This window comes from Engystomops pustulosus, chromosome 11 (genome assembly GCF_040894005.1).
Source record: "Engystomops pustulosus chromosome 11, aEngPut4.maternal, whole genome shotgun sequence".
In the NCBI taxonomy this organism is placed as follows: Eukaryota; Metazoa; Chordata; class Amphibia; order Anura; family Leptodactylidae; genus Engystomops; species Engystomops pustulosus.
The window spans coordinates 9,308,345-9,418,188 of record NC_092421.1 but is presented as its reverse complement, the minus strand read 5'-3'; the positions used below and the strand labels follow the sequence as shown (position 1 = coordinate 9,418,188).

At 47.6% G+C, this 109,844-nt stretch overlaps 4 protein-coding genes across 14 annotated transcripts; 2 read left to right on the top strand and 2 right to left on the bottom strand.

Annotated features, from left to right (window-relative positions):
* The first annotated feature begins 12,218 nt into the window (after positions 1-12,218).
* Positions 12,219-35,856, top strand: OSBP (oxysterol binding protein). Its single transcript, XM_072130205.1, has 14 exons — positions 12,219-12,703; positions 16,940-17,148; positions 17,227-17,477; positions 20,456-20,648; positions 21,714-21,822; positions 23,186-23,237; positions 23,828-23,959; positions 26,681-26,926; positions 28,166-28,286; positions 28,677-28,780; positions 33,274-33,369; positions 33,472-33,626; positions 33,706-33,926; positions 34,943-35,856. The coding sequence occupies exons 1-14, from the start codon at positions 12,234-12,236 to the stop codon at positions 35,083-35,085; spliced, it is 2,502 nt and encodes an 833-aa protein (XP_071986306.1). The 5' UTR covers positions 12,219-12,233; the 3' UTR covers positions 35,086-35,856.
* A 13,321-nt stretch (positions 35,857-49,177) lies between these two features.
* Positions 49,178-80,724, bottom strand: LOC140106449 (matrix metalloproteinase-9-like). Its single transcript, XM_072130896.1, has 8 exons — positions 80,314-80,724; positions 79,048-79,147; positions 74,704-74,727; positions 74,467-74,625; positions 66,680-66,844; positions 58,626-58,736; positions 50,462-50,512; positions 49,178-50,080 (listed from the first exon to the last, which is right to left on the bottom strand). Exons 1-8 carry the CDS (start codon positions 80,722-80,724, stop codon positions 49,995-49,997), a joined length of 1,107 nt encoding a protein of 368 aa, XP_071986997.1. The 3' UTR covers positions 49,178-49,994.
* A 2,866-nt stretch (positions 80,725-83,590) lies between these two features.
* Positions 83,591-102,160, bottom strand: CNTF (ciliary neurotrophic factor). Of its 10 annotated transcripts, none has more exons than XM_072130420.1 (4): positions 93,711-93,758; positions 89,477-89,603; positions 89,161-89,311; positions 83,591-85,799 (listed from the first exon to the last, which is right to left on the bottom strand). In XM_072130420.1, the coding sequence occupies exons 3-4, from the start codon at positions 89,254-89,256 to the stop codon at positions 85,314-85,316; spliced, it is 582 nt and encodes a 193-aa protein (XP_071986521.1). In that variant the 5' UTR covers positions 89,257-89,311; positions 89,477-89,603; positions 93,711-93,758; the 3' UTR covers positions 83,591-85,313. The 10 variants fall into 10 exon arrangements, with proteins under 10 accessions (XP_071986521.1, XP_071986524.1, XP_071986522.1 ...); XM_072130423.1 differs by having other exon boundaries at positions 89,161-89,308; XM_072130421.1 differs by lacking the exons at positions 89,477-89,603; positions 93,711-93,758 and adding an exon at positions 102,066-102,160 and having other exon boundaries at positions 89,161-89,308.
* Positions 93,725-108,950, top strand: LOC140106153 (uncharacterized). 2 transcript variants are annotated; one of them, XM_072130415.1, is made up of 3 exons: positions 93,725-93,905; positions 106,158-106,269; positions 108,244-108,950. In XM_072130415.1, exons 2-3 carry the CDS (start codon positions 106,178-106,180, stop codon positions 108,815-108,817), a joined length of 666 nt encoding a protein of 221 aa, XP_071986516.1. In that variant the 5' UTR covers positions 93,725-93,905; positions 106,158-106,177; the 3' UTR covers positions 108,818-108,950. The 2 variants fall into 2 exon arrangements, with proteins under 2 accessions (XP_071986516.1, XP_071986517.1); XM_072130416.1 differs by lacking the exon at positions 93,725-93,905 and adding an exon at positions 94,024-94,286.
* The last annotated feature ends 894 nt before the right edge of the window (positions 108,951-109,844 follow it).

Below are 109,844 nucleotides of genomic sequence, written 5' to 3'. Positions count from 1 at the left end.
ACCGCTGTGTGTATGAGCCCATAGCAGTACATGGAGCCGACCGTATATCACCGCTGTGTGTATGAGCCCATAGCAATACATGGAGCCGGCCGTATATCACCGCTGTGTGTATGAGCCCATAGCAGTACATGGAGCCGGCCGTATATCACCGCTGTGTGTATGAGCCCATAGTAATACATGGAGCCGGACGTATATCACCGCTGTGTGTATGAGCCCATAGTAATACATGGAGCCGGCCGTATATCACCGCTGTGTGTATGAGCCCATAGCAGTACATGGAGCCGGCCGTATATCACTGCTGTGTGTATGAGCCCATAGCAGTACATGGAGCCGGCCGTATATCACCGCTGTGTGTATGAGCCCATAGCAGTACATGGAGCCGGCCGTATATCACCGCTGTGTGTATGAGTCCATAGCAATACATGGAGCCGGCCGTATATCACCGCTGTGTGTATGAGCCCATAGTAATGCATGGAGCCGGCTGTATATCACCGCTGTGTGTATGAGGCCATAGCAGTACATGGAGCCGGCCGTATATCACCGCTGTGTGTATGAGGCCATAGTAATACATGGAGCCGCCGTATATCACCGCTGTGTGTATGAGCCCATAGCAATACATGGAGCCGGCTGTATATCACCGCTGTGTGTATGAGTCCATAGCAATACATGGAGCCGGCCGTATATCACCGCTGTGTGTATGAGGCCATAGCAGTACATGGAGCCGGCCGTATATCACCGCTGTGTGTATGAGTCCATAGCAATACATGGAGCCGGCCGTATATCACCGCTGTGTGTATGAGCCCATAGCAGTACATGGAGCCGGCCGTATATCACCGCTGTGTGTATGGGCCCATAGCAATACATGGAGCCGGCCGTATATCACCGCTGTGTGTATGAGCCCATAGCAGTACATGGAGCCGGCCGTATATCACTGCTGTGTGTATGAGCCCATAGCAGTACATGGAGCCGTCCGTATATCACCGCTGTGTGTATGAGCCCATAGCAGTACATGGAGCCGGCCGTATATCACCGCTGTGTGTATGAGCCCATAGCAATACATGGAGCCGGCCGTATAGCACCGCTGTGTGTATGAGCCCATAGCAATACATGGAGCCGCCCGTATATCACCGCTGTATGTATGACCCCATAGCAGTACATGGAGCCGGCTGTATATCACCGCTGTGTGTATGAGCCCATAGCAGTACATGGAGCCGCCGTATATCACCGCTGTGTGTATGAGCCCATAGTAATACATGGAGCCGGCCGTATATCACCGCTGTGTGTATGAGCCCATAGCAGTACATGGAGCCGGCCGTATATCACTGCTGTGTGTATGAGCCCATAGCAGTACATGGAGCCGGCCGTATATCACCGCTGTGTGTATGGGCCCATAGCAGTACATGGAGCCGGCCGTATATCACCGCTGTGTGTATGAGCCCATAGCAGTACATGGAGCCGGCCGTATATCACCGCTGTGTGTATGAGCCCATAGCAGTACATGGAGCCGGCCGTATATCACCGCTGTGTGTATGAGCCCATAGCAGTACATGGAGCCGGCCGTATATCACCGCTGTGTGTATGAGCCCATAGCAGTACATGGAGCCGGCCGTATATCACCGCTGTGTGTATGAGCCCATAGCAGTACATGGAGCCGGCCGTATATCACCGCTGTGTGTATGAGCCCATAGCAGTACATGGAGCCGGCTGTATATCACCGCTGTGTGTATGAGCCCATAGCAGTACATGGAGCCGGCCGTATATCACCGCTGTGTGTATGAGCCCATAGCAGTACATGGAGCCGGCCATATATCACCGCTGTGTGTATGAGCCCACAGCAGTACATGGAGCCGACCGTATATCACCGCTGTGTGTATGAGCCTATAGCAATACATGGAGCCGGCCGTATATCACCGCTGTGTGTATGAGCCCATAGCAGTACATGGAGCCGGCCGTATATCACCGCTGTGTGTATGGGCCCATAGCAATACATGGAGCCGGCCGTATATCACCGCTGTGTGTATGAGCCCATAGCAGTACATGGAGCCGGCCGTATATCACTGCTGTGTGTATGAGCCCATAGCAGTACATGGAGCCGTCCGTATATCACCGCTGTGTGTATGAGCCCATAGCAGTACATGGAGCCGGCCGTATATCACCGCTGTGTGTATGAGCCCATAGCAATACATGGAGCCGGCCGTATAGCACCGCTGTGTGTATGAGCCCATAGCAATACATGGAGCCGCCCGTATATCACCGCTGTATGTATGACCCCATAGCAGTACATGGAGCCGGCTGTATATCACCGCTGTGTGTATGAGCCCATAGCAGTACATGGAGCCGCCGTATATCACCGCTGTGTGTATGAGCCCATAGTAATACATGGAGCCGGCCGTATATCACCGCTGTGTGTATGAGCCCATAGCAGTACATGGAGCCGGCCGTATATCACTGCTGTGTGTATGAGCCCATAGCAGTACATGGAGCCGGCCGTATATCACCGCTGTGTGTATGGGCCCATAGCAGTACATGGAGCCGGCCGTATATCACCGCTGTGTGTATGAGCCCATAGCAGTACATGGAGCCGGCCGTATATCACCGCTGTGTGTATGAGCCCATAGCAGTACATGGAGCCGGCCGTATATCACCGCTGTGTGTATGAGCCCATAGCAGTACATGGAGCCGGCCGTATATCACCGCTGTGTGTATGAGCCCATAGCAGTACATGGAGCCGGCCGTATATCACCGCTGTGTGTATGAGCCCATAGCAGTACATGGAGCCGGCCGTATATCACCGCTGTGTGTATGAGCCCATAGCAGTACATGGAGCCGGCTGTATATCACCGCTGTGTGTATGAGCCCATAGCAGTACATGGAGCCGGCCGTATATCACCGCTGTGTGTATGAGCCCATAGCAGTACATGGAGCCGGCCATATATCACCGCTGTGTGTATGAGCCCACAGCAGTACATGGAGCCGACCGTATATCACCGCTGTGTGTATGAGCCCATAGCAATACATGGAGCCGGCCGTATATCACCGCTGTGTGTATGAGCCCATAGCAGTACATGGAGCCGGCCGTATATCACCGCTGTGTGTATGAGCCCATAGCAGTACACGGAGCCGGCCGTATATCACCGCTGTGTGTATGAGCCCATAGCAGTACATGGAGCCGGCCGTATATCACCGCTGTGTGTATGAGCCCATAGCAGTACACGGAGCCGGCTGTATATCACCGCTGTGTGTATGAGCCCATAGCAGTACATGGAGCCGACCGTATATCACCGCTGTGTGTATGAGCCCATAGCAGTACATGGAGCCGGCTGTATATATCACCGCTGTGTGTATGAGCCCATAGCAGTACATGGAGCCGGCCGTATATCACCGCTGTGTGTATGAGCCCATAGCAGTACATGGAGCTGGCCGTATATCACCGCTGTGTGTATGAGCCCATAGCAGTACACGGAGCTGGCCGTATATCACTGCTGTGTGTATGAGCCCATAGCAGTACACGGAGCCGGCCGTATATCACCGCTGTGTGTATGAGCCCATAGCAGTACATGGAGCCGGCCGTATATCACCGCTGTGTGTATGAGCCCATAGCAGTACATGGAGCCGGCCGTATATCACCGCTGTGTGTATGAGCCCATAGCAGTACATGGAGCCGGCCGTATATCACCGCTGTGTGTATGAGCCCATAGCAGTACATGGAGCCGGCCGTATATCACCGCTGTGTGTATGAGCCCATAGCAGTACATGGAGCCGGCCGTATATCACCGCTGTGTGTATGAGCCCATAGCAGTACATGGAGCCGGCCGTATATCACCGCTGTGTGTATGAGCCCATAGCAGTACATGGAGCCGGCTGTATATCACCGCTGTGTGTATGAGCCCATAGCAGTACATGGAGCCGGCCGTATATCACCGCTGTGTGTATGAGCCCATAGCAGTACATGGAGCCGGCCGTATATCACCGCTGTGTGTATGAGCCCACAGCAGTACATGGAGCCGACCGTATATCACCGCTGTGTGTATGAGCCTATAGCAATACATGGAGCCGGCCGTATATCACCGCTGTGTGTATGAGCCCATAGCAGTACATGGAGCCGGCCGTATATCACCGCTGTGTGTATGAGCCCATAGCAGTACACGGAGCCGGCCGTATATCACCGCTGTGTGTATGAGCCCATAGCAGTACATGGAGCCGGCCGTATATCACCGCTGTGTGTATGAGCCCATAGCAGTACACGGAGCCGGCTGTATATCACCGCTGTGTGTATGAGCCCATAGCAGTACATGGAGCCGACCGTATATCACCGCTGTGTGTATGAGCCCATAGCAGTACATGGAGCCGGCTGTATATATCACCGCTGTGTGTATGAGCCCATAGCAGTACATGGAGCCGGCCGTATATCACCGCTGTGTGTATGAGCCCATAGCAGTACATGGAGCTGGCCGTATATCACCGCTGTGTGTATGAGCCCATAGCAGTACACGGAGCTGGCCGTATATCACTGCTGTGTGTATGAGCCCATAGCAGTATACGGAGCCGGCCGTATATCACCGCTGTGTGTATGAGCCCATAGCAGTACATGGAGCCGGCCGTATATCACCGCTGTGTGTATGAGCCCATAGCAGTACATGGAGCCGGCCGTATATCACCGCTGTGTGTATGGGCCCATAGCAGTACATGGAGCCGGCCGTATATCACCGCTGTGTGTATGAGCCCATAGCAGTACGTGGAGCCGGCCGTATATCACCGCTGTGTGTGTGAGCCCATAGCAGTACATGGAGCCGGCCGTATATCACCGCTGTGTGTATGGGCCCATAGCAATACATGGAGCCGGCCGTATATCACCGCTGTGTGTATGAGCCAATAGCAGTACATGGAGCCGGCCGTATATCACTGCTGTGTGTATGAGCCCATAGCAATACATGGAGCCGGCCGTATATCACCGCTGTGTGTATGAGCCAATAGCAGTACATGGAGCCGGCCGTATATCACTGCTGTGTGTATGAGCCCATAGCAATACATGGAGCCGGCCGTATATCACCGCTGTGTGTATGAGCCCATAGCAATACATGGAGCCGCCCGTATATCACCGCTGTGTGTATGAGCCCATAGCAGTACATGGAGCCGGCTGTATATCACCGCTGTGTGTATGAGCCCATAGCAGTACATGGAGCCGGTCGTATATCACCGCTGTGTGTATGAGCCCATAGCAGTACATGGAGCCGGCCGTATATCACCGCTGTGTGTATGAGCCCATAGTAATACATGGAGCCGGCCGTATATCACCGCTGTGTGTATGAGCCCATAGCAGTACATGGAGCCGGCCGTATATCACTGCTGTGTGTATGAGCCCATAGCAGTACATGGAGCCGGCCGTATATCACCGCTGTGTGTATGGGCCCATAGCAGTACATGGAGCCGGCCGTATATCACCGCTGTGTGTATGAGCCCATAGCAGTACATGGAGCCGGCCGTATATCACTGCTGTGTGTATGAGCCCATAGCAGTACATGGAGCCGTCCGTATATCACCGCTGTGTGTATGAGCCCATAGCAGTACATGGAGCCGGCCGTATATCACCGCTGTGTGTATGAGCCCATAGCAGTACATGGAGCCGGCCGTATATCACCGCTGTGTGTATGAGCCCATAGTAATACATGGAGCCGGCCGTATATCACCGCTGTGTGTATGAGCCCATAGCAGTACATGGAGCCGGCCGTATATCACTGCTGTGTGTATGAGCCCATAGCAGTACATGGAGCCGGCCGTATATCACCGCTGTGTGTATGGGCCCATAGCAGTACATGGAGCCGGCCGTATATCACCGCTGTGTGTATGAGCCCATAGCAGTACATGGAGCCGGCCGTATATCACTGCTGTGTGTATGAGCCCATAGCAGTACATGGAGCCGTCCGTATATCACCGCTGTGTGTATGAGCCCATAGCAGTACATGGAGCCGGCCGTATATCACCGCTGTGTGTATGAGCCCATAGCAGTACATGGAGCCGGCCGTATATCACCGCTGTGTGTATGAGCCCATAGTAATACATGGAGCCGGCCGTATATCACCGCTGTGTGTATGAGCCCATAGCAGTACACGGAGCCGGCTGTATATCACCGCTGTGTGTATGAGCCCATAGCAGTACATGGAGCCGACCGTATATCACCGCTGTGTGTATGAGCCCATAGCAGTACATGGAGCCGGCTGTATATATCACCGCTGTGTGTATGAGCCCATAGCAGTACATGGAGCCGGCTGTATATATCACCGCTGTGTGTATGAGCCCATAGCAGTACATGGAGCCGGCTGTATATATCACCGCTGTGTGTATGAGCCCATAGTAATACATGGAGCCGGCCGTATATCACCGCTGTGTGTATGAGCCCATAGCAGTACATGGAGCCGGCCGTATATCACCGCTGTGTGTATGAGCCCATAGCAGTACATGGAGCCGGCCGTATATCACCGCTGTGTGTATGAGCCCATAGTAATACATGGAGCCGGCCGTATATCACCGCTGTGTGTATGAGCCCATAGCAATACATGGAGCTGGCCGTATATCACCGCTGTGTGTATGAGCCCATAGTGATACATGGAGCCGACCGTATATCACCGCTGTGTGTATGAGCCCTTAGCAGTACATGGAGCCGGCCGTATATCACTGCTGTGTGTATGAGCCCATAGCAGTACACGGAGCCGGCTGTATATCACCGCTGTGTGTATGAGCCCATAGCAGTACATGGAGCCGACCGTATATCACCGCTGTGTGTATGAGCCCAAAGCAGTACATGGAGCCGGCCGTATATCACCGCTGTGTGTATGAGCCCATAGCAGTACATGGAGCCGGCCGTATATCACCGCTGTGTGTATGAGCCCATAGCAAAACATGGAGCCGGCCGTATATCACCGCTGTGTGTATGAGCCCATAGCAGTACATGGAGCCGGCCGTATATCACCGCTGTGTGTATGAGCCCATAGCAGTACATGGAGCCGACCGTATATCACCGCTGTGTGTATGAGCCCATAGCAGTACATGGAGCCGGCCGTATATCACCGCGGTGTGTATGAGCCCATAGCAGTACATGGAGCCGGCCGTATATCACCGCTGTGTGTATGAGCCCATAGCAGTACATGGAGCCGGCCGTATATCACTGCTGTGTGTATGAGCCCATAGCAGTACATGGAGCCGGCCGTATATCACCGCAGTGTGTATGAGCCCATAGCAGTACATGGAGCCGGCCGTATATCACTGCTGTGTGTATGAGCCCATAGCAGTACATGGAGCCGGCCGTATATCACCGCTGTGTGTATGAGCCCATAGGGATACATGGAGCCAACCGTATATCACCGCTGTGTGTATGAGCCCATAGCAGTACATGGAGCCGGCCGTATATCACCGCTGTGTGTATGAGCCCATAGTGATACATGGAGCCGACCGTATATCACCGCTGTGTGTATGAGCCCATAGTGATACATGGAGCCGACCGTATATCACCGCTGTGTGTATGAGCCCATAGCAGTACATGGAGCCGGCTGTATATCACCGCTGTGTGTATGAGCCCATAGTGATACATGGAGCCGACCGTATATCACCGCTGTGTGTATGAGCCCATAGCAGTACATGGAGCCGGCCGTATATCACCGCTGTGTGTATGAGCCCATAGCAATACATGGAGCCGGCTGTATATCACCGCTGTGTGTATGAGCCCATAGCAGTACATGGAGCCGGCCGTATATCACCGCTGTGTGTATAAGCCCATAGCAATACATGGAGCCGGCCGTATATCACCGCTGTGTGTATGAGCCCATGGCAATACATGGAGCCGGCCGTATATCACCGCTGTGTGTATGAGCCCATAGCAATACATGGAGCCGGCCGTATATCACCGCTGTGTGTATGAGCCCATAGCAGTACATGGAGCCGGCCGTATATCACCGCTGTGTGTATGAGCCCATAGCAGTACATGGAGCCGGCCGTATATCACCGCTGTGTGTATGAGCCCATAGCAGTACATGGAGCCGGCCGTATATCACCGCTGTGTGTATGAGCCCATAGCAGTACATGGAGCCGGCCGTATATCACCGCTGTGTGTATGAGCCCATAGCAGTACATGGAGCCGGCCGTATATCACCGCTGTGTGTATGAGCCCATAGCAGTACATGGAGCCGGCCGTATATCACCGCTGTGTGTATGAGCCCATAGCAGTACATGGAGCCGGCCGTATATCACCGCTGTGTGTATGAGCCAATAGCAGTACATGGAGCCGGCCGTATATCACCGCTGTGTGTATGAGCCCATAGCAGTACATGGAGCCGGCCGTATATCACCGCTGTGTGTATGAGCCCATAGCAATACATGGAGCCGGCCGTATATCACCGCTGTGTGTATGAGCCCATAGCAGTACATGGAGCCGGCCGTATATCACCGCTGTGTGTATGAGCCCATAGCAGTACATGGAGCCGGCCGTATATCACCGCTGTGTGTATGAGCCCATAGCAGTACATGGAGCCGGCCGTATATCACCGCTGTGTGTATGAGCCCATAGCAGTACATGGAGCCGGCCGTATATCACCGCTGTGTGTATGAGCCCATAGCAGTACATGGAGCCGGCCGTATATCACCGCTGTGTGTATGAGCCCATAGCAATACATGGAGCCGGCCGTATATCACCACTGTGTGTATGAGCCCATAGCAGTACATGGAGCCGGCCGTATATCACCGCTGTGTGTATGAGCCCATAGCAGTACATGGAGCCGGCCGTATATCACCGCTGTGTGTATGAGCCCATAGCAGTACATGGAGCCGGCCGTATATCACCGCTGTGTGTATGAGCCCATAGCAGTACATGGAGCCGGCCGTATATCACCGCTGTGTGTATGAGCCCATAGCAGTACATGGAGCCGGCCGTATATCACCGCTGTGTGTATGAGCCAATAGCAGTACATGGAGCCGGCCGTATATCACCGCTGTGTGTATGAGCCCATAGCAATACATGGAGCCGGCTGTATATCACCGCTGTGTGTATGAGCCCATAGCAGTACATGGAGCCGGCCGTATATCACCGCTGTGTGTATGAGCCCATAGCAATACATGGAGCCGGCCGTATATCACCGCTGTGTGTATGAGCCCATAGCAATACATGGAGCCGGCCGTATATCACCGCTGTGTGTATGAGCCCATAGCAATACATGGAGCCGGCCGTATATCACCACTGTGTGTATGAGCCCATAGCAGTACATGGAGCCGGCCGTATATCACCGCTGTGTGTATGAGCCCATAGCAGTACATGGAGCCGGCCGTATATCACCACTGTGTGTATGAGCCCATAGCAGTACATGGAGCCGGCCGTATATCACCACTGTGTGTATGAGCCCATAGCAGTACATGGAGCCGGCCGTATATCACCGCTGTGTGTATGAGCCCATAGCAGTACATGGAGCCGGCCGTATATCACCGCTGTGTGTATGAGCCCATAGCAGTACGTGGAGCCGGCCGTATATCACCGCTGTGTGTATGAGCCCATAGCAGTACATGTAGCCGGCCGTATATCACCGCTGTGTGTATGAGCCCATAGCAGTACATGGAGCTGGCCGTATATCACCGCTGTGTGTATGAGCCCATAGCAGTAAATGGAGCCGGCCGTATATCACCGCTGTGTGTATGAGCCCATAGCAGTACATGGAGCCGGCCGTATATCACCGCTGTGTGTATGAGCCAATAGCAGTACATGGAGCCGGCCGTATATCACCGCTGTGTGTATGAGCCCATAGCAGTACATGGAGCCGGCCGTATATCACCGCTGTGTGTATGAGCCCATAGCAGTACATGGAGCCGGCTGTATATCACCGCTGTGTGTATGGGCCCATAGCAGTACACGGAGCTGGCCGTATATCACCGCTGTGTGTATGAGCCCATAGCAGTACATGGAGCCGGCTGTATATCACCGCTGTGTGTATGAGCCCATAGCAGTACATGGAGCCGGCTGTATATCACCGCTGTGTGTATGAGCCCATAGCAGTACATGGAGCCGGCCGTATATCACCGCTGTGTGTATGAGCCCATAGCAGTACACGGAGCCGGCCGTATATCACCGCTGTGTGTATGAGCCCATAGCAGTACATGGAGCCGGCCGCATATCACCGTTGTGTGTATGAGCCCACAGCAGTACATGGAGCCGGCTGTATAACACCGCTGTGTGTATGAGCCCATAGCAGTACATGGAGCCGGCTGTATATCACCGCTGTATGTATGAGCCCATAGCAGTACATGGAGCCGGCCGTATATCACCGCTGTGTGTATGAGCCCATAGCAGTACACGGAGCCGGCCGTATATCACCACTGTGTGTATGAGCCCATAGCAGTACATGGAGCCGGCCGTATATCACCGCTGTGTGTATGAGCCCATAGCAGTACACGGAGCCGGCCGTATATCACCGCTGTGTGTATGAGCCCATAGCAGTACATGGAGCCGGCTGTATATCACCGCTGTGTGTATGAGCCCATAGCAGTACATGGAGCCGTCCGTATATCACCGCTGTGTGTATGAGCCCATAGCAGTACATGGAGCCGTCCGTATATCACCGCTGTGTGTATGAGCCCATAGCAGTACATGGAGCCGGCTGTATATATCACCGCTGTGTGTATGAGCCCATAGCAGTACATGGAGCCGTCCGTATATCACCGCTGTGTGTATGAGCCCATTGCAGTACATGGAGCCGGCCGTATATCACCGCTGTGTGTATGAGCCCATAGCAGTACATGGAGCCGGCCGTATATCACCGCTGTGTGTATGAGCCCATAGCAATACATGGAGCCGGCCGTATATCACCGCTGTGTGTATGAGCCCATAGCAGTACATGGAGCCGGCCGTATATCACCGCTGTGTGTATGAGCCCATAGCAGTACATGGAGCCGGCTGTATATATCACCGCTGTGTGTATGAGCCCATAGCAGTACATGGAGCCGGCCGTATATCACCGCTGTGTGTATGAGCCCATAGTAATACATGGAGCCGGACGTATATCACCGCTGTGTGTATGAGCCCATAGCAGTACATGGAGCCGGCTGTATATATCACCGCTGTGTGTATGAGCCCATAGCAGTACATGGAGCCGGCCGTATATCACCGCTGTGTGTATGAGCCCATAGTAATACATGGAGCCGGCCGTATATCACCGCTGTGTGTATGAGCCCATAGCAGTACATGGAGCCGGCCGTATATCACCGCTGTGTGTATGAGCCCATAGTAATACATGGAGCCGGCCGTATATCACTGCTGTGTGTATGAGCCCATAGTAATACATGGAGCCGGCCGTATATCACCGCTGTGTGTATGAGCCCATAGCAGTACATGGAGCCGGCCGTATATCACCGCTGTGTGTATGAGCCCATAGCAGTACATGGAGCCGGCCGTATATCACCGCTGTGTGTATGAGCCCATAGCAGTACATGGAGCCGTCCGTATATCACCGCTGTGTGTATGAGCCCATAGCAGTACATGGAGCCGGCCGTATATCACCGCTGTGTGTATGAGCCCATAGCAGTACATGGAGCCGGCTGTATATATCACCGCTGTGTGTATGAGCCCATAGCAGTACATGGAGCCGGCTGTATATATCACCGCTGTGTGTATGAGCCCATAGCAGTACATGGAGCCGGCCGTATATCACCGCTGTGTGTATGAGCCCATAGCAGTACATGGAGCCGGCCGTATATCACCGCTGTGTGTATGAGCCCATAGCAGTACATGGAGCCGGCCGTATATCACTGCTGTGTGTATGAGCCCATAGCAGTACATGGAGCCGGCCGTATATCACCGCTGTGTGTATGAGCCCATAGCAGTACATGGAGCCGTCCGTATATCACCGCTGTGTGTATGAGCCCATAGCAGTACATGGAGCCGGCTGTATATATCACCGCTGTGTGTATGAGCCCATAGCAGTACATGGAGCCGGCCGTATATCACCGCTGTGTGTATGAGCCCATAGCAATACATGGAGCCGGCCGTATATCACCGCTGTGTGTATGAGCCCATAGCAGTACATGGAGCCGGCCGTATATCACTGCTGTGTGTATGAGCCCATAGCAGTACACGGAGCCGGCCGTATATATGGCAGCAGGCGGACATCACGTTTTATTATCCCCCTCGTTACATAAGACATTGAAGGAGAACTTGCTGCAATTAGACAATACAATGTGAATCGCCTCAGAACCGCAGTGACATGACCTTCCTGCGGCTCTGGTGCGGTTATGACTTGTGTTACTTTTCTATACAAAATGGCGGCGGCAGAGACACGCAGCTCCCTCAGGTCCCGCCTCTGCTCGCACACCCATCCGTCCATGACGTGTCTTCTGGTTCCGGTGCCCCGGTTCCGGCTCGTCCGCCTCGGTGTCTCCTGATGGCGGAGGTGCGCGCGGGCTCCGCCGCTTCCGGTCCCGGTTCGGTCTCCCCGTCCCTGTCACCCCCTCCTCCGCCCCCTGCCGGACCGGGCCCCGGATCTATCCCCCCGCTCCCGCCGGCACCTCCACCCCCTGGCTCCGGACCGGTACCGCCCCGGGAAAGCTCCAGCAGCTCCTCGGGCTCCGCGTCCGGTTCGGCACGGGAAGGCTGGCTCTTCAAGTGGACCAACTACATCAAAGGTTATCAGAGGAGATGGTTCGTCCTGAGCAATGGCCTCCTGTCATACTACCGGTAATCATGTGCTGATGTATGAGCTGTACTCATCCACAGGGTGCACCGACTACCCCACAGTGTACGCTGACTGCCCCGCAAAGTACACCAACTGCCTGCCCGCAGGGTGCACCGACTGTCCCACATTGTACGCCGACTGCCCCCCCCCTGTGCCAATAGTGTACACCGACTGCCCCCCCCCCCCTGTGCCAACAGTGTACACCGACTGCCTGCCCGCAGGGTGCACTGTCTACCCCACAGTGTACGCTGACTGCCCCCCTTGTGCCAACAGTGTACACAGACTGGCCCTGCAGGGTGCACCGACTGTCTCACAGTGTACACAGACTGCCTGCCCGCAGGGTGCACTGTCTACCCCACAGTGTACGCTGACTGCCCCCCTTGTGCCAACAGTGTACACAGACTGGCCCTGCAGGGTGCACCGACTGTCCCACAGTGTACACAGACTGCTCCCCCTGTGCTAACAGTGTACACAGACTACCCCACAGTGTACACAGACTGGCCCTGCAGGGTACACCAACTGCCTGCCCGCAGGGTGCACCGACTGTCCCACAGTGTACACCGACTGCCCCCCTTGTGCCAGCAGGGTATGCCGACTGTCCCGCAGGGTAGACCGACTGCCCCCCCTGTGCCAACAGTGTACACAGACTGGCCCGCATGGTACACCATTTTTACACCATGCCAACAGTGTACTGTGCCCACAGTGTTCACCGACTGCTCTGCTAGGTACACCGACTGCCCCCCCCATGTCGACAGTGTACTGTGCCCACACTGTACACCGACTGCCCTCCCCACCATCTGTGCCCGTGAAGTACGCCAACTGCCCCCCTTTGTGCCCGCGGGGTACACTGACTGCGCCCCCTCCCTGTGCCCGCAGTGTACGCCGACTGCCCCCAGCCCCCACTTGCCTGTGCCCATGGTGTACATTATGTTCTAGTCTTTGTGTAATGCATCCTCACACCTGGAGGGGAGCGCTGATCCTCTACCCCAGGAGCCTCCTCACTGTGCGGAGCCGCTCATTGTGCCTCACTTTTACTTCTCTTAATCATGGCCGCTTCCTTCCTCTTTCACTTCTTTCTGCCGCACTTCCCATCTGCTTTGCTGTGACTTCAGAAGTCGGTCTTGTGTCTGAAGATTCCTTTAGGCTTGTAGACATCAGCAGCCTTGTAATCGCACAGGTTAAAGGGGCGTTCCAGGAATATGTATAATTCATATACTAATGGGTTAATAAAATATAAGGCAATATATAATTAGAAAAATGCTGTGGACATATACTATACTGAAGAATTAAAATGTTCTCAGTGATGGCAGTTACATCATTACTGGGAGGAGGAGCAACTGAGAGCTGAGGGGTCATAGGATTTATAGTATCCTAGTTTCTTGGTGATAACTCCACCTACTTTAGGAAGCCCTTAAAATTATGTGAATCGCAAAACCAAACTTTCTGTCATTCGTGACACTGACTTCATTTCTTTAAAGAATTCAGATTTTTTTGTATCCGACGTTCACATTCCTGGAATATCCCTTTAAATGATATACATTTACCTGTGCACATTCTGCTTCTACTCAGGACCTCGGAGCTGGCTGAGAAGTGGCTACAACCCTGGGCCATGCTCTGTGTCATGCAGAAAAATGAGAGGATGGCCCCAGGTTATTTGGGGTCAAGTTGTATTATTATGGCCACTCGCAGCCAATGGATGATTGTGTCTTATGCATAAATTAGGATTTGAGATGAACACACCCAGTGGTCAGGATCGGTGTTCGGGGCACCTCCTGGCCGCTAGTAGCCTTGGCTAGGTGCTAGGGATGTCTATCTCCCGGATTGGCTGTTTGGCCGCCAATGTAGGAATTGGTGCGTGTCAGGCGGACGACCCCGGTTGTGGTGCTCTTTGGGCGTTGAAAAGGCTTCACCATCATTTTCGGGCCAGGGAAGATGGCAACACCCGAGTGTTTATTGTCCACTGACTGCTGGGATTGATTAGATATACAGGCAGCCCCCGGGTTACATACAAGATAGGGTCCATCAGTTTGTTCTTAAGTTGAATTTGTATGTAAGTCGAAACTGTATAGTTTATAATTGTAGACCCAGACAACAAAAAATAAATAAAAATTCCCAGTGACATTTTGGAGTTTCAAAATTTTTTTGCTGTAATGGGACCAAGGATTATCCATAAAGCTTCATTACAGACACCTTACAGCTGATCATTGCAGCCTGGGACTATAGTAACATCCAGAGAGGTCACCAGAGGTCAGAGGGGTCCGTCTGTAACTAGGGGTCGGGTGTCCTTAAGTAGGGGACCGCCTGTATTTTGGAGTTATGAGGCAGCACTATGCTATGGGTTACATCGCTGATCTTCAGCTCCCAGGTGACAGAAGAGAAGCCGCTGCTATTCCTTGTGACTGCACACACACACATGCACACTCGGCTCAATATTCAGACAATGAACTGGAATAACGAGAGGGGGGGGGGAGTCTCAGGACAACCCTAATACTCTAGATGAACGGACACTTTGTGACACTATTGTAGAAATATTTCTTCTAGATTTTTATTTGTAAAGTTTCCTGCTCCTAAGTTTTGTGGGTGCAGATACAAGGTGTCGGGTGGCGGCCGGTGCCCATGGTTGCCGTTCTCTCCTCTTGGCCCTCTGTGCAGGGTGATGCCGCAGACTGACCCAGTTTTATCTCGCTGGAGACATCACCGCTTGTCACTGAGAAGTGACAGGAGTCCCTGGAGACGCCTACAGGTGATACTCCGCGGCTTAACCCTTTCATTGATACTTCCTGTGATTGTTACATTTTATAAAGTTACATTTTCAGCATTGTTACATAACCGGTCCCTGTTGGAATCGAGGGGGATACAGTGTCAGGGCCTTACTACGTGATCTGGATCAAGGCACACAACACCACGAGGCTGCGTTCACACACGGAACATAACACAGGAGCCGAGGAGAGTTAACATTTGCCGTTAACATTTGCCTTTACAAACGCCAATGAGACGTTGACGCTTCAAACCTTTCCGAATTTTTTTTTTTTCAGTGCATGCGGATCACGGGAAGCAATAGAAGTTAATGTGTCCGCCAAAAAAAACCCCATTGTTTTCAAACTTTTTTTTTTTCGTTCACTTTTCGCTCCCGATCTTCAAAAATCTATACGTTTTTCATTTTTCCGTACACAGAGCTGTGTGAGGGCGTCGTTTCTGCCCCACAAATTTTACTTCCCCGTGGTGTTATTTATTATTCCATATCGTGTAATAACCATTTATTATTTTTTCATGCCTGACATGTTTGTGATTCTGTTTATTTTTTTTTTTTATGAGTTCTAGTGAAGGGGGGGGGGGGGTTTGTTTTTTTTTTACATTTTTTTTTTTTAAAGTTGTTCTATTATTTATTAAAACTTAGAGGGGTGCGCCAATCAAATAGAAGATGGTGGTGCCCACGCCTTCAGTCACACATCGTTTACAGCAAGCAAAATGGAGACAACATGCAACGGACAATAAGCGTACAGCGCGTTTTTAATGTGTTTACATTTTTAGAGCTGCTTATACTTCCAGAAATTAAAAAAAAAAAAAGATTCAAACCAGCCGAACACATGGTAAACATGGGAAAAAACGCACCATGTGTCCGCACCCTAAGGCTATATTCACACTGCCGTTGCCCGCCCGTACCGTAGCGGGCAACAGCAGTGTACGGGGAGAGGAGGAGGAGGAGGAGGAGGTGAGCGCAGCTCACCCCCGCCCCTCTCCATAGCAACCTATGGCGCACGGTGCCGTATTACGGGAAAATATAGGACATGTCCTATCTTTTTCCCGGGTACGGAACGGTACGGTGCTGCACGTGTGCTGCACCGTACCGCTCCCGTAGGGTGGCGTGCGCCCATAGGAGTGTATGGGGGACGTATATTGGCCATATATACGTCGGCCGTATATACGTCCTCCATACGTTCGTGTGAATGTAGCCTAAGTGTTAAACTGAGTGAGGCCGGCGGCACAAGTGGAGTTTTGAACCCCTTTTTGGGACGTTTTTTAAGCAGTCTGTTTAAAACCGCATGCGTTTTTTAACGGACTGCTTAAAAACGTCCCAGAACGGGTTCAAAATGCAACATGTGCTGCCAACCTGAGGAGGTTCGGGAGAAATGAGCAATTAATTAGTAAACCAACATCTATTGAAGGTGTAAAGTTTCAAAAAACACGATAACTAAGATATCCGTTCCCCCTAACAATTTATTTTTTTCACCCTACAGATCGAAGGCGGAGATGCGGCACACCTGTCGTGGTACTATCAACCTGGCCACTGCCAACATTTCTGTGGAGGATTCCTGTAACTTTGTGATTTCTAATGGGGGAGCCCAGACATATCACCTGAAAGCGAGCTCAGAAGTGGAGCGTCAGCGATGGATTACAGCCCTGGAGCTGGCCAAGGCCCGGGCCGTCAAGATGCAGGCAGAGTCAGGTAAGCTTCAGCCGATGCATGTGACACGGCAGGACCGTTGCTCCCGAATGTGATGGATGTCACGGTGGTCACTTGCAGATGACTCTGGAGATGAGGATCCCACCTCTCAGACTGATAAAGCAGAAGTTCACAACACCCTGCGGGCTCTCTCGGGGAAGGTAGAAGATTTGGGAACGTGCAACGACCTTATTGCAAAACATGGAACGGCCCTTCAACGTTCTCTGAGCGAGCTGGAGAGTCTGCGCCTCCCTCAGGACAGCTCTGATAAGATCAAGCAAGTGAACGAGAGGGCGACGCTCTTTAGGATCACCTCCAACGCGATGATAAATGTGAGTGTGGGAAAGGTGTTCAACAATAACTTTTAGTGGTGTCCAAAGTCCTAGCATACTAGGAGCTGCAAGGATCTGCCCTGACTTGCCATTTACAGAAATGTGAATTCATATCTAAGGCCCCATGCACACGACCGCCGGGCGATGTATTTAAGGCCGCAAGCTTGCGGGCGTACATAAGTCACCCATAGACAACTATGGCGCATGGGCTTGCACTATATTTGGCCGTATCTAAGGTCATGCAACTAGTATTTTCTATGGAGAGGGGCGGGGGCAAGCAGCGCTCACCCCCTCCTCCTCTCCAACATGCGCCTGTCGTGCTCAGATGTTCGTGTGCATGGGGCCTGCATTCACACGTGGCGTTTACATTGCCTTTTGAAACGTATACAACTGCTGAGTAGAGGGGTTTTGTGGTTAACCCCTTACCGACATGTGCCGGCAGCTTCAAAAGCCGACATGCGCCGCCATCTTTCCGTGGATCGTCGCTCCCCGTGACGTCATCGGGGAGCGGCGATCCGTCGCCATGGTAACTTCGGGTCTCACGAAGACCCGAAGCTACTTCGGGTTAACCCATTCATTACCATGTGCAGTCAGCACATGGTAATGTATGAGTAGTAAAATCCCCATATACTGCCATACTGTAGTATGGCAGTATATGATAGGATCGATCAGACAACCTAGGGTTAAAGTACACTAGCGAGTCTGAGAAATAGTAAAAATAAAAATTAAAAAAAAGTTAAAATAAAAAAATTATAATAAAAAAACCTAAAAATTCTAATCGCCCCCCTTTCCCTAGAATTGATATAAATAAACAGTAAAAATCATAAACACATTAGGTATCGCCGCGTCCAAAAATGCCCGATCTATCAAAATATGATAACGGTTTTTCCACTGCGTTTAACCCCGTAACGGAAAATCGCACCCAAAGTCGAAAATGGCACTTTTTTGCCATTTTAAAATTTTTTTAAAAATTCTATAAAAAGTGATCAAAAGGTCGTACTGTCCTAAAAATGATAACATTGTAAACATCATCAAAATCCGCAAAAAACGACACCACCCACAGCTCCGTTCACCAAAGTATGAAAAAGTTATTAGCCCCAGAAGATGGCAAAATCCCCCCAAAAAATTTTGTACAGGAGGTTTTAATTTTTGTAAATGTATGAAAACGTTATAAAACCTATACAAATTTGGTATCCCTGTAATCGTACCGACCCAAAGAATAAAGGTGACATGTCATTTGGGGTGCACAGTGAAATCCGTAAAATCCAAGCCCACAAGAATACGGCACAAATGCGTTTTTTTACCAATTTCACTGCATTTGGAATTTTTTTTCCCGGTACACGGCATGAAATATTAAATACCACCATTTTGAAGTGTAATTTGTTACGCAGAAAATAAGCCATTACACAGCTCTGTACATGGAAAAATAAAAAAAGTTACAGATTTTTGAATGTGGGGGGTGAAAAATGCAAACGCAAAATCGAAAAAGGGCTGCGGCGGGAAGGGGTTAATATTCACAGAACTCAATGCAATGCCAATGTGTTATCATGGCATTTACCAAATGCTAATGCGTGCATTAATCCTTTCTGACCAGGCTTTTGTAGCAAGTTTGACACTTATTGGTCTAAGGGCACATTCACATGGCCGTCTGCGGGGACGTACATGCGGCCGCAAATTTGCGGCCGCATGTACGTCCCCATAGACGGCAATAGCGGCGCGTCGCAGATGCGGTGCCACACATGTGTGGCACCGATCCGGCCCGCACACCGCAAAAAGATAGAGCATGCTCTATCTTTTGGCGTGTGTGCGGCCGTGCGCCGCTATTCTCTATGGAGGGAGGAGGGGCTGCCTCCTCCTCCTCTCCAGCACACGGCGGTATGCCCGCACGGCGGGCATACCGCTGTGTGAATGTACCCTAAGGGCCATGACTTCCTGTTTTTATGCAATAATTAAAAACAATTTGTAGCTTCAAAGACGTCGGTGACTTTTTGTGCTAGTGTTGCGTGTTCTAATGCAACCCTAGAGCATGGGGGGTCCGACTTGAGCCCATCGCATATGCATTTCAAGTGAACCACTTGTGATCTCTAACAAGCCTCGTGCATTACAGGGTGCTGGTTAGCTATCGGGGTTAAATATATAGGGGCTCATATCTGATCAGACCCAGCAGATCTGGCAGCAGTTACACCTCCTACATTCACTGCATAACGCTACATCAGCGCTATGCAGTGAAGAAGGAAAAAGCCAGAAGCGGTAATAAGCCGATTTCACCTTCTCCCTTTGGTCCCGAGCTGTGTCTGACAGCCGGAGACCCTGCCCTGCTCCTGCGGCTAGTGCAGGGACATAAGAAACTGCAGCGATGTTGTAAGACGTTGCTGCAGACTTGAAAACTGCGCGTCTTTTGTCGGTCGGCCTTTTAGATTGAGTGTTAACACTTTTGTAAACACAAATGTTAACAGCAATGTTAATAGACAAATCTCTCCCCAGCTGTTTCAAAACACAATGCACCATATTTACACAAACTAAACCTATTCGGTCAACACTACAACATAAAATATCATCTTTATTGATAAACACTTTAAAAGTATTTCTACGATTCACTAACTGCTTTTCCTAAATTAAATCCAACATCCAACACGAGAGCTCTCCTGCCTAATGGATATACATCTATTTGTTAGAACCACAAAGGGAAACCATGGTGGATTCCGTGTACTTGAAACGCTAAATGTACTATAAAGTGTATACTAGAGTTATACACTTCAGTGACTAGGTTGAGTGAATTTTTTAAAGACACACACAAGTAACCCCCTGTGTCATCAGGGAATCGGGCGCTACACAAAACACAATGTGAACGCATCCTGAGGCTGTTCATAGCTGTTGTTACGCTACAGTTTTAACAGGGTAACCATTGAACCTAAAAAGATCCCTTTATTTGCAATGATCTGTTTCGCCTCATTTACATTTGTCTCCTCTCCTTTTAGGCATGTCGAGATTTCATGTCTCTTGCAGAGAGTCACAGTAAGCGCTGGCAGAGAGCGTTGCAGCATGAGCGCGATCAGAGGTTACGTCTGGAGGAGACCCTGGAGCAGCTGGCTAAGCAGCACAACTCCTTGGAGCGGGCTTTCCGTGGGGCCACTGTGCTGCCTGCCCAGACTCGTGCCGGCGTCCCCAAGGGTGAGAGATTATAAGCTTATTTTGAGACTAGGAGGCTGCTCATTGGAGAGTTCCTTTTAAATGCCTGCTTTCTATTTGTGTTCATAAGGATCTTAATCCCCATTAGGGTTTGATGGTAAATGAGGATAGATATATATTATAAATAATATAGTACATAAATACTTCTAGAGGTACATTCTTATATATTGCTGGTTTCTTGGTTGGATACAAACATAGTATACAGGACATTGCGATACAGGACCATACAGGTTACATAACATTACATTACTCGGGGAAGCATTTATGCTACAAAAATATACCAGTTACAATAAAACAGACGAACATGTGTAGGGGATATTGCACAAGAGGAGCCGGTGCGGCGGAGCGGAGTGTTGTGGTGCGCTACTGCTGGTATTAGTTTGGCAGAAGACGTACTGTCCGTAGCTCCACTTTGGCCAAGTGCTGGCGCTTAAGCTGCCTGGTTGTGGCTGCCACTGGAGCCTTGGTGCAGTGTCCTCCTGACTTGTGGTAAGGCTCTGCTTGTGATCACTTACGTTCCAGATGCTTCAATAAAGCCGCTACTGGTTTTTGGCTGCCAGGATCCAATTCCGGCGCTGTGATGCAACCAGTTGTGCCCTATGGAACCCCTGCTGCTAGTGATCCGCTTAGTGGGGAGTGTTGGGCCAAGTGGGTGCTGCAGGGAGGGTAAGGGGGAGGGGCATTGGGTGTCAAAAGCCAGAGCCAATGCACAGGCAGCCACCTGCAGCGGTGCCATCTTGGCAGTGCATCTTTTCCTAAGTGCCACTACAAGTACACAAGATTCAGAGGGGAAAAAGGCGACGGAGGAAAGAGGTAATGGTGCTTTTCAGATAAACTTTTTGAAAGGCAAGAATTCGACAAGTTCTTACAAGTCCCTTGTTCCCTTCTGGTTCAATTCTGCTATAATTCTTTTGCACTTAAAAATTGTTGCACTCGGAAAAAAGATGCACTGGGCATGACCAAAGTTGGGGTTGATGGCCTATTGTTCTTGTGTGGGGAGAACATGGGTATAGTGTCAAGGCTTTACCTTTTCTTTTTTGTCGATAGACCCTTGCGGTGGAGGGAAAGGAGACCTAAGTGATGAAGATGATGAGAATGAATTCTTCGATGCTCCTGAAATCATTAGCAGCCCTTCCCAAGACTGTTTGGGACACAAGTAAGAAGGGGTTCTCTTTTCATTTATTTTGGCAAGGTGGAGCAGGATTAGGACACTGTGGGCTATGTGTATCTCTTTTTTTTTCGCTTGCCATTTTCCTTGTTTGTGACAATTTGTGTCACGGAGGGGGCACTTTTGCAACTTTTTTGACAAACCACCTTTCAAAGTTTGTCTAGTTTTCTGCAGTGTACCCTGGGTTATCAGCTGGAGCCAGATGTTAAAGTTGCAACTTTTTGTAATGGACTTTTGTTCTGAAAGTCGCAAAATCTACCACCAGAATTAAAGGGGTTTTACACGGGATAGGGCCTAACTTGCTGATCAGTGGGTGTCTCGGTGCTGAGACCCCCACAGATTATGAAAACGAGGGGTCCGAGAAGCGCGTCGGCGATATTCGTCGGCTCCATAGAGATTAATGGAGCAGAACGGTCATGCGTGGCCATCTGTTCCATTAGTTTGACGAGGGGACTGACGGAGGTACGTGGGACCCCATCGGACCCCTCATTTATGTGATCTGTGGGTATCTCCGCACTGAGACCCCCACTGATCAGCAAGTTAGGGATATGGCCTAACGTTTGGTCATGGGAAAACTCCTTTAAGGATTGTAAACCAAGCACACTTACATGCTGGTGTGTTCCCACTCTGGCATGATCTGATCTTATTCCAGCTGCTTATGGCATGTTTTTTTTTGTTTTTTTTTCTACAAAAAAATGGCATCCAAAATAATGCAAATGAACCTGACAGCTCTGGCCTCTATTGGTGTTATTTGAGCCCGGAGCCGCTTGGCCTCATTTGCATAAAATATATATATTTTTTCTTAATCCAGTGCATAAAAATATTAAAGAGCAGATCCTGTCAGAGGGTGCACATGCCAGTATGTCGCATTGGTATGCAACGTATGTGATCCTGCAATACGTACAGCTCTGATGCTCTGCAATCCCTTGCCAGACTGTCCTTCCACCTGCAGATCTTCCTGGAAATCATCTGCAAATGCAGCTCACAACTTCTGTGTGCCGTATGCAACTTTACGTTCCAATAGACTTCTATGGGGCTGAACAGGTGTAGATCTGGAAGAGAATAGGACATACTCTGTTTTGCAGACCATGTATACGGACACCATATGGAGGGTTAGACAGAACTGATTTAGGGAACTGTATTTTACATTATAGTCTATAGGGACTTGTTCTGTATTTGCAGCTAGCACATGGCCCATTTATTTAGATGTGTGCATGAAGCCTAGGAGGCCCAACACACACACACTCACAATATCACTCTTTAAGATCCTTCAAAATCTTTCCAGGGCCTCCAATCTCCTAAACAGAACTATCCTTGCCTTCTTCTAAGACCCTTCTTCTCTACTTTGCAGGCGTTCTGGTAGCAACATCAGTGCCGCAAGCTGTGATATTACGGAGGAGCAGGTGAGTGTCGTCCTGTACCGGTGCCTCTAATAGATTACCCACCACTCCAATGTCTGCCACAGTGGTCTTCTAAATGGACAACCACTTTGATTTGTGGGGGAAAACTTTCCTAATGTGTGTTTAATGATAAATTCTCCATTTTGCATTCTACAGCCTGTAGTTCTTATACAATTGAAAAGCTCTAAATCTACAGCTTTAATCTCCCGCCAGACTATACAATCTCATCGTGGCTGAATTGTGATTTGTTAACAATTGGTCCTTGAACCTGTCAGTAATGTTATTGTCTAATGACTTAATATCTCGGATGACTCCCAGGAAACTAGGTCTGGTGATCAGTCCAAAGAGCCAGAGGTCACAGTAAACTAATGCCGGACTAGTGTGAACAGAAAGTATATTGATCTTTGCTCTTTTTTTTCTTTTTAGGGATGTGATCATTCTTATAAGTAGTTATATAGATTTGTTTCTTCTTTTGAATAGTTTGCAGTTTGGACATGACTGCGGAAAGCTTTATTGCAGAAGATATTATATGACTGTTGTTTCCATGATGTTATAGACTAAGTCCCATCCTCCGTTGTGTGTCTTAACTATAGGTGCGCCCACCATCCGAGGACGCCAGGAAAGAAAGACGCACAAGAATTCCACATAAACCCAACTACAGCCTTAACTTATGGAGTGTAATGAAGAATTGCATTGGGAAAGAGCTGAGCAAGATCCCAATGCCTGTAAGTGTGGGGGGGAATGATGGTACTTTATCCCTTCTTCTCCTCTTATGAAGAGCTTAGCTCTGATCAATGTTTGGAGAAAGGGCCTGCCTGCAATTGGCGGTACACGTAGCATGAACACCCCACGTGACCATTACATCTAATGCCATCTGGAGATTTTGAACACTTGTATAGGAGAAATAATGATCGTATGAATATCTAATGTACCTGGAATGGACTTCTGGGAGATTTTAGGTGTGAAGTGTCAGTTTGTAGAAAATTTGAGGATTTTAAGTGATTTCTTCTCATTTTATCTGACACTGAAGACAACCAAGATCACCTATTTCTGTGCTGGAAGCTATACAGTTGCTAGAATAAGAAGCAAAGTGGCCCTTGCAGTGGGAAATTACAGGTTATTGCTGCAGCTTTTGGTTGTTGGTCCCCCACTGATGTCCTGTATGTATCAACATCCGATCAGGGACCAGAAACCCAATTTTTGTATGGTAGACTAAATTATACAGATTGCATGTTCCTTTGCTAAATTGTATATTTCTATAAATATGTGAGAGGTTTCGGGGCATTCCAAGGTTCTGACTGCAGCACTATATTGCTGATGTCACCGCTGCATTTGCTGCCTCATACATATCGCTGATATATAGTGAAATAAGAGGCAGCGCTTATCCAGTTCATGACTGCCATATGGCTAGGAAATTATTATTTTTACATATATGGCATGATGAGATCTGATTGGACGCGTCATTTCAGTTCAGATTCGGTCGTATGTACGACCCAGATGGGTTTGCAGCTCATCAGTCAATCTGGGAAATTGCCACCCTTGCTACTAGCCGTTACTATGATTGGATTAAGATGAAAAGACCTGTAGTTTCAGTTCGGGTCCGGCTGAACAACCTGGGCATATTGCTGGATTGGCTATACGGCTGTCAATCAGGCAATACGTCCGGGTCGCATGACCGGACCCAAACTGAAACTATGTCCTGACACTTAGGCTTCATGCAGATGAACATATGCGGCCCGCGAGCATTCAGCTCTTTATTGGCTCTCCAATGAAAGCCAAGCGACCACTGCTGTAATGCGGCATAATATAGAACATGTCCTGTATTACGCAGAGTGACCACCCAGTGTGTGATCACAATAAACCGCTATGGGAGCCATAATTTGCAGTCAGATCATGGCCCCACATAAGTTTGTCTGCATAAGATGATGTAGAGCGATCTGTGATACAAAATCCATTCCTGACTGTAAATTTAACAATGGATATTTCAGGTTATGTGGCTCCTAGAAACACAATCACGTTGGGATGTGAAAGAGGAGATTCTCCTCTTTAAAATTACACATATATACAGGCGGTCCCCTACTTAAGAACACTCGACTTCCATACGACCCCTAGTTACAAACGGACCTCTGGATGTTGGTAAGTTATTGTACTTTAGTCCTAGGCTACAATGATCAGCTGTAACAGTTATCACAGGCGTCTGTAATGAAGATTTATTGTTACTCCTGGTTCTGGTGACAACCCAACATTTTTAAATCCAATTGTCACAGAGACCAAAAAAGTTCTGGCTGGAGCTACAATGATAAAATATACAGTTCCGACTTGCATACAAATTCAACTTAAGAACAAACCTACAGACCCTTTCTTGTAAGTAACCCGGGGACTGCCTGTACTGTGTTTTCTGTGGGTCACAGTGTAAGAGAGATCACCATTTGAAGTTTGCACCATCCTCCAGGCCGTCAGCTGAAAGCAGAACAGAGAAGGAGCTGCAGCGAGACGGAACATATATATATATTAGGGTCCATAGGTTGAATTTGTATGTAAGTCGAAATTGTACATTTTATAATTGTAGATCCAGGCAAAAATTATTTTTGCCCCAGTGACAATTGGAGTTTCAAAATTTTTTGCTGTAATGGGACCAAGGATTATCAATAAAGCTTCATTACAGACACCTTACAGCTGATCATTGCAGCCTGGGACTATAGTAACATCCAGAGAGGTCACAGTGGGCAGAGGGGTCAATCTTCAACTAGGGGTCTTCTGTAAGTTGGGTGTCCTTAAGTAGGGGACCGTCTGTATATAATTTTTTTTTCCCCACATTTAATCTGTCTGTTAATTCTAAAAAATGTCATTGTTCAGCTATGTAAAGTGGTTCCAAAGATCTCATCATAAAGCAGAACAGAACTATAAAAATTTACCCGGACATTCAGGCCAATGACCCTCAGTCATAAAAGGGGTTAAAGAGCAGGGGCATCGTATTGGATTTGGACCTCTACAAAGTTTTTTTTTTTGTGTAAAAGGGAAGATCCCAGCACTCAATTGTTTTGTCCGTGGTTTAGTCTCCAGTCATTTTTGCAGTGAATAGTGTTGGGTTTAGACCAGAATATTCTTCGTCAAACTCCTGGTATTGTTGGCATAGAGTGTAGGGTATAGGGCAAAACCGAGCGCAAAAGGAAACTGCTGTTTGCCTCGTACTTTTATCAAAAACATCAAGCATCACTGGTATAGAGTATAAAGAACATTCCAATAAAGACTACACCGCCCTACCACCGCAAACAAGGATGGCGCGTAGTCAGAATATTCCTGTACAGTGTTTGTTCCTATTGAGGTATCGGCCATATCAAGGCTTCATTAGAGAGAAAACCTTGCAGGTTACTGTAAATATTACTGTAAATACTGGGTTGTAAGTATTTAACGTCCCCCCCCCCCCCCCATTTCTTATCCATTAGGTAAATTTCAATGAGCCTCTCTCCATGCTTCAGCGTTTGACGGAAGATTTGGAATACTACACGCTCCTGGACCGAGGGGCTCAGTGTGAGAGCGCTCTGGAGCAGCTCTGCTTAGTCGCTGCCTTCACTGTATCTTCATACTCCACCACAGTCTTCCGGACCAGCAAACCTTTCAATCCGCTCCTGGGCGAGACGTTCGAGCTGGATCGAATGGAGGATTGCGGCTATCGCTCGCTGTGTGAGCAGGTGTGTCCTACTTACTAACTCTTTATAGTGACCTTCAACAATTACGGCAACGTGTATCCACCGGTCCCATTCACCCAAGTGGTTGGAGCAGCAGGTTGTGCCATTGACCATGCATTCATTATTGGGAACAGGTCCCCTGTTCTTGTGGTTGTAGAGGGTCCTGGAGAGCAGGCCCCCACCAAGCAGCATGATAGCCATTAATAATTGGGGGGATCTGCACACATCCACCATTTGCCTATATGGCCCATCACTGACCAACACTAGTTCCAGTTAGTTGCTGGATGTTGGAAGTCCCACTTGGACAGCTTTTCCTGGTTGAAAGTGTTAAAAAAAAAAAAACTCATTTTTACTGGTATTAACCATTTAAGCTGCTGGTTTGCTCCCAGAAGTGTGAACACAGCAATATGGTGGCTATTAGGAGCGCTGTTCCTATGCTTAAAGGGGTTGTTCACTTAACACACATTCCAGCAGATATTTGATATTGTATGTGTAATGAAAAGCTATAAAAATTTTCCACTATACTATGAATTCTTTACAGTTTTCTAGATCTCTGCTTGCTGTCATGCAACAAACTTTATATATTTTTTTTAACTTCCTGTCGGTAAACACCGGTCCATGGTCATGTGATGTCACACAGGAGCACGAGCCATGCACCCGTGTGACATAACATGACCATGGACCGGTGTTTATCTACAGGAAGTAAAGAGTGACAGCAGGTAGAGATCTAGAAACCGTAAAGAGTTGATACAGAAAGTATAATGGAAATTTGTATAACTTTTACATGGGGGTGTTACCAGAGCCCCTCCTTGCTCTGGCTTAACATACTTTATTTTGTTTTAAATCTGCCTTATTGTTAGGAATGGAGTTTGGCTCTTAATATGTCCTTGCAGAAGTATATGTTGGCCTATGAGACACATATGGGGACATTTATCAGGCCTTGTACAGCAGATTTTTGGCAGTAATTCCCCCCCCCCCCCACCCCCTGCTGTGTGGGGCAGAAGTTCTTGGTACTGATGATCCACTATTTAGCAGTTAGAGCTAATCAAATCCATGGGAAAATCTTTCATGGGAAATGTCATCTGCAATAGGGGAGCCATTTTAATGGAAAGAATGAATCCTGTAAGTGGCACAATTATTATAGAATTCTAATGTATTCCTTTAATATTAGCCAAAATTACATTTGTGGACCGGTGTATTTTATATAAAACCAGAAAACTGAATGTTTTTGTTCCTTCTCAGGTCAGCCATCACCCCCCTGCAGCGGCCCATCATGCTGATTCCCGTAATGGATGGAGCCTGCGGCAGGAGATCAAGATCACTAGCAAATTCAGAGGGAAATATCTCTCCATCATGCCCCTTGGTGAGGGATTGGATATTACACGCTTTATTTGTTTTGTGTATCTTAGGCCGTCGGCACGCGTGGCGTTTTGAACCCGTTTTTGGGCCGTTTTTAAGCAGCTGGTTAAAAAACGCATCTGTTTTAATGAGGATAATTGGAAAACGGTCAAAAAACGTATGCATTTTTTAACGTACTGCTTAAAAACGGCCCAAAAACGGGTTCAAAACACTACGTGTGCCACCGGCCTTAGTCCAGAGTATTGGCTGGATTTATCGGCCTAAACCCAGAACAGCTGGAAAGGACGGACCTCCTGCGTTCAGTTCAGATGTGCTTGGTTCGGGCTGGTTACATCCAGCTGACACATGTGAGCAGTGGGTCTGATTTGGACTTTTTCTCTGAACTTCCGTACAGGTACCATACACTGTATATTTCACAACTCTGGGAATCATTACACATGGAAGAAAGTGACCACAACTGTGCACAACATCATTGTAGGGAAACTGTGGATTGACCAGGTAAGAGAAGAGATGAACACCTTGATTGCAGGTCCAAAGTGATTACATCCAACACTTGGAAGGTCAGACGATTTTATGCTTCCTGCGGCACCACTGGATATAGCAAAGCCCAAGTGGAATCACTATTTGTTGTGTAATGCTTTATTTAGTTTGCAGAAGTGGCAACCACATGATAACAGCTGGTCCCAGCATTGGTCTCCTGCTTACCCCACCATGACATTGGGGACGCCATGGTGGGGCTTGAACTTTGCGCTCTGTGATACTCCCCACATTATGGAGAGCAGAGCCTGGCTGCTCAGTACGGGAGCCGGCTGTATCTGACAGCCAGGCCTCTGCACTAACAGGCAGGACCATGACTGTTTAACTCTTTAGGTGCTGCAGTCAAACAGGACTGTAACGTCTATAGAGACACACTGGGGCACATTTACTTACCCGGCCCATTCGCGATCCAGCGGCGCGTTCTCTGCACAGGATTCGGGTCCGGCTGGGATTTAAGATGGTAGTTCCTCCGCCGTCCACCAGGTGGCGCTGCAGCGCCGAAAATAATCTTAACGCCCCGGAATGCACCATCCCATAGAAGGTGAAGGTGAGCGCTCCCCAAGCGACACATTTTCGGTTTTTAAATGCGGCGGTTTTTCCGAATAAGTCGGGTTTTCGTTCGGCCACGCCCCCCCCCGATTTCTGTCGCGCGCATGCCGGCCCCGATGCGCCACAATCCGATCGCGTGCGCCAAAAACCCGGGGCAATTCATGTACAAGCGGCGCAAATCGGAAATATTCGGGTAACACGTCGGGAAAACGCGAATCGGGCCCTTAGTAAATGACCCCCACTGGGTTTGAGGGTGTTGATCGTCTCCAGTGCAACCCTGGAGTCTGACAATGAGTCCCCGGGCTGCCAACTCTGATTGCCTGTGGTTCAGTATTAGTGTAATAATTTGATTAAGTGATAATGTGTGACAAAAAACATTATTTTTATTTTTATTTTTTTAAGTTTAATAATCTTTATATAGCGCCATCATATTCATGAATTAAATTAGTAAAATAGTAAGTGTCCTACATGTCCTATTCCATATAGAATCCCATCTAACCTAAAGTAAAATCGATACACAAACCCCATATATTTGGTATCATCCTGTCTGTGTACACTGAAAATTTACGATGAACAGAGATTTAAAAAAAAAAAACAGTTTTTTTTAAAAAAAAAAAAGCATTAAATGCTAAAATGTAAAATTTTTGCATGTGAAAAAAAAACTGGGTAAAAAGTGATGAAAAAGTTCCATATTCCCCAACATGAGTTAATAATGGGACGATCGACATCCACTTTGCGCATTTAATGGGCTTTATCAGGCTCAAACGGCAGGCTTCTGCACCAGTCTTAAATGAGAGACGCCGGGCCGTCATTGCTGCAAAGGATGATACAAGGGGCCGGTCCGGCACTGCCAATCCCAGTACTGCAAGTGCTGCACACCATTAAAGGGCTCTGCTAACGCCACCAGAGACCCCCGGGCTCATTAGCATAAATGTAAAAGTTGATTTTAGAAGGAAGGAGGCCAAGGATAACAAACATAAGAAGGTACAACAGTCACGGTGTCTGGCTTTATTTTGACAGTAGATTTTATTGGAAGGGCCAGTCGAGGAAAGTAATGTATAAATTGTGCTATTCTATAACCGGGCGCATCCATGTTTAGATTTGACTCCACAAGAATACAGGCAGTCCCCAGGTTACATACAAGATGGGGTCCGAAGGTTTGTTCTTAAGTTGAATTTGTATGTAAGTTGAAACTGTATAATTTATAATTGTAGATGCAGACAAAAATTATTTTTGGCCCCAGTGACAATTGGAGTTTCAAAATTTTTTGCTGTAATGGGACCAAAGATTATGAATAAAGCTTCATTACAGACACCTTATAGCTGATTATTGCAGTCTGGGACTATAGCAAAGCATTCGGAAAGCTTCACCAGAGGTCAGAGGGGTCTGTCTGTAACTACGGGTTGTCTGTAAGTCAGGTGTCCTTAAGTAGGGGACCGCCTGTACCTCTAACCCCTTTCAAACTAGAAATTTATATTGCACAGACATCAGTGAGACCTCGGGAAAATATAAACAGGGTCAAAACAGTACAACCCCCCATCTTGCCCGCCACAGCCCAGGGCATGAAAGAGGGTATCCCAATTATATTATTTCCTACCCATCCAATCAGGGGATTGCTTTCCGGTATGTTAGCAGTTTTCTCATAAGCCTCGTCTGTACATCCATATTCTGAGCCAGTAGATGGGATCCCTTATTTATAAGTAGGGCTTCTATTGGAACACCACTTATGTATGGCTGTATGTGGGTCAAGGCAGTAGAGTAGGGCCCCAGGCGACAGCATCAAACTTTCAAATGACACCTCAGCCTTACATTCAAAACCGTAGAGGATTAGTCCACCTGATAAACTCTAATACAAACCTTTCACCATCGCCAAACCCATCACCATCTTTATCTTTACAAAATAATAAATGAATGTCTTGGGGATAGAATTTGCACTTCAGCCCTAGATAAAATAATGTAAGCGGTTTGGTTTCCAAAATGGGGTCACCCTCTAAGGTTTTCATTGTCCTTGTATCTCAAGGACTCGTCAGATGCGTCACAATGCTCTAAATCCAGTCCTGCAAAATCTGCTCTATGTCCCTTCTGTACCCTGCTGGGTGCCCAAAGTGTAATTTATACCCAGATGTAACCGGGGTAACTGACTTAACCCCTTGCCAAGAGGTTAGTTCCATATTTATAGGCAAACACATACATAGCAAGGCAGAAGGAAAGGTGCTTCTAGATTGCAGATTCATATGGCTCTGTTTTTGGATACATGCCAAAACTTCTCGGGTGATGTTGTAGTGGAATTCTCAGGAAGTGACCACGTTTTGGAAACTGCACCCCTCAAGGAACTTATCAAGGTGTGCATGAAGTGATTTGACCTCCAGGTGCTGCAATTATCTATAATTTTCTGAAATAAATGTGCAGCTAAATGAGGAAATGTAAAAATAGCAATTTTTGAAATCCAATCCTTTGTGTTCCAATATATTATAGAAGCTTTTGATTATAAAAAAGGTTCAACTAAAACACACAGTAAGAAAAGAACATTTTATTTTCTATGTCGGCTTGTAATGTTGGGGATGTATGGGAAGGGAAAAAACTTCTATAAAAATATCTGATTTAAAAAAAAAAAAAAAAAAAAAGAACATGGACACAAAAAGAAAAGGATACAATGTACATTTGAGTAGAAGCTTGTGAATCCAGGGAACTTGCGCCATCTACTGGTATATAGTGGTGACTGCAATCTATAACAACTGCATTAGCAGTTAGGATTCTGGGTAAATATGCAAAGTTTTCCAGGATGGCGTAAGGAAAACCACGCCTCTTAGCTACCTTGTAAGGCAGCTCCCTTGACATTAAGCATGACCTTCAGGAGACCTTATGACATGATGTGGGTTTACCTTATCCCATCCTGGAAAACTTTGTATGTTGTCCCAGAATCCCCTTAGTGGAGCATCCACACCCCTACACGGTGGCCTTAATTGGCAGTCTCCATAAGGAGAACTTACTTCCTGACCTTGGCAGTTAGGAATAATACTCCCCCTGCAGTGACGGTATTACCACTTAAAGGGGTTATCCGGGTTTAAAAAATTTCTTATGGCCAAGCTGGGGAGGGCTAATTAAACATAATAAACATGTACTTACCTCCTCCGGCCCGCCGATGTCCCGCGCCGCGGTCTCTTCGATCCGTGCCCCTGTTTGTTTACAGGGGCAGGGAAGCCGCGCACAGGGAGCTTCCGGTCCGCGATGTGGACGGCTCCTCCCATCCGTCCCTATCTCTCAGCGTTGTAAGCGCTGGGAGATGGTGCGCATGGGAGCATCCGGACGGCCGGAAGCTCCCTGTGAGCCGGTGTAATGAAACCGGCGCACCGAGAAGACCGGGACATCGGCAGCACCGGAGGAGGTAAGTACATGTTTATTGTGTTTAAATAGCCCTCCACAGCCCGGCCAGAAGAAATTTTTTAAACCCGGATAACCCCTTTAAAGCAATAAAAGTCGCAGATCTTTGGGCCCTTCTTGGGAAGTTATGCTTTAACATACTGCCACTGGCATCTTTTCTGTGATCGTCGCTGTCTGTGACATCAGGGAGTGACCTTCTGCCTCCATACTCTAGTAAAGCAGACCACCCAGAGATCAAGTACCCTGTGGGTGGTCTAGAAAATAGTAACAAAAACAAAAGCTAAAAGTTCATATCGCACCCTTTCCCCTAGAACTCATATATATAAAACAGATCCCCATAGTAAAAAATGGCGCCCAAATGTCCGAAACGTCACTTTATCATTTTGCAATGAATAGTATGAAACGTTCTTGGCGTCAGAACGCGGCAAAATGAAGATGTCACTGGCAGGAAGGAGTGAACAAGCACCCGTCCGTCCTGCCCTATTGGTGTGATGTATTGTTATTGTATTTTCTTCTTCTTTCAGTCTGGAGAAATAGAAATTGTTAATCACAAAACCGGAGACAAGTGTAAACTTAAGTTTGCCCCCTACAGCTACTTCTCTCGAGATGTACCCCGCAAGGTGAGCTGATTCCCCCCCCCCCCCTGATAGATGGCCACCCACTCATTCCCAAATGGTTTTTATGGTAGTGACCTCCACACAACATGTTCTCCTTCCTTGCAGGTGACAGGAGAGGTGATGGATGTGAGCGGACATGTACATTACAGGCTATTGGGGACATGGGACGAGCGGATGGAGTGCACTCCTGTTATCCATGAGAATGAGGCTGACAAGAGCCCAGAAAAACAGATTCTTCTATGGAGAAGAAACCCCTTGCCGTACGTTTGTATACAATGCTGCTTCTATGTTACTATTGTCGCTCTGGTTACCATTGTATTGTCTCCGTCCACTTTGTAGGAAGAATGCTGAATACATGTATTACTTTTCCGAGTTGGCGTTGAGCCTTAATGCCCCAGAGGAAGGAGTGGCCCCTACCGATAGTCGTATGCGACCAGATCAGAGGTTGATGGAGAATGGCAACTGGGATGAAGCAAATTCTGAGAAGCAGAGACTAGAAGAAAAGCAAAGGATTGCAAGGCGGAAGAGAGAAGCGGAGAGAGAGAAAGTTGGGAGTGACGGTAAGAGTGTGTGTTATCCAGAATCCATCGTGATAAACCAGGGACATTACTTATAGATCCAGGCACCATGACTGTTGTAATCTTCTTATATCTGTTATCCATGGCCTCCTTCCTTCTAACATCAACTTTTACTAGAGCCACTGATGTAGCTTTACAGCCTATTACACTGTGCAAGGAACGCTTCCCTCCCCTCCCACATTGTGCCGAAGCTACCTGTGCTGCAGTGAGATTACATCAGACGGAGGGAGGGGGAGTGCTGAGGGAGCAGAGGGTGAGACAGTGTAACACCTTTAAACATACAGCACTAGAGGGGCTCTGGGAACACCCCCCAAAGCCCATCATTAAAATATAAAAGTTGATTTTAAAAGGAAGGAGGCCATGGATGACAAATGAGATTACTACAGCTACGGTGCCTGGGTCTGTCAGTAACTGTTCCTGGTTTATCATGATGCATATTGAAGATAGATTACCTATAATAGTGCAGCCATGAGGTTGTCACTGCTCAAGCGAGGAAAGGACTGCCGGCAAGGGGGGGGGGGGGGGCCGGGACTGCCGGCAAGGGGGGGGGGGGCCGGGACTGCCGGCAGGGGGGGGGGGGGGGGCCGGGACTGCCGGCAGGGGGGGGGGGGGGGGGCCGGGACTGCCGGCAGGGGGGGGGGGGGGGCCGGGACTGCCGGCAGGGGGGGGGGGCCGGGACTGCCGGCGGGGGGGGGGGGGGGCGGGACTGCCGGCGGGGGGGGGGGGGCCGGGACTGCCGGCAGGGGGGGGGGGCCGGGACTGCCGGGGGGGGGGGGGGCGGGACTGCCGGCAGGGGGGGCCCCTGAAATGGCTGATTTTAATGTCAATTCTGTATTATTGTAACTACTAAACAGCTGGAGTAGATACATTTATATAGTAATTCAATGCTTTTTAGCCCTTTTAAGCCAACCATGAGGCTGATGTGGCCCCCAGGAAAATGAGTGTTGTGAGAAATACCTTGAATACCCTGTATGTGACCTGCCTCCCTCTTCTCACAGATTCCCCAGTGGATTCATATAAGCCTTTGTGGTTTGAGCGCAAAATGGATCCCGTGAGCAAGGAAATTACACACATTTACTGCAACACGTACTGGGACGCCAAGGAGAAGCAAGAGTGGAGCGGCTGCCCGGATATCTTCTAGGGAAGATGGGGAAGTGGCTACATCTCAATCTCCTCCCATCCTCTTCCACCCCATACCCTGTCCATGTCCTTTACCTTCGGCGATGCCTTACTGACCCTAGTTCTGCCCCCTGACCAGAGCAATGCTCTGCAGATCACCCCCTATGATGGTGCACTTTCATTTTTTTTTCATTTTCTTGCCCTCCTCCTCTCCCATGTCGCCAGCAGTAGCACTTATGCCTCTGGTAAAAAGATAAAAAAGCACTTATGTGTGACATTACCCCGTGCATACACAGTGGCCATCATGCAGCCAGACAGGTGACATCATTGCTCTTGCACAGAACGTTTCGCTTTAATTAGCTTTGTTTTGTTTCTTTCCTTACTCTGCAGAGGATTGCTCTGATAAAACCCTTCTCTCCAGGTCTGCGAACCATCTCACAGCCCCCGCCTTGAGCACTAGGGTGGGTGGGGGTGGTTGTCTGCCTTATGTTTTTGAGTTAATCTCTGTGATTTTTGGGTTTGTTGTGTTTTTTTTTTTTTTCTTCCCTTTTTGTTGAAGGTGGGGAGATGAAGGTGTGGGAGGGGAGGGTACAATGTCTCAGACCTCTGGTATTGATTTTGGGTATACAATTGAGGGTTTGCTCTGTCCTGCCCAGTATATAAATATATATATATGTATATTTTTCATCTCTCTCCCGTCACTACCTCTCGCTGTGTGTCACCTTTCTTTCTATCTCTTTCTCTCTCTGTTTCTGTGCAAATACTAAATTAAATAAAGATCAGATTACACTTCTCACGTTTTTATAATGGGGTTTACTTTTTCTAGAATAGTGCAGTAATGTAGTTTGTCTTGCAGTGATTCTCTTCTCATCTTTCCTTTTAGTGTCTCTTAAAGGGACAGTAAGCTGAAAGCTACTCATACCAAATCATACCCATAAAAACCTCCTTCATTAGTCTCACTGCTCTTACAGTAAAGAATCCCTGTCTATGGTGATGGTAGAACCTCCTCTCCTCTAGGTGTAGAGGATGTCCCCTGTCTGTGGTGGTGGTAGAACCTCCTCTCCTCTAGGTGAAGAGGATGCCCCCTGTCTATGGTGATGGTAGAACCTCCTCTCCTCTAGGTGTAGAGGATGTCCCCTGTCTATGGTGATGGTAGAACCTCCTCTCCTCTAGGTGTAGAGGATGCCCCCTGTCTATGGTGATGGTAGAACCCCCTCTCCTCTAGGTGTAGAGGATACCCCCTGTCTATGGTGATGGTAGAACCTCCTCTCCTCTAGGTGTAGAGGATGTCCCCTGTCTATGGTGATGGTAGAACCTCCTCCCCTCTAGGTGTAGAGGATGCCCCCTGTCTATGGTGATGGTAGAACCTCCACTCCTCTAGGTGTAGAGGATGCCCCTGTCTATGGTGATGGTAGAACCTCCTCTCCTCTAGGTGTAGAGGATGCCTCCGGTCTATGGTGATGGTAGAACCTCCTCTCCTCTAGGTGTAGAGGATGCCCCCTGTCTATGGTGATGGTAGAACCTCCTCTCCTCTAGGTGTAGAGGATGCCCCCTGTCTATGGTGATGGTAGAACCTCCTCTCCTCTAGGTGTAGAGCATGCCTCCTGTCTATGGTGATGGTAGAACCTCCTCTCCTCTAGGTGTAGAGGATGCCCCCTGTCTATGGTGATGGTAGAACCACCTCTCCTCTAGGTGTAGAGGATGCCCCCTGTCTATGGTGATGGTAGAACCTGCTCTCCTCTAGGTGTAGAGGATGCCCCCTGTCTATGGTGATGGTAGAACCTCCTCTCCTCTAGGTGTAGAGGATGCCCCCTGTCTATGGTGATGGTAGAACCTCCTCTTCTCTAGGTGTAGAGGATGCCCCCTGTCTATGGTGATGGTAGAACCTGCTCTCCTCTAGGTGTAGAGGATGCCCCCTGTCTATGGTGATGGTAGAACCTCCTCTCCTCTAGGTGTAGAGGATGCCCACTGTCTATGGTGATGGTAGAACCCCCTCTCCTCTAGGTGTAGAGGATGCCCACTGTCTATGGTGATGGTAGAACCTCCTCTCCTCTAGGTGTAGCGGATGCCCCCTGTCTATGGTGATGGTAGAACCTCCTCTCCTCTAGGTGTAGAGGATGCCCCCTGTCTATGGTGATGGTAGAACCCCCTCTCCTCTAGGTGTAGAGGATGCCCACTGTCTATGGTGATGGTAGAACCTCCTCTCCTCTAGGTGTAGCGGATGCCCCCTGTCTATGGTGATGGTAGAACCTCCTCTCCTCTAGGTGTAGAGGATGCCCCCTGTCTATGGTGATGGTAGAACCTCCTCTCCTCTAGGTGTAGAGGATGCCCCCTGTCTATGGTGATGGTAGAACCTGCTCTCCTCTAGGTGTAGAGGATGCCCCCTGTCTATGGTGATGGTAGAACCTCCTCTCCTCTAGGTGTAGAGGATGCCCACTGTCTATGGTGATGGTAGAACCCCCTCTCCTCTAGGTGTAGAGGATGTCCCCTGTCTATGGTGATGGTAGAACCTCCTCTCCTCTAGGTGTAGAGGATGCCCCTGTCTATGGTGATGGTAGAACCTCCTCTCCTCTAGGTGTAGAGGATGCCTCCTGTTTATGGTGATGGTAGAACCTCCTCTGCTCTAGGTGTAGAGGATGTCCCCTGTCTATGGTGATGGTAGAACCTCCTCTCCTCTAGGTGTAGAGGATGCCTCATGTCTATGGTGATGGTAGAACCTCCTCTTCTCTAGGTGTATAGGATGCCCCCTGTCTATGGTGATGGTAGAACCGCCTCTCCTCTAGGTGTAGAGGATGCCCCTTGTCTATGGTGATGGTAGAACCGCCTCTCCTCTAGGTGTAGAGGATGCCCCCTGTCTATGGTGATGGTAGAACCTCCTCTCCTCTAGGTGTAGAGGATGCCTCATGTCTATGGTGATGGTAGAACCTCCTCTCCTCTAGGTGTAGAGGATGCCCCTTGTCTATGGTGATGGTAGAACCTCCTCTCCTCTAGGTGTAGAGGATGCCCTCTGTCTATGGTGATGGTAGAACACTCTCTCCTCTAGGTGTAGAGGATGCCCCCTGTCTATGGTGATGGTAGAACCTCCTCTCCTCTAGGTGTAGAGGATGCCCCCTGTCTATGGTGATGGTAGAACCTCCTCTCCTCTAGGTGTAGAGGATGCCCCTGTCTATGGAGATGGTAGAACCTCCTATCCTCTAGGTGTAGAGGATGCCCCCTGTCTATGGTGATGGTAGAACCTGCTCTCCTCTAGGTGTAGAGGATGCCCCCTGTCTATGGTGATGGTAGAACCTCCTCTCCTCTAGCTGTAGAGGATGTCTCTTGTCTATGGTGATGGTAGAACCTCCTGTCCTCTAGGTGTAGAGGATGCCCCCTGTCTATGGTGATGGTAGAACCTCCTCTCCTCTAGGTGTAGAGGATGCCCCCTGTCTATGGTGATGGTAGAACCTCCTCTCCTCTAGGTGTAGAGGATGCCCCCTGTCTATGGTGATGGTAGAACCTCCTCTCCTCTAGGTGTAGAGGATGCCCCCTGTCTATGGTGATGGTAGAACCTCCTCTCCTCTAGGTGTAGAGATGTCCCCTGTCTATGGTGATGGTAGAACCTCCTCTCCTCTAGCTGTAGAGGATGTCTCTTGTCTATGGTGATGGTAGAACCTCCTCTCCTCTAGCTGTAGAGGATGTCTCTTGTCTATGGTGATGGTAGAACCTCCTCTCCTCTAGGTGTAGAGCAGGGGTCAGGAACCTTTTCGGCTGAGAGAGCCATGAACGCCACATATTTTACAATGTTATTTTGTAAGAGCCCTACAATATACATATGCCTCCCAGTAGATAGATAGCCACAGCACATGCCTCCCAGTAGATGGGTAGCCCCAGGACATACCCCCAGTAGATAAGTAGCCACAGCACGCCTCCCTGTAGTTGGGTAGCGCCAGCACATATCTCCCAGTAGATAGGTAGCCCCAGCACATACCCCCAATAGATAGGTAGCCACAGCACATGCCCCGAAGTAGATAGCTAGCCACAGCACATGCCCCCCCAGTAGAAAGCTAACCAAAGCACATGCCCCCCAGTATATAGGTAGCCACAGCACATGCTCCGCAAAAATAGGTAGTCACAGCAAAAAAAATAAATGAATATTTACTTACCTGCGCTCCTTTCAGCCAGCTCCTCATTGCTCCGACGCTCTTCTCTTTGACCTCGGCTTAGACGATGGTGGGAAAGGCGCCTGGGTCGCACAAAAGGATGTAAACAGCTGTAACATCGCTGCCTGTGTCCAGTGATCAGTCTAAGAGACACAGCAGCCATCACTATTTATTAAAGATCTGTCTGAGAGCCAGATGCAGCCAACAAAAGAGCCACATCTGGCTCCCGAGCCATAGGTTCCCTACCCCTGGTGTAGAGGATGCCCCCTGTCTATGGTGATGGTAGAACCTCCTCTCCTCACGGTGTAGAGGATGTCCCCTGTCTATGGTGATGGTAGAACCTCCTCTCCTCTAGGTGTAGAGGATGCCCCCTGTCTATGGTGATGGTAGAACCTCCTCTCCTCTAGGTGTAGAGGATGCCCCCTGTCTATGGTGATGGTGGAACCTCCTCTCCTCTAGGTGTAGAGGATGCCCCCTGTCTATGGTGATGGTAGAACCCCCTCTCCTCTAGGTGTAGAGGATGCCCCCTGTCTATGGTGATGGTAGAATCTCCTCTCCTCTAGGTGTAGAGGATGTCCCCTGTCTATGATGATGGTAGAGCCTCCTCTCCTCTAGGTGTAGAGGATGCCCCCTGTCTATGGTGATGGTAGAACCTCCTCTCCTCTAGGTGTAGAGGATGCCCCCTGTCTATGGTGATGGTAGAATCTCCTCTCCTCTAGGTGTAGAGGATGCCCCCTGTCTATGGTGATGGTAGAACCTCCTCTCCTCTAGGTGTAGAGGATGCCCCCTGTCTATGGTGATGGTAGAACCTCCTCTCCTCTAGGTGTAGAGGATGCCCCCTGTCTATGGTGATGGTAGAACCTCCTCTCCTCTAGGTGTAGAGGATGCCCTCTGTCTATGGTGATGGTAGAACCTCACCATATTGTACTTTTTGTTTCTATGGCCCAAGTACATGATTGCATTGCTCTCTTTAAGCTTCCATGAATCCCTCAGTATTTATTACTTTACAGAGCTTAGTATCAACTGCAAATATTGAAACTTGCCTGTGTAAACCCACTACAAGGTCATTAATAAAAATATTAAAAAGTGGCCCCAATACTGACCCGTGTGGCCTTCACTGGTAACATCAACCCAATTTGGGAATGTGCCATTAATGACTACCCTCTGTTTTCTATCACAAAGCCAATTACTTACCCAGATACACAGATTTTCCCCTGGTCCCAGCTTCTCATTTTATGTACCAATCTTTTAATGAGGCACTGTGTCAAATGCCTTGGAAAAGTTCAGATACACAACATCCACAGCGTCCCCCAGACCGAGGCCTGGGATCGAGGAAAGGTGGCAAGGGTCTGGGGATATGGATAGGAGTATGGGTGCGCCTGTGACCCAGGTCGTGAGTTACAGGAGCACCAGTGACAAGGATTTGTTTGTCTTTTTTCGACGTCTTTACCTCTCAGTGTATCTGGCCTCTCACGACACTAAGAAAGCCGGGGTAACAATATTGATTTTGAGTACATGCACTATACAGGTTTCTCGGTGCTGACCCAATGGGCCTCTGTCTCATCCTAAAGGAGTGCTGAAGGGTAATCCATTTTGCCTATGTATGTGTACACCCTTAACTCTTCCCAGATACTTTCTTACAAAGGTACTGAATAAAGTTGCTAAACTACCCCCAGCAACGTCACTCCTTTGTGAGGCTTTAAACCTTAAGTTTTCTGAATTAATTGATCGCTTCGCAGCCACAAGACACTCTGTAAGTCGCTCACAAAGTAGCTTGGCTAAAGCCTTTTGTAGATTAGACGCTTCTCGCTGGTGAGTATGCAACCCAGGGGATAAAGTGTATATGTTCTACTCTGCCGCCTGTGGTACCCACACCCGCATCAATTTATTGGTGACCTCTAAATAGTACAAATGTTAATAGTTACGGAGGTGGGGTTCCATCTCCTGGTCAGACCACGCCTCTTTGACCCTTTACCTTAGAGACGAATATTCTTATACACGTAGTTGCCAATGGATGTTGAACGAGGCCCTGCTCATGTTTGGGAGGAACTATCTTTGCAGAATACTCTCACTTTAACACAGACATGGGGGCACATTTACTTACCCGGTCCCTGCGCGATCCCCCGGTGTATTGTCCGACGAGCGATTCAACAAGATTGTACCCCTGATATCCTGCATGTGTCGCTTCCCCGCTCAGGTCCCCGGAGTTCACCTTCTTCTTCCTGGTGCATGTATGTGCATTGCCCATGTATAATGCGCTGTGCGGGGAGTCACTAAGATCCTGCGCCCGATATCCTGCATGTGTCGCTTCCCCGCTCAGGTCCCTGGAGTTCACCTTTCTCTTCCTGGTGCATGTAAGTGCATTGTCCGTGTATAATGCGACGTGCGGGGGTCACTAAGATCCTGCGCCCGATATCCTGCATGTGTCACTTCCCTGCTCAGGTCCCCGGAGTTCACCTTCTTCTTCCTGGTGCATGTAAGTCCATTGTCCGTGTATAATACGCTGTGCGGGGAGTCACTAAGATCCTGCGCCCGATATCCTGCATGTATCGCATCCCCGCTCAGGTCCCCGGAGTTCACCTTCTTCTTCCTGGTGCATGTAAGTGCATTGTCCGTGTATAATACGCTGTGCGGGGAGTCACTAAGATCCTGCGCCCGATATCCTGCATGTGTCGCTTCCCCGCTCAGGTCCCTGGAGTTCACCTTTCTCTTCCTGGTGCATGTAAGTGCATTGTCCATGTATAATGCGCTGTGCGGGGAGTCAAGAAGATCTTGCACCCGATATCCTGCATGTGTCGCTTCCCCGATCAGGTCCCCGGAGTTCACCTTCTTCTTCCTGGTGCATGTAAGTGCATTGTCCATGTATAATACGCTGTGCGGGGAGTCACTAAGATCGTGCGCCCGATATCCTGCATGTGTCGCTTCCCCGCTCAGGTCCCCGGACTTCACCTTCTTCTTCCTGGTGCATGTAAGTGCATTGTCCATGTATAATACGCTGTGTGGGGAGTTACTAAGATCCTGCATCCGATATCCTGCATGTGTCACTTCCCCGCTCAGGTCCCAGGAGTTCACCACCTTCTTCCTGGTGCATGTAAGTGCATTGTCTGTGTATAATGCGCTGTGCGGGGAGTCACTAAGATCCTGCATCCGATATCCTGCATGTGTCGCTTCCCCCCTCAGGTCCCTGGAGTTCACCTTCTTCTTCCTGGTGCATGTAAGTGCATTGTCCGTGTATAATGCGCTGTGTGGGGAGTCGCTAAGATCCTGCATCCGATATCCTGCATGTGTCGCTTCCCCGCTCAGGTCCCCGGAGTTCACCTTCTTCTTCCTGGTGCATGTAAGTGCATTGTCCGTGTATAATGCGCTGTGCGGGGAGTCACTAAGATCCTGCGCCCGATATCCTGCATGTGTCACTTCCCCACTCAGGTCCCTGGAGTTCACCTTCTTCTTCCTGGTGCATGTAAGTGCATTGTCCGTGTATAACGCGCTGTGCGGGGAGTCACTAAGATCCTGCATCCGATATCCTGCATGTGTCGCTTCCCCACTCAGGTCCCTGGAGTTCACCTTCTTCTTCCTGGTGCATGTGAGTGCATTGTCTGGCAACACAATTTGAATGTTAAATCCCACGCTTAGTCTGAATCAGTCGGGTTGTTTGACGGCCACGCCCCCTGATTTGTGTTGCCTGAAAGTCGTCGCGATTGCGCCAAAATCAGATTGTGCAAAAAAAACCCTGTTAAGTGCAGTGCAAAACGGAAATAGTCTGGAAACCCGATGGAAATGCGGTCTGCTGGCCCTTGGTAAATTATCTCTGTGTCCACTCAATCCATGTGATGGGAGGCCCACAAGGCGGTGATGAGGGGCTATTGTATAGAGCAGGGGGGCAAGGTCCAATAAAAGATCAAATGCACCAGGAAGAAGAATTGTGCAAAATGATCAGGACTCGTGGATGCAGAGGGGGTCGCTGAGAGAACTCCAACTTACACAGGTGGAGAGGATGATGGTGTACTCAAAGCAACAATATCATGAAAGGAGTAATAAATCTTACACACTTCTTGCCCGACAGCTTTGGGGGAGACGGTAACATCAGACTCCGCACCTAATAAGTGAACCACAGGGCCCAGGGCCATAGCAGATCAATTTCAGGTGTATTTTGCTCAATTGTAAACTCTCCCCTATACCCTTCAGCCTTCGGTGGAGGAAAGAGAGTCTGACTTTCTGGTCTCGTGTTCTCTCTTAAAGCTCTCGATAGACGTCCTGGGCTCCCTTAATGAACCCTGAAGAAAGAGAAGTTAATGAGTTACCGAATGGTTAAGCCCCGGGACCAGATTGATTGACATTTATATTATCAATTGCTTCTACAGGTCCTGCTGCTTCCCTACATGGGTCGCTTGTTTAATGCATTGTTAGAGGGGGAATCTGTTCCATCCACTTCTTTTCCTACATAACTTTAATATCCAACTCGAATAAAGATGCGTTGGAATGTGGAAACTACAGGGAAATCACACTCTAGTAAGATCTATGGCTAATCAGTTCGGTGGACCTTCTGATAGCCAATTATAGATTTCATTTTTCCAATTGCCTTCCAGAAGGTCCACAATAGACCTGGGCTATGAAATATTTGGGAGCGAATATGAACATGACTTTTTCCAGATCACATTCGCTTAAATGTTACTGTATTAGGCTGCAGATTGTTCGCACCAAAATCCGTACGGAATCCACAACATGTGCAGACAGTCTTAAAAAAAACCTGAATCTTTTGGATGGCCTGCAGAGGAAGTTGCCATGTCGTTTTGGACTGATCTGTAATGGTCAGCAAGGGTCATGGAGAAGAGCAAAGTTATGTATGAAGAAAAGGTAACCATGTTTAAAGGACATCTATCACCAGGATAGAGGATTGTAAACCAAGCACACTGATATACTGGTGTGTGTTCCCTCTGGCAGGATCTGCACTTCATTTAGCTTCTAATGTCCTATTTGTTACAAAAAAAAAGGCTTTTAAAATTGTGAGCCTAAAGGGGCTCCGTAGGTGTTAATGGAGTATGGATGCCCTCAGCCTCATTGCATCATTTTTAAAGCCTTTTTTTTTTTTTTTCTTCAAAACCAGGGCATAAGAAGCTTAAATAAAAGTGGATCCTGCCCACGGAGACACACACCAGTATGTCAGTGTGCCTGGTTTACAATCCTTCATCCTGGTGGTAGATGTCCGTTAAGCTGCTTTACGTCGTGTGCATATCTGTGTTCTGTTCTGTCAGCGGAACAAAAAAAAAAACTCAACCAGATGAGTTATAACTCGTATATATTTTTCTTTTCCTGATGACGGGTTCCCTAGAATAAGAAAAGGAAGATGCAAACTTTCGCCTATATCATAATGGAAAGGGAAATGGAATCTGGCGACAGCAGGCGGATTCAGAAGAGTAGATACAGTATGGTTGGTGTACGTTAATGCAGATGTTGCAGAACCAGCAATTTAAAGTGTCCATTGAGTGTGCACACCAATTTATTTAGCAGTTTCATCATTCTCATTATCAATTCTCCACTTCCAATTGGTCGACTTAAAGGGGTATTCCGGGAATATCAACGTCTGACACAAAAACCCATGATGATATAAATAAATGAATATAACAATACTCAATGTCATTAGTCACAAAACAGAGCTTAAATAGTTTGATTTTATGATTCACAACATTTTATGTCCTCTCTAAAGTAGGTGGAGTTATCACCAAGATGGCCGCCACTGGAAACTATAAGTCCCATGATCCTTTAGTTCTCAGTAACTCCTCCTACCTCTCAGGCTCTGCTCCCAGTGATGATGTAACCATAGTAATGATGTGTAACTGCCATCACCAAAACACTGACCATACTGGATGCACTGCAACCAACCGACTACAGCCAAACATAGTAGTGATCACATGACCTGCCCAGGCAGGTGCAGGCCATGTGATGTGGACATGTGACCAGCGGCCATCTTCTGTTCTGCGACGGACCGCGCGGAGGAAATTAATGGACTGATTAAAGGGCCAGTAGCATTTTAATTCTTCATTACAGTCTATGTCAGCAGCATTTTTCTGCTAAGGGGAGCAACATTTTAAATAACAACTAATTACATATTAGCTTATATTTTGAGTGCCCACTTGTATATGAATTATGCTGATTCCTGGAATACCCCTTTAAAGTAATTCCATTTTTTAAAACCGTCATAGAAAGTGAACAACGTGTTTGGTGATGTCTTGTGGATTCTTCATAGAGGGAATTCTAGAACCGAAAAATAAAAAAATGTAGAAAATATTTGATCGACAAGACAATAATGTCCACCAACCCCCCTCTCTAACTCCATTCCTGCCATATAACCCCAAAAAGAAATGGCAATTTCCTTATGCCTGTCCTGTCCTCTACCATGGGTCTGTGTGGGAGGGCTTCTGCCTCCATGGAGAACTTCAGCCTTCCCCTGTTCTCACCAGGCTGCCGTTTGCATATATACACAACTTCCTGTCTCTCTCATTCAGTTGGTGGTGTCCCCCACTGTCTCTCTCACAGTCCATCTCACTGACAAAGGGGGAGGGAGCAGGATGAGTCATAACTCTCCTGTTACAGCTCCTCCTATTCATCAGAGCTCAGACAAGTAAACAAAGATCCACAAAGGGTTTGCAGACAGCACTAAACTAAGTAGCAGGACTTGATTGCTGAAACATTTACAGATTCTTATTAAGGAAGTAAAGGCACATGGGCAACCTATATAAAAGCGTGGCCAACCCCTTTAATACAACCATTGCCCCACGCTCATAGTTTTTCCACATCTAGATCCTCTGGCCACTAGGAAAAGGCAGGAACTATTGTCCAGATGATTTAGTAGGGTTCAGGCTTATATTCCCAAAGCAAGGCGCAAAAAATACTTTCAGACAAACTGACAACGATATAATATCTAAAGGAAAGGCATTTTCCAAAAATGTGGCTTTAAGCATGGCCTTAAAATCAGCCGTCCAATGAAGCTTCCAGCATCTTCTGTATTAAACGTGTTTAACCCTATATATGTTTACTTTTACAACAATTTACTCAGCAATTTATGGCTCCCTGTCCTGCCATAGCTGTGTATCGTATTGGCGTCTTGAGGATACCAATACAATTGAAAGAGGAAATTTTGATGATCATTGTAGTTTGCCTCCAGGATCCCCTTGAACAGGAGGACACGAGTCACTTAACCAGTTTTGGCAGGTTCTGTGCTGGGTCATGGCCTGGGTGCTCAGAGAGATGGCTCCGGGTGCCACCTCTGGCTCCTGTGCTATAGATTTGCCACCACTGTCCTAGACCACAACAGACTCTCTGCAGCCTGATGCACCTTGTGCTGGGGCCTCATCTTCTAAGTACTTCTCTTGCATCTCAAGAAATCTGTTGAAATTCATAAATTGCATGAAAACATTAATTGATAGCCCTATTCTATCCCAAGATGAATTTTTTAAAAAAATTCTCAACATTTTTGCAGGGAACATATGGAATTTTCCATTGCTTCAAATATTTATATTAAGGATTTATATTTATTCTTCTTATAGAAGATGGAACTTAGATCCACTAACTTAGATAAATTATGTTCAAAGGTCTCTGGGCATGTTACCAGAGCCCTTCCTGTGCAGGAGCACTTCCCCCCCCCCCCCCCTCCTTCTGTGTGCTATCAACTTGACAACTTATTATCTTTGGATGCCAGTTTCTCCTGCACTAATCGCAGGAACAGACTAGGTCACTATCTATCAGACACAGCTGGAGACTCTAGGTTGAAAATAGAAGGTTTATTACCTCTTCTGCCTTCTCCTTTCCGCACTGCATCCTGCTGAATTATCAGAAGTAGCGATGTGCGGTGAGTAGCAGGGTCTGATTAGACCCAGTACAGCTCTGAGCTGGCATCAACCCTCACAGGGGGTCGTTTCCTCTTGTAACTTGGGCATCTATAAGTGAATTTATTTTCTTTTTTTAAGTTTTTTTTAAGGAAAGAAAAAAAAACACGAAATATTAACAAATATATAGTGTATATATATAGTATATACTTGAGTATAAGCTGAGGCACTTAATTTTAACACAAAAACCTGGGAAAATCAATTGACTCGAGTATAAGCCTAGAGTGGGAAATGCATTGGTGGTCACAGCCTCCCCAGTATAAAGCCATCCAACACATCCCCCCCCAGTATATAGCCTGCAGCCCCCTTGTAATAAACGATGAAAAGGCAGCACACAAAGAAAAAATGTTGAAAAAAAAAAAGTGTTTTTTTTAATCCATAATAGGCAACGTTTCGGCTCTTACAAACCCGAGCCTTTCTCAAGTGAGGTTACAAAGGCAAGTGAATATATATATACTCTATCAGTACAAAACATCATCAGCAAACAATTAATACAAAAATCCATTATAATTTTGAATGTGCAGTGCTCAATCTATATCAGAATCAATAGTACATGACTTCAATGTGTTTTACATATACAGGCAGTCCCCAGGTTACATACAAGATAGGGTCTATAGGTTTGTTCTTAAGTTGAATTTGTATGTAAGTTGGAACTGTATATTTTATCTTTGTAATCCCAGCCGAACTGTGACATTTGGATTTTAAAAATGTTGGGTTTTTATAAGAATCAATATTAACACTAAATCTTCATTACAGACGCCTGTGATAACTGTTATAGCTGTTTATTGTAGCCCAAGGCTCAAGTACAATAAATTACCAATATCCAGAGGTCCGTTTGTAACTAGGGGTCGTATGTAAGTCGAGTGTTCTTAGGTAGGGGACTGCCTGTACATAAATAAATAATCCTGTTACTCCTATGTGTATAATAATTCAAAAACCATTAAAAAATCTCATTAGTGTGTATAAAGTGCAGGTGAGGATTAAAAACTTTACCGGGACACGGGTAGGTATACATATTTTCTGCACTATGATGTACTGAAGCCTGTACGTGGATCGGCGAGCACCTGCGCTCAGTTGGAAGCCTAGTGCTGCAAAAGGGGTGAGCTGGATTTGCACACAGTGCACACTTGTTTTTTGTTTGCATACAACGGTGTTTAACCTGCTAAATGCCACAGTCGGTATAACATTTAACTTTCCTGCTGTCGGTCCATATTTGGGGGTGCCAATCAAATAAACAACATATCTATGCCAGAATTTACTTACCCGTTCCTGTGCATTCCCCGAGGTGCGTTGTCCGACGAGAATGCCCATCTGCCGCGGGTCCCTAAGATCGTGTGCCCGAGATCCTGCATGTGTCTCTTCCCCGCTCAGGTCCCCGGAGTTCACCTTCTTCTTCCTGGTGCATGTAAGTGCATTGTCTGTGTATAATGCGCTGTGCGGGGAGTCACTAAGATCCTGCACCCGATATCCTGCATGTGTCTCTTCCCCGCTCAGGTCCCTGGAGTTCACCTTCTTCTTCCTGGTGCATGTAAGTGCATTGTCCGTGTATAATGTGCTGTGCGGGGAGTCACTAAGATCGTGCAACCGATATCCTGCATGTGTCGCTTCCCCGCTCAGGTCCCCGGAGTTCACCTTCTTCTTCCTGGTGCATGTAAGTGCATTGTCCGTGTATAATGTGCTGTGCGGGGAGTCACTAAGATCCTGCGCCCGATATCCTGCATGTGTCACTTCCCCGCTCAGGTCCCCGGAGTTCACCTTCTTCTTCCCGGTGCATGTAAGTGCTTGGTTTTGCGACACAATTTAAATATGAAATCCCACACTAAGGCTACATTCACACTGCCGTTGCCCGCCCGTATCTTACCGTAGCACGGGGAGAGGAGGAGGAGGAGGTGAGCGGAGCTCACCCCCGCCCCTTTCCATAGGGAAACATGGGGCACGGTGCCATATTACGGGTAAAGATAGGACAGGTCCCGTAGGGCGCCGTGCGCCCATTGCCGTCTATGCCGTATACGTCCCCCATACTGTAGTGTGAATGTAGCCTTAGTCCGACGGTCCACTATGCTTCCCCCCCCCCCCCCCCAATTTGTGTCGCACGAAAGCCGGCGCCAAAATTCGATCGCGTGTGCCAAAAACCTCTGCCAAATGCGGCGCAAACCGGAAAATAAGCCCCAATGTGTTCTACAACCGCTGTAATTTGCTGTGGCAAGCGTAAATAAGGGTTTGTGAATACATTACAACTTTACCCAGACATTACAAAAGATTCCACCAGAACAATCCTAAAAATGTAACATTTATCGGCATTGACTGCAATTATCTTGGATCAAGGGGAGGCAACATGAGTAAAAAATAATCGCAATTGGAATCTAAGTGGATTTATCGTCTCGGCACCGTGGCATTGAGGGGGTTGGATGAATCACTGGGTCATTCTGTAGTCATAAGTATTTATAATATCTTCTTTAAAGTGTGTAGTATCAATTTTTTTTTAATCTGATTTTACTACCGTTTGTGTCTTTTATATACTTTCGTTAGATTGGGAAACCTAGGGTTAGCCCAGATGGGGTCTGAAAAATAGGGGAAAAAAATTATAATAATAAAACCTAAAGTTCAAATTGCCCCCCTTTCCATAGAACTTATCTAAAAAATGAAAGCTAATTTTTTTGGTCTCTATGACAATTGGGTTTTAAAAATGTTGGGTTGCCATAAGAGCCAGGATTAACAATAAATCTTCATTACAGATACATTTTGATAACTTTTGCGGCTGTTTATTTTAACCTGGGGCTAAAATAAATTACCAAAATCCAGAGGTCCGTTTGTAACTAGGGGTCGTCTGTAAGTCAGGTGTTCTTAAGTAGGGGACCGCCTGTAACAGTTATTCCCAACTCTGAAATCACCTCACCTCGCTCGGCTTTTCAGATAGATAAAATGTCTTTTGATTCTTTGCCTTCTATATTTTCATAAATGGAGTCGGGTAAATTCACGTCGCCCGGGCTTTTCTCTAGAAACAAAATAAATAAAAGCTTTACTTATCAGCACCGAGAAAAATGGACTGTATGCTGGACAGATTTCATGCACCGACCACAAGGCAGAGGACTATATTGATATATGATGCAAGGAGTCCCTGCTGCTCCGTGGATCCATAGATCTGAAGTATAATCATGAGAACAGTACAGAAATGGGAAAGGGAGGACTCCTTGTCAGGGCCGGCGCCGGCACAGGGCATACCGGGGCAAGTGCCGGGGCCAACATAAGGCTGTACATAGGGAATCCATAGGGCGGAGTAGATGTATGTAACGAATCCACAGTGTGTGAGGGGGCTGTACATACATTTGATTACATAGTCTTAGTGATACCTTACCGATGGGTCTTTGCTACTTACCATTGTCAAAAACACCTCTCCTTGAAGACCACCAAAGACCATTCTTCACACCTGAGGGGAAAATGGCAGTCAACAATCGGAAATAAAAAGGGGCAATAGAATAAAATGTTTAATCCTTCAACTTGTAAACTTGTTAATATCCAAAAATATGGGACTGGTGTATTTTTGCATATTGTTTTGCAACTTTTTTTGTGCGACTCAATAGCAAATCACGTGCAACCACAAAGTAGGAAAAAGAAGATAAATCACCCCATTGGGTAAGGAAAGTATTCCGACCCTTTAACATCTTTCACTCTTTGTTTCATAGCAGCCAATTGGTCAGATGAAAATTGCCTGGTATTGAAGGGTTTAACTTACATGTTGTCAATTTCCTTCTTGAGATGGTTCTACTCCTTCATTGGAGTCCATCAGAATTTAATTAAACTGCTAGGACTTGATTAGGAAAGGCGCACACCTGTCTATATAACACCCCACATCTCACAGTGCATGTTAGTGCACATGAGAATCATGAGGTCTAAGGAGCAGAATTGTGGCAATTCACAGATCTGGCCAAGGTTACAAAAGAATATCTGCAGCACTCAAGGTTCCTTAGAGCATAGTGGCTTCCATAATCCTTAAATGGAAGAAGTTTGGGACAACTAGAACTTTTACTCGACCTGGCCATCCAGCCAAACTAAGCAATCATGGGTGAAGCGTCTTGGTGTGAGAGGTTAAGAAGAACCGCAAGATCACTGTGACTGAGTCAACTATCATTGCAGCCTCCACATGAAGGACTCCCAGACTATGCAAAATAAGATTCTCTGCTCTGATGGGAAAAAGATGGAACTTTTTGGTGTTAATTCTAAGTGGTGGAGAAAACCGAGCGCCGCTCATCACCTGCCAAATGCAATCCCAGCAGTGACACATGGGGGGCAGCATTGGGCTATGGGGGGGGCAGGACCACCGGGTGTAATGGAAGGAAAGATGAATGAGGCCAAGAAAACAGAAATGTAGATAGAGATATCCTAGATAGAGATAGAGATATCCTGGATGAGAACCTCTGCCAGATACTCTGGACCTCAGACTGGGCCGAACCTTCCAACAAGACACCGACCCTAAGCTCAGAGCTAAAATACCACAGCAGAGGCTTCAGAACATCTCTGTGACCATTCCTGACCGACCCAACCAGAGCCCAATGGAGCATCTCTGGAGAGCCCTGAAAATGTCTCCATCAAAACTGTAAGGAAGAAGACTCGTGGATGCACTTGCCCCAAAACTGCTTCTACTCAATACGAAGCGAAGGGGCTGAACACTTATGACCATGTGATATTTCCTTTTTTTCTTCTTGATTAATTAACAAAAATATCTACATTTCTGTTTTCTGCACAATAATGAGCAAAAAACTACTTTTTTATCTCACCAATTCGCTGCACTGAAACAAAGAGTGAAAAATGTAAAGGGGTCTGAATACTTTCTGTACCCACTGCATGTGTACATGAAATATGTACCGTATATACTCAAGTATAAGCCGAGGCCACTAATTTTACCACAAAACCCGGGAAAACATATTGACTCAAGTATGAGCCGAGGGTGGGAAATGGTCACAGGCTCCCCATTATATAGCCTGCCGGACCCTGCCCCATAGTGTATAGCCAGCACCTGCCCCCCAGTATATAGCCTGCCCCCTGGCCCATAGTATATAGCCAGCACCTGCCCCCCAGTATATAGCCTGCCAGCCCATATCCCCCAGTATATAGCCAGCCCTTATCCCCCAGTATATAGCCAGCCCCCTGGCCCATAGTATATAGCCAGCATCTGCCCCCCAGTATATAGCCTGCCAGCCCATATCCCCTAGTACAGTGATTTTCAACCTGTGTGCCGCGGCACACTAGTGTGCCGCGACACATGGTTGAGTGTGCCGCGGGGAGCCCCTGTGCACGCCTCCTGCTGGTTGTGAAGGGCGGCATTTTCAGCTAGGACGTGTCACTGTACAATGTGCCGACACGTCCTGGCTGCCTGTGACTGCAGGAGGAGAGCCCCCCCCCCCCCATCATACCTCTCCTAGCCGGCTCCCAGAGGCGTAACAACAGGGGGCCTGAATGGGCGCCCGCCCATCTAATCCGGGGGCGCCGCGCCAGACCTGCCTTCTTCATCTGCGACAGCCTCCCCAAGTCATCTGTGGCCGGGCCCGCCCTTCACATGTGCAGCCGCCCACCCATTTGATCTTCGGCTGGGCCCGCCCTTCACATCAGCGGCTGCCCGGCCTCTCCGTTCCGCGGCCAGGCCCACCTGTTCCTGTCGTGCGCGCTCGTTCCCTCTGCGGCCTGGTCTGCTATAGCTATACATCTGCAGCCGCCGCCCCCTCCATCCCGGGCTGCTGCCCGTCCTCATTCGTGGCAGGTCGGCGCGCTAATCCCATAGGCCGCCGGCCACTCTGCTTTTCCACCTATAGCCGCCGGCCACTGCTCATCCGCGGCGCGCAGCACCCGTTCCAGCCGCGGACGTTAGGCCCGCCCATCCCATCCGCCGCCGCCAAGTCTTTCTCATCTGTGGCCCAACGTTGCCAGCACACTGCCAGCAAATGTATGTACTTTTTATATTTTTAGGGTGTATATATAAATCTGTATATGCATGCTGCATGAGTGTATATACTGTAGAAGTGTGAATATATATGTGTTTATGCTGTCTATTTGTGTATATACTGTATGTGTGTAACTCAGCTCTACTACACCTGACCGACTCAGACTTCTACTACACCTGACCGACTTAGCTCTACTACACCTGACCGACTCAGCTTTACTACACCTGACCGACTGAGCTCTACTACACCTGACCGACTCAGCTCTACTACACCTGACCGACTCAGACTTCTACTACACCTGACCGACTCAGCCCTACTACACCTGACCGACTCAGCTCTACTACACCTGACCGACTCAGACTTCTACTACACCTGACCGACTCAGCCCTACTACACCTGACCGACTCAGCTCTACTACACCTGACCGACTCAGCTCTACTACACCTGACCGACTCAGACTTCTACTACACCTGACCGACTCAGCCCTACTACACCTGACCGACTCAGCTCTACTACACCTGACCGACTCAGCTCTACTACACCTGACCGACTCAGCCCTACTACACCTGACCGACTCAGCTCTACTACACCTGACCGACTCAGCTCTACTACACCTGACTGACTCAGACTTCTACTACACCTGACCGACTCAGACTTCTACTACACCTGACCGACTCAGCCCTACTACACCTGACCGACTCAGCTCTACTACACCTGACCGACTCAGCTCTACTACACCTGACCGACTCAGCTCTACTACACCTGACCGACTCAGCTCTACTACACCTGACCGACTCAGACTTCTACTACACCTGACCGACTCAGACTTCTACTACACCTGACCGACTCAGCCCTACTACAGCTGACCGACTCAGCTCTACTACACCTGACCGACTCAGACTTCTACTACACCTGACCGACTCAGACTTCTACTACACCTGACCGACTCAGACTTCTACTACACCTGACCGACTCAGACTTCTACTACACCTGACCGACTCAGCTCTACTACACCTGACCGACTCAGCCCTACTACAGCTGACCGACTCAGCTCTACTACACCTGACCGACTCAGACTTCTACTACACCTGACCGACTCAGACTTCTACTACACCTGACCGACTCAGCTCTACTACACCTGACCGACTCAGCCCTACTACACCTGACCGACTCAGCCCTACTACACCTGACCGACTCAGCTCTACTACACCTGACCGACTCAGACTTCTACTACACCTGACCGACTCAGACTTCTACTACACCTGACCGACTCAGCCCTACTACAGCTGACCGACTCAGCTCTACTACACCTGACCGACTCAGACTTCTACTACACCTGACCGACTCAGCCCTACTACACCTGACCGACTCAGACTTCTACTACACCTGACCGACTCAGCCCTACTACAGCTGACCGACTCAGCTCTACTACACCTGACCGACTCAGACTTCTACTACACCTGACCGACTCCGCCCTACTACACCTGACCGACTCAGCTCTACTACACCTGACCGACTCGGCCCTACTGCATCTATATATTGTCCTAACCATTTTGCCACAAATAATAATAAAAAGCAATCATTTGGATGTACGATCTCTAAAAGGGTGGAAACATCATCTTATACAGCAAAAAAGCTCCATAAGTATGAAATGGTCCTACATATATATTAGAATATTTGGAATCTCCCTGATTTTATTGACCCAAAGATTAAAGGGGAGATATAATTTGGGGTGCACAGCGACAGCTGTAAAACAGCCCACAAGAAAATGTCGCAATTCTTGTGTCAGTTGTTCTGCAAATGAAATTTATTTCCACTTTTCCAGTACACAGCATGGAATATCAAATGCTGCCGCTACCAAGTATAATTTGTACTGCAGATAAGGCTGTGTTCACAATGCATTTTCTCTATTGTAATGATACGATAAGAGAATTCACAATGTCTTTCTGAAGTTCGCCTCAGGCAGCAGAAAGGCTAGGTACACCCCTGGCCGCACCCCCGTGTTTTGGCCCCCATACTTACCTACAAGCCCCATCTTCTGTAGCTCCTGCACCGCGCAGCCCATGTCACGTGACTGACGCGACCTCCCTTTAATTAGTAAAGGGAGGCCGCTAGGGGCTCTTGATTAGTAAAGGGAGGCCGCTAGGGGCTTTTAATTAGTAAAGGGAGGCCGCTAGGGGCTTTTAATTAGTAAAGGGAGGCCGCTAGGGGCTTTTGATTAGTAAATGGAGGCCGCTAGGGGTTTTTTATTAGTAAAGGGAGGCCTTTTATGACTGTTTTAGTGTCATTTTGTGCTATTTTGGTTGGTGGTGTGCCCCAGGATTTTATAAGTATAAAAAGTGTGCCGCGGCTCAAAAAAGGTTGAAAATCACTGCCCTAGTATATAGCCAGTCCTTATCCCCCAGTATATAGCCTGCCGTACCCTGCCCCATAGTATATAGCCAGCACCTGCCCCCCAGTATATAGCCTGCCAGCCCATATCCCCCAGTATATAGCCAGCCCCCTGGCCCATAGTATATAGCCAGCACCTGCCCCCCAGTATATAGCCTGCCCCCTGGCCCATAGTATATAGCCAGCACCTGCCCCCCAGTATATAGCCTGCCAGCCCATATCCCCCAGTATATAGCCAGCCCTTATCCCCCAGTATATAGCCAGCCCCCTGGCCCATAGTATATAGCCAGCACCTGCCCCCCAGTATATAGCCTGCCAGCCTATATCCCCCAGTATATAGCCAGCCCTTATCCCCCAGTATATAGCCAGCCCCCTGGCCCATAGTATATAGCCAGCATCTGCCCCCCAGTATATAGCCTGCCAGCCCATAACCCCCAGTATATAGCCAGCCCTTATCCCCCAGTATATAGCCTGCCGTACCCTGCCCCATAGTATATAGCCAGCACCTGCCCCCCAGTATATGGCCTGACAGCCCATATCCCCCAGTATATAGCCAGCCCCCTGGCCCATAGTATATAGCCAGCACCTGCCCCCCAGTATATAGCCTGCCGGACCCTGCCCCATAGTGTATAGCCAGCACCTGCCCCCAGTATATAGCCTGCCAGCCCATATCCCCCAGTATATAGCCAGCCCTTATCCCCCAGTATATAGCCTGCCGTACCCTGCCCCATAGTATATAGCCAGCACCTGCCCCCCAGTATATAGCCTGCCAGCCCATATCCCCCAGTATATAGCCAGCCCCCTGGCCCCCAGTATATAGCCTGCCGGACCCTGCCCCATAGTGTATAGCCAGCACCTGCCCCCCAGTATATAGCCTGCCACCCATATCCCCCAGTATATAGCCAGCCCATATCCCCCAGTATATTGCCAGCCCATATCCCCCAGTATATAGCCTGCCGTACCCTGCCCCATAGTATATAGCCAGCACCTTCCCCCCCCAGTATATAGCCTGCCAGCCCATATCCCCCAGTATATAGCCAGCAGTGGGGGAAGTCGGTAAGGTGAGTTTTGATATATTTTTTTACTCTAGTATAAGCTGAGATTGGGTTTTCCGCACATTTTTTTGTGCTGAAAAACTAGGCTTATACTCGAGTATATTGGTACATATTAATGGGTTTGTATATTTCAGCATGTCTAAGCTTGTAATTTTAGTAAGTAGATGATTTGTTTGTGCAAAGGTCATATAGGATCATTATGGTATTACCGTATATAAGTTTCTGTCACGATTTAACATTATTTGAAGAGAACCTGCCACCTCACTCATTTCTGATAAACCCTAAGTAATATTTTTCTTTTTCTCATTATTCATATCCAATTTCATCTCTTCCATGTAATATTTAGTGCAGGATTCTTGTAAAAATCCACTTTTATTCCTTCTATGTCAATGGCTGCTCTGCAGTGAAGCCACCGCCCTTCAACGTGACATCATTCTCTCCAGCTTTTCAACATTTACACAAGGTCGGTGTGCCTTTTATTTCACTACTTGTTCTACTATCCGTGGCTGACTTCACCAGTGCACCACACATGTGCAACGTAATTTCGTAGCGTAGGTTCTGTTTTCAGCTTCTTCTAGCCGGCTGTTGCTATATTGGCTATTCTGGGGTCACTTACTATATTGGATACTAAGGTGGCATAATTCTCCTCTACTCCATGGGAGCAGGAGACCAGTAATGAGTTTGTGTTAAGAAAGTGAAGGTGTTCCTGAAGTGAGGAACCTAAGATTTCTGTGTTGCTAAATCTGCAGAGACAAGTTGTGGCTGGAAGAAGCTGACATGGCAGCCAGATAGAAAAAGAAAATTAAACTCCTTCAGTTATAGATGTCATTTATGAGTCTCCATATTTATAGTAAATGCTGGTATTACCCATGAGCTCACAATTCTCCAGCATCTCCCCTGTGCAGTGACACTCTGCTATCTAAATTTGGTTCTGTCCCCTGTATCTATGTTGTAAACTTTGTTCTGGTCCTGTATGATATATGTAGAAATCTTGGTTCTGGTCCTGTATCTATATAGTAACATTGTTTCTGGCCCTGTATCTATGTAGCAATCTTGTTTCTCATGCTGTTTCCATGTGGTTAGTTTGGTTCATTATCTATATAGTAATAGTAATTTTCTTACTGGCCACGTAAATATGTAATAATCTTGGTTCTGGTACCATTTCTATGTATTTAGCTTGGCATTTATTTAGCAAGCTTAGTTCTGAAGTAGTATCTAAGATCTGTTGTAAGTTTGGTTTTGGCACAGTCATTATGTTATGGTTTATCTACAACATTACATGTTTTTATACAGTTGAAGGGAACCTGTCACCAGGGACCTAATTTTCACTTAACACAGAAGCTCATTACAGCTGTATTGTAAATATGCTTTTCTGCTTTCTCTAAGCATTTGCATTACAGTGTACAGAATCCTCTGTGAAGTCCAAGGGGTTGAGCTTTGGTTTGGATGCATTTAAAAGAACAACATGTGACCTTTGTGCTCCTGTACAGCTCCTTCCTCCACCACTGATGTCAGCTCACCAGGCTGTGACCTCTGTGATGGAGCAGGAGGGAGGAGCTCTACAGGAGCACAAAGGTGGGGGTTTGAGAACTGAGGAGTCTGCAGCACAGACAAGTCACGTGTTGTTTTTTGAAATGCAGCCAAACCAAAGCCCAACCCCTGGGACTACACAGAGGATTCTGTCAGGGTTCAAGATAATTTATAACACACAATTATACTGTAATGCAAATGTTTACAAAAGGCAGAAAGGCAAATTTGTATTGCAGGTGTGAGGGGCTTCTGTAACCTGTCTTTAGTGAAAATGAGGCCCCTGGTGACAGGTTCCCTTTAATGTCAGATCATCTAAAAACTTCAGGCTGTTAGGGAGGTCACTATGCAGTTTGGAGAAGTGCTATTGCATGTGAGATACAGACACACGGCAGATAACATGTGATCAGTACAAGGGGAGCGCCCCTAAGCCAGAAGTCTGATAGAGAAGAGGCTGCAATGTGGAAATTGTGATTAATAAATACATGAAAAAGCTCATTGGAAAAAACTGCAAGTGCCTCTTATTTTACTACCAGAACCTAGCACCACATGTGTTTATTGGATATAGGATTACATTTTTAATATTATTTGTATTATTCTTATTTATTATATAAATGATGCAGAAGCCTACCCATCCACTGGAACTTCATACAGCAGCCAACAATGCAAACACATAGTAGGGCAAATCCAAGGGACAGCGTCACCACCAGATGGAGGTTGGGATTTCTTGAGTGGGTAGTGACTAAGGAAGAGATAACAAGTCATCCTCTGATGAGACAGAGTACAAGCCATAAAGGGTTATTCTCATAGGGTCATTTACATTCAATTTAAAGGGGTGGTCCCATTACAGCAAATGAATCTTATTGTTTGTATTATAAAATGTTATACAGCTTTCCAATATACTTTCTGTATCAATTCCTCATAGTCTTCTAGATCTCTGCTTGCTGTCCTGCTATAGAAAGCTTCATTGTTTATTTCCAGTGGACAGAAATCTGACCCCGGTCACACAGGTGCACGGCTCGTTATATCACACAGCTCTGATTACTCTCTATGATATAACGAGCCGTGCGCCTGTGTGACATCACATGGCCCGGGATATAACGAGCCGTGCACCTGTGTGACATCACATAACCAGGGATATAACGAGCCGTGCGCCTGTGTGACATCACATGACCAGGGATATAACGAGCCATGCACCTGTGTGACATCACATGACCAGGGATATAACGAGCCGTGCGCCTGTGTGACATCACATGGCCCGGGATATAACGAGCCGTGCACCTGTGTGACATCACATGGCCGGGGATATAACGAGCCGTGCACCTGTGTGACATCACATGGCCCGGGATATAACGAGCCGTGCACCTGTGTGACATCACATGGCCTGGGATATAACGAGCCGTGCGCCTGTGTGACATCACATGGCCCGGGATATAATTAGCCGTGCACCTGTGTGACATCACATGGCCCGGGATATAAGGAGCCGTGCACCTGTGTGACATCACATGGCCCGGGATATAATTAGCTGTGCGCCTGTGTGACATCACATGGCCCGGGATATAATTAGCCGTGCACCTGTGTGACATCACATGACCAGGGATATAACGAGCCGTGCGCCTGTGTGACATCACATGGCCCGGGATATAACGAGCCGTGCACCTGTGTGACATCACATGGCCCGGGATATAACGAGCCGTGCACCTGTGTGACATCACATGGCCAGGGATATAACGAGCCGTGCACCTGTGTGACATCACATGACCAGGGATATAACGAGCCGTGCACCTGTGTGACATCACATGACCAGGGATATGTGCAAAAGCCATAAAACAAATACAGCGAAACCTCTCCAGAACATCATCCGTTTGAGAAGTTTACCTAAAAGACTGAGCCGACCATCACCATGTCCAGGCCAAGAGCACCTTTTGTGCAAATATTTCTGTAATATAATAATAATTCTTTATTTATATAGCGCACACAGATTACGCAGCGCTGCACAGAGTTTGTCACATCGGTCCCTGTCCCCATGGGGCTCACAATCTAATCATACTACCACTATGTTTTGGAGTGTGGGAGGAAACCGGAGTACCCGGAGGAAACCCACACAAACACGGAGAGAACATACAAACTCTTTGCAGATGTTGACTGGGATTTGAACCCAGGACCCCGGCGCTATTTAATCAATCTCTACACTACAAATTCTGGCTTAAAAAGTTGCTAAAGTGTTGGGACTTTATTGAGCTGATTTTTCCACCAAAATGTTGACACCATTCAGTCCATCAATGAAATGTCGGTGGGAAAGTAGTGGTGGTGAGTCTCTCTAGTCGTCTTTACACCACACGTATTAAATGGGAGATTTTTTAAAAGTTTCAAAAAGTGTGGAAAACCAATGACAATGAGCAGGTGGAAAGTAACGAAAAATTTTAGGAAAGAAATATTATAATTATTGCAGCGCCAAATGTATGATACATTGATGGAAATTACACGGTTAGGCTGCATTCACACACATGTATGGGGGACGTATATACAGCCGACATATATTCGGCCGATATACGACCCCCATACACTTCTATGGGCTCACGGCCCTGTACGGGAGCAGTAGGGTGCAGCACACGTGCGGCACTGTACCGCTCCGTAGCCCGGGAGAAGATAGGACATGTCCTATCTTTTCCCGTATTACGGCGCCGTGTGCCATATGTTCCTATGGAGAGGGGCGGGGGTGAGCGGCACTCACCTCCTCCTCCTCTCCCCGCGCTGCCGTGTGCCCGCCGTGCTACGGTGCGGCCGGCACATGGCAGTGTGCATGTAGCCTTCGGCTATATTCACACTGACGTATGGGGGACGTATATACGGCCGATATACGTCCCCCATAGGCAGCAATGGGCGCACGGCACAGCACACGTGCGGCACCGTACCGTTCCGTACCCAGAAAAAGATAGGACCTGTCCTATCTTTATCCGTAGTACGGCCCCGTGCGCCATTAATTCCTATGGAGAGGGGCGGGGGGTGAGCGGCGCTCACCTCCTCCTCCTCTCCCCGTGCACTGCCGTTGCACGCTACGGTACGGTACGGGGCGGGCAATGGCAGTGTGAATATAGCCTTACAGTTTCCAGAAATACTGATGTGATAAATTTCCCTCCTCTCTCCTTGTGACCCCAAAGTGTGACAGAAGACCAGAAGGAGCAGGAGATATGAATGGAACATCAGGGTCAATAAAAAACTTCGAGAATCAAACTAGAAGAGAGAGACCATGTCACGTTCTACAAGGTGCCAAGTATACATGACAGTGGTACTGAGTTCACTACAATAGCAGAAATTGGAACACTCCTCAAGTTAAGGATTTTCGGATTCCAGAGCTTTAAGAGAACCTGTTTCCGGGTTTTATCCCACAGGTAGGAGATGAAATGTTGTTTCCCTCTTTTACGTGTAATCTAACCGTTTTGCCTATAAAATTCTCCCCCAGTCAGGCATATATGACATGTTCTATATCCTGCCATGTTACAGGGCCGGCAGCTCTCGCTTCTCTATGGAGGGATGAGCAGCACTCACTCTTCCTCTCTCTCCTGCGCGCTGGTCGAGCATATGTTTATCTGAATGAAGCCTAAGGTTGGGAGAGGAGCCACACTGGGTACAGCCATTCAGAATGAGACATGGGAGGAACGTGAAAGGTCACCACGAGGGGGACCATCTACAGTAGGGTTAATAATAATAATAATAATTCTTTATTTATATAGCGCCTACAGATTACACAGCGCTGCACAAATTGGTCCCTGTCCCCATGGGGCTCACAATCTAAGCAACCTACCAGTATGTTTTGGAGTGTGGGAGGAAACCGGAGGAACATACAAACTCTTTGCAGAAGGGCTACCCACTCAGCCACCGTGCTGCCCTGGAGGGTTATGTATATTGGGACTGGGACGACCTGTGTATATTATAAGGACTATTTCATGGATAAAATTGAACTAATATTTCCTTCATCTACACCAGTGATTTTCAACCTTTTTTGAGCCGCGGCACACTTTTTATACTTAGAAAATCCTGGGGCACACCACCAACCAAAATAGCACAAAATGACACTAAAACAGTCATAAAAGGCCTCCCTTTACTAATAAAAACCTCTAGCGGCCTCCCTTTACTAATTAAGAGCCCCTAGCGGCCTCCCTTTACTAATTAAAAGACCCTAGCGGCCTCCCTTTACTAATTAAAAGACCCTAGCGGCCTCCCTTTACTAATCAGAAGCCCCTGGCGGCCTCCCTTTACTAATTAAAAGACCCTAGCGGCCTCCCTTTACTAATCAGAAGCCCCTAGCGGCCTCCCTTTACTAATTAAAAGACCCTAGCGACCTCCCTTTACTAATAAAAACCTCTAGCGGCCTCCCTTTACTAATTAAGAGCCCCTAGCGGCCTCCCTTTACTAAATAAGAGCCCCTAGCGGTCTCCCTTTACTAATTAAGAGCCCCTAGCGGCCTCCCTTTACTAATTAAGAGCCCCTAGCGGCCTCCCTTTACTAATTAAGAGCCCCTAGAGGCCTCCCTTTACTAACTAAGAGCCCCTAGCGGCCTCCCTTTACTAATTAAGAGCTCCTAGCGGCCTCCCTTTACTAATTAAGAGCCCCTAGCGGCCTCCCTTTACTAATTAAGAGCCCCTAGCGGCCTCCCTTTACTAATTAAGAGCCCCTAGCGGCCTCCCTTTACTAATTAAGAGCCCCTAGCGGCCTCCCTTTACTAATTGAGAGCCCCTAGCGGCCTCCCTTTACTAATTAAGAGCCCCTAGAGGCCTCCCTTTACTAATTAAGAGCCCCTAGAGGCCTCCCTTTACTAATTAAGAGCCCCTAGCGGCCTCCCTTTACTAATTAAGAGCCCCTAGCGGCCTCCCTTTACTAATTAAGAGCCCCTAGAGGCCTCCCTTTACTAATTAAGAGCCCCTAGCGGCCTCCCTTTACTAATTAAGAGCCCCAGCGGCCTCCCTTTACTAATTAAGAGCCCCAACGGCCTCCCTTTACTGATTAAGAGCCCATAGAGGCCTCCCTTTACTAATTAAGAGCCCCTAGCGGCCTCCCTTTACTAATTAAGAGCCCCTAGCGGCCTCCCTTTACTAATTAAGAGCCCCTAGCGGCCTCCCTTTACTAATTAAGAGCCCCTAGCGGCCCCCCTTTACTAATTAAGAGCCCCTAGCGGCCTCCCTTTAATAATTAAGAGGCCCTAGAGCCCCCCTCCCTTTACTAATTAAAAGGCCCTAGAGGCCCCCCTTTACTAATTAGAAGGCCCTAGAGCCCCCCTACCTTTACTAATTAAAAGGCCCTAGCGGCCTCCCTTTACTAATTAAGAGCCCCAGCGGCCTCCCTTTACTAATTAAGAGCCCCTAGCGGCCTCCCTTTACTAATTAAAAGACCCTAGCAGCCTCCCTTTACTAATTAAGAGCCCCTAGCGGCCTCCCTTTACTAATTAAGAGCCCCTAGCGGCCTCCCTTTACTAATTAAGAGCCCCTAGCGGCCTCCCTTTACTAATTAAGAGCCACTAGCGGCCTCCCTTTAATAATTAAGAGCCCCTACAGGCCCCCCTTTAATAATTAAGAGCCCCTAGAGGCCCCCCTTTAATATTTAAGTGGCCCTAGAGGCCTCCCTTTAATAATTAAGAGCCCCTAGAGGCCCCCCTTTAATAATTAAGAGGCCCTAGAGCCCCCCTCCCTTTACTAATTAAAAGGCCCTAGATGCCCCCCTTTACTAATTAAAAGGCCCTAGATGCCCCCCTTTACTAATAAAAAAAGACCCTAGCTGCCTTCCCTATACAAATAATAACCCTATATACTTACCCTTGATGTCTTCTTCCGCATACCTTCACTCCTAATGGCGATCCGCCCACCTTCTGTAGCTCCTGCACCGCGCGCCTCTGGTCACGTGACTTACGCGACCTGACGTCAGGTCGCGTCAGTCACGTGACATGGGCCGCGCGGTGCAGGAGCTACAGAAGATGGGCGGATCGCCGACGCGGGGCTTGTAGGTAAGTATGGGGCAGAAACACGGGGGTGCAGCGGCAGCACTACACCGGGGCACCATAGTTCGGGGAACTTTCCCCGCGGCACACAGGTTGAAAATCACTGATCTAACACATCCTTCCGACCAGCCCTAACAGTCACAATCCATGGCTCTACACTCTCACCAGCCCAAAAAGTTTGCTACCTTGGTGTCATCTTTAACTCTGCCTTATCCTTTAACCTGAAGGATGTAATAGTAGTGTATGGATGACAGTGACTCCCTGACCTGTGCCATACTATAACGTCCCAAGACGGAATTGGTGCCAGAATCTGCAGGTGTCAGCTGTATATTACAGCGCACACCCCTATAACACCCGCTATCAGAGGTTCCTCCTATCACGGGTGTTAACCCTCTACACACCGTGGTCAAGCATGACCACAGCCCAGGGCTGCGTGAACTCCTCTTCCCATCATCCCCAGCCTCCAGAAAGGACCCAGCTGTAATGTACTGAGCACCCAATACATCTGTATTGCCGTGTGTTAACTCAATAAGAGCTTGTACAAGCCATCAGAGGATCACTTATTCAAGCCAACTATAAATAAAGTTTTTAATAAAAAATAAATCATTAAATACACCAAGTTCCAAATTATTATGCTAATGATATTTACATCTGATTTTCCTAAATGGTTTGACCGGAGTATAAATTGAATTTTATTGAACAAACCTCCCAATGACAAATCAAAATGAAAAAAAACTCAAAATGCACATATTCTGCACTGCAGAGTTTCAAAATATTATATAGGGTGTAAAAAAACTGAAAATAGTTTGAATATTTGTTGAATTAGCAGCATTAGGAGGGCACATTCCCTGAAATCAAAAGCTATTTCAATCCAAAACATCCTTAGGGTGAAGACACGCGTGGCGTTTTTAGGCCGTTTTTAGTTAGTGCGTTTTCAGATCGTAAAAAACGCACGTGTTTTTTGAAAACGCATGCGTTTTTTACGATCTGAAAACGCACTAACTAAAAACGGCCCAAAAACGGCCTAAAAACGCCACGTGTGTCTTCACCCTAAGAGGCTAAGTTACATGTAACATAGGACCTTCTGTGATATCCCCTGCACAATTCAGCCATTGAACTTGTGAGTTTTTGGAGAGTTTCTGCTTGAATTTCTATGCATGATGTCAGAATTACATTTTTCACTCCCAACCTTCAAAAATCTATAACTTTTTTATTTTTACTTGTAAGGAGCTGTGTGTGACGGCCTGTTTTCTGCGTAACAAATTGCACTTCATAGTGATGTATTTAATATTCCGTGCCGTGTACTGGGAAGCAGGAAAAAAATTCAAAATGCAGTGAAAATGGTGAAAAAACGCATTTGCGCCGTTTTCTTGTGGGCTTGGATTTTACAGCTTTCACTGTGCGCCCCAAATGACATGTCTACTTCATTCATTGGGTCGGTGGAATCAGGGTGGTAACAGATTTGTATAGGTTTTCTAATGTTTTCATACATTTACAAAAATTTAAACCTCCTGTACAAAAACAATTTCTTTGTTTTTGCCATCTTCTGGCGCCAATAACTTTTTTATACTTCGGTGCACGGAGCTGTGGGTGGTGTCATTTTTATGCAACTTTTGATGACGTTTTCAATGCTACCATTTTTAGGACTGTACGACCTTCTGATGACTTTTATAGAATTTTTAATATTTTTAAAAATGGCAAAAAAAGTGGTATTTTTGACTATTTTTGTCAAACACTTTCAGATCAGAAAATGCCAGAACCTTGGAAAGAAAAGGGTGAGCAGCACAAAGTAGGCATCAAAGGGGGAATCACAAATAATATTTTGGTAAAATCACCATAATTTTACAATTACGCTTTAAATTACAGATTAGGGCAGATACAGCGGGAGGAATCTACCATCAGATCTACTTCTGATGGTAGATTCCTCCCACTGTATCTGCCCTAATCTGATGGTAGATTTCTCATGGTAGGTTTCCTTTAACAAGCTCTGTCAACCAAGATATAAAGTTATGCCTCCAAAAAGATGGCGATTTTCTCTACATTAGTTTTTTTTTCATTAAAATTGTAAAAATATATTTTAAAAACTATAAAAATTAGGTATCGCTCTAATCGCATTGATCCATAGACTATAGATAACATATTGGGGCAGATTTACTTACCCGGTCCGTTCGCGATCCAGTGGCGAGTTCTCTGCGCTGGATTCGGGTCCGGCCGGGATTCATCAAGGTAGTTCCTCCGCCGTCCACCAGGTGGCGCTGCTGCGCTGAAAAGCATCTGAACGCGCTGGAGTTCACCGGGCCGCACCAAGTGAAGGTAAGCGCGTCCCAAGCGTTTTTTCCGAATCCGTCTGGTGCATGCCAGCGCCGATGCGCCACAGTCCGATCGCGTGCGCCAAAATCCCGGGGCAATTCAAGGAAAATTGGCGCAAATCGGAAATATTCGGGTAACACGTCGGGAAAACGCGAATCGGGCCCTTAGTAAATGACCCCCATTGTGTTTATGGTACGATGCACGGCTCAAAAAAAGTGCAAAAATCTGAAACCAGAATTGATGATTTCCTTTTCATCCAGACATTCAAAAGTTAATTGAATTTCCGGATATCTGAGGTTTTTGTTGTTTTAAATTTGAGTGGTCTGCTCAAAGAGTTCTCACTGCATGTGGCTATTAAGACAGTAGAGAGAGTAAACTCATACCTGTTGTACTGCAAAAGATCCACTGTCCATCCTTGTCGTAATTTGAGGTTGTTGAGCACCACAGCTGCTGATCAGATCTCCCCTCTGTGGTGCAGCTGTAGAACTGATTGTTCTCAAAGATGAAAGGGAATTTGCATTGTGCAATTATGGGTCTTTGCTCAGCACCTGTAAAGCAAACCGCACTGCTCAGGTCCAATGCCAACACTGGGGCACATTTACTTACCCGCCCACAGGAGTTCCCAAAATACAGAGTGTCCAACGATCAGGCACTCCGATTCACTAAGATCGTGCGTCCGATATCCTGCATGTGTGGCTTCCCCGTTCAGGTCCCCGGAGTTCACCACCTTCTTCCTGGTGCATGTAAGTGCATTGTCCGTGTATAATGCACTGTGCGGGGAGTCACTAAGATCGTGCGCCCGATATCCTGCATGTGTCGCTTCTCCGCTCAGGTCCCAGGAGTTCACCTTCTTCTTCCTGGTGCATGTAAGTGCATTGTCCGTGTATAATGTGCTGTGCAGGGAGTCACTAAGATCCTGCGCCCGATATCCTGCATGTGTCGCTTCCCCGCTCAGGTCCCCGGAGTTCACCTTCTTCTTCCCGGTGCATGTAAGTGCATTGTCTGTGTATAATGCGCTGTGTGGGGAGTCACTAAGATCGTGCCCCCGATATCCTGCATGTGTCACTTCCCCGCTCAGGTCCCCGGAGTTCACCTTCTTCTTCCCAGTGCATGTAAGTGCATTGTCTGTGTATAATGCGCTGTGTTGGGAGTCACTAAGATCATGCCCCCGATATCCTGCATGTGTCGCTTCCCCGCTCAGGTCCCCGGAGTTCACCTTCTTCTTCCTGGTGCATGTAAGTGCATTGTCCGTGTATAATGCGCTGTGCCGCGATTCACTAAGATCCTGCGCCCGATATCCTGCATGTGTCGCTTCCCCGATTAGGTCCCTGGAGTTCACCTTCTTCTTCCTGGTGCATGTAAGTGCATTGTCCGTGTATAATGCGCTGTGCGGGGAGTCACTAAGATCCTGCACCCGATATCCTGCATGTGTCACTTCCCCGCTCAGGTCCCCGGAGTTCACCTTCTTCTTCCTGGTGCATGTAAGTGCAATGTCCGTGTATAATGCGCTGTGCGGGGAGTCACTAAGATCGTACACCCGATATCCTGCATGTGTCGCTTCCCCGCTCAGGTCCCGGAGTTCACCTTCTTCTTCCTGTTGCATGTAAGTGCAATGTCTGTGTATAATGCGCTGTGCGGGGAGTCACTAAGATCGTGCATCCGATATCCTGCATGTGTCGCTTCCCCGATCAGGTCCCTGGAGTTCACCTTCTTCTTCCTGGTGCATGTAAGTGCATTGTCCGTGTATAATACGCTGTGCGGGGAGTCACTAAGATCCTGCGCCCGATATCCTGCATGTGTCGCTTCCCCGCTCAGGTCCCCGGAGTTCACCTTCTTCTTCCTGGTGTATGTAAGTGTATTGGATGCGACACAATTTGAATATTAAATCCCGTGCTCACGCCCCATGATTTCCTTCGCATGAAAGCCGGTGTAGCTGCGCCAAAACCCGATCACGTGGGACACAGTCCCCTGCTAAATGAGTGTTACAGCGAAAATTACTAAAATACACCGAAAGTGCGATCCGTGGGGACCCTTAGGGTGATGGCACACGTGGCGTTTTGAACCTGCATGCGTTTTTTTAACAAGTTTCAATTAAGATAATTGGTCAAACCTGTCAAAAACGGATGCGTTTTCAAAAAACGCATGCAATTTTTGACGGACTGCTTAAAAACGGGCCAAAAACGAGTTCAAAACGCCACGTGCGCCATCACCCTAAGTAGATAAACTTCAGGCCAGATTTGTGTGTTCAGGTTTGGCGTTCAGGTTTAGTTCAGGTTTGGCGTTCAGCTCAATCTGGAGAAGCTGCTGAGCTGCCAACCAACAGCAGCAGGATAATGATTGTTCCAAGGCATAATAAATAAGACATAAAATATCATATTATATTGTGCTAAAGTGCAGTGTGAGTGTAATAGTGTAATATGGTGAGGATAACACATTTTGATTTACAGCCCCGAGGTAGCTATGGCGCTGTGCGCCGCCGTGCGCGCGCGCGCCTCCATAGGAAGTGCCGGAGGCGTCACACGCTGGTTTAAAACACTAGCTAAGGTAAGCTCCGGCACCAGCTCACCCTGAGCTCACCCTGAGCTGGTGCCCGGTGTTTAAATCTAATACCTACCATCAGAAGTGGTAGGTTTCCTTTAAGTGCAAGAGACCATAAAGTCTTCAATTAATGCTAAAAAACATAATCATATATACAGGCAGTCCCTGGGTTACGTAGATAGGTTCTGCAAATTTGTTCTTAAGTTGAATTTGCATGTAAGTCGGAACTGTATATTTTATCATTGCAATCCCAGCCAGAACTTTTTTGGTCTCTACAACTATTGATTTTAAAAATGTTGGGTTGTCATAAGAACCAGGAGTAACAATAAAGCCTCATTACAGACGCCTGTGATATCTGTTACAGCTGATTATTGTAGCCTAGGACTAAAGTACAGTAACTTACCAACATCCAGAGGCCCGATTGTAACTAGGGGTCGTATGTAAGTCGGGTGTTCTTAAGTAGGGGACCGCCTGTACTACAGTAGCATAAAATAATGGCTTTATGTAAAATTGTTTACTATTTTTTCTTTTTTTGGCTTATTAATAAAGATTCACTTTTTATGACTATAAGAAATGTCTGTTGTGCCTTGACATCACGTCCTCCATGGTGCATCCAAAAAAAAAAGAGGTGCAATCTGTTGGGGCAGTGCAGGGAACACCAGATTTCTGAAGAACAGGCGCCAGAAACTTACCCCAATTTTACAGCCATTTTGGGCACAGAAACTTAACAGAGACTTGTTATGGATTTTGGAATATCGGTATTACAGGGGTTCTCAGTACATGGAGATGGTGAAAGGGTTTTGGGCCTTAGCTAACAGTGGTGCAAAAAGCTTAAAGGAAACCATTACATTATCTACTTGGCCGGATGTGGTCCTGAGATTTCAGGTGCTTTAGACTCCCTGGGGGATATTTATCAGGACCTCTGCGCACCGCCAGTGGCGCAGAGGCCCTGAAATAATCGCAAATGCTGGCTTATTGCTAGCTTTTGCGATTATTTTCCCCAATCCGCCACCTTCACGCCAGTGGGGCGTGAAGGGGGGGGCGCGGCCGGCCGAGTGAAGGGCGCGGCCGGACTGGAGTGGGCCGGCGCGGGGCGTTACTGTCCCCGCGCCTGCGCACTCGCTATTGCCGGCAACTTTTCATATGTGAAAAGTCGCCGACTGCGTTTTTTTCTACGCCAGGCAGGGCCTGGATAAACGCTGCGCTGCTGGCAGCCCGATACATGAAGAAGCGGAAGCCTCTTCATGTATCGGGCTGCGAAATTGCAGCGGCGGGGCCATCACGGGGCACACGAGCGCCAGCGTATGATAAATATTCCCCCCTGTGCATGATTACTTATTGTTAAAATATATTTGGGCACATTCACAAAGAACAGGGCAAACTGCACTCAAGGCAGTGCAGGGTGCGCCAGATTCAGGATTCCTGCCGCACATTCTTCATGAATGTGGCGCCCCCTGCACTGCTCCGACAGAGAGCAACTAATTTTTTTGGGTGCACCTTGTGCACTTGTGAAATAAATAGTCCTTATTCACCGGAGTGCTGCCCGCTTGCCTTCTTCCTTTAACATAGGGCGTGCAACAAAATTCTGTTGGACTTTACATGATAAATCTGGGGCACGGTCTGAGTGAGCACCATAAAGCCCCCTAATCTGTGTCTCATGATGAGAAGTGCAGCCCCGCCTCAAAAGGGTCGCGCGTCACAAATGTGCTGCAGGCACATCTTAGCCCATTCCCGCTGCAGCCCTTCTTCGTTTTTGCGTTTTCATTTTTCACTCCCCACCTTCAAAAATCTATAACTTATTTATTTTTCCATGTACAGAGCTGTGTGACGGCTTGTTTTCTGCGTAACAAATGACACTTCAAAATGGTGGTATTTAATATTCCATGCCATGTACTGGGAAGCGGGAAAAAAAATTAAAATGCAGTGAAAATGGTGGAAAAACGCATCCTTGTGGGCTTGGATTTTACAGCTTTCACAGTGTGGGACCCAAAAGACAGGTCTACTTTATTCTTTGGGTCGGTGCTATCACGGGGATAACAGATTTGTATAGGTTTTATAATGTTTTCATACATTTACAAAAATTAAAACCTGTACAAAATTTTTTTTTTTATTTTGCCATCTTCTGGCGACAATAACTGTTTCATACTTTGGTGTACGGAGCTGTGGGTGGTGTTATTTTTTGGCGTCTTTTGATGGTGTTTTCATTGCTATAGTTTCTAGGACTGTGCGACCTTTTGATCACTCTTTATTGATTTTTTTATATTTTTCAAAACTTCGACTTTGGGCGCTATTTTCTGTTACGGGGTTAAACAGTGAAAAACAAGTATTATATTTTGATAGATCGGGCATTTTTGGACACGGAGATAACTAATGTGTTTATGATTTTTACTGTTTATTTATATTGATATCAGTTCTAGGGAAAGGGGGAGATTTGAGTTTTTAGGGTTTTTTTATTATAATTTTTTTTCAACTTTTTTTTTATTTTTACTATTTTTCAGACCCCCTAGGGTACTTCAACCCTAGATTGTCTGTACAATCCTACTATATATGGGGATTTTCCTCCTTATTCATTACAATGTGCTCATAGCACATTGTAATGAATGGGTTAACACAAAGTATCATCGAGTCTTCGGAAGATTCCGTCACATGTCGCTAAGGGGTTAAATACCTGTTGTGAAGGACACTGTGAAGTTTCGGACCACTGAAGGGTACGCAAGGTCACTCAGTTATCCTTTTGTAGACACTCCCAGAACGCACGGGTTCTGAGAGGCGCAGGAAGTGATTAGAAGTTGTCCACACAACTTCCGGATACGGCACAACCATAAATCACAGCCCTGAATGGCTACAAGATCCCTCTCACTAGCCGCAGTGACACAGAATATTATCAGCCTTGTGCTGCCACCAGTTCTCCTTTAATATAAGCCCGGTAACGGGATTATATCGGGTGAGGAGCAAACCCGGTAGAATGTATATAAGCGAGACTCGGACGTAGGGAATCGTGGATCGAGATAAAAGGGCAACAAAGGTCAAATTTTTTATTAAATTGCCTTAAGGCCACAATAGACAATACAGTACACACAATATACAGTAAACTGAATACAAATACACAGGTAGCACTACAAGTCTCAGCAGTTCAGTGCGTTAGTTACCTTGTGTGTGGCCCTATTGGGGATGGATAGTCCACACTTTAACCATTTAATGACCCATGACATAATAGCACATCGTGGGTCGGCTGTGGGTGCATGGAGAGGGCTCATGGGCCGATCCCTCTCTATAGCCGGTAAGTCTTTGCTACATATCACAGCAAAGACTTACTGGTAACACACGTGATCGGTGCTAGCCGCTTTGCCGGCGGCTTCAAAAAGATGACAGCACATGGGCCGTGATGTCATCAGGGAGCGGCGATCGGTTGCTATGACAGCCTTGGGTCTTCCGAATGTGCGATTCGCACATTGTAAAAATTGAGGAGGAAAATCCCCATATACTGCCATACTGCAGTATGAAAAAAGGAAAAGTAAAAATAAAAAAAAGTTAAAAAAAAATAATAAAAAAAACTAAAAATTCAAATCACCTCCTTTTCCCTAGAACTGATATAAATAAACAGTAAAAATCACAACCAAAAAGGTGTTGCCGCATCCAAAAATGCCCGAGCTATCAAAATATAGTAACGTATTTTCGCTGTGTTTAACATCGTAACAGAAAATAGCGCCCAAATTGCACTTTTTTGCCATTTGGGCGCAAATATTAAAAATTCTATAAAAAGTGATTAGAAGGTCGTACAGTCCTAAAATGGCAGCATTGAAGAAGTCATCAAAAGCCCCAAAAAATGACACCACCCACAGCTCCGTACACCAAAGTATGAAAAAGTTATTAGCGCAAAAAGATGGCAAAACCCCAACGGATTCCGACAAACCGTGGAATTTAAAAAAGGATTTGTGTCGCAAGATTAGCACTTACATGCACCGGGAAGAAGAAGGTGAACTCCGGCGGACCTCGGTGCAGCAGCGACACATGCAGGAACTCGGACACACGATGTTAGTGAATCACGGCAGACCTGAATCCTCGTAAGACAACGCACCGCGGGATCACGACAGGATCGGGTAAGTAAATCTGCCCCAATGTGGCCTTAAAGGTGCCTGATTATATCAGGTACAGATACACCTCTGCCCACCCAATAGGAGGGGTTATGAGTCCCTCCTACCTGGTATCACGTCCCAAACCCTGTAGAAGCCATAGCTTCTCAAGGGGAAGTCGTAGTGTCGTGGTTCTGGTATCATTGGATCCTGGTGAATCCCTGGATCGCATTGATACCAAACCTAACCCATTTACCATGGTCCTACCCAGAGATATTTATATCTCTGGACCCAAGGGTGCTAGAGCCTAAATCGACATATCAAAATAATACTATGGGAGCACCGGTTCCAAAATTGGGTGGAAAACCAGCTGGGGGAAAGTGGGGAATTTTATAAGGATAAGGCCCCCCCTCCCCCTGGTCACATTTATCACACCTGTGCAAGCAGTTTGCAACTTAAGGGATGTGCAAAGTCCTTCAGAAAACTGGTGCACTGTCATGATCAGAGGTAGTGGATCCTCTGTACTAACGTGGGCGATGACGTAAGCCAACACCTGGGACCGGAGTATAAGTGGCACCCTGTTTTCGCCAGAGCCCGCGGCAAAGCAGGTTGGACTTGTTGCGGGGCGGTACTACCAGGTTGTTCCACAGGCGCGACTTTGCCCGTGGTGGCGGCCAAGGCGTAGTGCAGAATTGTGAGGCAAACTCGTGGTCAGGGACAGGCAGGAGGTCGAGGCAGCACGGGATCAGAGTCGGGGACGTAGCAATAGGTCAGGACAGGCAGCACGGGATCAGAGGGCCTGGAATTTATTAGGGCATGCAGCATGCCAGCGCCAAATAGCGGTGCGCTGGCCCTGCGCGCTGGAGTGCAGCCATTACGAGGAGCCGGGACAGGTGGTACACGGGTGCATCTGCAACCCGGGATATGGGTCGCAGGGACACCCATGACCTGCATGTTCCTTAGTAAATGTGTTCATACTTGCCAACCCTGAAGGTCTGTATGTGCCAACTTATTTGTGGCATAGACAGAACCCTGTTTGCAGATTACACCTACTTTTAATATAGTTCTGATTATGCAAAAGTCCAATACAAACGCGGAAATGGACATGATGTAGACATTCAAGTCAGTCAAAGGCGGCATAGCACAGAATACAGGTTGGTCCCTGATGTAAGAACACCCAACTTACAGACGACCCCTAGTTACAAGCTCTCTAGATGATGGTAAATTACTGAACTTTAGTCCAACACAGCAACGGTCTACTGTAAGATGTCTGCATTTGAAAGCAATGTCTGCTTTATTGTTGATTCTTGTTTAACCCAAAAAATGTAAAAACTACTTGTTACAGGGTACAAAAAACAATTTTGCCTCGATTTACGCTTAAAATATCTGTGCCGACTTACATACAAATTGAACATAAGAACAAACCCAAAGAACCTATCCTGTACGTAACACGGAGACTGTCTATACTAAGTGTATATCAAATGTTTGAGACGCTGCAGTGGATCCTAAGATTTGATGTTAAATGATGTAAATATGTAAAAAAAAAATGTCTTTATTACCCAAAGTGGTGCACAACTCCCATTGAGAATCCTGGTCATAGTCGGGAGTTTTAGAACACCAGTAGGCACGATCCATCCGACTGTTGGGAATACAGGAATAATACAAACGATGAAGATAGGAGAATGGAAACACACAATGCGGGGAGGTCACATTCAGGCCTGAGAAAAGAGAGGCAATGACTTATACAACTATGTATCATGTGTATCTTGTACCCGCTACATGAAAGACGTTCTTACCTTCTGATAACTTTGGCATCACAACTGGAAGAGGAGAGGAAAAAGATATGAAATTAATTCGCAATTCATCACTCTAATTCTTTACAAACATTTAAATTTATAGATAAACTGTATATGTATAAGGCCCCATGCACACGAGCGTTGGGGGGACGTATCTACTGTCGCAAGCTTGCATCCGTCCGTACGTACGTTCCCCATAGACGGCAATGGGCGCACGGAGTGATACGGTGCAGCTGCTATGGCTCCTAGTACTGCAGTTACGTCATGTTCTTCCCATATTGGGGCACATTTACTTATCCAGTCCTGTCCCGATCCATGAGGTGCGTTGTCCGACGAGGATGAAGTCCAGATTGTGCGCCCGATATCCTGCATGTGTCACTTCCCCGCTCAGGTCCCTGGAGTTCACCTTCTTCTTGGTGCATGTAAGTGCATTGTCCATGTATAATGCGCTGTGCGGGGAGTCACTAAAATCGTGCGCCTGATATCCTGCATGTGTCGCTTCCCCGCTCAGGTCCCCGGAGTTCACCTTCTTCTTCCTGGTGCATGTAAGTGCATTGTCCGTGTATAATGCGCTGTGCGGGGAGTCACTAAGATCATGCCCTGATATCCTGCATGTGTCGCTTCCCCGCTCAGGTCCCCGGAGTTCACCTTCTTCTTCCTGGTGCATGTAAGTGCATTGTCCGTGTATAATGCGCTGTGCGGGGAGTCACTAAGATCGTGCGCCCGATATCCTGCATGTGTCGCTTCCCCGCTCAGGTCCCCGGAGTTCACCTTCTTCTTCCTGGTGCATGTAAGTGCATTGTCCGTGTATAATGCGATGTGCCGCGATTCACTAAGATCGTGCGCCCGATATCCTGCATGTGTCTCTTCCCCGCTCAGGTCCCCGGAGTTCACCTTCTTCTTCCCGGTGCATGTAAGTGCATTGTCTGTGTATAATGCGCTGTGCGGGGAGTCACTAAGATCCTGCGCCCGATATCCTGCATGTGTCGCTTCCCCGCTCAGGTCCCCGGAGTTCACCTTCTTCTTCCTGGTGCATGTAAGTGCATTGTCTGTGTATAATGCGCTGTGTGGAGAGTCACTAAGATCCTGCACCCGATATCCTGCATGTGTCGCTTCCCCGCTCAGGTCCGCCGGAGTTCACCTTCTTCTTCCCGGTGCATGTAAGTGCATTGTCTTGCGACACAATTTGAATTTTAAATCCTGCGCTCAGTCCAAATCAGTCGGGTTGTCTGACGGCCACGGCCCTCGATTTGTGCCACATGAAAATCGGCGAGGTTGTGCCAAAATCCGATCGTGTGCGCCAAAAACCCCTGTTATATGCGTCGGAAATAGTCGGGCATGATATCTCATCAATAGTTCCATGTGCCTTCTTTATAATTTGGGACAGTTTGTTTTTGTCTCTTCCATTTATACTACTTCCCCAGCTGACAGGGGTGTAAAATATGATGCTGGAAACTTGTTACAGATGTTGCCATCCCTGATACATCTCCCTTTTATTCTTTGGGTCGGTAGGATCAAGGAGATAGCAAATTTATAGTCTTTATTAGATTGTAGCAGTTTTTATAAACGACTTGTACAAAACAAGTCATTTGTTCCTCGTATTCTGCAGCTGATAACTTTTTAATACTATAGTTTTTGGACCTGCGTAGGGTGTCATTCTTTGCAGGTAGAGTTGACGTTTTTGTTACTTTGACATTTTGATCACTTTTTATTCAAAGTTAAAGAAAGTTTTGACTTTTGACAGATCGAGCATTTCGGGATACCTGACATGTGATTAGTTTTGTTTTTAACCATTTTTAACAATTTTTTTACCTTATTTTTAGATCCCCCAGGGCAGCAGTCCCCAGCCGCCCAAGAATGGCCCAAGAATGGGCTGGAACACCAGGTCCTGGGCCGCGGCCAAAGAGCTTAAATAAGCCTCCTGATTTCTCTCTAGTTGAATCCAGTAGCTGCCGCTGTGGTCCTTATCTAATGATTAGTGCCGGAGCAGGAGAAACTGCAGTGTTTTTGAAAGTTATGGATTTTTGAAAGTGGGAAGTGAAAAATGGGAATGGCAAAACAAACAGGATCAAATCATTAACCCTTTGCCGCAAACCGATATAATAGTACATTAGCGTGCGGAATGGGGCGTGCCCTCTCCATACAGACTGGGTGTTTGCTGCATATTACAATTCGTATCCGCTGGCAGCTCATGGGCGCCACCATGATGGCTGTGATGTCATCGGGGAGCGACAATCTGTTGCCATGACAGTCTTTATAAGGCCTGAGGACTTGTTATTTCTGAAGAGCTGTAACACCCAAATCCTCAAATACTGCTATACTGTAGTGTGGCAGTATATGGTAGGATTAATCAGACGACCTAGGGTTAAAGTACCCTCGGTGGTCTGAAAAATAGTAAAAAATATTTTAAATGCCCCCTTTCTCTAGAACCGATATAAAAAATAAACAGCCAAAATCATAAACATGTCAGGTCTCAACCTCCTCCCAAAATGTCAAAATATAAAAATGGTTATTCCCGGTAACGGAAGATAGAGCCATATATCCCTGCAGTAGCACCGACCCAAAGAATAAAGGGAGGTGTCATTTGGAGCACAAAGTAAAAGCTGTAAAAACCGGGCCCACAGGAAAATGGCGCATCACCGCATGGAAAATTAAATAACTAGGTTTTGTTACACAGAAAGAAAAAAAAGCCCTTATAAGACAGAAAATTAAAAAAAAGTTTTGGATTTTTACAGAAGTTGAGCAGAAAATGGAAATGCAAAAAAAATGAAAAAGTACATTGGCGGGAAAGGGTTAAGGGATTAAAAAAAAATCCTAGATAAAACAACAGTAATAATGTTTCAGACGTAAGACAAGGTTTGGGGTCCTAAACACCAGTAGCCTAATAACTGGTTTAACCCCTAGTAGTATGAGGTCACATGCCGGGTGCGGGTGCATGGAGAAGGCTCATGGGCTGATCCCTCTCCATAGCCGGTAAGTCTTTGTTGCATATCGTAGCAAAGACCTACCAGATTTCCCGCCAATTGCCGCCGGAGAAGCTGCTGGCAGCTTCAAAAAGGATCTTGCCGTCATCGGGGAGCAGCGGATCCGTCGCCATGACAGCCTCAGGTCTTCCGAGGACCCGAGGCTGTCTTGTTTTAACCCCTTCATTACAATTTGCTTTCAGCACATTGTAATGAGTGAGGAGGAAAATCCCCATATAATACTGTAGTTTGGCAGTATATGGTAGGATCAATCTTTAAAAAAAAATGATAATAAAAAAACATAAAAATTCAAATCACCCCCCTTTCCCTAAAACTGATATAAATATAAATAAAAAGTAAAAATCATAAACACATCAGGTATCGCCGCGCCCGAAAATGCCCGATCTATTAAAATATAATAACGTTTTTTCACTGCGTTTAACCCCGTAACGAAAAATAGCGCCCAAAGTAAAAAATTGCACTTTTTTGCCATTTTAAAAAATATAAAAAATTCTATAAAAAGTGCTCAAAAGTTCGTACAGTCCTAAAAATAACATTGAAAACGTCATCAAACGTCACAAAAAATTACACCACCCACAGCTCTGTAATACCAAAAAGTTAAAAAAGTTATTAGTGCCAGAAGATGGCAAAATCCAAAAATGTTTTTTTGTACAAGAGGTTTTAATTTTTGGAAATGTATGAAAACATTATAAAACCTATACAAATTTGGTATCCCCGTAATCATACCGACCCAAAGAATAAAGTAGACCTGTCATTTGGGGCGCACAGTGAAAGCTGTAAAATCCAAGCCCACAAGAAAACGGCGCAAATGCGTTTTTTTACCAATTTCACAGAATTTGGAATTTTTTTCCAGCTTCCCAGTACACGACATGGAATATTAAATACCAACTTTTTGAAGTGTAATTTTAATTTTAAAGTGTATTTTACGCAGAAAATAAGCCATAACTCAGCTCTGTACATGGAAAAATAAAAAAGTTATAGATTTTGGAAAGTGAGGAGTGAAAAATGAAACCACAAAAACGAAAAAGGGCATCGGCGGGAAGGGGTTAAGGAACCTGTTGAAAGGTTCACTTTGAGAAGTTCGGATGGTTTGGAATTTTTTAAAATTCCAATGATGACACTAAAGAAAGACATGCAGGTAACACGTATCCTGCTCTGCATTCTACCTATTGATGGGTTGCTAATCCAGGAGCGTCAGTTTCGGCTGATATGAGTCCATTTCCACATGTTTACCAAGATGCATTGGCATTCACAAGTCTCCATACATCTCCCTGGCCTCTTAGATAAAAAAAAACAACAACCCTTCACCCCTAAACATCATCAAACATATGAAAAAAAGCAAAAAAATAAAAAAACTTACAGATCAGGGTAAACAAGGTGCTCTTCATAAGCTTCATGTTTATCAATAGGTCCTTCTCACTTGTTGTAGACTTGAAGACCACATCACGGTCACTTGTCACCTACAAGCCAATCCTGTCCACAGTTCAGTTCGCTTCCCTTATCATATACAAGCAGAATGCCAAAAAAAACTAAAATAATCCCAGGAAGGATACTGAGGGTGTCAGATGTAAAACAGTAAGTGACACATCTCCCTTGTACTTTGCCGAGTGATGGAAACTAGTCAACTATCAGAAACATGAAAGGTCTTCTCAAGGGAAATTTTCTATTGTTGGGGTTTATTAATTCTAGTTTTCTGTAGACATTTTTTTTTTTATCCAAAACCAGAAATGCACAAAACAGATGGGAGTTCTACTTTTTTGTTTACATGCTCCCTACTTATGACTATGAACCTGAATATTGAAGCTAGGAGTGTAACTACGTATGACTGGTAACCATAGCAAACTTTTAACAGCCACCTCCCACAACTCTTGCCCACATTGGTTTAAACTTAAAAAAAAAAGCATTGTTCCTATTCTCAGAAAATGAACTTTGTAAACCTATCTTGGACCCTGCCAGAAGGAGCTGCGAGTCACATTGGGTATGCGTTGTTTATGTGAGGCAACGCAGATCATATCTTTCAGCATATCCCTTATTCAACCTCCCTTCATCTAAGTCATCCTCTGCCAAAGAGGGGGGTGAGGGATATGCCGGCACACATGAGCTTAGAGAAACATTGCCTCACATGAATAACACACACCCTTGGGACTTGCTGCCCCTTCTGGCAGGGTGCTAGGTAGGCTTACAAAGTTCATTTTCTGGGGATAGGAAGCATGTATTTTTTTTTAGCTAAAAACAGGATGGGCAAGAATTAGTATAGTGCTACGGGAACCTATTTTTATGTTTATTTGTGAAAATCTGGTGACAGGTTCCTTTTATGAGTACTGATGCTGGGGGCGTGGCTTGAAGATGGCGGAGTGAGGACGCTCACCTAAGGAGCTCCGCACTGACAGGCGCCATTACCGGCCGTGTTGATCCCTTCCTGAAATGTCAAGCAGGAAGGGAAGAAGTGTAGGACGAACCGAGACCGCGGGGCACAGACAAACAGCACCGGTGCTGAGTCTGGAGAGGTTCAGGCTCCAGCTGTGGGAAAAACCAGACCCGCCAGATGAATCCAATATGGCGCTCCTGCCACCAGACATCCACCTGGTGGAATCAACAGGGGAGAGGAGGAAAGCGCAGTGCCTACCTCACATGAGAGCCCATGGACCCAACAAGCACGGGAGCCAGCACGGTCACTAAACCCTGGTTGGGTAAGTCCACGTGAAATACCCCAGAACCACTCCCTGATTGGACTATTCCACTTTCTGAATATGCTTCCAATTGAAGTGCCTAACTGGCTTAATATAGAACAAGTAAGACCTGGCCTTGTGTCATCGAGAAGACATCTATCATCAGTGAAGGCAATCGACCCTCCTGTTCTGGAACATGCGGTGGATGGCATCCCGCTGGGACTGGCCTTGTCAGCAGCTCTGCCCATGGAGGCTTGAGATGGCCTCACATTCATCGACCGCCATCGGAGTTGCAGATCGGATTTGCTCCAGAACCGAAATCGAACTTTTCCTGAGAAGGCTTTCTCCAACATCAGGCCTATGTCCATAGTCCTGCTAATGTTCCATCCCCACTCTTCCCCTTCACGCTTACTGATCTGCTGGCCTCTCACATCTCTTATAAGATTAACTGTATGACCGGTTCCATTGCGATCTTACTCGGACACCTTATTGATGGCACACCCTGTATGAAAAATAAGATGGGTGGGAGGCTTGTCTTGGTGACATGCCAGACTGAAGTGTTGCTCCTCCTCCGGGTCAATGCCAATCCGGCGGTAACCTCATCCGCTGTACATCCGCTAACACAGGGCGACTCGTTGATCTTACCTTAGCGACTGGCCAATAAAACAAGGCAACTGATTAGAGGCTGGTGAGATTGATACTTACAATGAGTGTTTGCAATGTATAATTTGGAGCCGACGCCACCGACAATAGCAATGTGGGTGGCAAAAGTGAACAATCTGGTGTACATGGAGGACCTTACCCCCTCTGTTCATGGGACCCATGAAAGATTCTACAAAACATGGCAACCTTGGATCCAATTCAAACAGTCTCCTGAATACAGAGAGCAATTGTAAAAACCTCAGGTGTCATATACCTCTCCTGGACGAGGTGTGCTCCCCCTCCCTCCCTCCCTATCCTATTTTCTTCTCAGCATTGACTGAGCTTTCTACTCCTTCTTTACTGCTCCTATGTTTCGGATTCCCATTCTCTTCTTCGTGTTTCTTCGGAGCCCTTTCGAGGCCCTTTTGAGGTCCTGCTGTTTAGACCTACGGTTTGAAAATCTTAAAAAGACAGATTGGCGGATTAGACGTGGATGCAGAATTTATTTGATCGATTTACACGAGGACATGTTAACATTAATGGCTTCTGGTTGTACTGTAATTTACGATGATGTGATGCTTGGAGATCTCGCTGTTCTTTGTACTCGCTCTGTTGATATCCTGCGAGAATTCGCATTCCTGTGTTCTGATTTGCTCTAAGAGCCTAAACAAGCTCAGTACATCCAAGTGATACATACAATCTAATGAACCCCAACTCTAGAGTCCAGAGAGCCTTCCAATTTACAACATTAAATCCTGCCCAACTACTCCCTAGCGCTCTCAGCAGCCATAGAAGCCACCACCATCCCTAGCACCCCATTCGCACAGACAACTCACACTAGTACATCCCACAGGTATAGAGAGCATGGCTCACACCAAGTAGAATTTTTACGATTTTATTCCAGTGAATATATCACAAAACATAGCCGTCACCTATAGACTATAGGGGCACTGATCACCGCTAGAGAAGTATCAACGGCAGTGAACACGGACTCGACTCCAAAGTACTCAAATTTCCATTTATTGGTATAAACTCAACAAATAGGGGCAGATTTACTTACCCGGTCCATTCGCAATCCAGCGGGTCAAGCGACAAATTTTTTTAAAAATACGGCGGTTTCTCCGAATCCGACGGATTTTTCAGGGTCTTACTAGAAGAGTTGTTGACCTTTGACCTATTATGTACCCGAAATGGGATGTTATAAGTGATCGTTGGGGATTGTTGCTGTCCTTAGATTTACGCAAAGTCTTCGACTTGGTTACCTGGGAGTATTTATTTTATGTTTTGGAGAAATGGGGTTGTGGATGTAATTTTCTAATTATTGTTTGTGGCCTATATCTCTTCCAGTGGGTTCTATGCAGGTTAGGGATTTTTTTTGGCCCTTGACATCCTATCCTTTTACAGAGAGGTATCACCAAGGGATGCCCCCGCCCCATCTTTTGTCTTCATTGGCTATTGATCCTTTTGCTCTAGCCATTCATCATACTGATATAAGGGGGATTAAGACTGGAAATATTGAGCATAAATGCTCTCTTTTTGTGGATGACAGCCTTTTATGTGTCTCAACCTCTACGGTGTAGTTTTCTAACCTGTACAGAACCTTGGATCTTTTCTCAGCATTTCTGGTTTGCAACTGAATCAAGTCAAAGGCCTTAAATATCTCATTACCCAACTCGGTTACGAAACTTCTAGTCTTGAACTTTGAATTTCATTGGTAAAAACATAAAATGGATGACCTGATTTTGCAATTATCCCCATTGATTGAGAATATATATGCAGTAAACTACCCCCCCCCCCCCCTTCATTTTGAAATCTCTGGAGCAGATCTTAGCTGGATGGTCATCTTACAATATATCTTGGTTTGACCACATTGCTTCCCATAAAATTACGATTTTGCCCACCTTATTATTTTTCACGCCCTCCCCATCCCAGGACCCAAAAGTGTTTTGGACTCTTTTTAGTCTCAACTGTTGCCCAGGGTCCTAGATGCTCATGCCGTACCCTCTTGACTCTAAAGAGTCTGTGTGGCCTAGCAGTTCCCTATTTGAATAGGGATTACAGGGCGGCTAAGTTAACTTTTTTTTACTGCCTCTTCATTCGGAGTCACGGGCTACTGTGGGGGTCTGTATCAAACAACTGCCCCTTGCTCCCTCCTCATTCCATACTTTGGCAACCTGCTAAAGAGCGCCCTGCAATGTTTTCTCCAACCTTGTCCCATCCTTTGCCCCTATGGGATCGGAAGTGTAGCTCACATCCTATGGATTCCTCCTGTTATTCTTTAGCTCCCTTGTTTAATAACTCGGAGTTAACAAGCTGGTTCTGGAGGGGAGGACTTTTCTTTTTTGCATCAATCCTGCATAAAGTTGTTGGATTACTTTAAGGTGATCCATAATGCACCTCCAGTTGAACTTTTCACATACCTACCAACTTTCAGCGGATGGGAAAGTAAATGTGCCCCAATGTGTGCAATTGCCCTCATTGTCCCAATATTATTTTGGTAGGGGAGCACCTGATCTCAGTGGAATTAGCCCATGAGATCATGTGACCACAGAGCTCCGAAATCATTACAACATATTACACATTTTACTAGGGTTTAATTGATCTCCGTTTAATAGCAAAAATTAAAGTATAAACCAATTTAATCTTGAACCACCCCTTTAAAATGATATATTAATGATTCACTAATCAACACTGTAGAATCTGCTAATATATTATTAGTATTAAATACATTTTTTTTTTTACTCGGAGACACAGATTTTGTTTAGTGTTAATAAGAAATGACACTTTATTTCTGTCTTCTCATCCATTAACCATCTTCTCCACTATGAGCATCCATTGCTCACATGTCCCTACTTCAGAGCGCTGCCATCTTGGGTCATTGAAACACAAAAATATTAAAAAAATATTGCCGGTCATGGTCAGTCATAAACAGTTCTTATGATGGGAGGCAAAAAGAAGCACCGTAGTTAATTTCTAGAAATACCATACAGCGATAACAATAATGGTAACAGATACCTTAATAAATAATACAATAAATAAAACTGTACTGCTTGGTATATCCAGTGTGTGAAGTTTCCAGGCTGTAATTGTTAGGATAGAGGACACAGACATAGGAAGTTTCTAGTACACATGCGTGGGTGCATCTAACGTGAGCTGAAATGAATGTCCGTTTTTCTTCCTCACAACACATCATCATCAGGAACCGGAACAAAATAAATGCTACAAAGCTAATCAGGTCACCCAAAGTAAGAACAAGAGTTGCAGCTTTGGAGAAAAATAATGGTTAACCCAGAAAACCCACTGGTGGTGGAGTAGATGTTAAATGGAACCTGTCACCACATTGTTCACAAATACAGCTAGTGACAGATTCCCATAGACCCCTATTTACTAACTGACACACTTCCTATAGCTCAAAATGCTTTCCCTCACATCCCCATCAAATCAACTTTGTTATCTTACCCATGCCTCCTTCTCACCATTCAGTACTTTATGTCATGTGACCAGGGCGATTTCATCTAAGGTCCTTAACACACTAACATCTGCAAAATCTACCCAATGTATGTTCACATGAAGTAACAGCAGCCACCATGGAGGATGGGGAGGAGTAGAAGTCCATGGAGACTCCTGTGATTCCATGTGATCAGACATTTACATGGGGTAGATTTTGCAAATGTTAGCTAGGTAAAGGACCTTAGTTAACATCACCCTGATCACATAACATGAAGTGCTGAATGGGGAGGTATGTGACATGAGGAGTAGAAATGAGTGAGGATTCACTGACTTGCTCAGGATCTCCCTGTATGAACGGGAAGGTAACAAAGTTGATTTTATGGGGATGTGAGATAGCATTTAATTAACAGTGCTATGTGGGAACCTGTCACTAATTGTATTTGTAAAAAATATGGCAACAGGTTCCCTTTAAAAGAAGGAATACTCACCTACTCCCGGTGCTCTATTCCAGGCACAGAACTTGCTCTCACTGTTTCTTTTTCCACACAGGATGGAAGTGGGGAGGCTTTCCTGACCAGTGTGGGATAGTGTAACTGTAATTAGCCCACAGTGGTCATGGGAGCTTTACAAACTCTGGTCTGAAGGGGAATAGAAGCTGAGAGAACAGGGGCTGCACTGAAATGCGCACCATTGGCAGTAGGGGAGTAAACCTCATTTTCAGTTTCTACACCTCACCAATTGGTTTTGTAGACTCTACCTCCTGACACATACTCACACCACCTCTACCACCTCACACATACTGCCTTCGTTACTTTTATTTAACCTACTTTCTCCTTCTTATGTCCTCTGTTCTTTTTATCCTTCATTATTCACTCAATGTTGTAGATGTCTCAGCTCCGATAGCCAGATTCCCCCTCTCCCTCTGCAACTTCCGCAAATCTCGGATGCTCCTCACCGCCCATATTCCCAGCTCCCTAAGAACATGATAACCCCTGACCTTCCTTTCAAATATCCCACCAGATACTTTATCCACCTCATCTTTGTCTTCTTCTTCCAATTCTTTCTGTAAGCCCACTGTTGTTCCGAGATGCTCCAGCTGGGACCTCAAGGCGGACACCTGTCTTAGAATGCTATGAAGACCACTATGGAGAGCACCGTCGTCACCCTGCAACAGGCTGTCCCCCTGTTCTTCTAACACTTGTATCAATCGTCTTTCCAAGTCCAGGTAGGCAGTTATGTTTGCGAGTAGCCTCTCTTCCATGGCCATCTCTGCCCAGGTGTCAGAATCCATGGATGCGTTCCCTCCAGCGAACTCAAACTGCGTTAAATCGTGAAGTTCGTGTGCTTCCACCTGTGATAGAGATACCGGTCAAAAGGGTCACCATACAAGATCTACATACTCTGCATTACACAAGAAGCCTCATGTGTCCACTTGCATCAGTGAATAGACCAGCGCAGAGTCCGGCTCCTTCTCGCTGCCTTGTATCTCAGTGCCGCAGCTATGAATAAGGGACGCATGACACCGGTAAGAGCATCCGCCGGTGCTGCATCCATATAAAGTGCAGTGGGCTGGCAAACAATTACAATGTCTTGTCCTGCCCAAAATTGGGTCACCTGTTCAGCCCATTTTGTCTTTACTAGGGGTGAGGTTAGACTCCGCTGCGGTGCCCCCCGTGGCTGTGGTTTCTGGAATTTGAGCTCCTGTGATGGCATACACAACCATATTGATCATCTACCCCTAGACTGGATCCTTCTTAGGTACCTCAGGAGGCAATCATCTATACTGGAAGAGGAACCAAAGAGGACCAGGTGGTTTTGGGTTGGTCCCAACTTCTCTGCATTAAAAAACTCTCACAGCTAGGTCCTCCCTCATGTTCTGGTCACCCTACAGTAAATACGTGCTGTATACGGTGGTATATGGTGTGCCACCACATGCTGCACTTATTTTGTACGTTCCCATAGACTTCTATGGGGTGGAACAAGACAGAAATACAGACAAAAAGAGGATAAACTCTGTATTTTACATTCTGTATTTTGGTGCATCTTACAGTACGGTGGACAATACAGACATTATATTGTAGCCGCATGTTACCAGTGTGAATACAGTTACGTAGGTAAAGTACAGCTTCTAAAAAGCCAAAATGTATTGTTCGTGTGTAAAGTACCTTAAAGGGGTTTTCCCACGGAACAGGATAGGGCCTTACTTATTGATCAGTGGGAGTATTAGTGATGAGAACCCCCACAGATCACGAGAATGGGGGGTCCGATGTAGCCTGTGATATGATAAATAAATACATTTTTAAATATACTTTCTCTATCAATTCCTCTTAGTTCTCTGGATCTCTGCTTGCTGTCCCTCTATAGAAACCTGTTATGTGTGAAATCTGTCCATGGTAACACAGCTCGTTATATCCCTTGTCATGTGACGTCACACAGGTGCACGCCTTGTTGCATCCCTGGTCAAGTGATGTCACACAGGTGCACGCCTCATTATATGCCTCGTCATGTGATGTCACACAGGTGCACGGCTTGTTATATCCCTCGTCACGTGATGTCCCACAGGTGCACGCCTTGTTACATCCCTGGTCATGTGATGTCACATAGGTGCACGGCTTGTTATAACCCTCGTCACCTGATGTCACACAGGTGCACGCCTTGTTACATCCCTGGTCATGTGATGTCACATAGGTGCACGGCTTGTTATAACCCTCGTCACCTGATGTCACACAGGTGCACGCCTTGTTACATCCCTGGTCATGTAATGTCACATAGGTGCACGGCTCGTTATATCCCTCGTCACGTGATGTCCCACAGGTGCACGCCTTGTTACATCCCTGGTCAAGTGATGTCACATAGGTGCACGGCTCGTTATATCCCTCGTCATGTGATGTCACACAGGTGCACGGTTTGTTATATTCCTCGTCATGTGATGTCACACAGATGCACGGCTCGTTTTACCCCTCGTCATGTGATGTCACATAGGTGCACGGCTCGTTATATCCCTCGTCATGTGATGTCGCACAGGTGCACGGTTTGTTACATCTCTGGTCATGTGATGTCACACAGGGGCACGGCTCGTTATGTACCTGGTTATGCGCTGTCACACAGGTGCACAGATCATTAGTGTCAGAGAGTAATCAAAACGGTGTTATATCAACGATCCTGTGTGACCAGTGACAAATTTCTATCCACTGGAAATAGACATAGAAGGACAGCAAGCAGAGATCTAGAAAACTGTGAGGATTTGATACAAAAATCCTATTCGAAAATTGTATAACTTCTCTTTCTACAAATAAGATTTATTCCCTAAAATAGGAACAGCTCAGCCCAACAAGAAAATGTGATGTCCTTCTTATTTTGCCATCACATCTTAGGTCCTAGAAGATTACTCATCAGCAAGCCTCTGGCTGTGGGCGGCTTCCTGGAAGGAACACAATTTACTGTATAATGTATTGGATATAAAGAAAATCTACCATCAAAATCCATCCTGATAATCCAGGGACATTACTCATAGATCCAGGCACCGGGACTGTGGAATCTTCTTATATTTGTTATCCATGGCCTTCTTCCTTCTAAAATCAACTTTTATAATTATGCTAATGAGTCTGAAAGGCTCCTGGGGGTGCTGTTGCTTCACAGCACTTCCCCTTTTCCACTGTGTGATGAAACTTCTGCTGCAGCGAGATTACATCACGCCGAGGAGGGAGACAGTGTAACAGCTTGTAAAGCTGCAGCACAGAGGAGCTTGGGTAACACCCCCCAGATTTCTTCAGGCTCATTAGCACAAATATAAAAGTTGATTTTAGAAGGACTGAGGCCATGTATAACAAATATAAGAAGATTACCACAGTCACGGTGGTTGGAACTATGAGTAATGTCCCTGGTTTATACTGATTGATTTTGATCGGAGATTTCCTTTAAAGGGGTTTTCTCGCAAAGTAAAGTTAGGCCCTATACCTTGCTGATCAGTGGAAGTCTCAGCGCTGAGACCTCCGCAGATCATGAAACAAGGGGTCCGTCGGACCATAAATCTCGGAAATTGCCGAGCACTGCGCTCACTGATCTCCGTCAGCTCCATAGTGATTAATAGAGCAGAACGGTCATGCGCGGCCGTCTGCTCCTTTAGTCTGACGGAGCGATGACGGACCCCTAATTTTTGGGCCCCGTGGATAGGACCTAACTTTCCTTCGTGGAAAAACCCCTTTAAGCATTTGTATGGAATAACTATTAAGACAATGGGGATCATTTACTAAGCGTCCGAATCGCGCACTTTTCCGATTTGTGCCAAATTGCCCCGGGATTTTGGCACATGCGTTCGGATTTTGGCTCACCGGCACCTTCGTTCACGCAACAGAAATGGGAGGCGTGGCCGTCGGACAACCCGTCAGATTCGGAAAAACTGCGGAATTTAAAAAACGTTTTGTGTCGCAAGATCAAGCACTTACATGCACCAGGAAGAAGAAGGTGAACTCCGGCGGAGCTCAGCGCAGCAGCGACACCTGGTGGACATCGGGCGCACGACCTTAGTGAATCCCGGCAGAACCCGAATCCACGTCAGACAACGTCGCCGCTGGATCGCGACTGGACCGGGTAAGTAAATGGCCCCATTGTTGACTAAATATGAACTTTACTTATCCATTATTTTAGGTCATTCCACAAAACACACACACACATCTATCAATTGTAGAAATACACAATGACACATAGCTCACGTATTTCTCCGTCAGGAGCAGGAGGTCCGCGCGGATTTGTCGCAGCTGTTGAATAACACGTGAGCAGAGGTCCGAGTGCTGCACTTCAGGGTCCATCACAGGTCTGGGGTTAGTGGGAGTTACATGAGATGGCACAATGCTGGGAGCTCTGCTATTATGGAAGGGTCAGCAATACCAGGGAGGGATAAACAGAGCGTAGGGGGGAGAGAGAGAGAGAGAGAGAGAGAGAGAGAGAGAGAGAAAGAGAGAGACTGGCTGAGTGACAGCGCCGACACCAGACACAGCAACACTTTAACACCACAGATTAGGCAATTACTCATTGGTGCTTGTCCAAGGGAGCTACAGGGAAGGTGTGAGACAGGTACCAAGTACAACACATTGCAGCGACATTATAGACCGGATGATGAGGAATGCAGCACGGCCCACGGACAAGGAGGTCACTACTGTGTGTAGGAAGACACAAATGTCACACAAACACAAATAACCAGCCAGAACTCCAGCAACATAGTGCAGAGTGATAGTACAAATTATGTATTACTATGAATGTAGTCCACATTTAAAGGGAACCTGTCACCACATTTTTCACAAATACAGCCACTGACAGGTTCTCATAAAGCCCTAGTTACTAAATGCCTCCCTTCTTTTAGCTAAAAATGGTTTCCCTCACATCCCCACAAAATCGACTTTGTTATCTTACCAGATCTAGCAGGAGTTGGAGGAGGACATGTCCTGCCCGGCTACTCCCCAGGTCCCATGCCTCCTTTTCACCATTCAGCACTTCAAGTTATGTGACCAAGGTGATGTCATCTAGGGTCGTTTACCCACTAACATTTTCAAAATCTACCCAATGTTTGTATCTGATCACATGAAACCACATGGACTTTTACTCCTCCCCATCCTCCATGGAGGCTGCTGTTACTTCATGTGATCAGCTACATACATTGGGTATATTTTGCAGATGTTAGTGTGTTAAGGACCTTAGATGACATTGCCATGATCACATGACATAAAGTACTGAATGGTGAGGAGGCATGGGGATGAGCTGCTGGACTCCCCATCCTTCATGGAGGCTGCTGTGATTTTATGTGATCAGATACATACATAGGGTACATTTTCCAAATGTAAGTATAGTACCTTATATGCCATCACCCTGGTCACATGACATGAAGTGCTTAATGGTAAGGGTGGGGGAGGGAGGAAAAGTACAGAAGCACAAAGGTGGGGGCAAGAGCTGAGGAGTGATTGAGAAGCACAGACAAGTCACATGTTATTTTTTAAATGCAAAGAAAAGTAGGTGTGTCATCATTTCATGGGTTTCATGTTTTGACACTTGCAACTCATAAATTTGGGCTGATACATACATTACTGTCATTGTATCCAATAGACACCGTGTCTCATAAAGTACTCAGTGCTGAGACCCCCACAGATCACAAACGCAGCGCGGCACGCGGCAAACTCCGTCAGCTCCATAGAGATTAATGGAGCAGAACGGTCATGTGCAGCCACCTGCTCCATTACTCTGACGGAGTGACGAGGGGTCAGACGGAGGTACGTGGACCCCCACTGCACTTAGACCCCCACTGATGATCAAGTTAGGCCCTAATTTGTGGATAGGGCCTCACTTTTCCACATGGGAGAACCCCTTTAAGCTTCTTATATCCTTGTTTTTAAGAAAATGGCTTTTAAAATTATGCAAATGAGTGAGGGGCTCCAGGTTCGATAGGTGTTAATGGAGCCCCTCAGGTAATTTGCATACATTTAAACAACTTTTTTTTGTTAAAACCAGGGCATAAGAAGCTAAAAGAAGAGCAGACCCTACCAGCGGGGACGCACACAAGCAGGTAAGTGTACTTGGTTTATAATGCTTCATCCTAGTGGTAGATGTCCTTTAGGGAGCGTTCACACAATGGGGCACATTTACTAAGGTATGACAAAAGGTAGAAAACAGAGATTGTACAGAGGTGACTATACATATAGTTATAGCAGCTGTACAGGTAGTTGCACCAGAGGATCGGTGCCCCATAAGCTAATGAAATTTATAGAACCTATATTACCCCTACAAAATAGGGGAGGAGCTATGAGGCAAAAACAGATTCCAAAAATAGTAAAAGTAACAAAGTTTTATTATGTATCAGGTAAAAACACATAAACATAAATAACCAATTAAAAGGAATAGTATGACAGGGTTACAAGGTGAATATACAGCAGGAAAAGAAAGCAGTCATACCCGGACATAGCAAATTGCACAGAGGTTAAGCCAATTTAGATGGGCTGGTATATGAAGATTTGTGAACCTATTCAGGGCATAGAACCATGCACTCAAGTAATGGCATAGCAGGAGCTCATGCCTGGTGGGAGCCACTTTAAGGCATACAAATACCAGTCCTTACCGTGTTGGTGAGTAAGTGTGCCAGAGGTCCGGGGATGACTGCTGCCCCAACGTACGTTTCGGCTCCTATTGAGCCTTCGTCTGGGGGTGGCGTCTTCCCGGTCACAGGTCACATTTAAAGAGGAGTTTGACCAATGGGATCGTCTTACTCGAGATATCGCGAGAATCTGAGTCACATGATCGCGATGTCTTCGCGCATGCGCGGTTGGATAGTGTTTTGCCGAAGTAGCGTATCTTTGCGCATGCGCAGTTTGCCGTACCCGTCGAACGCACATCCCAGAAAAAGCTTGAACGTTCGAGACTATATTAGGTAAGTTACTGGGATTTTTGAACTTGCCTGAATGTTGTATTTTAAAGTGACAAGTGCTTTTAATCACATAATCTGTTGGTACACATTTTGATATACCTAAAACAAAGTGTCAGTGTCACAAAATTGCATATTATTTACAATGTGTTACCTTAATCAACTGAGACATCATTGTCATATTGACAAACATTAATGTGGATTATTCTTTCAGTCATATTTCATTGCTAAAATAAGAATTTTTTCTATTTACACTATATTTACAGTAAAATTGATATTAATAAAGCATATTCATTAGACAAAATAGTTTATTGTGATACCCTATGGATGTGAGTGCTCAGTGACAAATAATGAGCTCCTGCTATGCCATTACTTGAGTGCATGGTTCTATGCCCTGAATAGGTTCACAAATCTTCATATACCAGCCCATCTAAATTGGCTTAACCTCTGTGCAATTTGCTATGTCCGGGTATGACTGCTTTCTTTTCCTGCTGTATATTCACCTTGTAACCCTGTCATACTATTCCTTTTAATTGGTTATTTATGTTTATGTGTTTTTACCTGATACATAATAAAACTTTGTTACTTTTACTATTTTTGGAATCTGTTTTTGCCTCATAGCTCCTCCCCTATTTTGTAGGGGTAATATAGGTTCTACACATTTACTAAGGGTAAATCAGGGCGCGTGCCGTCAAGACAATCCGACGGATTCCGACAACCCAGGATTTAACATCGCAAATTGTGTCGCAAGACACGCGCTTATAAGCACCGGGAAGAAGAAGGTGAACTCCGGGGACCTGAGTGGAGAAGCAACACATGTAGGAAATCCGACGCACGATTTTAGTGAATCGCGGCAGCTCCGACACTCGTCAGACATTCCGGATCGGTGGACGCAACGGGAACGGGTAAGTAAATGTGCCCCACGATGTTGTCACATTTTTTGATGCCTTTCCAAGGCTTCAGCATGTGACCTCAGCATGTGATCAAGGTTGAAGCTTTTGGAATGCGTCAAAAACACATAAAAAAGGCGAGGCTTAGTGTGAACGCGCCCTGAAAGAGGCTCCCTCTTCCTCCCCACAAGGTGTCAAAATAATAATAACAACAGTCTTGATATGGGAAGGGATGACAGAGGTGTTGGGGCAATGTCCGAACTATGGGTAAATTTACATGGCCGTCTGCGGGGACGTATATGCGGCCTCATGTGTTGCACCGATCCGGGCCGCACACCACAAAAAGATAGAGCATGCTCTATTTTTCGGCGAGTGTGTGGCCGTGCGCTGCTGTTTTCTATGGAGGGAGGAGGGGTCACCTCTTCCTCCTCTCCAGCACACGGCAGTATGCTCGCACGGTAGGCATACCTCATGTGAATGTACCCTAAGGGTGCGGTCACACGATGCGTTTCAAAACACATTAAAATCGCATACACATACATGTTACCGTGCGTTTGGCTGGTTTGAATCCATTTTTCTTCTTTCTGAAAGTGTAAGCGGCTGTGTTAACATTCTCACAGCTGCTTACACTTAAAGCAATGAAGAAAATTGGATTCAAACCAGCCAAACGCATGGTAAAAAGACAAAACCCACCAAAAAGTGATGAAGAACCCTACAGGTTCATACAAAATAACATTCAAATCCCCTCGGTGCACACACACTTCTTACGGGGGCAGGTGCAGGAGGGGTAGAAACCTGACACAGGATGGTTCTGACCCCCATTGTTTCTATCCTTAGTGTTATTCTTTACCCCCCGGGTCCCCCTATTATAATTGCCCCAAAGCATGACCCTGGAAATGACCTGAATCACAACACTGCACACACTGTCACATCATGCAACTAGTACTGCCTCGATGACGTCACCCACCCGCCGCAGCCAGGGCGTCACGTGACCAGCGTTGCCGGCTGCGTCTCCCTTCTCGAATTTCATCGAGCAGCACCGCCCCCTTACACTGAGCAGTAGGCCCCGCCCAGCCCCTCGGCCTCAGGTGAGCGGCGCGCGCCAGTGATGTCACAGAGGTCGCCGGCTTATATGGATGACGAAACACAAGAAAACGGAAAGGTAAAAAAAAAGAAAAAAAGAAAACAAAATGTGAGCGCGCTGATTGTGTGTTGTGGTCGGTGAACGGGTGGTGGAGCACGACGCAGGGCAGTGAGGAGGAAGTGTCCGTGTGCTCTACTCCCTCTGTGCTGCTGTGAGACCTGGCCGTGCAGCCTCAGTCTCCTGTAGGGTGCTTTACCTCTTAAAGGGGCTGTCCACTAACAGCCCAGCTGGCTGTATAATGAGAGCCAGTTCATGGTCAGAGTGGTGTCTAACAGGGGAAGGAACACAGCAGCTGCAGATCCCACAGGGTTTACACATAATTGTATATATAAAGGGAACCTGTCACCAGGATTTACCCCACTAAACTACCAGCCCCCTCAGGAAGGGGGTGAAAGTCAGGTAAATATGACTCATCTGACCTCATTGTCATAGGCCACCGTCCATGGCAACTCCCTGGCACCCTGCTGCCTCCATCGTGTATGATTGCGGGAGTTAAGGGGTTAAACTGCCCGGCAAGGAGAGATCTCCTTGCAAGGCAGTTACAGCAGGGACCAGGCTGTGTGTCACTGCCAGTGTGCCAGCGCAATCCCAATGACAATATAGATCGTCCTAATGCGGCAATAATTTAACCAGTTAAATCCCAGCAGCGCATGCATGCTGCCATAATGGATTAGATCGCCACCCTCCATCATGGAGTTCTGATCAGTTTCTATGACGGCTGGGAGTCTGTAATGTCATACAGCATGACGTCTAAGCATCTGGCAGAGGAAGACGTTTAGAGATCACCAACAAAGCTGCCATACACTTCAATACTGACATGGAAGGGTTAACATACATAATAATAAAGATGCTGTCCCGCAGCTTCCCTGAAATGCATATCAGCCATCCCTAACTAATGAAACGTCCAGCAAACTTCCCCTCACTGATGACATGCTCAGTAGACTCCCCCCTTACTGATGAAATGTCCTGTAGACTCCCCTCAATGATGAAATGCCCAGCAGCCTCCCCCCACTGATGAAATGCCCAGCAGCCTCCCCTCACTGATGAAATGCTCAGTATCCTCCCCTCACTGATGAAATGTCCAGAAGCCTCCTGGCAGTAAAGAAGTGCCCAACAGACTCCTGTCAGTAATGAAATGCCCAGCAGCCTCCCCTCATTGATAAAATGTTTAGCAGCCTCCCCTCAGTAATGAAATGTCTCTGCCTGTGTGAAAATGTAAAAGGACATTAGGAAGGTAACTCATCAAGTCATAATAAGAAATTACAAAACTTACTGCATGAATTGCTTTAATGCCGTCACATTTTGCATTTTTATGCATTGTAGTTTTCTCCAATAAACTACATTTGACGGATAATGGGGCCAATAAAGTAAAACTACAGCTTCTGTGCAATGTCCAGCAGCCTCCCCTCAGTAATGAAATGCACAGCAGCCTCCCCTCAGTAATGAAATGGAAAATAGGGCCAATAAAGTAAAACTACAACTTCTGTGTATGTGAAAGTGCAGCTCACACATGCCGCTTGTGGTCCAGGCACTAGACCGTGGATGTGGTATATGTGCACTTACAGTACAGAAGAATACAGGCAGATCTGCTGGACTATGGTCACTCATTGTATCTATTTGGTGGTATTTTGGGGGTCCACTGGAGCATGCACCCTCTATGTGAAATGTAGTTATATGGCTGTACTTACGTCTGAGTCATCCGTCTTTTTGTAATGTCTCATTGGACAGATGGGAAATGTTACATCTACTCAGTGATGTGAAATATCAGATCTTCATGTTTCAGTTGGGAGTTGGTTTCCTCAGCTCCCAATACCCTTCCCCCAAACATCTGTCTGGTTACCAATAAGCACTCGCTGCTGGATCAATACTTTAACTCCATCAGAGCCTAAGCATAGACCCTTATGGCACTTTACATGGATAAGCTTTATAACTAAACCTGGTGGGGACTCATGAGGGTGCAAGGTCAGTGCTAGGGATGGGGCTTTAGGGTGAGACTAACCTATGCTGATCCCGGTGCGGGGTTGTGTGTCTATGGGTTACAGTCTCTAATTTCTTCAGTCATATTGATTGCTTCTTATGGTGTCTTGCATAGAATTCCTGGAAAAAGAAGTGAACCTTTTGTTCTGTCATCTACATTGTTCTTGTTGCATCTGTATATTAATATGTATAATGTATATTCAACCAAAGAACGTAGCTGCGCCATTTTATGATGGGCTTGATTTTTATGGCTTTTACTGTGCGGTCCAAATGAAAACTCTCCTTTATTGTTTCAGTTAGTGCGATGACAAAGATATCAAGTTTATATAGTTTACTAGCTGTAGCTCCCGGCGCTGCCCGGATTAGGAAATAACTGCTCTTAGCTATAACAAAATAGAATGGGTTAGCAAAAAATATTTTATATATATCTATCACACTCTCTGGCCGTCTCTCTCAGTGACCGTCTCTGACCGTCTCTCTCAGTGACCGTCTCTGACCGTCTCTCTCAGTGACCGTCTCTCTCAGTGACCGTCTCTCTCAGTGACCGTCTCTCTCAGTGACCGTCTCTCTCAGTGACCGTCTCTCTCAGTGACCGTCTCTCTCAGTGACCGTCTCTGACCGTCTCTCTCAGTGACCGTCTCTGACCGTCTCTCTCAGTGACCGTCTCTGACCGTCTCTGACCGTCTCTCTCAGTGACCGTCTTTGACCGTCTCTCTCAGTGACCGTCTCTGACCGTCTCTCTCAGTGACCGTCTCTGACCGTCTCTCTCAGTGACCGTCTCTGACCGTCTCTCTCAGTGACCGTCTCTGACCGTCTCTCTCAGTGACCGTCTCTGACCGTCTCTCTCAGTGACCGTCTCTGACCGTCTCTCTCAGTGACCGTCTCTGACCGTCTCTCTCAGTGACCGTCTCTGACCGTCTCTCTCAGTGACCGTCTCTGACCGTCTCTCTCAGTGACCGTCTCTGACCGTCTCTCTCAGTGACCGTCTCTGACATTCTCTCTCAGTGACCGTCTCTCTCAGTGACCGTCTCTCTCAGTGACCGTCTCTCTCAGTGACCGTCTCTCTCAGTGACCGTCTCTCTCAGTGACCGTCTCTCTCAGTGACCGTCTCTCTCAGTGACCGTCTCTGACCGTCTCTCTCAGTGACCGTCTCTCTCAGTGACCGTCTCTCTCAGTGACCGTCTCTCTCAGTGACCGTCTCTCTCAGTGACCGTCTCTCTCAGTGACCGTATCTGAACGACCAGTGGCATAATAGCAACCAATCAGAGCTCAGCTTCCAACTGCCACAGCAGCAGCAGACAATGGCTCCTGTATATGGTGGTTAATAAGTGGATTTAGGAAAGTGCAAGGTCAAAATTTGGGATCAAAACCGAGTTTATGACGTTCCCTGAGTCACAGAGAGCGTCTGTGCAAAATTTGGTGATTGTAAACGCGACGATTTAGATTCCTTTAGCGGACATAGATACATACACACACCTATACCTATTTTGCAGTTTTGGCATATTCTCACACAAATGACTGGCCTCCCGTCTCCCACCGGCTTATGAATGGCCTCCCGTCTCCCCCTGGCCTATTACTGGCCTCCCGTCTCCCCCTGGCCTATTACTGGCCTCCCGTCTCCCCCTGGCCTATTACTGGCCTCCCGTCTCCCCCTGGCCTATTACTGGCCTCCCGTGGCCGCTCGGCTTATGACTGGCCTCCCGTCTCCTCCTGCCTATGACTGGCCTCCCGTCTCCCCCTGGCCTATTACTGGCCTCCCATCTCCCCCTGGCCTATTACTGGCCTCCCATCTCCCCCTGGCCTATTACTGGCCTCCCGTGGCCGCTTGGCTTATGACTGGCCTCCCGTGGCCCCCCAACCTATAACTGGCCTCCCGTGGCCCCCCGGGCCAATGACTGGCCTCCCGTGGCCCCCCGGCCTATGACTGGCCTCCCGTCTCCTCCCGGCCTATGACTGGCCTCCCGTCTCCTCCAGGCCTATGACTGGCCTCCCATTGCCCCAGGCCTATGACTGGCCTCCCGTCTCCTCCCGGCCTATGACTGGCCTCCCGTCTCCTCCAGGCCTATGACTGGCCTCCCATTGGCCCAGGCCTATGACTGGCCTCCCGTCTCCTCCAGGCCTATGACTGGCCTCCCGTCTCCTCCAGGCCTATGACTGGCCTCCCGTCTCCTCCAGGCCTATGTCTGGCCTCCCGTCTCCTCCCGGCCTATGACTGGCCTCCCATTGCCCCAGGCCTATGACTGGCCTCCCGTCTCCTCCCGGCCTATGATTGGCCTCCCGTCTCCTCCAGGCCTATGACTGGCCTCCCATTGGCCCAGGCCTATGACTGGCCTCCCGTCTCCTCCAGGCCTATGACTGGCCTCCCGTCTCCTCCAGGCCTATGACTGGCCTCCCATTGGCCCAGGCCTATGACTGGCCTCCCGTCTCCTCCAGGCCTATGACTGGCCTCCCGTCTCCTCCCGGCCTATGACTGGCCTCCCGTCTCCTCCAGGCCTATGACTGGCCTCCCGTCTCCTCCTGGCCTATGACTGGCCTCCCGTCTCCTCCAGGCCTATGACTGGCCTCCCATTGGCCCAGGCCTATGACTGGCCTCCCATTGGCCCAGGCCTATGACTGGCCTCCCGTCTCCTCCCGGCCTATGACTGGCCTCCCGTCTCCTCCCGGCCTATGACTGGCCTCCCGTCTCCTCCCGGCCTATGACTGGCCTCCCGTCTCCTCCCGGCCTATGACTGGCCTCCCGTCTCCTCCCGGCCTATGACTGGCCTCCCGTCTCCTCCCGGCCTATGACTGGCCTCCCGTCTCCTCCCGGCCTATGACTGGCCTCCCGTCTCCTCCCGGCCTATGACTGGCCTCCCGTCTCCTCCCGGCCTATGACTGGCCTCCCGTCTCCCCCTGGCCTATTACTGGCCTCCCGTGGCCGCTCGGCTTATGACTGGCCTCCCGTCTCCTCCCGGCCTATGACTGGCCTCCTGTCTCCTCCCGGCCTATGACTGGCCTCCCGTCTCCTCCCGGCCTATGACTGGCCTCCCGTCTCCTCCCGGCCTATGACTGGCCTCCCGTCTCCTCCCGGCCTATGACTGGCCTCCTGTCTCCTCCCGGCCTATGACTGGCCTCCTGTCTCCTCCCGGCCTATGACTGGCCTCCCGTCTCCTCCCGGCCTATGACTGGCCTCCCGTCTCCTCCCGGCCTATGACTGGCCTCCTGTCTCCTCCCGGCCTATGACTGGCCTCCTGTCTCCTCCCGGCCTATGACTGGCCTCCCGTCTCCTCCCGGCCTATGACTGGCCTCCCGTTGCCCCAGGCCTATGACTGGCCTCCTGTCTCCTCCCGGCCTATGACTGGCCTCCCATCTCCCCCTGGCCTATTACTGGCCTCCTGTGGCCGCTTGGCTTATGACTGGCCTCCCGTCTCCTCCAGGCCTATGACTGGCCTCCCGTCTCCTCCAGGCCTATGTCTGGCCTCCCGTCTCCTCCCGGCCTATGACTGGCCTCCCATTGCCCCAGGCCTATGACTGGCCTCCCGTCTCCTCCCGGCCTATGACTGGCCTCCCGTCTCCTCCAGGCCTATGACTGGCCTCCCATTGGCCCAGGCCTATGACTGGCCTCCCGTCTCCTCCAGGCCTATGACTGGCCTCCCGTCTCCTCCAGGCCTATGACTGGCCTCCCGTCTCCTCCTGGCCTATGACTGGCCTCCCGTCTCCTCCAGGCCTATGACTGGCCTCCCATTGGCCCAGGCCTATGACTGGCCTCCCGTCTCCTCCCGGCCTATGACTGGCCTCCCGTCTCCTCCCGGCCTATGACTGGCCTCCCGTCTCCTCCCGGCCTATGACTGGCCTCCCGTCTCCTCCCGGCCTATGACTGGCCTCCCGTCTCCTCCCGGCCTATGACTGGCCTCCCGTCTCCCCCTGGCCTATTACTGGCCTCCCGTGGCCGCTCGGCTTATGACTGGCCTCCCGTCTCCTCCCGGCCTATGACTGGCCTCCTGTCTCCTCCCGGCCTATGACTGGCCTCCCGTCTCCTCCCGGCCTATGACTGGCCTCCCGTCTCCTCCCGGCCTATGACTGGCCTCCCGTCTCCTCCCGGCCTATGACTGGCCTCCTGTCTCCTCCCGGCCTATGACTGGCCTCCTGTCTCCTCCCGGCCTATGACTGGCCTCCCGTCTCCTCCCGGCCTATGACTGGCCTCCCGTCTCCTCCCGGCCTATGACTGGCCTCCTATCTCCTCCCGGCCTATGACTGGCCTCCCGTCTCCTCCCGGCCTATGACTGGCCTCCCGTTGCCCCAGGCCTATGACTGGCCTCCTGTCTCCTCCCGGCCTATGACTGGCCTCCCATCTCCCCCTGGCCTATTACTGGCCTCCTGTGGCCGCTTGGCTTATGACTGGCCTCCCGTGGCCCCCCAACCTATAACTGGCCTCCCGTGGCCCCCCGGGCCAATGACTGGCCTCCCGTGGCCCCCAGGCCTATGACTGGCCTCCCGTCTCCTCCCGGCCTATGACTGGCCTCCCATTGGCCCAGGCCTATGACTGGCCTCCCGTCTCCTCCAGGCCTATGACTGGCCTCCCGTCTCCTCCAGGCCTATGACTGGCCTCCCGTCTCCTCCAGGCCTATGACTGGCCTCCCGTCTCCTCCAGGCCTATGACTGGCCTCCCGTCTCCTCCCGGCCTATGACTGGCCTCCCGTCTCCTCCCGGCCTATGACTGGCCTCCCGTCTCCTCCCGGCCTATGACTGGCCTCCCGTCTCCTCCCGGCCTATGACTGGCCTCCCGTCTCCTCCAGGCCTATGACTGGCCTCCCGTCTCCTCCCGGCCTATGACTGGCCTCCCGTCTCCTCCCGGCCTATGACTGGCCTCCTGTCTCCTCCCGGCCTATGACTGGCCTCCTGTCTCCTCTCGGCCTATGACTGGCCTCCCGTCTCCTCCCGGCCTATGACTGGCCTCCCGTTGCCCCAGGCCTATGACTGGCCTCCCGTGGCCCCCCGGGCCAATGACTGGCCTCCCGTGGCCCCCAGGCCTATGACTGGCCTCCCGTCTCCTCCCGGCCTATGACTGGCCTCCCGTCTCCTCCCGGCCTATGACTGGCCTCCCGTTGCCCCAGGCCTATGACTGGCCTCCCGTGGCCCCCCGGGCCAATGACTGGCCTCCCGTGGCCCCCAGGCCTATGACTGGCCTCCCGTCTCCTCCCGGCCTATGACTGGCCTCCCGTCTCCTCCCGGCCTATGACTGGCCTCCCGTCTCCTCCTGGCCTATGACTGGCCTCCCGTCTCCTCCCGGCCTATGACTGGCCTCCCGTCTCCTCCCGGCCTATGACTGGCCTCCCGTCTCCTCCCGGCCTATGACTGGCCTCCTGTCTCCTCCCGGCCTATGACTGGCCTCCTGTCTCCTCCCGGCCTATGACTGGCCTCCCGTCTCCTCCCGGCCTATGACTGGCCTCCCGTCTCCTCCCGGCCTATGACTGGCCTCCCGTTGCCCCAGGCCTATGACTGGCCTCCCGTTGCCCCAGGCCTATGACTGGCCTCCCGTTGCCCCAGGCCTATGACTGGCCTCCCGTGGCCAATAATACCCTTACCCATTACCCTTAGGCCAATAATAGGTTACACGGTGAGTGAACTGTTGACACAACATCACCGCTACAGCAAATTATTTACAGCATCTAATGAAATTACTTGTTGCAGGTTTGGGTTTCTGACCACTGTTACCTAGTTTCCACATTCACACCTGGCAATGTAACCCACGGCCGGTCCATAGTTGCCCGATCCTTACATTACACCTGACATTGCATGTGACTGGTGGGTCGGGGGGAGCAGCTGCTATGGCTCAGCGCTATCTAATGTGTAGGACCAGCATTTCCTTACACAGGATGAATGTAACGTCCGAGATAATCTGTAGGACTCGGGAACCTGTTGCCTTTCCCAACAAAGTGCCGCTTAGATACAACCATTAGGGGAAGTTATAAATGAGACTTTCCGCAATTAGATTTTGGTGCATTAGTGGGAATCTGTTTTCCTCTCCCGTCCTGTCCTGTTCTGCAGACACAGAGTGAGAACATGTAACAGAGACAATGATTCGTGAATAATGTTGCATTTTCTTTTCTTCTGGACAATAATGATATGAGACGTGGGGGATGGATGCTCGTACATTGCCGAAATATTCCTGTGTGAGTGCAGCCGTGCCGTATGGAGCAGACATGAAAGCATGACACTTACTTACGGCACCAGGGATACAGTCCTCACTGCTCAGCTGTCTGATAGCCTAGACGGGAGCGGACACTCCTACTCGGCTGCAGACTCCCCTAGTGGTGAGCCGCGTTATGGCAGCACAGTGACGGAGCACTGCCTCTGCAGATGACAGATGAGATATTGGGTTTGTGTGTAAATTTCTGGCTGTATTTTTTTATCTCTGTGGATTCTGTCAGTTTCCACAGGGGGCGCTCTAAGTGACCGTAGAACGACTAGTCTGATACAAAAACAAACGAATAGAACTAAAGAATCTACAAAGCAACACAAACATCTGCCATGGATAGAAAGACTCAAATATTCCTTGTAGCATAAGTAGCATAAAGTATTCCCTATAGGGGGCGCACTGGAGAGAGCTGCTCACCCCTCCCTTCTCCATAGGAAATTGTGCCACACGGCCAAAGATAGAGCCCGGGCAGTATAGCAGTGTATGGGGACGTATATGCTCCTGTGATTGTCACACTTGTGTCCCGGCGCTCCTTCAGTCCCTAATTATACAGAACAAGTTGTAGTGTGACAGCATGTCCACAATATCTCATTCAGGCCACGTGCACGCGACCACGTGCAGCCTGCGAGGAACAGCAGAACCATTCCATTGGTGAGTGCCGCTCTATCCACCAACGTCTATTAAAAATGACCAGCTGCAAATCTGGACAGGAACGGACCGGCTCTATGATCAGCGACGTGACCGCTTCGGTAAGACACAATAGAAGCCAGTGGGGCACATTTACTAACAACAGTGCAAACTGCGCTAAATGCAGTGTCCTGTGTGGTGTGCAGGGGGCGCCAGATTCAGGATTTGCAAGAATCTGGCGCTCTCTGCACTGCTCCGACACGTACAACACTTCTGCCAACACCCCCTAATCCGTGACTGGTGCAGTGACAAGGGTCACGTGCAACACAAATGTGGCGCAGGCACTTCTTAAATACCCGTGCAAGGAGTTTGCACCTAAAAAAATGTGCTAAGTCTGACAGAAAACTGCTCTGAGCCAAGATTTGTGCTGCCAACTCATGGCACACATTTACGGTCGTGTCCATGAGGTCTAAATAAGGTTGAAGAAAGTTGCAGGTCCATCACGTCAGAACTATAATCCTCCTGTCAAATACCTTTGCTGACAAAGCAGCTGACACGACTGAACCCAGAGGTCGCAATAACGCCTGTATGTGTCTTAGACTCATATACATACAAATCCCAGTGGGTATAAATACGTACGGGTCTTCTCTCCTTCTGTCGGCTGGGTCGCAGGCTGTCCAATTACGGCTGCAGCCTCGCAGCCCGATGTATGGTCATGTGACCACAGCAGCAGTTCCAGTCACATGACCTTACACAGCCACAGCTGGGAGGAGCCCTGCGCACATTGGACTGATCCTGTACTGTGAGAGGGGGCTAATATTATCAGTTCCCGCTTACTGTTGCACAAGTAGAAGAATTTTAAATAAATAAAGTTAAAAAAAAAAAAATTAATGTAAAATATTACAAAACTTAAAGAGTTATTCCAACCCATCCCCCCTTGTAAAGGTAAACCTAACATTAACATTTAACCTCTTACCGACGTAGTACATCACGCGTCGGCTGTAGGGCTGAGCCTTCTCCATAGCCGGTAATTGGCTTCTGCATATTACTAGCACCGATCGTGGTCGATAACCTGTCCATCTTTGTCGGTGGCTTCAAAAAGATGGCGGCGCCCGTGCGTGATGAAGATTGTTGCTCCCCGTGACGTCTTCGGAGAAGGCGATCGGTGGCCATGACGGCCTACGGTCTTCTGGTTGTAACCTATTCATTACAATGTGCAATTCGCACATTGTTATGAATGAGGAGGAAAATCCCATTAATTGGTTTTTCATGGCGTTTAACCCTGTAGCGGAAAGTGGCAAACGGCAAAGTGGAAAAATATGAAAAATTCAATAAAAAGTGATAAAAAAGGCCTCACAGTCCTAAACATAGAAGCATTAAAAATGTCATCAAAATGACTTCACCCACAGCTCCGTACACGGAAGTATGAAGAAGGTTTTCATTTTTGTAAATGTATGAGAACATTATAAACCCAATACAAAGTCTGTATCCCTGTGTTCGCACCGACCCAAAGAATAAAGCTGACCTGTCATTTGGGGCGCACAGTGACGGCCGTAAAATCCAAGCCTACAAGAAAATGGCGCAAATCCGTTTTTTTCACCATTTTCACTGCATTTTCCCGCTTCCCAGTACACGGCATGGAATAATAAATACCGTCACTATGGAGTGTAATTTGTTATTGCCCGTTATGGTGGATGGAGACACAACCCACAAGAGACTGCAAGTCACCAATTTCCATGGACTGTGTTTCTCTGTTATGTGCTGGAGCAGGTGAAAATAAACCAGTTACTGGGACTGTTACTGAAGTTGCCATTTGAGTGAATCCCTCGCACCCTATAACAAGTTCTTACCTAATCTACAGTTTAGGATACTCCACACCTGAGTAGCCTCTGAGCTCCATCCGTACCCGTGTGGCCAAGAAGAAGCTCTGCACCTGCTCAGTGCTGGGCATGAGATACAATGGGGGTCATTTACTAAGGGCCCGAATCGCGTTTTCCCGACGTGTTACCCCGAATATTTCCGATTTGCGCCGATTTCCCCTGTATTGCCCCGGGATTTTGGCGCACGCGATCGAATTGTGGCGCATCGGCGCCAGCATGCACGTGACGGAAATGGGGGGGCGTGGTCGAGTGAAAACCCGATGGATTCGGAAAAACCGCCGCATTTAAAAAAAGAAATGTGTCGCTTGGGACGCACTTACCTTCACTTGGTCCGGCCCGATGAACTCCAGCGCGTTCAGATGCTCTTCAGCGCAGCAGCGCCACCTGGTGGACGGCGGAGGAACTACCTTGATGAATCCCGGCCGGACCCGAATCCACCGCAGAGAACGCGCCGCTGGATCGCGAACGGACCGGGTAAGTAAATCTGCCCCAATGTGTGCATGCGCAACCGGCACTAACGCTGGAGCTACTGAGCATGTGCAGAGCTCCGACAGCTGGCAGAGCGCCTGATCCAACTTGGCCACACAGGTAAGGCTGACGGCACACGGGGCGTTTTGAACCCGTTTTGGGACGTTTTTTAAGCAGCCCGTTAAAAAAATGCATGCGTTTTTTTTAAATCTCATCTGTTTTTGACAGTTTTTTCCAATTTTCTTTAAGAGGATAATGGGGAAACCGACAAAAAAAAGTCAAAAAACGCATGCATTTTTTAACGGACTGCTTATAAACGGCCCAAAAACGGGTTCAAAATGCCACGCCAGCCTAAGGAGGGATCTGCGAGGCTAAGGGGAGGTGGAGTAGCCTTTGCTCCTGCTCCCCGGAGAGGATACTCCACGCCCCAGTAGCCTCTCCGAACAATTTACATATTCGGTAGAAAAACTGTTTAGAATTAGGTTAGAAATGATTCTAGGGAAGGATAAGTTTAGGTTATTAATGGGAACCTACAATCACATCTATGTTAATAGTATAATTGTCTAACCAATGGATTCAGTGGTGTTGGAGTAACGGCTACTTTATGCCCCATTATCCTCTGCTGCTAAGTTTCATAATACTAAGATAAGGTTATTATCTAATTATACTGAATTAATTGATTTAATACTATGAGGAAGAGGGTTTGAGCATCAACCAACCATCAGATCTGCCCCATCTCTATATGTGGAAATTTGACTCTGTCATCCGGTAAATGGGATGTATATAGCAGTGGTAAAGGGGTCCATTTTGTAATACACTTATACAGGCGGTCCCCTACTTAACGACACCTGGCTTACAGACGGACCCCTCTGCCCCCTGTGACCTCTGGTGACCTCTCTGGATGTTACTATAGTCCCAGGCTGCAATGATCAGCTGTAAGGTGTCTATAATGAAGATTTATGGATAATCCTTGGTCCCATTACAATTATAAAATATACAGTTTCGACTTGCATACAAATTCAACTTAAGAACAAACCTGTATATGGAGTTCTAGCAATGCCACAGTATGTCGGGCCAAGGTCAGGGATTTCCATGGTGGACCATACGTGTAGTAATGAGACTTCTTCTTCTGTTCTGTAGGTGTCATCCATCAGGAAGCCATGAACTCTGCTCCATCATCACTCGGGCTCCTCTCAGGATACAATTCCTCCAGCTCTGATGATGAGGAGGACACAGCGGACCATACATCTCGGTGAGCAATTGTCTACTATTGAAACACTTACAGTTATGTGGGTTTAGAAACTTTGCACGTAGACTAATGTTTTCACTGGGGCAAATCCTCAAGGTGTTTAGCTGAGAGCTGGACTGATGAGTGATGTGCCTCCATCCGCTTCTATGGATGCTATACTGGCCAACAAGGGTCTCATTGCCCTTTCTAGCAGGTGACATTAACTGCTTTCTTAATTGGCAATACTAACGAGATATCGGGTCACATTGAGGGTGCAGTCACACGTCGCGTTTACCGCATGCGTTTAAAAACGCATTGCTACAGCGGAAGGGAGATTTGCCTAATTAAACAGCTGTTAACACCTGCGTTTACAAAACGCATGCGTTAACCGCAATGTTAACGCATGTGTTAACAATGCGTTAACAACCGCGTGCGTTAACCGCGATGTTAACGCATGCGTTAACACTTGCGTTTTGTAAACGCAAGCGTTAACAGCTGTTTAATTAGGCAAATATCCCTTCAGCTGTAGCAATGCGTTTTTAAACGCATGCGGTATACGCGACGTGTGACCGCACCCTGAGGGTGCGCCCACACGTTGTGAGGTGGTTTTAGGTGCAAATTGTTATTTTAACAAGTGGAAGACATGAACTGAATCCCATTTGTGGAACAGTTTTTCACTTCAAAATCAAATTCACCTGTTAAGTTTATGTCTTTCACCTGTAAAATTAACAAAACTGCACCTCAGGGGGCGGTCACACGGTGCGTTTTTTGGCGCATGCGTTTTTGCATGTTTACTATGCGTTTGGCTGGTTTGAATCTGTTTTTCTTCATTTCCGGAAGTGTAAGCAGCTGTGAGAATGGTAATGCAGCTGCTGACACTTCCAGAAAAGAAGAAAAAAACAATTAAAACCATGAATGGAACAAGAACGCACCGTGGGACCGCACCTTAAAACCACCTCAAAACAATGCAGTTTTAACTGCAACATGTGGACGTACCCTGAGACTATACATCTTAAGGTATAGAGAAAGCGTGGTTTCACAGTATTATTTTACCTCTCTAAAGTTCTGGTGCAACAAAGTTTCCATGTGTGTAGTACAGGGCAACAAGTGTTAAAGGGACACAGGAAATCGACCATCAAAATCAATCCTGATAAACCAGGGACATTGCTCATAGATCCAGGCACCGGGACTGTAGTACAGGCGGTCCCCTACTTAAGAACACTCGACTTACATACGACCCCTAGTTACAAACGGACCTGGATATTGGTAATTTCCTGTACTTTAGTCCTAGGCTACAATAATCAGCTGTAACAGTTATCACAGGCGTCTGTAATGAAGCTTTATTGTTAATCTTGATTCTTATGACAACCCAACATTTTTAAAATCCAATTGTTACAGAGACCAAAAAAGTTCTGGCTGGGATTACAATGATAAAATATACAGTTCCGACTTACATACAAATTCAACTTAAGAACAAACCTACAGACCCTATCTTGTATGTAACCCGGGGACTGCCTGTATCTTCTTATATGTTTTCCATGGTCTCCTTCCTTCTAACATCAACTTTTATAATTCTGCTAATGAGACAGAAAATATACCCCATCCCCTCTGTGATCTGGCTTCACGGGCTGTTACACTGTCTCACCCTCCCCACCTGCTCCCTCAGCACTTGTGCAGTTACCCCACCCCCCTTCCCACTGTGCTGATGGAGCAGGGGAGAGGGTGTAATTGTCTATAAAGCCAGATCCCAGAAGGGCTAGGGTAGCCCCTCAGGCTCATTAGCATAATCAGAGACAACTGCTGGGATCCCTCGGGGTTAGTTGAAGTTGACTGTAGATCCCCCAGAGCTGACCTCCAGCGAAGAGACATCCAGAATCGGTCAACGTGGAAAACCTATAGAAATAATACAGTGCAGAATGAGCCTTTGAAAAATATATTTGTCTTTATGGTTTTTTTCTTGTCTAATAAAAATTTCTTCCTTTTTTTTTTTGTTTTTAGCCAAGTTCCATCAAGGTCAAGGTTCTTTGAAGATGCAGCCTCCAGCAGTGAAGAAGAGGCAGAGAAAGGTGCGGTGGGGGAAGCTTCAGCGTCTCCCCCGTCCCCCCTTCCCTCTTTCAGGCTCCCCGCTCCTTGTCTTGGGAATCCGGGGGGGTTGAGTTCCGGCAGCGTCTTCTCTAACCCGTTCCAAGACGAGAAGCAGGCACAGCTCAGCATCTTAGAGAGACACGTCAAGCTGAGCGACGGCAACAGGGTGAAGGGTGGAAAAGGCGTCTGTCTCGCTTATCAAAGAGACGGGCGATGTCGCTATGGAACCAAATGCAAATACAGCCACGGAAGCGACCTGCCGCAAGGAAGCGCGAATCCTGCGCAGCGAGAGACGGACGGAAACGATTCGAGCTGTAAGATCTCGGAGACGTCCGGTATGGCGAGCGGAGAAGGACAAGCCGAGGAACCTCAAGGTGATAAGAGGAAGCGGAAGAAGCCGGGACTCACTGACACCCTCGTTCCCCCGAAGAGGTCGTTAAAAAGCTACCAAAAGCAATTGTCAGCTGAGAGGCCGTGGGCAGTGTAACTGCTGCCCCCGTCACCTACCTATAGTCATATACACTTAGGTCCTATAGAATAACATTATATTTATGAACTATTTTCCAAGCTTTTCCTAACAACTTCCCAGAATATATATATTGTATATTGTGTGATATTAACCCTTTCCGGCTCTTGTCAAATACTTCTCAGGGCTTACTCATAATAAACATGGCTTCATAGTAGATTAAAGGGGTGACCTGCAAGTTAGACCCTCTCCACAGGATAGGGGGTAACTTGCTAATCAGTGATGGGACCCCCACGGATCACGAAAACTGGGGTCGTCCTTCCCCTCGTGGAGGTGCCGGCTGCTTTATTTATCTCTATGCTGCTGAAAGAGATATCCAGGCGCTGTACTCATCAATATCCGTCCGCTCCATAAAGATGAATAGAGCAGACGCTTCTCTATTCATCTAGGGCTGCGACGGGGATAAAACAGACTCCCTTTCTCGTGATATTTGGGGGTCCCATCAATGAGCACGTCAGGGCCTATCCTTGTGGATAACTTGTATGTCACTGGAGAACCCCTTTGTTTGAAAAGTACACAGGTCCATCAAGTCCAACTTCTGTATGTTCATATATATATATATGTGTGTACAGTACAGACCAAAAGATTGGACGCACCTCCTCATTAACAGTTTCCTGACTATAAAAATTGTAGATTCACGCTGAAGGCTTCAAAACTATGTATATGATATACTTAACAAAAAAGTGTAAAAAAACCACCTGAAAATCTGTCTTATATATTATGTAAGTTTGGATCACTGCTTTGCAGACTCTTGGCTTCTCCTGATGAGCTTTCTGCAGAAATGATCAGAAATTTCTGTTTTAAATTAAAAACACAAGATTTTTCTGAGTGCTCAACACGGGTCACCCACTCACGTTCTTTGTGCGTCCCATTTAACATTTCCCCATATGTTTGTCTGGACATCTGCAGCTCAGCCAGAAGAACTGTGATGGGTTCTGGCTCTGAGATAGAAACTTCCAAACGTCATTTCCCAGATACATGAAGGGAG

Bases quoted from the DNA above. Each gene is read 5' to 3' on its own strand.
- OSBP (XM_072130205.1), top strand. From the start codon at position 12,234: ATGACCTTCCTGCGGCTCTGGTGCGGTTATGACTTGTGTTACTTTTCT. The intron at 21,823-23,185 runs GTAAGAAGGGGT...TCTACTTTGCAG, and splicing joins CAAGACTGTTTGGGACACAA to GCGTTCTGGTAGCAACATCA. The intron at 28,287-28,676 runs GTGAGGGATTGG...ACTTCCGTACAG, and splicing joins TCTCTCCATCATGCCCCTTG to GTACCATACACTGTATATTT.
- LOC140106449 (XM_072130896.1), bottom strand. From the start codon at position 80,724: ATGGACATAGGCCTGATGTTGGAGAAAGCCTTCTCAGGAAAAGTTCGA. The intron at 74,626-74,703 runs GTAAGAACGTCT...CTCTTTTCTCAG, and splicing joins GATGCCAAAGTTATCAGAAG to GCCTGAATGTGACCTCCCCG. The intron at 66,845-74,466 runs GTAATAAAGACA...TTTGCTTTACAG, and splicing joins GGAGTTGTGCACCACTTTGG to GTGCTGAGCAAAGACCCATA.
- CNTF (XM_072130417.1), bottom strand. The intron at 85,800-89,160 runs GTGAGCTATGTG...TCTCTATCACAG, and splicing joins TGCTCCTGACGGAGAAATAC to GTGGAAGCACACGAACTTCA.
- LOC140106153 (XM_072130415.1), top strand. From the start codon at position 106,178: ATGAACTCTGCTCCATCATCACTCGGGCTCCTCTCAGGATACAATTCC. The intron at 106,270-108,243 runs GTGAGCAATTGT...TTTTGTTTTTAG, and splicing joins ACAGCGGACCATACATCTCG to CCAAGTTCCATCAAGGTCAA.